Source organism: Miscanthus floridulus, chromosome 5 (genome assembly GCF_019320115.1).
Source record: "Miscanthus floridulus cultivar M001 chromosome 5, ASM1932011v1, whole genome shotgun sequence".
Classification (NCBI taxonomy): Eukaryota; Viridiplantae; Streptophyta; class Magnoliopsida; order Poales; family Poaceae; genus Miscanthus; species Miscanthus floridulus.
Genome location: NC_089584.1, coordinates 2129141 through 2271474, shown reverse-complemented (window position 1 = coordinate 2271474; position 142334 = coordinate 2129141). Strand labels below are relative to the sequence as shown.

At 45.0% G+C, this 142334-nt stretch overlaps 6 protein-coding genes, 1 long non-coding RNA gene and 3 pseudogenes across 39 annotated transcripts; 8 read left to right on the top strand and 2 right to left on the bottom strand.

Moving 5' to 3' along the window:
* The window catches only part of LOC136451318 (uncharacterized), a 1763-nt pseudogene extending 358 nt beyond the window's left edge, over window positions 1-1405 (top strand).
* A 16006-nt stretch (window positions 1406-17411) lies between these two features.
* On the top strand, window positions 17412-27910 carry LOC136553281 (casein kinase 1-like protein 3). 11 transcript variants are annotated; one of them, XR_010783120.1, is made up of 19 exons: window positions 17418-17764; window positions 17919-17959; window positions 18487-18556; window positions 18651-18799; window positions 19193-19288; window positions 19382-19452; window positions 19620-19681; window positions 19761-19824; window positions 22422-22506; window positions 22604-22730; window positions 22815-22879; window positions 23251-23308; window positions 24010-24149; window positions 24568-24765; window positions 24851-24964; window positions 25282-25361; window positions 25444-25534; window positions 26410-26551; window positions 27049-27910. XR_010783120.1 is itself a non-coding variant. In XM_066544674.1 (15 exons), the coding sequence occupies exons 1-14, from the start codon at window positions 17689-17691 to the stop codon at window positions 24760-24762; spliced, it is 1269 nt and encodes a 422-aa protein (XP_066400771.1). In that variant the 5' UTR covers window positions 17417-17688; the 3' UTR covers window positions 24763-24765; window positions 24851-25192. The 11 variants fall into 11 exon arrangements, 4 of the variants coding, with proteins under 4 accessions (XP_066400773.1, XP_066400772.1, XP_066400771.1 ...); XR_010783117.1 differs by having other exon boundaries at window positions 24851-25032; XR_010783115.1 differs by having other exon boundaries at window positions 24851-25032; window positions 25273-25361.
* Window positions 27911-33694: 5784 nt separating this feature from the next.
* On the top strand, window positions 33695-47870 carry LOC136553279 (casein kinase 1-like protein 4). 9 transcript variants are annotated; one of them, XR_010783110.1, is made up of 19 exons: window positions 33697-34041; window positions 34196-34236; window positions 34764-34833; window positions 34928-35076; window positions 35470-35565; window positions 35659-35729; window positions 35897-35958; window positions 36038-36101; window positions 38697-38781; window positions 38879-39005; window positions 39090-39154; window positions 39526-39583; window positions 40285-40424; window positions 44582-44779; window positions 44865-45046; window positions 45287-45375; window positions 45458-45619; window positions 46425-46566; window positions 47065-47870. XR_010783110.1 is itself a non-coding variant. In XM_066544671.1 (15 exons), exons 1-14 carry the CDS (start codon window positions 33966-33968, stop codon window positions 44774-44776), a joined length of 1269 nt encoding a protein of 422 aa, XP_066400768.1. In that variant the 5' UTR covers window positions 33695-33965; the 3' UTR covers window positions 44777-44779; window positions 44865-45206. The 9 variants fall into 9 exon arrangements, 3 of the variants coding, with proteins under 3 accessions (XP_066400768.1, XP_066400767.1, XP_066400769.1); XR_010783109.1 differs by having other exon boundaries at window positions 45458-45661; XR_010783113.1 differs by having other exon boundaries at window positions 44865-44978; window positions 45296-45375; window positions 45458-45548; window positions 47065-47869.
* Window positions 47871-50059: 2189 nt separating this feature from the next.
* Window positions 50060-52274, top strand: LOC136553280 (VAN3-binding protein-like; annotated as a pseudogene).
* Window positions 52275-56073: 3799 nt separating this feature from the next.
* Window positions 56074-58048, bottom strand: LOC136451317 (uncharacterized). The gene is made up of 4 exons (XR_010758579.1): window positions 57925-58048; window positions 57803-57829; window positions 56414-56961; window positions 56074-56319 (listed from the first exon to the last, which is right to left on the bottom strand). It is a non-coding gene; the product is annotated as an uncharacterized lncRNA (long non-coding RNA).
* Window positions 58049-60830: 2782 nt separating this feature from the next.
* LOC136451256 (uncharacterized) lies at window positions 60831-61970 on the bottom strand (annotated as a pseudogene).
* A 7919-nt stretch (window positions 61971-69889) lies between these two features.
* LOC136553277 (uncharacterized) lies at window positions 69890-75238 on the top strand. Of its 6 annotated transcripts, none has more exons than XM_066544664.1 (14): window positions 69890-70028; window positions 70186-70252; window positions 70657-70795; window positions 71131-71390; window positions 71535-71572; window positions 71677-71756; window positions 71844-71911; window positions 72558-72825; window positions 73160-73272; window positions 73364-73429; window positions 73718-73808; window positions 74121-74185; window positions 74446-74483; window positions 74571-75238. In XM_066544664.1, exons 1-14 carry the CDS (start codon window positions 70000-70002, stop codon window positions 74758-74760), a joined length of 1512 nt encoding a protein of 503 aa, XP_066400761.1. In that variant the 5' UTR covers window positions 69890-69999; the 3' UTR covers window positions 74761-75238. The 6 variants fall into 6 exon arrangements, with proteins under 6 accessions (XP_066400761.1, XP_066400764.1, XP_066400766.1 ...); XM_066544665.1 differs by having other exon boundaries at window positions 70014-70078; XM_066544667.1 differs by lacking the exon at window positions 70186-70252 and having other exon boundaries at window positions 71075-71390.
* A 2109-nt stretch (window positions 75239-77347) lies between these two features.
* On the top strand, window positions 77348-80814 carry LOC136451315 (aquaporin TIP4-4). Of its 3 annotated transcripts, XM_066452029.1 has the most exons (3): window positions 77352-77600; window positions 77679-78307; window positions 78426-78615. In XM_066452029.1, exons 1-2 carry the CDS (start codon window positions 77474-77476, stop codon window positions 78305-78307), a joined length of 756 nt encoding a protein of 251 aa, XP_066308126.1. In that variant the 5' UTR covers window positions 77352-77473; the 3' UTR covers window positions 78426-78615. The 3 variants fall into 3 exon arrangements, with proteins under 3 accessions (XP_066308125.1, XP_066308124.1, XP_066308126.1); XM_066452028.1 differs by lacking the exon at window positions 78426-78615 and adding an exon at window positions 80676-80814 and having other exon boundaries at window positions 77348-78307; XM_066452027.1 differs by having other exon boundaries at window positions 77348-78307; window positions 78426-78652.
* Window positions 80815-114719: 33905 nt separating this feature from the next.
* Window positions 114720-120068, top strand: LOC136553270 (uncharacterized). Of its 6 annotated transcripts, none has more exons than XM_066544653.1 (14): window positions 114725-114858; window positions 115016-115082; window positions 115487-115625; window positions 115961-116220; window positions 116365-116402; window positions 116507-116586; window positions 116674-116741; window positions 117388-117655; window positions 117990-118102; window positions 118194-118259; window positions 118548-118638; window positions 118951-119015; window positions 119276-119313; window positions 119401-120068. In XM_066544653.1, the coding sequence occupies exons 1-14, from the start codon at window positions 114830-114832 to the stop codon at window positions 119588-119590; spliced, it is 1512 nt and encodes a 503-aa protein (XP_066400750.1). In that variant the 5' UTR covers window positions 114725-114829; the 3' UTR covers window positions 119591-120068. The 6 variants fall into 6 exon arrangements, with proteins under 6 accessions (XP_066400754.1, XP_066400750.1, XP_066400755.1 ...); XM_066544654.1 differs by having other exon boundaries at window positions 114844-114908; XM_066544657.1 differs by lacking the exon at window positions 115016-115082 and having other exon boundaries at window positions 114720-114858; window positions 115905-116220.
* A 2109-nt stretch (window positions 120069-122177) lies between these two features.
* On the top strand, window positions 122178-125632 carry LOC136553272 (aquaporin TIP4-4). 3 transcript variants are annotated; one of them, XM_066544661.1, is made up of 3 exons: window positions 122182-122430; window positions 122509-123137; window positions 123244-123432. In XM_066544661.1, exons 1-2 carry the CDS (start codon window positions 122304-122306, stop codon window positions 123135-123137), a joined length of 756 nt encoding a protein of 251 aa, XP_066400758.1. In that variant the 5' UTR covers window positions 122182-122303; the 3' UTR covers window positions 123244-123432. The 3 variants fall into 3 exon arrangements, with proteins under 3 accessions (XP_066400757.1, XP_066400756.1, XP_066400758.1); XM_066544660.1 differs by lacking the exon at window positions 123244-123432 and adding an exon at window positions 125494-125632 and having other exon boundaries at window positions 122178-123137; XM_066544659.1 differs by having other exon boundaries at window positions 122178-123137; window positions 123244-123464.
* The last annotated feature ends 16702 nt before the right edge of the window (window positions 125633-142334 follow it).

Here is a 142334-nt window from a genome sequence, read left to right as displayed (position 1 = left end):
CGCTGTCTCGCTTCCAGATCATCGCCCACGCGCGCCACGCCTTACACAGCCGGCGAGAGAGAGTTAGTGCATGGGCAGCAGCAGCTTCGACGACTATTCGTCGCCAGCGAGGGAGACTGTGCATGGAGATCGGCGGCGGCGGCCGGGGGAGGCGCGGCGGCAGCGGGGCAGAACGGACGGCGGCAAGAAGACCACCAAGCAGAAGCAGCCGCAGCGCGGGCTGGGCGTCGTGCAGCTCGAGAAGATCCGCCTCCACAACCAGATGCTGGCCGCCTACCGCTCCGCCGCCGCCCAGCAGCTTCACGACGACGACGCCAGCACAACGGCGATGACGATGCATCAGCTGGTGCCGCCGCCGCCGCCGCCTCCAGCCGCCGCCGTCGCTCCCGGCGGCGCCTCCTCGTTCCAGCCGTACCATCATCTCACGGTACGTTCCGTGCGTCTTCCGATCATCCCTGCTGGTTGCTGGTGGTGGAACGCCGCCGCCGCCGCATTGCTTGCTCTAGTTTTCAACGTCCGCGCGCGCGCATCGCGTACGTCGTCGTCTCATCAGATGTTCCCTTCTCTTGTCCTTTTTCCAGAACCGCTGTTTCGAGGAGACGGACCACCACCACCACCGGGGCGTCGTGCACTACTACGACGGCCTCCTACCGTACAGCAGTACACCGACGAGCCCGCCGGCTCCGACGCCGTTGCTGTATGCGCACGACGTCAGGGACTCGTCGGGACACAGGCTGGGGCAGCCGCCGCCGCCGCCGCCACAGCAACACTACTGGATGACGAGCAGCAGGAGCGACGGGGCCAGCTCCGAGGAGCTCGATTTGGAGCTCAGGTTGTAGCAGGGACCTAGCCTTCGTGCAGGCTGCAGCGAAGCGACTTTTAGTTTTGTTCTGGGTTGGGTAATGTTAATGTAATCGGGGTCAGCTGTTGGATCCATCGCCATTGGCCACACGCATGCATATGCATGGGCGAAGAAGCGCCATGCATCGGCTGATCGATACAATGCAACTCGATCTCTGAGAAAGAAAAACATTATCGGCCGGGAAATGAAGAAGGATCCATCGGAGCTAGGTTAGCCTAGCTGCTAGATTGATTAAACGCATGCATGTAGCTGTTTGATCCTGATCTAATTAATACTCGCAGCTAAAAATTGGCTCTAATTTCAAACATATATATGAGCAAAAGATATGCATATGAGGCCCATCCCATAGTACAGGTTAGCACACCCAAGATGCATGTATGTATGTTGTGCTTGGCCATTCCTTTGGGCATATTGTCGGCCTAATAAGCGGTCGTCCATCCCCGGCCGCTCCCCAATTCTCATTTGCTAACACCACCTTGGTGTGTGTCTCATCGATCGCTCTCCCTATTCTTCTGCCACGGTGACGCCACAGCTCCCTATCCTCCATCCGGCAACAGCGGCACGACGCCGCCCCCTTCCCTGCTCCCAAGGTCGGCAGCGTATGCATGGTGGTAACTGTGGCAAAAGCGGCATGGCGCCCTTCTTCCCCCTGTTTGCTTGGCTGGTTTAGCTTATAAGTCGTATTTTTTCAGCCAACGAATATTATTTTTCTTTCACACCAAATCAGTCAACGGTACTTTCAGCCATGGCTTATCAACCAAACAAGCCCAAACGAACAGGGTTCTGGATTCTTTCACTCGGCACCGGCACGGTGGTGTTGGCATGATGGTCCCCACCGGGCCAGCACGGCACGACTAACTCTGAGCATGCACCAACGGTTCGAGTTTTCTTTGTTTGCTATCCACTTCTGAGTACGGAAACAAAGGGTTCTGGATTCTTCAAGTATGAACTTTATTTTTTAAAATAAAGTTTATATAATTAGAGATAAAAGTTTGCAGGTATGGTTCACATGAGTTCACCTGAGCTTATCCTTTTACCAAAGTTTATCTGGGTTGGTAACACCACTAGGGACTAAAGGATCTACATTAGTTCGGGATGATGTTATCAACCAGGACTAAAGGGTCAAAGCCCTTTAGTTCGGGCTGGTAACACCAACCGGGACTAACGTAAACCCTTTAGTCTGGGTTGGCGTTACCAACCGGGACTAAAGGTCCTCTCACGTCCAAGAAACTTAGACCCGGTACTAATGTTCACATTAGTCCCGGGCTCAATTCTAGCCGAGACTAATGTGCTGAACCAAAAGTTTTTTCTCTACTAATGGATGATTAGGCACGTTGTGGAGTTTGATTATAAGACACGTTGTGGAGTTCGGCAACAAGACGAAGGGAAACGTATTGACAGATTAAATAACGGTAATGCTCTCGTGCGGGCGTCCGGGGACGGATGGACGCGGCTTCTCCACTGGCTACCTTATCTATCCGCTCACTCCTATCCGCACCCCTTAAAAAAATCTCTCTGCGCACTCGGCCTCCACTATCGTGGCCTTATCCACCGCTCCATCGGACCTTCACACCCGATTCCACCGTGTCGCTCGCCTTCCCCACTCCATTCTCCCCTGCGCTCGCCTGCCACGGCCACTGTGCCGCCAGTGGCCGCCTCTGCTGCCTGCTTTAGCCAGCGAGCAGGTGCTCGCTAAGCGTGCGCTGGCCCAGGCCACCGAGCATGTGCTCGCCCATGGGTGCTCGCGCAGATGCTTGCCTAGGGTGCTCGCGTGCCTCGCGCAGGTGGTCACCCAAGCCATCGAGTAGGTGCTTGCCTAGGCCACCGAGCAGGTCCTCGCCCAGGGGCACACCGGCGAGCTTCATGCGCCGCCGCCCGTCGCCAACCTTCGCGTCGGCATCAAGCTCTGCGATTCGTCCAAGAAGCAAGGAGACATTGCGCCCTAAAAATGCAAGTTGCAAGCGCAGGTTTCGAGTGTTTCAGATGTTTCATCTGAATGTTGCAAGTGTTGCATGTGGATGTTGCAAAAGTAGATCGGGATGTTGCAATGGTTGTACACGTATGTCGCAAGCTTTTTCCCCAATGTTTCAGCTGTTTTTCCAGACGTATGTTGCAAGTGTGTTTATTTAGATGTTACATATGTTTCACACATACTTGCAAGTGTTTTATCTGGATGTTGTGTATGTTTTACATGGTTTTCAAGTGTTTTATGGGTGGTTTTTTGCAATTGTTTCATCTGTCTTCAGACGTATGTTGAAAGTGTTGCATCCGGATGTTTAAAAAATAAATCGGATGTTGCATCTCGCTCCCTCCTCGCCTTTGTTTGCCTTGCCTCGGTGTATCCACCTTCTCTCGGCGCTGGCTGGGCATCTAGACTAGAGGCGTAGGCGGGCGCTGCCCCCTCCCCTCTTCTTCTCGATGCTGGCGGCGCGGCGTGGGATGGCGGTGCGGTGGGGGATGAGCCGCCACGAGTGGCGCGGGCACTCCTTTTGTTACGCTATTCCGTGGTTTCATAGTAGAGATCGGATAGCTCCTATGGCAAGTATTGGAAGGGTCGAACTTCCGAGCGCTAGTCGTCCTGAATAAATAAACTAGGAGCCATATATATCATTTAAGTGACCGGTGCTAGTATAAAAGAGAGATTGAGAGGAAATCTCTACTATAATGGCCCAGTCGAAATTATACTAGGTCCTTCCACGAAAATGTCCCCCGCTGAGAGCATCTAACCATTGCGCACCTAAAAAAATGCACGCACGAATTCAGAACCATTAAAATTAAGAGCTAATCAAACACCTTAACCAAATCCGATTGTCACGATTGGATGCGGGATGCTAGAATTCTCACCCCGCACCCTCCGCCTTGTCACGCGAGGCTTCAAATGTTTCCCCACTCGTGCACGCGCTCCGCCCCCACGCTCTGTCCGCGCGCGAGAGATCGATGCCTTATTCGCTTGGCTGATAAGCCATGGCTGAAAGTACTGTTGGCTGATTTATTGTGAGAGAAAAATACTGTTGGTTGCCTAAAAAAGTATGGCTTATAAACCAAACGAACGGGGCGCGAATCCCCAGCCCACCTTCTCCGTCTCGATTTTTCTAGGAAAAAGAAAATAAGGCCCTGTTTAGTTCCAAAAATTTTATCTCAAAACATCACATCGAATCTTGCGGCACTATGCATGGAGTACTAAATGTTGACAAAAAAAACTAATTGCACAGTTCTCGGCAAAATCGCGAGACGAATCTTTTAAGCCTAATTAGTCCATGAAAAGCCTTAAGTGCTACAGTAACCCCACATGTGCTAATGACCGATTAATTAGTATCATTAGATTTGTCTCGTAGTTTCCTGATGGGTTCTGTAATTTATTTTTTTTATTAGTATCCAAAACCCCCTTCTGATATCCTTCCAACACATCCTATGTGACATCCAAAAATTTTCATTTCACGAACTAAACACACCCTAAACGTAAAAAACTCGCGGGCCGGAAGTCGAAAATGCGAGGTGGCATTGGGAGACGGCGGCGACGACTCCACTCCACGCATAGGAGCGCCAGCGCCTAGGGTTTGGAGAAGGGCACGACGGCTGCTTACGCCACCTGGGCCTGCGGGGCACTCGTGGTGCGATGGCTGGGCGACCCCATGGGGCCCCAACCGACAGCGAAGCCTCCCTATGGCTGCGCCCCTTCCCCCCATGGCGTGCGGTGGAGGTGGCGGAGGGCTAGAGGCTGGTCCGGGATCTTTGCCATCTGCGGCCTCATGTTATCGCTCATCTCCCTCCTCGACATTCTCTTCTTTGAGCACATCCTCTATGACTCCCCACCTCTGAACATGAGCGGTGTGTGGGCAGGGGTTCTACGGGCGGTCGAGCTGGTGGCCGACTGGATTGTCACACCCCGTTGCCGTCGGTGATCACCGCCGACATGAGGAACACAAGAGGAAACAGGGGATCAGGAAGACAGAGGAAAGATTCCTGTTGCCGATGTCTGTATTCTAAAGTTCGATGCCTACAGAGTTTTCACGGTGTCTCTTAAAACCGACTGATTCTGCCCTCTTGGGTCCACACGTCATAGACTTGCATTACAGAAAAGATCAAATATGTAATTCTAAGTAGATAACGTCTTCCAGCGAATATGCTTCCTTCCAATAGCACTTCAGACAGTCATCGTTGTGGGCTTGACAACTCCCCCCACCGAAGTGCCTGCTTGTCCCCAAGCAGGTGCCTCTGGAAAGCGATGGCACAAGACGTTATAGTCTTCCCAGGTGGCCGACGTCGCTGGGAGACCACTCCATTTCACCAAGACTTGAGGAACGGCAGTGGCACCCTTCTTGACCAGGCGGCGCTCAATGATGGCTTCAGGCACTGCCGCGGCCGCCTCAATGTCAGTGGTGACTGGCAATTCTGAAAACACTGGAGAGAAATTAGGAACAAATGACTTGAGCTGGGAAATGTGAAATATCGGGTGGATTTGGCTGTCATGAGGTAAATCCAACCGATAAGCCACTTTTCCAATTTTCTCTAGGATGGTGTATGGCCCATAGAATTTGTAGGCCAGCTTGGGATAAGGTCGGTTCGCTACGGTCGACTGGGTATATGGCTAGAGCTTAAGCAGCACTTGATCGCCAACCTGGAACTGGAGATCTACCCTTTTCTTATCAGCCATGATTTTCATTTGATTCTGAGCGCTGGCCAAGTGTTGCTTCAGAGATTGAAGATGGAGCTCACGATTCTCAATGATCTCAGCAACAGTTGGTAATGTATCAGGTGAGATCAATGGTGTGGCGCCCACAGTTGGTTCATAGCCATAGAGTGCTTTGAATGGAGAGCAACCGAGGGAGGAATGGAACGTGGAGTTATACCATAGTTCGGCTAAAGATAGCCAGGACTTCCAGGTTGTAGGTGCATCTTGGACTGAACACCTCAGGTACATTTCCAAGCACTGGTTGATCCTTTCAGTTTGCCCATCTGACTGTGGGTGGTAAGCTGTGCTGAGAGCCAATTTTACTCTGTAAAGCTTGAATAGCTCTTTCCAAAAGGCACTAACAAAAATTGTGTCCCTATCAGAAACAATGGACTGTGGTAACCCATGTAATCTGACCACATTATCCATAAAGAGCTGTGCTATAGAGGCTACTGTATAAGGATGTTTCACTGCCATGAAATGAGCATATTTGATTAATCGGTCCACTACTACAAAAATAACACTGTAACCTTGGGATCTTGGAAGACCCTCTATAAAGTCCATAGATAGATCCATCCAAACTCCTTGAGGTAATGGTAAGGGTTGAAGTAAGCCTGCAGGATGAGTGTTAGAGTGTTTAGCATGCTGACAGACATCACACTGCTTGATGTAGCTTTCCACAGCCTGTTTCATCCCCTTCGAGGAAAAGTGATTTTTCAATCTTTGATAGGTGGCAGCAGTGCCAGAATGTCCACCAATAGCTGTGGAATGGAAACTAGCAATTAGCTTAGTTTGTAGAGCTGAATTGTTTCCAATCCAGAGCTTGTTATGGTGTCTGATCAACCCATTATCCAGACTATACCCTGCTGGATCAGGGCTAGTAACTACCAACTATTGAAGCAACTGCTGAGCTCTAGCATCTGTTGTATATGAATTGCTGACTTCCTGGACCCAATCAGGCTTGACCAAGGAAACTGCCTGTAATGTATGGAGATGGGGTACTCTGGACAGAGCATCAGCAGCTACATTCTCCTTGCCCTTCTTATAGACAATTTTAAATTGAAGTCCCATGAGTCTAGTCATGGTCTTCCTCTGCATGTCTGAGTGAAGATTTTGCTCAGCAAGATAGGATAGGGATTTATGATCAGTTAAGATGGTGAACTCTTGCCTCTGTAAGTAATGTTTCCATTTCTCCACTGCCATAATTAAGGCTAGAAACTCTTTTTCATAAATGGAGAGCTTCTGATGTTTCTCTCCCAGTGCCTTACTTAGATAAGCAATGGGTTGGCCAGATTGCATAAGGACTGCTCCAATTCCTTCCCCACAAGCATCAGTTTCCACTGTGAAGGGTTGCTAAAAATTTGGCAGTGCCAGGACTGGAGTAGTTGTGAGGGCTAATTTGAGCTTATCAAAGGCTGCTTGAGCTATTGGGGGCCACTGAAATTGCTTGTGCTTGAGCAAGTTGGTGAGTGGTTTGGCCATAACTCCATAACCCTTTACAAATTTTCTATAATATCCTGTGAGGCCTAGAAAAGCCCTAAGCTCTGTCATGGTTGTTGGCTGGGGCCAATGTAACATAGCATGAGTTTTCTGAGGATCAGTTGCTACTCCTATAGCCGAAATAATGTGACCCAAATACTCTAGCTGTGTTTGAGCAAATGAACATTTGGATTGTTTAAGGTATAACTGATTGGTCTGCAACACTTCCAAAACTTGTTATAGATGCTTCAGATGTTCAGGAATTGATTTACTGTAAATGAGGATGTCATCCAAAAATACTAATACAAACTTCCTCAGGAATGGCTGGAGAATTTGGTTCATGATGCATTGAAAGGTAGCAGGTGCATTGGTTAGGCCAAAAGGCATTACCTTGAATTGGTAGTGGCCATGATGAGTCTTGAATGTAGTTTTATACTCATCTGCTGGCAACATTCTGACTTGGTGGTACCCTGACCTCAGATCCAACTTAGTGAAATATTCTGCTCCTTCTAATTCATCCAAAATTTCTTCAATGATTGGAAGAGGAAACCTGTTCTTGATTGTCATCTCATTGAGTTTCCTATAGTCCACACAGAACCTCCATGTCCCATCTTTTTTCTTGACCAGCAGTACTGGAGAGGCAAAGGGACTGTGACTGTGTATGATGAGCCCAGATTGCAGCAACTGCTTGACTTGAGTTTCAATTTCAGTTTTGTGCTGTGGAGAGTAGTGATAGAGTCTGGCATTGATTGGAATAGCGCCTGGTATGAGTGGGATAGAATGGTCATAGCTTCTCTATGGTGGTAAAGTTTGTGGGTCCTGAAATACTGTTTGATATTTGATCAAAATTGTTTGCATGTCTAGGTTGGTGAGTTTGGAACTTGGAGTGTCAGGGTTGGGTTCAGAGGTTTGCTGAAGCATGACAAAGGCCCAGGTGTCATTGCCCTTGGCAGCCTTATATAGTTGAGTAGGTGAGATGGGTGTGGCTTATAAAGGTGGGGTTTGGAGGCCATGGATGGTGACTGTTTTGCCATCATGCGTAAAAGTGAGGGTTTTGTTGCTCCAATCACACTGCATGGGGCTATGTAATTTAAGCCAATCAAAGCCAAGAATAGCATCATAAGGACCCATATCTATGACTAGCATGTCACTATGAAGAGTATGACCTTGAATATACCATGGCAGATTAAGTACCTTAGCTTGTGCATTTAACTGTTGCCCATTGGTCAACTTCACAGTTGTAGTAGTGACTGGTATTGTTGGTAGATTGGCCATGGCCACAAAGCTTGAACTGATAAAGCTGTGTGAGCTTCCTGAGTCCAAAAGGAGTAGCATCACTTTGTTCTTCACCAGAGTTCTCAACTTGATGCTGTTATCAGTGTCAGTACTTGAGAGGGCACTTGAGGGATAGCTGACAAAAGTCCTCCGCTAAAGTATCTTCCACTGCTAGGGTATTGAGAACTTCTTCAGTGATCTCCTCCTTGTCCAGTGGGTTTACCACAATGGCATTCAGCTGTGGTTTAGCACGTTTAGAGCAGACATCCTGATGACCAGGTTCATACTTGTCCCCACAGAAGTAGCAAAGGTTGTGTGCTCTTCTATAATCCCTCAATTGTCTGAGTCTAGTGAGGTTTTGAGAAGATTGATTGTCTTGCTTCTGTGGCTAAAATCTGTTTGCTAGTGGTGGTTTTGTAGTTTTGGTCTTGTTCCTGTCAATTGTTCTCTGCTGGATCTTGGCAATCAAGGCAGCTCTGTCTACTATTGCTGGTACATGAGGTTCCACAGTAGCTCTAATTTCCTCCTTCAATCCATCCACATACTTGGTTGCAAAAAAGAGTTCATCATAGTGACAATTATGCATGGTAACATCAAATTGCAGGGATTGAAAGGCATTAGTGTATTCCTCCACAGTGCTTGTTTGCTTGAGGGATAACAAGTCATTGAGGGCTTGCCTGAAATCATCCGCACCAAACTTGTTCAGTATGAGGGAACAGAAGGGCTGCCATGTAGGCACTTGCATGGTTTTGCTTGTAGGCTTGCCACCACTTGGCTGCATTTCCTTCTAGATGCATCACGGCAGCTGTGACCTTCAAGGACTCTGTAATGTTGTATATTGTGAAATAGCTGCAGCAGTTGTCAATCCATATCTTGGGGCTTGTTCCATCAAAATTAGGGAAATTGCATCTTTGGAATGGAGTGGTGAGGTAACTGATCCTTGCTGAAATGACCATGGGTTCTCTTAGAGGTGCCTGGCTTGTGGTCATGAGTGGGGGCAGCAAACACATTATCAAACACAGTGTCTTCAGCTGAGACAACTGAGGCATTATCTGATCTATCCTCTAGTTTTTCTTTTTCCATTTGCCTGATTGTTAGACTAGCCACTGCCTGACCATTGGCTTGTACTTGCTTTGCAATTTTCTTCTGCTCCTCCTGAGCTGCCGTGACCTGAGTCTTCAGTTCTTGCTGACTTAGTCCCAAATCATTGATCTGAGCAAACAGCAGATCAAAGTTCCCCATAATTTGATCCCACCTTGTATTGTCCTCGTCACTGGTCTTAGACATAGCTTCCAAGATAAATTGGGTCTGCACGGATGGTTTCTTGGGAGCCAGTGGTGACTGAGACCGAGGTGCAACAATGGGTTTGGTAGCCCTCCCCCTTAGCCTGTTACACCTGAACTTCGCCGACTACGCCCAGAAGTGAGGCACCACCAAGGAATTTTACACAGAGACCTGCTCTGCAACCCGAGTGTGTGGACACTTCTTCACCTTCAGCCACCGCACAACAATCAGCACTATGAGACTACGGAATTTCACACGGAAACTAATGTTCCTGAAACCCTCGTCTCGACTGACTGCTTGCTAATGAAGAATCAGAGTGATGTGCCGTAAATCAATCAGATCTGAGCGATAGGAGGGGTGGATTGGGGTTGGTGGTGGTGGATCTAAGTAGGGACTGTAGGGAGGTGGTGGTGGTGGTGGTAATTGCAGAGCTCAGGTGGAGTAGTGTCACTGCCGGAGCCGACCCAGTTCAACCCAAAGGAGGGACCTCTGGTTCCTTCCAGTCGAACACCTCGAGGGCATTAACAGAGATCCCCTGCCCACCGAAATTACGAACTGTAGATCAAGGCACCTGGTCATGTGTCGTATCTAGAAGAACTGAGCAACTGTGGTGAGGTGGGTAGAAGGTAGTAGGTTATCGGATGGCAGGAGTGATGGCGCCGCTGCGAGGCAAGCCGTCGCCGGATAACTAGCATGAAGAAGAGCTTCGGTAGCCCGTCATCCCCCCCCCCACGCCGAGGATAGACCATCTCTGATACCACTTGTCACACCCCGTTGCCGTCGGTGATCACCGCCGACGTGAGGAACACAAGAGGAAACAGGGGATCGGGAAGATAGAGGAAAGGTTCCTACTGCCAATGTCTATATTCTAAAGTTCGATGCCTACAGAGTTTTCACGGTGTCTCTTAAAACCGACTTGGTTCTGCCCTCTTGGGTCCACACGTCATAGACTTGCATTACAGAAAAGATCAAATACGTAATTCTAAGTAGATAACGTCTGCCAGCGAATACGCTTCCTTCCGATAGCACTTCAGATAGTCATCGTTGTGGGCTTGACATGGATCCACGGTGGCTCATAGGCCGGTGGCCTGGATCTGCGAACGTGTGGCCAGGGATCCATGGCGGTGCCTAGATAAACAACAGGATCCATGGGCGAGCAGCCGGGTAGCCGGTCGGGATCCACAGCATGCAGGCGGGCGATTGGGATGCACAGGTGGGACACAGGGCTCCGTCACGGCTTCTATCGATGAGGTCCAACTCAACTCGCACAGGTACCTAGCTGTGTGACCGCACTCAATTTAGTTTTCGTCTGGTATAGACCTGCGCAATATATGAGCTAGAATGCAATAGGGGTGTATTGACACTTTACGAGATGGAATGCATTCTGTTTGCAATTTTTCTTAATATAAAAATTGTCCTTTGTTCAAACAAGTATCTTCCCAAATATGCGCGTAGGAATGCATTGTTTGGAGAGTAGGTTTAGTACTTGACAAATAGTCAGGCTTCTGAATAATATGCCATCCTTTTTGGAGCGTCCTATGGATATCAGAAGTTAGTAATAGGAGATATCAGAAGTTAGTAATAGGAAATATATCTGTTTTCGACTTATTGTATGTCTTTACTATAGTTTCATTGATAGAATGATAGGACTGGCTTGTCTTTGCAGGATTCAATGTTGAAACTATTGAGTACAAGAACATTAGCATCTCCGTTTGGATTTTTTTCCTCAACATCCATAGCATTATTCTAGTTGTGATAAACTATTGAGTACAAGAACATTAGATTATAAGGCTATTATTTCAATTTAAAATTTTATTGTCCGTGTTATAAGCTTCACCATACCTTGATTTTATTCCGTCCTCCGTCATTGAGACCCCTCATGACTCATGACCTGCTCCTGCTCCTGGTAGTTCAAAACTTAAAGATTGTTTTCTGGAGCTCTGTGCTTGTAGTTCAGAACTTAAAAGATCGTTTTCTAATGTTTCAATTCATATCTAGAATGGTTCCAGTAGCCCATTCAACACTTGTGTTAATAGGTTCCAGTAGCCCACTCAACACTTGTGTTAATGTCATGAGATGCAATATTGTATCATGCTTCAACTAATTGACAAGAAGAAATTTTACATGTGAGATATCAATTCCTATCCGGCTAAGTAAAGTTGCACATGCTGACCCTTAGGTACCATTTCTGCATCTTAGATTCCTCACTGTTATAGAGCATAAGAACTGTGTGAATGCAATCTAGAAGGTTCCACATTGTTGCTCATTTGTTTGGTGCCCTTGCTTCGTTGTTTGCAGAGTGAGATGCTGCAGGAGTCCAATATCTCCAAGTTCAAGTCGCAAGTGTAGAGCTGGCAGGTATTGTTCAAAGCTAAAATGTTAGATCACTAGAATTAGATGTCTCCGGATTTTCATTGAACCTAATTTAGGAGCTTGATTTTCATTGAACTTGATTTGGGAGCTTGATTTTCATTGAACTTAATTTGGGAGCTTGTACAGGTTCCACATAAATTGTTGCTGCAGTTTGAAATTGCATGAGTGCTCACCAACATTGCATTAGGCACATCAGAGAACACCAAGGTGGTGGTTGGGCGTGGTGATGTGGCCATATTTTTAAGCATGTCTGAATTAAAAAGCAGTTTATGGAAGGAGTAAGTTCTTATCTTCTAGCCCCATAGTTTTCTACATAAGGGATTACATTGATAAATCTAATGTCTTGGGTGTTACCAGATGCTATTTGTCTAAATGGCTTGTGTCAATGTCATTACATATTACATAAAGAGTGGAGGCCTAACCTGGTTAGTCTTCAATTTTTTATGGTAATTTAGATGCTCAAATTTTCTTCTGACAGAGCATACTTGTTCTAAGGTTTGGCTTACCGATTTATTTACCTTCTGTGTAGGTCAATTTAACTCAGTTATTTCCTCGAAGACCTGTACTTCTCAATGACAAATTTTCTATTTTAGGTGGTTTGGACAGAGTTCTTGTTGTGTGGCAACTAGATACCGGAAAGAGAAGGTATTCTTATGCTTATAGTTTAGATAAGTAAATTCAAGTCCCTCTATAGTTTTCCCCCTGAATTTGCTTGAAATATCAGGAGTCAGAAACTCATGTGAGACTTTTGAAGCTTATATATTTTTATTCTTTTGATCCAATTATGTTTTTTCTTATGATTTTTTCCTTTTTTTGTGTGGCAAACTTTGCTAGGAATTTTGACTGACGGTGACGGAAGGAGTCCGTGGAAATCAGGAGAAGTCTGTTTTGGCCTTAGGTTGCAGACTTACAGGAATAGCATGCCAAATTGTACTCAATAAGAAATGGATGATTTCATTGGTGCATTGGTTCTATATTTAGATCATAAGAAACTAGATATGCAACTGAGATTGGATAAATGATGTTATGAAAAGAAATTATAGTAGATAACCATTTGTCAACTTATTACATAAGTAATTCTGCAATGGGTTATCACACAAGCTGGTACTAAAACATCTTAGGTTTGAACTAAAAAGTAGAGATACATAATTATTGAATGTTGAAGCCCAGAGTACTCTGTTCTATTTTTGGGAGATAAATTAGTGAACCGCGTGTTAATTTTGGGAGCCAAATAACTGAGTTTATTGTTGAACTATTCAGAGTGTTTCTTCGACAGCTTGTCTAGCATCAATATTGCTTGTGTGTGAAAATAAGAATTGTATCATCAAGGTGAAAAGAATTGAGTGCATTTGGCCCAATCCGTTACTACAGTTTTGATTTGTTGGCCTTTGAAATTTCAAGCCAACAATGATATTTTGTAGTATTGTTAAATGTTTTTACAAAAATATTTTAATTCTAATTTGTATATACCCTAAATGTTGTCATAGCATTAGCACAGACAATATACACGTTACCACTATACTAGCGAAAATTAAAAGCCTTCGTGTAACAAGAGTGGAGTAGCATGTCACCCCTCACTGACACGACGGGCAGGTGTCGACGAGATGAATCCTCCCTCTCTTCCCCGTCCGCACGATCTTCGGGCCACAGCCCACAGACGCACACAAGGAATTCGTGTGGGTCCCTTCCAAGTGAAATCCTCCCCACCTGCCAGTGGGGTTCTGAACTTCTTCTGGGTATACTTGGCCATGCAGCCCGAGGCCCGGTAGCCCGGCCCACGGCCCGCTAATTTGACCCGACACGAGTCCGGCCCGGCACGAGGGTCTTTGGGCCCAGGCTGGCCTGGCACGCAGCTACAGGCCGTGCCTGGGCCGTTGCGCAAGCCCGCGGGCTGGCACGGCCCGGCACGGTAATTAGCCGTCAGCCCAAGGTCGGCCCGGCAGTAGCTCCTGGCTCCCGCACGGCCTGCTAGCGGCCCAGCGGCCAACGGCGCTTTGGCCTCCCGGCCTCCCCGGCCATATAAGCGCGAGGCAGGTAGGCAGCCGGCGCCCGCGCCCCTCACAAACCCTAAATCTAAATCACTCGATTGACTCCTCTCCTCTCCTGCTCTCCACTCTCCAATCCACTGCGCCGCAGCCGCCGCTCGTACTCTCGCCTCGCCGTATGACCGTATCCACTGTGCCGTCGTCGATCCCGACTCCGATGACCTCGAACCACCGCTGCCGGCATGCTCCTCACCCTCTCTACCTCTCCCTTCTCCATCTACCTTTCTCCCCTCTAGATCTCGATGATTATGTGAGTTTGTTGACCTCGTTTGTCCCTCCTCCGCCGCTCGCCGTCCTTGCTGACCTTGTGTCGTCTTATCTGGCCGTGGGGCCGTCGTCGTCTTCTTCTCCGGCATCCGGGCTCCGGTTGCGAAGGTAAGCACCTAACCCTAACCCTAACCGGCTAACCCTAATCCCCATCTTTCTTCTTTTTTTTGATAAGATCTCTAACTGATCTATTCCTTCCTCCTTCGCAGGTCGGTAGCCGATGCTTCAAGCTCTAGCTGCGGCATAGAGCGAGGAGCAAGATGGCCACCCGCACCATTGAGGTACGGTGCTGGAGAGGTGGCCATGGCTGAAGACGATGGTGAGCTTCCGCCTGGCATGGCCCCTAAGGGCGAGAACGACGATGACATCCGTGATGACGCTGCTGCGTTGTTCGGTGTCGATCTCGGAGACGGCGACGGTGGTGAAGGGGCGACGGCGTCTGCGAACCCGGTCGGCTCCAACTCCAACGGCTCTGTTCCATCTGTTGCTGCTGTTGGTAATGGTAAGGTTGGTAAGCGTAAATCTCCTGTCTGGGATGATTTTGAAGAGATATTTGAGACTGTGAATGGAGTACAGATTTGCACTAAAGCTAAATGTAAAATGTGTAAGTCAACCTTGTCTGCTAGATCTAGTGCTAGCACTGGTCACTTGAAGAGGCACCAGAACTCTTGTAGGCAGAAAACTGATCAACATGATAGGGTTCAATCTAGGCTATCTTACAATCCTGATGGTTCTGTGCATAACTAGGATTATAAATCTGAGGTAGCTAGAACTGAACTCTGTAGATTGATTGCTAGGCTTGATTTGCCTTTGGGTATTGGTGATACAGATGCATTTGAGGAGTACATTCAACGTGCTTATAACCCTAGGTTTCGTAGGGTGTCTAGACAGTCCACCACTAGAGACCTTCGTGCTTTATTTACTGAACGTCGTAATATGCTTAAGAATCATGTTTTGTCTGGTGCATCATCTGTTGCTTTGACATCTGACATATGGTCTGTAAATGCTAAGGAGGACTATATTAGTGTAGTTGCTCATTATGTGAGTGCAGATTGGGAGCTACGGAAAAAGGTAATTGACCTCAGGTTGATTGAGGTGAAGCACACTGGTGAGAACATTTCTGAAAAAATTGCTTGTGTGGTTCAGGAATTTGGTATGATTGACAAGATTTATTCTGTTACTCTAGACAATGCTTCCTCCAATGCTAAGGCAATGGAGACTTTGACACCCATATTTGCATGTTATTTAGGTTCTGATCCAACACCTACTTCATCAGATCCTAATAAGCGTAAATATAATCTTATGCATCAGCGTTGTGCTTGCCATATCATTAATTTAATTGTGAAATCTGGTTTAAAGAGATTTAAAACTTACACAGAGGATTTTAGAACTGCTATTAACTTCTTAAATTCATCTAATCACAGAATTACCATGTTTAAGAATTATTGCAATACTCAGGGTGTTAGACCTAGAAAGTTTGGTTTAGATATGGATGTGAGATGTAATGCTACATACCTTATACTTAAACACTTGCTACCTTACAAGGAGGTTTTTTCTGTGTTCATTAATGCAAATTTTGGCTGCACATTGTTGACTCCAAGACATTGGCTCATTGCTGCCAAGATATTGGAGTTCCTGGAATTATTTTATGAATCAACATGTGTTCTATCTGATGTTTACTATCGACTAGTCCACTAATTTTGCATCATATGCTTGACATTGCTCATCATTTGCATGAAAGTGAAAAAGATCAAAATCTAATGGCTGTTGTCTATCCTATGAAGCTTAAATATCTTAAGTATTGGGAAAATATACCTCTGTTATATTCTATTGCTTTCATTCTTGATCCTAGAGCTAAGTTGAGAGGTTTGTTTAATGTGCTGGTAATACTTAAAGAGAACATTGGTGTTGATTACAATAAATATTATGCTGATGTTAAAACTAAAATTTACAAGTTATTTGCCAAGTATGACAGTAAGTATGGTTCTACAAGGTCTCAAAGGCTTGTACATCCTGCAGTCAACTCAGGTAAGAGGAAACAAGCATGGGGAAGGATCTTTGGCGGCCCTGGATCATCAGCTGTTGTTGGTCATCCTCCCCCTGCCTCTGTCTCCACTTCAACTTAATCTGCTGCCTCTGTTGCTTGTGAGCTCACAACTTATCTGGATAGTGACAATGTCACTGCATATGAGGATGATTTTGATTTGCTTCTCTGGTGGCGTGACCACAAACTAACATATCCTGTTCTTTCTATAATGGCAAGAGATATTATGGCTATTCCTGTTTCTACTGTCTTTTCAGAATCATGTTTCAGTTTAACAGGAAGGATTATTGAGGAGCGGCGCCGAAGACTTCTGCCTGAACATGTGGAGATGCTTGCTTGCATCAAGGACTAGAAGCTGGGTGATAGAAGACTTCAACATTCTGCTGACAACCAAGAGCTGACAGAGTCCTTTGAGAATCTGTATCTTGATGTTCCTGAAGATGGATCTGGGCCTCCTTCTGCTAGCATATCTGCAAGTGCTTCTGTTGCTTCTGCTTCTGCGGCTACCTGAGAGCTGAGAGTTGAGAGTTCAGTTTAAGAGAGTTGAGATTGAGACCTGTGAGGCTTGAGAGTTGAGACATAATCTTGTATCTGGTATTTGTATTGTGAACATTTGAACATTATAAGAGTTGTGCTGCACTCTTTTTCTCTTTTTGGGGTTTCTCACAAGGGTGAGTTTTACTCAAAAAGATTTTTAATGAGGCAGCATTGCACACAGCTCATTTCTATCTTTAAATCTCTGTCTTTTGTTGTGTTTGAGTCTTGCTGTTAAGTTGTTAAATAGTTAAGTTGTTTTTGTGATTCTGTGAATGACTTGTCAAAATTATGAATGTGCTGTTGATTAAGAATCTGATGAGCGATTTTCTACAATTTGGGTTGTGGGCTGGCATGGCCCGCAAGTTTTGGCCGGGCTGTGCGGGCGGCACGGCCCAAATTTCAGCCCGAGGGGCCGTGCTTGGGCTGTCAACGGGGCACGAGGCCCGATAAGGCACGGCACGGGAGGCATGGCGTGCCGTGCCGGCCCGACATCAGCGGGCCGTGCCGAGCCGGGCCGGCCCGATGGCCATATATACTTCTGGGAGAGGGGAGTCTGGTCTGGGACCCCAACTCGACGCAACTCCCACCGGACCCGACCGCGGCCGCGGCTGGTGCCACCAGAATTGAACCCCACCCGCGGCCGCCGCACCAGCGACGTCGTCGCTAAGCAATCCGAGACGCCGACACCGACACCGACACCCACACCCACGGAGTTCGGAGGAGCGGGGAGGGGAAGGCCTCCTCCTCTTCTTCTAATACCCGCGCCCCCCTCGGGAGTCGGGACCCGGGAGGGAGGTAGCTGGGGTGCGTGTTGCGGACACAGCCCCACGGGAACGCGGCGGCGCGGCGCATGGACCGCATCGTCGGCGGCAAGTTCAAGCTCGGCCGGAAGATCGGCTGCGGCTCCTTCGGCGAGATCTACCTCGGTGAGTGGCCGATTCCGCTCTTCCCCGATCCCCTGTTCCTCCCTCCCTCCCTTCCGCGCGTTCGGTTGCTTGCTGCTCTGCTTCTGCTTGGTTTTACTGTTGTTATCTGTTACTGTCCCTGACCCGCCGCTGCTCTTGTCTGTCCCTGTTTCAGCCACGCACGTGGACACCTACGAGATCGTCGCCGTGAAGATCGTGAGTGCCCTCGATTCCTCTCGCCTCCTCCCTCCCTCCTCTTCCTTTGCCGTCGTTCTTCTGTTGGCTGCTTTCATTCATTGCTGCGTGTTGGGTTACTCAGCGGCCGGGGATAGTGTTGCGTTGGTCGGGTCTGGTGAACTCCGTCGGTACGGATTTACAGGGTTCCTGTGTTCAAATGTGCCATCATCTTGTTAGTTGTCTTCATCAACCGATGATCATTTCTATTTTTTTATAGGAAGAAAATTTTTAATTTCAAATGCTCAGCTCGCTTTGTGTTTTTGTTTAGCTATATGCTGTCATGATATTTGCCTAGTTTTTCAACGTTGGCCATGATTACGCTTTCCCTAGGCTAATTGTAGAGCCTTCGGCAAATGCTGCTATGATTACAACAGCGGGAAACCTCTGCTGCTGGCGCCTTTTTTATATATATATATAAAAGCGTTATCGCCTCTTTCGTGGTAGCTCATATAATTAATAATTTTATTACGCATCAGAGGAACTAACCTTGGCAACCTCTCTGACAGGAGAGCAGCAAGACGAAGCATCCCCAGTTGTTCTACGAGGCCAAGATCTACAACACCCTCCAAGGAGGAAGTACGCACCGCCACGACACTCTTTGCAGCAGTTTACCTGTATGTAATAAAGATAAGATACAGAGAGCTTACGAGGGAAAGGTTTTGGTGTCCAGGTGGCATTGCTAACGTCAAGTGGTGTGGCGTGGACGGGGAAGAGAATGTTCTCGTCATTGATTTGCTGGGGCCGAGTTTGGAGGACCTGTTTTGTTATTGCGGCAGGAAATTCACGCTGAAGACTGTCCTGATGTTGGCTGACCAGATGGTAACTACAAACTAGGCACCGCCTTTTCATTTCCTTGTGGCATGCCACCATCTCGTGCATGATATGCAAACCTTGATTTTAGCAATGTTTTGAAATCTGCTTAATTCAATATGGGGTACTTTGTTCGTGCAATAGTTTTGAACAATATGTTTACAGACGTTCAAACCTTGCTTCCGTCTCAACAAGTGTTGCTTATTTACATTGTTTTGTTCACTAGTTCCACAAATCACATCTTTGTATTGATGTGATACTTTGTTCGTGCAGTATTTTATGTCAGGACAGACTTCAAGACCTTGATTCCGTTTCAGTTTTTATTATTTATATTGCTCACTTGTTCCACATATTACATCTCTGTATTTTCTAGAGCATCATTTTGGTAAACATTTGTGGCAGATTACAAGGATAGAGTTTATGCATTCCAAAGGGTACTTACACAGAGACATCAAACCTGACAACTTTCTGATGGGTCTTGGTCGGAAAGCAAATCAGGTACTGGGTGTGACGGCATTCAAGTTCCTTATTACTTTATTAGGATGGCAATGTACTGAATTGGCTGCCAACAATTCCTCTTGTGATTATCAGGTATATATAATTGATTTTGGTCTTGCAAAAAGATACCGCGATTCCACTACGAATCGCCATATTCCTTACAGGTACAATTATATTTATGGGATATATTCTTTGTAGGTGGCGTTGATTTTCTTTTGTAGAAATGTGAAATTTCAAATTACATTTAATCTATTTTCCAGACAATGGTTTGGGCATTTAGCAAATCTTGTACATCTGTGATCTTCGCTTACCGAACTGCTTTTTTCTGTAGAGAAAATAAGAGCTTGACTGGTACAGCGCGCTATGCAAGTTGCAACACCCACCTTGGAATTGGCAAGTTATAACCTTCTGGAGACTGTGAATTCACCATCTTAATTTGATATTTAATCATTGTTATTGGATTTATTGGCAGAACAAAGCCGCAGGGATGATTTGATATCTCTAGGCTATGTATTTTTGTATTTTCTCCGAGGAAGGTAAGTTTATCTTTTATGCTGTGTGGTACCACATATAGTAATGTTACTGTTTGTGAACAGTGTTAGACAGTGTGGTGTGATATCTGAAAAATGCTGCTGCGAATTGCCATGAGCCTGTTTTGACAACTAGCAACTTTGGCAACTTATAATTCCATAAAACTGGATATCACCTCCAATAAAAGTAGGTACTAGCTATTAAGTTGCACGCACCAACCAGTTCAACCCAAAAGCTTAAGCTCTCAGGAAGAGGTGGTCAATGCACTTATACACACTTCAACACCCCCATTCACGTGTAGCCAGGGAGAGGCGCAAATGTGGAAATAAAGGGACGGAGGACTTAAGTTGCCTCTACCAGGATTCGAACTCGAGACCTCTGTCTCTGATACCATGTTAAGTTGCACGCACCAACCAGTTCAACCCAAAAGCTTAAGCTCTCAGGAAGAGTTGGACAATGCACTTATACACACTTCAACACTAGCAAGTTGCATTAACAGCTACTCCGTCCGTTCCAAATTATAAGTAGACAACGTATATCAAGATGCATAGCAAACTATGCACTTAGAAAAGCCAAAACGAGTTACTATTTGGAACAGAGGGATTATTTAAGAAGGGTTATCGTACTAGCAGTTAATAACTATAAGTACTAGAGGCGCAGCTTCTTTTCTTTTTTGAACGGAACTGGCATGCAGGGGCAGACCCACAGGGTATGCCACGCATACTATGTGGGGCAGCCCAACATTCATTTGCCACTCACTAGTTATGTTTTTATAATAATTATTTTCTGCAATGGACAACAAAAGAGTTTGTAGTCTGGTGGTATTCATTTTCAGTCCTAACCTGCAAGTTGCTGGTTCGATTCTTGCCCTTGAGCTGATTTTTTGTTTTTCCTATTTTTTTATTCCCTGAACTAGGGTCTCCAATTTTTTTATCCCCTAAACTAGGAGCATTTCTTACCGTGAGCTACAGTTATTTTTCCTACTTTTTTTATCCCATACAAATTAACTAATGGTACTTGCACTTTACGAGAAGGGCAGGCCTGGTGCAGTGGTGAGAGCTGTCTCACTAAGTCACCAGGTCGTGGGTTCAAAGCAGCCTCTCTGCAGATTTGCGAGGGGAAGGCTTGCCTCGGTTTTTCTCTTCCCCAGACCCCACTCATGTGGGAGCCTCCGGCACTGGGTCTGCCCTTTTTACTTGCACTTTACGCCTTCCATCTAAAGTAGAATACAAGGCGGAACTGTTTTTTTTCCTGCAGTCGGAATACAGCGTGCCACGTCTTAGCTCTCATTTATGCGCTTCTAGGCTCCCAGGCGCATATAACCCGTCCGTTACTCTCTGACACAACATTTAGTGTTTTCCTCCATCTGCATGTATGGGTGCATGGTGCTGTGTGGCCGAGAAAAATGAGTGCACAAGGTTGGCAGTTAATTTCTCATATGAAAGCTAGGACTGGGGCAGTTTCTGCATATGGCATGGAGGCACGCGGTAAATTAGACTAGTCCATATGGATGGGCCATGCATGCTAATATGGATTAATTAAGTATTTTTCTTTTCAAACATTAGAAGCCATGCTTTGGTCACTAAGCTAAATCGGGTATGTAACATCGTAAACAGAATCATTTAGTGACGAATTGCTCCATTGTCATGCCATATTTGTTATAAAAGACCATGTATATTGTAAATATATGTAGTCACATGCGTATTTTGAATTATTAGAATGATGGTTGACCTTGACCTTTTGTATTATAATATGCAAGTATGGAGATTAATCATTGAATTTATGATTTATTATATTGTTTAGTGCTTATATATACCTAATTTAATTTTGGAGCAAATTTTATGACTATTTACTAAATAGATATTACTAAATTACTTTTTTTTGTGGCATACCCTTTGACAAAATCCTAGGTCTGCTAATTTAATTTTGGAGCAAATTTTATGACTATTTACTAAATAGATATTATTAAATTAATTTTTTTTGTGGCATACCCTTTGACAAAATCCTAGGTCTGGTACCGTGGCATGAGCTCTGCCTTTTAGTTAAGTTAGAAAAGAGTTGGCCCAGTTTATTTAAGGAAAACCAGGCCCGAAAACCTTAGAGGCGCAACTTCTAAGAACTAACCTTAAATATGAGAGTAACAGGCTCTAATCTCAACTGCCGGATCATATTTGATTGCAAAATGTGTGCACAACATGTTTTGCTCAAGTTCTACTTCCAATATTACCGAACTGTTGACCTGTTACACTGCTGTGAGTAACAGAGCTCTTTGTCCACCTCCTTTTATGTTAGGTCCAAACTCCAAAATGCGAAAGGGCCTCTGGTCCAGTGGTAGGGCAGTCCAGAAAAAAGTAGGGTACATGCGCGTTTCCCGCGCACTGGAGGCTAGAGAGTCTCCCAATTTCTTCTTTGTGTGTGTACAGACGCGCACACGTGTGTGTTCGTGTGGTGTGAGTGTGTGGGTTGTATGCGTCCAGTTGTACCTGATCAGAAAAAGAAGTCCAAACTCCAAAATCAGCGCTTTCATACTTTTTATGTCTCAACATCTTTGATACCATTTCATGATAAGTTGCTAAGTCAAACTATTCTGTGTTGTGTGAAGCCTCCCTTGGCAGGGACTAAAAGCTGCAACAAAGACACAGAAGTATGACAAGATATGTGAGAAAAAGCTAGCAACCCCTACCGAGGTTGTCTCATAAACATATTAGACTATAAAATCTCCTTTTTTCCTGGTATGTGTTTGTTTGCCTGTGTTTATTGCTGACTAAGAGAACTTATGGTCAGATCTTATGCAAATCCTGTCCGGTCGAGTTTTCATCTTACTTCCATTACTGCCAATCATTGGCATTTGATCAGCGACCTGACTATGCATTTGTGAAGCGACTTTTCCGTGACTTGTTTAACAGCCAAGGTATTCTAAGTAATACTATGCATGGTGTTTCTAAGTTTTTTTTTCTATTGTTCTAATACCAACATCTTCGTCATTTTTCAACAGGTTATGAGTTTGATTATGTATTCGACTGGACAGTTTTGAAATACAGACAAGGCCAAAAACAAAAGGTATGTCTGGGTTCATTCTGTGTGTTTTTGTCCTTTTTTTTTGAATTCGTGTTTTTGTCCTTTGTGGTGGTGGAGCTGATAGTATGTATTGATTGCACCTATACGGTTGCAACTTTGGGCATGTGATTGTGCTGTTAGGTTCTAGAAGAGTTATTTCATGTGATTGGCCCTGTTAGTTTTTAAAACTTCTGGAACTGGAGGCATTCTGCAAAATCCTGAAAGAATCCCTGAACCATCTTTGAAATAATTACTTCTCCAGTTATCTCTTTTAGGAAGCATTCCACAGAACCTTTTGGCAGCTCATAACAGTTATTAATTTGGACGATGGTTCAACTTTGATGGCTACATAACAAATTCTCTTCTATGTGCAGCAAAGTCCTGGGGCACCTATTGCTCGACCAATTCAAGCACATGTACAGAAACAAGCAGGTAATAGAGCCTATGCACCTTTTGATACTAAACTACATATGAGTAGATGTGGTTGATGATAAGTGAGATAAACAAACTATCTTATACAGAATTATCTGCATTTTGTTCAATGTTTCTGTATTCCATAGGACTGATAATCGATTGATGAGATGAACCAAGGTTTGTTTTTTGGTTAGTGTATGTACTGTTGCTGTATCGCTTGTGACTGAGAGATGATTGAAGAGATCCACCAAATTTTCACGTTTGTTTAATGTTTCTTTCTGTTATAGGATTCAGACTTATTGATTGATTAGATGAACTAGTATGTTACCTTTTAACTCTTGTTGATTTATTTATTTTGACAGTGTGTTACAGGATTGGTAGAAGATTGATTGGATAGACTATATATCTTGATAGAACTCTGTAGTAATTTCATTAATTTTTTGATTGCAGTGTAGATTGAGCTTATTAGCTGATATATAGTTGGGCGAGAGGTACATTACATATATACCTTTTGCTTCTAATGCAGAAAAAAAATGTCATGGTTTCATCCACCAACTGTAGTATGGCATTTTTCTTAAGCATTGGAATCCAACTTTTACCTTTATTTACTCTTATTAAATCTGGTTGTAGTGCTTTAGATCAAATAATTATAAATTGTCCTTCATGTTTGCTAAAGTTGGTTGTAGCATGATATGTATGTGTGGCCTTATGGTCAACAGGTGTAAATGGTGTTTTTCATCATAATGAAGCCCAGGAGCATGTAGAGACAAGTCGTCCAGCAGGGCAAGCTGCACAGTTGCAAGGCAAACAGGCAACCAACAATGATCGGAATCCCAACGTGCGGCACACCATGAACCTTGTAAGTTCTACAGATCAGTGTAGCATGTTTAATTTTCTTCTTAGGACCAATAACAGCAAATCATCAGTTGTATTTACTTTCTCAAGACCCAGTTCTTCGGTATTCTTTTGGTTACCTATTAACTAGTATTGGATAGGAACAAAAAGTTTGAAGTTGATCGATTGTCTTCTCTTGTTGGAGTTTCCTGTTCAGGTTTTGTGCTGAGTTAGCAGCCTGAGAGCGCAATTTGAGTTTCTGGTATCCCCTGCATTAGTGCCTTTACCATATATACAAAAATAACAGAGCTTTATGATAACTGAGTTTGAGGAGTTATCCTTGAACACTGACGTTTCATGCTAATGACAATGATGGTTTCCTCCTGTTATTTTGGTTCCTTGAGCAGTTGTATGATATCTAATATGACGGTTCACCATTTCAGGCACAAGACATGGCTGCTGGAAAAGCGCAGCTGACAACATCTGTGGCTCTTCCTAGTTCCCAGTGGAAAAATTATAGCAATTCAAGACCTAAAGGACAATTTGATGCCATTCACCACAATCAGGGTATTGTAAACATAACTAGTAGCTCATCTAACACGCTTCCTACATTCCAGCACAATGCCCCAGCAAAGTGACAGGTAAATCTGTAAGATTAATCTGATGATAGTATTTGGCTCCTGTTCTTATTTCCAGAATCCTTAATGAATTCATGTTCCTATATAGATCATATCTGGTGGAGCAAAGAGGAAATGCTTTGAGAGTTAGGAGCCCCCTGTTCCTTTGAGTTGGTTCAGAGTCAAGCCTTGCACAGTCTGTGGACTTGATGTCTCGTCTCATGTATGTTAGTGAGGTGGCTCCTGAAGCACTGATGCATTTGATGATGTTGTTAGCTGCTAATATGGAAGGTTTGCTCGCTGTTGTGATGACTGATGAATGCTTAGGCAGTTCGTTGGACTGCTGCTTAAACACTTCTTTGTTGTAGTTCTGGATGCTTTGTAAATTGCTTACATGTTAATATATGTATGGTTTGAGCATATTGCAAATAACGATGATCCGAACTTTGCACTTTCTGCTGTCAATTTAATACACATGTTGCAATATGAATATTTGTTGAGGTTTTGTCCTCTAAAATGTTTTAGCATTAGGTACTGCAGATGCTCAGCTGAACAGGGCAGAGTATGCCATTGTTAAGTTGAATTTGTCTACATGGGGACTTCTGTATCTTATTAAGCAGGTAATGCACAATTGGTGGAACGAATTTCACTCTACAAATGAAGTGCTGTGTTGGTTATAGATGTCTTTAATATTTTTCACAGTGATGCTTGCAACTCTCAGAAATCAGCTGGATATCTTCTGATGAAGTGCTGCGTTGGAGTAGTTCAAGTAGCCCAAAAAGGAAAAAAAAAGGTATGAAGGGAGGTGTAGTAAGTGAAGTTATGGAAGGTGCTATAGTCTTTTGTCGATCTTGTTGTGGCGATGTAAGTTTCTGACAATACCTTCTGGTGACGGCTTTAGAAAAGGTTGAGTTTTTGTTAAAGAGTGTAGTTTGATGGATATTAATTTTATCAGAAGCAATCAGTTATGTTTGGTCTTTGGATGCTTAGTTTTTTTTGGCATAAAAACATCTATTGTAAGTAAATGAACTAAAATGCTTTGTACATTTGGCAGACTGTGTGGCTAAATACTACTATAATCATAACAGAATCTTTCTACCATTCTTTCTTCTAGATTGCTATTCTTTTATCATTTCAGAGCTTTGGTGATCCTTCCCTATTCTATTTGATTCATGGTCCTACATACTGTACATTTGCGCCAGTTTGCTTGCTGAAAACTTGACCGCTGATAGTGTTCGATTAGGGAAAAAAAACTTGACTGCTGATAGATGATGAATTTTCGGGTGCTCCTGGTTCCCATTTCATCGTTATGCTGGCCAGGTTCTGCCATGGGAGTTGTCATGAAGTCACTTACCTGGCTGTGTTTATTAGCTATGGATCTTTGATCCCAAAGTTGAAAATGAATTCTTGCATTGTAAGTAATTTTTTATATAAAATTATCGTGGGACTTGTATTCCAGTGTATTTGTGGGCAACTTCCGCGATTCTTCCAAAATGTCTTGTTTTCAGCACTTTGTGCATTTGAACAAAGGCCGTATTCATGAATGTTAAATTGTGGGTTTCTTATTTGTGTAACAGGTCCAGTAATTTTGTATTTGCAGTCTTCCTCAGTTCCTCTGTTTGCACGGTGCCTGATTAGTTCATTTGCTGACTTGTTGCTGTCTCATAGGACAATATGCGAGAAACAGGGGCCAAAGGCAGAGAAGCTGATGCTTGATGGTAATTTTGAGTGAAGCAAAACAATGGCAAGTCGGTGAACTTTTCATGTAAACTAAGATGTAACCTCGTGGAAAGCTGGGAGATTCCACTAGGTATGTAATCTCCCAAAATCTCAAATTCTACGCCTAGCTAGTGATAAGGATAGTGTTATTCCCCAAATCCGTTGCTGCCTAAGTGCCTATGCAAGGTTATCATTTGAATTTTGGCAAGGCAGCACTATGTACGGATACTGATGTCCACTCACTTTTACTGTTACGTATCGTTCTCATATGCTTCTCATACATCTTACAATAAGTTGCATCAGTGTATGCATGTCATTTCCTGGACTAAAATCGCAGCTTTGGTTCTTTTTGCATTCCTGTGCTAATCATTGATGTACTCTACTTGGGACGTCGGTAATGCTCATTTGGTTGGCCATCGGGAGTTGGTGCTTCCCAAATTTAGGGTCTTGTCGAGCGAATGAACAGGAATACGTGCTTCCACTACTGCGAAAGGGTCTTATCACAGTGTAGCAAAGCAGCACTTTTTACCTTTCCCTTGCACGAACGGCCATGATGAGACACTGATATGTATTTCTTTTGACATGCAGGAGGGGGAGGAGGATGGAAAGCAGAAGACCAAAGCTTGTCAAATGAAGGCTGCCCCAAAATTTTCGAATAGGAAATTAGTTTTCGTCTTATGCCACTTGTTCTTGATGTCAGAAAGCACTAAGGACAAGCTCGATATCATGATATTGGTCGCTAGGGAGTACAGGAAAGAGGGGGTGCTGAAGATCAAAGATAAATAAACCTTGTGGCATCATCAGCAAACGTTATGGCCAAGAGCTGAATTTGTTTGCTGTTCCAACTTCCAAGTGAAACAATGATGAAAAACGCTACACAACACATCGCTTCTTGGAGTACTGCTAGGATTCACCTTGCACAGATTTTATCAGTTTCATACAAGGATTGATCCTCAGATTCAGATACGTCTCTCAAATGCGCTTCAGGCGAGGAGCTACAGCAAAAGATTCTTCGCACGAGCTGCGGGAAACACGGATTGGAGGCAGCATCATTCTCTCCATTCTCCAACATGAGAATTAAAGAAAGCATTTTTTTTTTCCAAAAAAAGAAGGAATTAAACGGAGCCCTGCCACTGCCTGAATCATCATTCTCTTTCCGTAAGCACCCAATCATATGGGCCATTAAAGTAGACAAAGGGGAGATAAGCTCAGTCAGGATATTCCATGAAAAACGCAAAAGAAAGCACCTGTAATCATGCTCATCACTCATCAGGCTGAATGGCTGATTATGCTAATGGATGGGCATATTCCCCTCCCCTGTTGGTTTCTTGCTATTCAATTTGCTCTCCAGGTGTTGCCAAACACTTCTCTTTCTTTCTTCTTCCTTCCTCTAAAAAAAAAACACTTGTCTTCTCTCACAACTTGTACCTAGATATACCATGCAGACATGCACTTAGCTCGATGTCACAGGCAGTACTGCACTTGATTCCCTTTATTTTGCTGCTGACTGCTGACCAATGATTCTGATCATGCGCACGTAATCACATTATCACGCAATTACAATTACATACGTTACATATATAGATAGTACTAACACCATGCAATTAACTCGCATCTAATGATCACGCTCTGCCTAAAAATCCAAGACCAAGGAATCTACTTATGTTTCGCTCTTCCTCTGCTATGTGCCTCGTTGAAGAATGAGAATGATGTGCATTTTTTTAGAGTTCAAGTCGCAAGTGTAGAGCTGGCAGGTATTGTTCAAAGCTAAAATGTTAGATCACTAGAATTAGATGTCTCCGGATTTTCATTGAACCTAATTTAGGAGCTTGATTTTCATTGAACTTGATTTGGGAGCTTGATTTTCATTGAACTTAATTTGGGAGCTTGTACAGGTTCCACATAAATTGTTGCTGCAATTTGAAATTGCATGAGTGCTCACCAACATTGCATTAGGCACATCAGAGAACACCAAGGTGGTGGTTGGGCGTGGTGATGTGGCCATATTTTTAAGCATGTCTGAATTAAAAGCAGTTTATGGAAGGAGTAAGTTCTTATCTTCTAGCCCCATAGTTTTCTACATAAGGGATTACATTGATAAATCTAATGTCTTGGGTGTTACCAGATGCTATTTGTCTAAATGGCTTGTGTCAATGTCATTACATATTACATAAAGAGTGGAGGCCTAACCTGGTTAGTCTTCAATTTTTTATGGTAATTTAGATGCTCAAATTTTCTTCTGACAGAGCATACTTGTTCTAAGGTTTGGCTTACGATTTATTTACCTTCTGTGTAGGTCAATTTAACTCAGTTTTTTTTCCTCGAAGACCTGTACTTCTCAATGACAAATTTTCTATTTAGGTGGTTTGGACAGAGTTCTTGTTGTGTGGCAACTAGATACCGAAAGAGAAGGTATTCTTATGCTTATAGTTTAGATAAGTAAATTCAAGTCCCTCTATAGTTTTCCCCCTGAATTTGCTTGAAATATTAGGAGTCAGAAACTCATGTTGAGACTTTTGAAGCTTATATATTTTTATTCTTTTGATCTAATTATGTTTTTTCTTATGATTTTTTCCTTTTTTTGTGTGGCAAACTTTGCTAGGAATTTTGACTGACGGTGACGGAAGGAGTCCGTGGAAATCAGGAGAAGTCTGTTTTGGCCTTAGGTTGTAGACTTACAGGAATAGCATGCCCAAATTGTACTCAATAAGAAATGGATGATTTCATTGGTGCATTGGTTCTATATTTAGATTCATAAGAAACTAGATATGCAACTGAGATTGGATAAATGATGTATGAAAAGAAATTATAGTAGATAACCATTTGTCACACTTATTACATAAGTAATTCTGCAATGGGTTATCACACAAGCTGGTACTAAAACATCTTAGGTTTGAACTAAAAAGTAGCGATACATAATTATTGAATGTTGAAGCCCAGAGTACTCTGTTCTATTTTTGGGAGATAAATTAGTGAACCGCGTGTTAATTTTGGGAGCCAAATAACTGAGTTTATTGTTGAACTATTCAGAGTGTTTCTTCGACAGCTTGTCTAGCATCAATATTGCTTGTGTGTGAAAATAAGAATTGTATCATCAAGGTGAAAAGAATTGAGTGCATTGGCCCCAATCCGTTACTACAGTTTTGATTTGTTGGCCTTTGAAATTTCAAGCCAACAATGATATTTTGTAGTATTGTTAATGTTTTTACAAAAATATTTTAATTCTAATTTGTATATACCCTAAATGTTGTCATAGCATTAGCACGGACAATATACACGTTACCACTATACTAGCAAAAATTAAAAGCCTTCGTGTAACAAGAGTGGAGTAGCACGTCACCCCTCACCGACACGACGGGCAGGGTGTCGACGAGACGAATCCTCCCTCTCTTCCCCGTCCGCACGATCTTCGGGCCACAGCCCACAGACGCACACAAGGAATTCGTGTGGGTCCCTTCCAAGTGAATCCTCCCCACCTGCCAGTGGGGTTCTGAACTTCTTCTGGGTATACTTGGCCATGCAGCACGAGGCCCAGTAGCCCGGCCCATGGCCCGCTAATTTGACCCGACACGAGTCCGGCCTGGCACGGAGGGTCTTTGGCCCAGGGCTGGCCTGCACGCCGCTACAGGCCGTGCCTGGGCCATTGCGCAAGCCCGCGGGCTGGCACGGCCCGGCACGGTAATTAGCCGTCGCCCACGGTCGGCCCGGCAGTAGCTCCTGGCTCCGCACGGCCTGCTAGCGGCCCAACGGCCAACGGCGCTTTGGCCTCCCGGCCTCCCCCTGCCATATAAGCACGAGGCAGGTAGGCAGCCGGCGCCCGCGCCCCTCACAAACCCTAAAACCTAAATCACTCGATTGACTCCTCTCCTCTCTTGCTCTCCACTCTCCAATCCACTGCGCCGCAGCCGCCGCTCGCACTCTCGCCTCGCCGTATGACCGTATCCACTGTGCCGTCGTCGACCCGACTCTGGTGACCTCGAACCACCGCTGCCGGCATGCTCCTCACCCTCTCTACCTCTCCCTTCTCCATCTACCTTTCTCCCCTCTAGATCTCGGTGATTATGTGATTTTGTTGACCCAGTTTGTCCCTCCTCCGCCGCTCGCCGTCCTTGCTGACCTTGTGTCGTCTTATCTGGCCGTGGGGCCGTCGTCGTCTTCTTCTCCGGCATCGGGCTCCGGTTTGCGAAGGTAAGCACCTAACCCTAACCCTAACCGGCTAACCCTAATCCCCATCTTTCTTCTTTTTTTGATAAGATCTCTAACTGATCTATTCCTTCCTCCTTCGCAGGTCGGTAGCCGATGCTTCAAGCTCTAGCTGCGGCATAGAGCGAGGAGCAAGGCGGCCACCCGCACCGTTGAGGTACGGTGCTGGAGAGGTGGCCATGGCTGAAGACGATGGCGAGCTTCCGCCTGGCATGGCCCCTGAGGGCGAGGAACGACGATGACATCCGTGATGACGCTGCTGCGTTGTTCGGTGTCATCTCGGAGACGGCGACGGTGGTGAAGGGGCGACGACGTCTGCGAACCCGGTCGGCTCCAACTCCAACGGCTCTGTTCCATCTGTTGCTGTTGCTGGTAATGGTAAGGTTGGTAAGCGTAAATCTCCTGTCTGGGATGATTTTGAAGAGATATTTGAGACTGTGAATGGAGTACAGATTTGCCACTAAAGCTAAATATAAAATGTGTAAGTCAACCTTGTCTGCTAGATCTAGTGCTGGCACGGTCACTTGAAGAGGCACCAGAACTCTTGTAGGCAGAAAACTGATCAACGTGATAGGGTTCAATCTAGGCTATCTTACAATCCTGATGGTTCTGTGCATAACTGGGATTATAAATCTGATGGTAGCTAGAACTGAACTTTGCAGATTGATTGCTAGGCTTGATTTGCCTTTGGGTATTGGTGATACAGATGCATTTGAGGAGTACATTCAACGTGCTCATAACCCTAGGTTTCGTAGGGTGTCTAGACAGTCCACCACTAGAGACCTTCGTGCTCTATTTACTGAACGTCGTAATATGCTTAAGAATCATGTTTTGTCTGGTGCATCATCTGTTGCTTTGACATCTGACATATGGTCTGTAAATGCTAAGGAGGACTATATTAGTGTAGTTGCTCATTATGTGAGTGCAGATTGGGAGCTACGGAAAAAGGTAATTGGCCTCAGGTTGATTGAGGTGAAGCACACTGGTAAGAACATTTCTAAAAAATTGCTTGTGTGGTTCAGGAATTTGGTATGATTGACAAGATTTATTCTGTTACTCTAGACAATGCTTCCTCCAATGCTAAGGCAATGGAGACTTTGTCACCCATATTTGCATGTTATTTAGGTTCTGATCCAACACCTACTTCATCAGATCCTAATAAGCGTAAATATAATCTTATGCATCAGCGTTGTGCTTGCCATATCATTAATTTAATTGTGAAATCTGGTTTAAAGAGATTTAAAACTTACACAGAGGATTTTAGAACTGCTATTAACTTCTTAAATTCATCTAATCACAGAATTGCCATATTTAAGAATTATTGCAATGCTCAGGGTGTTTAGACCTAGAAAGTTTGGTTTAGATATGGATGTGAGATGTAATGCTACATATCTTATGCTTAAACACTTGCTACCTTACAAGGAGGTTTTTTCTGTGTTCATTAATGCAAATTTTGGCTGCACATTGTTGACTCCAAGACATTGGCTCATTGCTGCCAAGATATTGGAGTTCCTGAAATTATTTTATGAATCAACATGTGTTCTATCTGGTGTTTACTATCAACTAGTCCACTAATTTTGCACCATATGCTTGACATTGCTCATCATTTGCATGAAAGTGAAAAAGATCAAAATCTAATGTCTGTTGTCTATCCTATGAAGCTTAAATATCTTAAGTATTGGGAAAATATACCTCTGTTATATTCTATTGCTTTCATTCTTGATCCTAGAGCTAAGTTGAGAGGTTTGTTTAATGTGCTGGTAATACTTAAAGAGAACATTGGTGTTGATTACAATAAATATTATGCTGATGTTAAAACTAAAATTTACAAGTTATTTGCCAAGTATGACAGTAAGTATGGTTCTACAAGGTCTCAAAGGCCTGTACATCCTGCAGTCAACTCAGGTAAGAGGAAACAAGCATGGGGAAGGATCTTTGGCGGCCCTGGATCATCAGCTGTTGTTGGTCATCCTCCCCCTGCCTCTGTCTCCACTTCAACTTAATCTGCTGCCTCTGTTGCTTATGAGCTCATAACTTATCTGGATAGTGACAATGTCACTGTATATGAGGATGATTTTGATTTGCTTCTCTGGTGGCGTGACCACAAACTAACCTATCCTGTTCTTTCTATAATGGCAAGAGATATTATGGCTGTTCCTGTTTCTACTGTCTTTTCAGAATTATGTTTCAGTTTAACAGAAAGGATTATTGAGGAGCGGCGCCGAAGACTTCTGCCTGAACATGTGGAGATGCTTGCTTGCATCAAGGACTAGGAGCTGGGTGATAGAAGACTTCGACATTCTGCTGACAACCAAAAGCTGACAGAGTCCTTTGAGAATCTGTATCTTGATGTTCCTGAAGATGGATCTGGGCCTCCTTCTGCTAGCACATCTGCAAGTGCTTCTGTTGCTTCTGCTTCTGCGGATACCTGAGAGCTGAGAGTTGAGAGTTTAGTTTAAGAGAGTTGAGATTGAGACCTGTGAGGCTTGAGAGTTGAGACATAATCTTGTATCTGGTATTTGTATTGTGAACATTTGAACATTATAAGAGTTGTGCTGCACTCTTTTTCTCTTTTTGGGGTTTCTCACAGGGGTGAGTTTTACTCAAAAAGGTTTTTAATGAGGCAGCATTGCACACAGCTCATTTCTATCTTTAAATCTCTGTCTTTTGTTGTGTTTGAGTCTTGCTGTTAAGTTGTTAAATAGTTAAAATGTTTTTGTGATTCTGTGAATGACTTGTCAAAATTATGAATGTGCTGTTGATTAAGAATCTGATGAGCGGTTTTCTACAATTTGGGTTGTGGGCTGGCATGGCCCGCAAGTTTTGGCCGGACTGTGCGGGCGGCACGGCCCGAATTTCAGTCCGAGGGGCCGTGCTTGGGCTGTCAACGGGGCACGAGGCCCGGTAAGGCACGGTACGGGAGGCACGACGTGCCGTGCCGGCTCGACATCAGCGGACCGTGCCGAGCCGGGCCGGCCCGATGGCCATATATACTTCTGGGAGAGGGGAGTCTGGTCTGGGACCCCAACTCGACGCAACTCCCACCGGACCCGACCGCGGCCGCGGCTGGTGCCACCAGAATTGAACCCCACCCGCGGCCGCCGCACCAGCGACGTCGTCGCTAAGCAATCCGAGACGCCGACACCGACACCCACACCCACGGAGTTCGGAGGAGCGGGGAGGGGAAGGCCTCCTCCTCTTCTTCTAATACCCGCGCCCCCCTCGGGAGTCGGGACCCGGGAGGGAGGTAGCTGGGGTGCGTGTTGCGGACACAGCCCCACGGGAACGCGGCGGCGCGGCGCATGGACCGCATCGTCGGCGGCAAGTTCAAGCTCGGCCGGAAGATCGGCTGCGGCTCCTTCGGCGAGATCTACCTCGGTGAGTGGCCGATTCCGCTCTTCCCCGATCCCCTGTTCCTCCCTCCCTCCCTTCCGCGCGTTCGGTTGCTTGCTGCTCTGCTTCTGCTTGGTTTTACTGTTGTTATCTGTTACTGTCCCTGACCCGCCGCTGCTCTTGTCTGTCCCTGTTTCAGCCACGCACGTGGACACCTACGAGATCGTCGCCGTGAAGATCGTGAGTGCCCTCGATTCCTCTCGCCTCCTCCCTCCCTCCTCTTCCTTTGCCGTCGTTCTTCTGTTGGCTGCTTTCATTCATTGCTGCGTGTTGGGTTACTCAGCGGCCGGGGATAGTGTTGCGTTGGTCGGGTCTGGTGAACTCCGTCGGTACGGATTTACAGGGTTCCTGTGTTCAAATGTGCCATCATCTTGTTAGTTGTCTTCATCAACCGATGATCATTTCTATTTTTTTATAGGAAGAAAATTTTTAATTTCAAATGCTCAGCTCGCTTTGTGTTTTTGTTTAGCTATATGCTGTCATGATATTTGCCTAGTTTTTCAACGTTGGCCATGATTACGCTTTCCCTAGGCTAATTGTAGAGCCTTCGGCAAATGCTGCTATGATTACAACAGCGGGAAACCTCTGCTGCTGGCGCCTTTTATATATATATATATAAAAGCGTTATCGCCTCTTTCGTGGTAGCTCATATAATTAATAATTTTACTACGCATCAGAGGAACTAACCTTGGCAACCTCTCTGACAGGAGAGCAGCAAGACGAAGCATCCCCAGTTGTTCTACGAGGCCAAGATCTACAACACCCTCCAAGGAGGAAGTACGCACCGCCACGACACTCTTTGCAGCAGTTTACCTGTATGTAATAAAGATAAGATACAGAGAGCTTACGAGGGAAAGGTTTTGGTGTCCAGGTGGCATTGCTAACGTCAAGTGGTGTGGCGTGGACGGGGAAGAGAATGTTCTCGTCATTGATTTGCTGGGGCCGAGTTTGGAGGACCTGTTTTGTTATTGCGGCAGGAAATTCACGCTGAAGACTGTCCTGATGTTGGCTGACCAGATGGTAACTACAAACTAGGCACCGCCTTTTCATTTCCTTGTGGCATGCCACCATCTCGTGCATGATATGCAAACCTTGATTTTAGCAATGTTTTGAAATCTGCTTAATTCAATATGGGGTACTTTGTTCGTGCAATAGTTTTGAACAATATGTTTACAGACGTTCAAACCTTGCTTCCGTCTCAACAAGTGTTGCTTATTTACATTGTTTTGTTCACTAGTTCCACAAATCACATCTTTGTATTGATGTGATACTTTGTTCGTGCAGTATTTTATGTCAGGACAGACTTCAAGACCTTGATTCCGTTTCAGTTTTTATTATTTATATTGCTCACTTGTTCCACATATTACATCTCTGTATTTTCTAGAGCATCATTTTGGTAAACATTTGTGGCAGATTACAAGGATAGAGTTTATGCATTCCAAAGGGTACTTACACAGAGACATCAAACCTGACAACTTTCTGATGGGTCTTGGTCGGAAAGCAAATCAGGTACTGGGTGTGACGGCATTCAAGTTCCTTATTACTTTATTAGGATGGCAATGTACTGAATTGGCTGCCAACAATTCCTCTTGTGATTATCAGGTATATATAATTGATTTTGGTCTTGCAAAAAGATACCGCGATTCCACTACGAATCGCCATATTCCTTACAGGTACAATTATATTTATGGGATATATTCTTTGTAGGTGGCGTTGATTTTCTTTTGTAGAAATGTGAAATTTCAAATTACATTTAATCTATTTTCCAGACAATGGTTTGGGCATTTAGCAAATCTTGTACATCTGTGATCTTCGCTTACCGAACTGCTTTTTTCTGTAGAGAAAATAAGAGCTTGACTGGTACAGCGCGCTATGCAAGTTGCAACACCCACCTTGGAATTGGCAAGTTATAACCTTCTGGAGACTGTGAATTCACCATCTTAATTTGATATTTAATCATTGTTATTGGATTTATTGGCAGAACAAAGCCGCAGGGATGATTTGATATCTCTAGGCTATGTATTTTTGTATTTTCTCCGAGGAAGGTAAGTTTATCTTTTATGCTGTGTGGTACCACATATAGTAATGTTACTGTTTGTGAACAGTGTTAGACAGTGTGGTGTGATATCTGAAAAATGCTGCTGCGAATTGCCATGAGCCTGTTTTGACAACTAGCAACTTTGGCAACTTATAATTCCATAAAACTGGATATCACCTCCAATAAAAGTAGGTACTAGCTATTAAGTTGCACGCACCAACCAGTTCAACCCAAAAGCTTAAGCTCTCAGGAAGAGGTGGTCAATGCACTTATACACACTTCAACACCCCCATTCACGTGTAGCCAGGGAGAGGCGCAAATGTGGAAATAAAGGGACGGAGGACTTAAGTTGCCTCTACCAGGATTCGAACTCGAGACCTCTGTCTCTGATACCATGTTAAGTTGCACGCACCAACCAGTTCAACCCAAAAGCTTAAGCTCTCAGGAAGAGTTGGACAATGCACTTATACACACTTCAACACTAGCAAGTTGCATTAACAGCTACTCCGTCCGTTCCAAATTATAAGTAGACAACGTATATCAAGATGCATAGCAAACTATGCACTTAGAAAAGCCAAAATGAGTTACTATTTGGAACAGAGGGATTATTTAAGAAGGGTTATCGTACTAGCAGTTAATAACTATAAGTACTAGAGGCGCAGCTTCTTTTCTTTTTGAACGGAACTGGCATGCAGGGGCAGACCCACAGGGTATGCCACGCATACTATGTGGGGCAGCCCAACATTCATTTGCCACTCACTAGTTATGTTTTTATAATAATTATTTTCTGCAATGGACAACAAAAGAGTTTGTAGTCTGGTGGTATTCATTTTCAGTCCTAACCTGCAAGTTGCTGGTTCGATTCTTGCCCTTGAGCTGATTTTTTGTTTTTCCTATTTTTTTATTCCCTGAACTAGGGTCTCCAATTTTTTTATCCCCTAAACTAGGAGCATTTCTTACCGTGAGCTACAGTTATTTTTCCTACTTTTTTTATCCCATACAAATTAACTAATGGTACTTGCACTTTACGAGAAGGGCAGGCCTGGTGCAGTGGTGAGAGCTGTCTCACTAAGTCACCAGGTCGTGGGTTCAAAGCAGCCTCTCTGCAGATTTGCGAGGGGAAGGCCTGCCTCGGTTTTTCTCTTCCCCAGACCCCACTCATGTGGGAGCCTCCGGCACTGGGTCTGCCCTTTTTACTTGCACTTTACGCCTTCCATCTAAAGTAGAATACAAGGCGGAACTGTTTTTTTCCTGCAGTCGGAATACAGCGTGCCACGTCTTAGCTCTCATTTATGCGCTTCTAGGCTCCCAGGCGCATATAACCCGTCCGTTACTCTCTGACACAACATTTAGTGTTTTCCTCCATCTGCATGTATGGGTGCATGGTGCTGTGTGGCCGAGAAAAATGAGTGCACAAGGTTGGCAGTTAATTTCTCATATGAAAGCTAGGACTGGGGCAGTTTCTGCATATGGCATGGAGGCACGCGGTAAATTAGACTAGTCCATATGGATGGGCCATGCATGCTAATATGGATTAATTAAGTATTTTTCTTTTCAAACATTAGAAGCCATGCTTTGGTCACTAAGCTAAATCGGGTATGTAACATCGTAAACAGAATCATTTAGTGACGAATTGCTCCATTGTCATGCCATATTTGTTATAAAAGACCATGTATATTGTAAATATATGTAGTCACATGCGTATTTTGAATTATTAGAATGATGGTTGACCTTGACCTTTTGTATTATAATATGCAAGTATGGAGATTAATCATTGAATTTATGATTTATTATATTGTTTAGTGCTTATATATACCTAATTTAATTTTGGAGCAAATTTTATGACTATTTACTAAATAGATATTACTAAATTACTTTTTTTTGTGGCATACCCTTTGACAAAATCCTAGGTCTGCTAATTTAATTTTGGAGCAAATTTTATGACTATTTACTAAATAGATATTATTAAATTAATTTTTTTTGTGGCATACCCTTTGACAAAATCCTAGGTCTGGTACCGTGGCATGAGCTCTGCCTTTTAGTTAAGTTAGAAAAGAGTTGGCCCAGTTTATTTAAGGAAAACCAGGCCCGAAAACCTTAGAGGCGCAACTTCTAAGAACTAACCTTAAATATGAGAGTAACAGGCTCTAATCTCAACTGCCGGATCATATTTGATTGCAAAATGTGTGCACAACATGTTTTGCTCAAGTTCTACTTCCAATATTACCGAACTGTTGACCTGTTACACTGCTGTGAGTAACAGAGCTCTTTGTCGACCTCCTTTTATGTTAGGTCCAAACTCCAAAATGCGAAAGGGCCTCTGGTCCAGTGGTAGGGCAGTCCAGAAAAAAGTAGGGTACATGCGCGTTTCCCGCGCACTGGAGGCTAGAGAGTCTCCCAATTTCTTCTTTGTGTGTGTACAGACGCGCACACGTGTGTGTTCGTGTGGTGTGAGTGTGTGGGTTGTATGCGTCCAGTTGTACCTGATCAGAAAAAGAAGTCCAAACTCCAAAATCAGCGCTTTCATACTTTTTATGTCTCAACATCTTTGATACCATTTCATGATAAGTTGCTAAGTCAAACTATTCTGTGTTGTGTGAAGCCTCCCTTGGCAGGGACTAAAAGCTGCAACAAAGACACAGAAGTATGACAAGATATGTGAGAAAAAGCTAGCAACCCCTACCGAGGTTGTCTCATAAACATATTAGACTATAAAATCTCCTTTTTTCCTGGTATGTGTTTGTTTGCCTGTGTTTATTGCTGACTAAGAGAACTTATGGTCAGATCTTATGCAAATCCTGTCCGGTCGAGTTTTCATCTTACTTCCATTACTGCCAATCATTGGCATTTGATCAGCGACCTGACTATGCATTTGTGAAGCGACTTTTCCGTGACTTGTTTAACAGCCAAGGTATTCTAAGTAATACTATGCATGGTGTTTCTAAGTTTTTTTTTCTATTGTTCTAATACCAACATCTTCGTCATTTTTCAACAGGTTATGAGTTTGATTATGTATTCGACTGGACAGTTTTGAAATACAGACAAGGCCAAAAACAAAAGGTATGTCTGGGTTCATTCTGTGTGTTTTTGTCCTTTTTTTTTGAATTCGTGTTTTTGTCCTTTGTGGTGGTGGAGCTGATAGTATGTATTGATTGCACCTATACAGTTGCAACTTTGGGCATGTGATTGTGCTGTTAGGTTCTAGAAGAGTTATTTCATGTGATTGGCCCTGTTAGTTTTTAAAACTTCTGGAACTGGAGGCATTCTGCAAAATCCTGAAAGAATCCCTGAACCATCTTTGAAATAATTACTTCTCCAGTTATCTCTTTTAGGAAGCATTCCACAGAACCTTTTGGCAGCTCATAACAGTTATTAATTTGGACGATGGTTCAACTTTGATGGCTACATAACAAATTCTCTTCTATGTGCAGCAAAGTCCTGGGGCACCTATTGCTCGACCAATTCAAGCACATGTACAGAAACAAGCAGGTAATAGAGCCTATGCACCTTTTGATACTAAACTACATATGAGTAGATGTGGTTGATGATAAGTGAGATAAACAAACTATCTTATACAGAATTATCTGCATTTTGTTCAATGTTTCTGTATTCCATAGGACTGATAATCGATTGATGAGATGAACCAAGGTTTGTTTTTTGGTTAGTGTATGTACTGTTGCTGTATCGCTTGTGACTGAGAGATGATTGAAGAGATCCACCAAATTTTCACGTTTGTTTAATGTTTCTTTCTGTTATAGGATTCAGACTTATTGATTGATTAGATGAACTAGTATGTTACCTTTTAACTCTTGTTGATTTATTTATTTTGACAGTGTGTTACAGGATTGGTAGAAGATTGATTGGATAGACTATATATCTTGATAGAACTCTGTAGTAATTTCATTAATTTTTTGATTGCAGTGTAGATTGAGCTTATTAGCTGATATATAGTTGGGCGAGAGGTACATTACATATATACCTTTTGCTTCTAATGCAGAAAAAAAATGTCATGGTTTCATCCACCAACTGTAGTATGGCATTTTTCTTAAGCATTGGAATCCAACTTTTACCTTTATTTACTCTTATTAAATCTGGTTGTAGTGCTTTAGATCAAATAATTATAAATTGTCCTTCATGTTTGCTAAAGTTGGTTGTAGCATGATATGTATGTGTGGCCTTATGGTCAACAGGTGTAAATGGTGTTTTTCATCATAATGAAGCCCAGGAGCATGTAGAGACAAGTCGTCCAGCAGGGCAAGCTGCACAGTTGCAAGGCAAACAGGCAACCAACAATGATCGGAATCCCAACGTGCGGCACACCATGAACCTTGTAAGTTCTACAGATCAGTGTAGCATGTTTAATTTTCTTCTTAGGACCAATAACAGCAAATCATCAGTTGTATTTACTTTCTCAAGACCCAGTTCTGCGGTATTCTTTTTTCTCGAATGTGCACTGTAGCACGTATTTCATTAAGAGGAAGCAGAGAACATCCAAACAAATACACGACGCAGCTACGAGAGAACCCTCGTAGCACAGGTTACAAACCACGGAGCAACACATAGTTGACACAGAGGAGTCACAAGTAATCCCAAGATTACCGACGCGAACCCAAGACAACGACGAACACAGCAAGAAAAACAAGAGAAAAAAAGCCAGAAACTAAGCTATGCCTGCCACAAGAGATACATCCGCACAATGGTCGCCAACCGGGAGGGTCCAGCCGCGGTGGCAAACCTCAAGCAACCAGGAAGTCGCGAGGTAGAGCCGCCAGTGACCAGGTAGCCACTGCGAAGGAGCCAACGAGCTCCAGAGCCTCCAGCGACCAGGTAGTCGCGAGGTCAAACCGCCAGTGACCAGGTAGCCACTGCGAAGGAGACGTCGTACTAGTGACCAGGTAGCCACTGCGAGGGAGACGTCGTAGAAAGCCTCAAGCGACCAGGTAGTCGCGAGGTCAAACCGCCAGTGACCAAGTAGCCACTGCGAAGTGTGACGACACCGACCAGGTAGCCACTGCGAGGGAGACGTCGTAGAAAGCCTCAAGCGACCAGGTAGTCGCGAGGTCAAACCGCCAGTGACTGGTAGCCAGTGCGAAGGAGACTAACATGTTTTCATTCGACATTGCCAACATTTGGCGACAAAGTTGTAGAGGTTGGTTAGACCTCAAGCTCGACCCCCTCGGCAAGCTGGATGCCGTTGATCGCACAACCGGCCGGGAACAGCATGTTGATCGCCTCCCGCTTGGACTCTGAGAGGGGTTCGCCGAACATCGCCAAGTACTCGTCAAAAGCGCCGTCCTCTCCAGACAAAGACTGCTGCAGCGGTTGCACCCCCCACTTGGCCATTAGCACATTCTGTGCCTGCACCGTTGGGTTAGTTGCCCTGCATTTGCTCTTGGCTGCAAGTCTACCGCTTCGGCGCGGCGGTGAGAGCGCCATGTCCAACACACGGCTCTTCCTGGTTGCACGTAGTCTTGGGGGGTCAAGAATGATAGGCTCTGTGATGACAGAGCACAGCTGCGACCGGAGGCGCCTTGAAATCTCCGTCGGTGTAGCCGGCGCCGGCACTGTTGCCGCCGGCACCGCCGTCGATGCCGCCTCTGTCTGCCGAGGCCTGGGTGGAGATGCCGCATTCGGTGCAGAAGGCCTGGTCGGCGTCCTCGCGCGATGAGGCGCCAGCGTTGTCCACTCCGGTTCGGAGCCACCTCGGTCTGTTACGCAACCCGTCGATGGTGGTCCGACGAACTCAGTCTGTACCTGATTGATTGAAGGCACAGGCATATGTGTACTCGCGGACACGTCCGCCCGTAGCGTTGAGTTGGACGACCGTGCTGGGCCTGCGAACTCTGCCTCAATGCAAAGAGCCCACCAGTCCTCGGATGCCGCCGTACGGGGTGACTCCAGGGTGCGACCGCCCACAAGGAGTATCTCTGGGTCTTCCGCGAGCAAGCGGCCCACAAAGCCTGCTGCAGGTCCCTGGGGCGCACGCCTGAGCATGGGAGATGGGCTCATTGGCACCAGTAACCGGCCGTTGGCCTTGGCATCCGAGGCCTGAGTTGCCGCTACAGCAACTGGTTTTGGTGGCGTGTAAGCCGGCTGCAAAGTGGGTACGTCAGCGGCATCTGGAGTAGAGTCCGACAGCGACGGGTCCTCAGGCGCCCGCTCCCGAGGACGTGCAGGCGCACGCAGTCGAGGACGCGGCGAAGCGACAGCACGCAGTCGAGGACGCGGCGACGCGACAGCACGCACTCGCGGACGTGCAGGCGCACGCAGTCGAGGGCGCGGCGACGCGACAGCCCGCAGTCGAGGACGCGGCGACGCGACAGCACGCAGTCGAGGGCGCGGCGACGCGACAGCACGCACTCGCTGACGCGGCGACGCGACATCCGGAATCTCGCGCGGGCCACCAGTTGCAACGTCCGCGCGCCTGGGTCCCTGCTTGCCAGTGACCAACGGGCAACGAACTGCCCCGACTAAAACAGACGGCCGTTCCACGGCGGTCGTGCAAGACGGCGACGAGAGACGACATCGACGCCGGTCAAACCCGGGATGAAAGCGGTTGAAGTTGCTGTCGGCGGAGCCATCGTCGTCGCTGTCACGGCCGCCGAAGTAGTCATCCTCGTATCCGACATTGGCCCCGCGGCTGCGGTTGCCGTCGCAAGGACCGTCATCTCCATCGGCATCACCCCCGTCCTGCGCATCGTCCGCAGGCGACGCCGACGGCGCGCTCCAATCCTGAAACGCAACCAGGCGCAACCGCACGAGGTAGCGCAGCCCCGGAAGCACGGTCAAAGCGGCCTCGACGGGGCTGAGAATGCGTGGCTCCGGGATGAACACGACCTGCTCGTCGGGGATGAACCTTGGATGCAGACACCATGCCGTGACGAAGAATTCTCGGTCGTCATCCGCCGGAACGTCACTAGGTCGGACAACGTCCACCTCGGCACAAGCGGGCCCGAGGATGGCCTGCGCCGTGGCCGCGTTCCGAGCATGCAGGGGGACGCGCCTCATCCCCACAAGCACCCTAAACGGGAATGATCCGGCACTGGCCAACGACGTCCTCCGCCATGGCCGCCAGAAGAGAGGAAGGTGCCCCTCCCCCGGCGGCGTTGCCAGTACGCGGTCTCTGTCATCGCGGCGCCTGAACCGCACAACGAAGTCCTCTGGATCATGGCGCCGAACCTCTGCGTCCTCTTCCGTCAATCCGTAGCGGCCAAAGAGGAACCGGGCCACCATGGCCGTCGACACCGTTGGCCGAGTGCCGCCAACCACCGCGACAAGCGCAAGCCCGAGCGCATCCTCGGCTGCCAGCAATTCCGCCGAGCGGGGGACGACGACGAACCCGGTGTGGCGCCGGAGTACGTCTGCCCCCACCGTATCCACGACGGCAGCAGAGGCTGGCGGCGGCGGCGGAGGCGGGGGAGGTGGAGGAGGCGGAGTCGGAGGGGCGCAGCAGCGAGGAACTGATGGCGACCTTCCCGTGGAGGCAGACCGCGCCGAGGGCGTGTCGTTGTCGGCGCGCCGAGTCCGCCAGCCCCCGGACCTCCGCCGGGAGACCCTTGTACCCCATGGCGACCGCGGCGGAGTGCGCTCGCGCTTAGAGCCCGCATGTCGCGCAGGGAGCGGGCATGCGACGGCGCGATGCCCCACACACCAGCAATTGAAGCACCTCGCCGGGAAGGTGCACTCTGCCTTTACATGTGAGCTCGCCAAGCAGTTGAAGCATAGGCCAACCAACGCTGGCGGAACAGGCCTAGCCGGCTTGGGCAGTGATCGACGACGCCAACGGCGGCGACTGCGCACCCGGAAGAAGCCGTCCGCGTCCGGTACCTCCAGAGGACGAGCAGGGTGCGCCGTGGGGGTACGACGCCGTTGGTGGCAGGCTGGAGGCGGAGCCGGGTCAAGCTGGGGATGAGACCGACGAGCAGCAGCCATGAAGTCCCCCTGCCCCTGCCGCTTACGACGACGACGACGCGCACGATGACGTTGCCCAGCCGGCTCCGCAACCGCCATGCCTTTGCCAGCCGTCGGCGGTGAGGGCGGCTCAGAGTTGGAGTAATCCTCCGAGTCAGTGAAGGAGATTCGCTCCCCGCGACCACAGCCGAAGAAGTCCTCCGAGAAACGGCCTGGATACCCCGCTCCCAGGGATTCCGGCGACAGGAGCTCGTCCTCGGCCTCGTCGGCCCCATATTAACTAGTATTGGATAGGAACAAAAAGTTTGAAGTTGATTGATTGTCTTCTCTTTTTGGAGTTTCCTGTTCAGGTTTTGTGCTGAGTTAGCAGCCTGAGAGCGCAATTTGAGTTTCTGGTATCCCCTGCATTAGTGCCTTTACCATATATACAAAAATAACAGAGCTTTATGATAACTGAGTTTGAGGAGTTATCCTTGAACACTGACGTTTCATGCTAATGACAATGATGGTTTCCTCCTGTTATTTTGGTTCCTTGAGCAGTTGTATGATATCTAATATGACGGTTCACCATTTCAGGCACAAGACATGGCTGCTGGAAAAGCGCAGCTGACAACATCTGTGGCTCTTCCTAGTTCCCAGTGGAAAAATTATAGCAATTCAAGACCTAAAGGACAATTTGATGCCATTCACCACAATCAGGGTATTGTAAACATAACTAGTAGCTCATCTAACACGCTTCCTACATTCCAGCACAATGCCCCAGCAAAGTGACAGGTAAATCTGTAAGATTAATCTGATGATAGTATTTGGCTCCTGTTCTTATTTCCAGAATCCTTAATGAATTCATGTTCCTATATAGATCATATCTGGTGGAGCAAAGAGGAAATGCTTTGAGAGTTAGGAGCCCCCTGTTCCTTTGAGTTGGTTCAGAGTCAAGCCTTGCACAGTCTGTGGACTTGATGTCTCGTCTCATGTATGTTAGTGAGGTGGCTCCTGAAGCACTGATGCATTTGATGATGTTGTTAGCTGCTAATATGGAAGGTTTGCTCGCTGTTGTGATGACTGATGAATGCTTAGGCAGTTCGTTGGACTGCTGCTTAAACACTTCTTTGTTGTAGTTCTGGATGCTTTGTAAATTGCTTACATGTTAATATATGTATGGTTTGAGCATATTGCAAATAACGATGATCCGAACTTTGCACTTTCTGCTGTCAATTTAATACACATGTTGCAATATGAATATTTGTTGAGGTTTTGTCCTCTAAAATGTTTTAGCATTAGGTACTGCAGATGCTCAGCTGAACAGGGCAGAGTATGCCATTGTTAAGTTGAATTTGTCTACATGGGGACTTCTGTATCTTATTAAGCAGGTAATGCACAATTGGTGGAACGAATTTCACTCTACAAATGAAGTGCTGTGTTGGTTATAGATGTCTTTAATATTTTTCACAGTGATGCTTGCAACTCTCAGAAATCAGCTGGATATCTTCTGATGAAGTGCTGCGTTGGAGTAGTTCAAGTAGCCCAAAAAGGAAAAAAAAAGGTATGAAGGGAGGTGTAGTAAGTGAAGTTATGGAAGGTGCTATAGTCTTTTGTCGATCTTGTTGTGGCGATGTAAGTTTCTGACAATACCTTCTGGTGACGGCTTTAGAAAAGGTTGAGTTTTTGTTAAAGAGTGTAGTTTGATGGATATTAATTTTATCAGAAGCAATCAGTTATGTTTGGTCTTTGGATGCTTAGTTTTTTTTGGCATAAAAACATCTATTGTAAGTAAATGAACTAAAATGCTTTGTACATTTGGCAGACTGTGTGGCTAAATACTACTATAATCATAACAGAATCTTTCTACCATTCTTTCTTCTAGATTGCTATTCTTTTATCATTTCAGAGCTTTGGTGATCCTTCCCTATTCTATTTGATTCATGGTCCTACATACTGTACATTTGCGCCAGTTTGCTTGCTGAAAACTTGACCGCTGATAGTGTTCGATTAGGGAAAAAAAACTTGACTGCTGATAGATGATGAATTTTCGGGTGCTCCTGGTTCCCATTTCATCGTTATGCTGGCCAAGTTCTGCCATGGGAGTTGTCATGAAGTCACTTACCTGGCTGTGTTTATTAGCTATGGATCTTTGATCCCAAAGTTGAAAATGAATTCTTGCATTGTAAGTAATTTTTTTATATAAAATTATCGTGGGACTTGTATTCCAGTGTATTTGTGGGCAACTTCCGCGATTCTTCCAAAATGTCTTGTTTTCAGCACTTTGTGCATTTGAACAAAGGCCGTATTCATGAATGTTAAATTGTGGGTTTCTTATTTGTGTAACAGGTCCAGTAATTTTGTATTTGCAGTCTTCCTCAGTTCCTCTGTTTGCACGGTGCCTGATTAGTTCATTTGCTGACTTGTTGCTGTCTCATAGGACAATATGCGAGAAACAGGGGCCAAAGGCAGAGAAGCTGATGCTTGATGGTAATTTTGAGTGAAGCAAAACAATGGCAAGTCGGTGAACTTTTCATGTAAACTAAGATGTAACCTCGTGGAAAGCTGGGAGATTCCACTAGGTATGTAATCTCCCAAAATCTCAAATTCTACGCCTAGCTAGTGATAAGGATAGTGTTATTCCCCAAATCCGTTGCTGCCTAAGTGCCTATGCAAGGTTATCATTTGAATTTTGGCAAGGCAGCACTATGTACGGATACTGATGTCCACTCACTTTTACTGTTACGTATCGTTCTCATATGCTTCTCATACATCTTACAATAAGTTGCATCAGTGTATGCATGTCATTTCCTGGACTAAAAATCGCAGCTTTGGTTCTTTTTGCATTCCTGTGCTAATCATTGATGTACTCTACTTGGGACGTCGGTAATGCTCATTTGGTTGGCCATCGGGAGTTGGTGCTTCCCAAATTTAGGGTCTTGTCGAGCGAATGAACAGGAATACGTGCTTCCACTACTGCGAAAGGGTCTTATCACAGTGTAGCAAAGCAGCACTTTTTACCTTTCCCTTGCACGAACGGCCATGATGAGACACTGATATGTATTTCTTTTGACATGCAGGAGGGGGAGGAGGATGGAAAGCAGAAGAACAAAGCTTGTCAAATGAAGGCTGCCCCAAAATTTTCGAATAGGAAATTAGTTTTCGTCTTATGCCACTTGTTCTTGATGTCAGAAAGCACTAAGGACAAGCTCGATATCATGATATTGGTCGCTAGGGAGTACAGGAAAGAGGGGGTGCTGAAGATCAAAGATAAATAGACCTTGTGGCATCATCAGCAAACGTTATGGCCAAGAGCTGAATTTGTTTGCTGTTCCAACTTCCAAGTGAAACAATGATGAAAAACGCTACACGACACATCGCTTCTTGGAGTACTGCTAGGATTCACCTTGCACAGATTTTATCAGTTTCATACAAGGATTGATCCTCAGATTCAGATACGTCTCTCAAATGCGCTTCAGGCGAGGAGCTACAGCAAAAGATTCTTCGCACGAGCTGCGGGAAACACGGATTGGAGGCAGCATCATTCTCTCCATTCTCCAACATGAGAATTAAAGAAAGCATTTTTTTTCCAAAAAAAAGAAGGAATTAAACGGAGCCCTGCCACTGCCTGAATCATCATTCTCTTTCCGTAAGCACCCAATCATATGGGCCATTAAAGTAGACAAAGGGGAGATAAGCTCAGTCAGGATATTCCATGAAAAACGCAAAAGAAAGCACCTGTAATCATGCTCATCACTCATCAGGCTGAATGGCTGATTATGCTAATGGATGGGCATATTCCCCTCCCCTGTTGGTTTCTTGCTATTCAATTTGCTCTCCAGGTGTTGCCAAACACTTCTCTTTCTTTCTTCTTCCTTCCTCTAAAAAAAAAACACTTGTCTTCTCACACAACTTGTACCTAGATATACCATGCAGACATGCACTTAGCTCGATGTCACAGGCAGTACTGCACTTGATTCCCTTTATTTTGCTGCTGACTGCTGACCAATGATTCTGATCATGCGCACGTAATCACATTATCACGCAATTACAATTACATACGTTACATATATAGATAGTACTAACACCATGCGAATTAACTCGCATCTAATGATCACGCTCTGCCTAAAAATCCAAGACCAAGGAATCTACTTATGTTTCGCTCTTCCTCTGCTCTGTGCCTCGTTGAAGAATGAGAATGATGTGCATTTTTTAGTGATTTTGTTCACTCTTTTTTTCCCTTTTCTTTTGATTTTTGATGAACATTGGGTTCAGTCTTCCAGATACCCACACTGCAAACGCCTGCAGAATCGAAATGGTTTGGTACTCCTCTCAGAGTCAGAGACGCTTCATCTTTGGCAGAATATAATAATAGCTACTAACTGCCTGTCTTGCTACAAGATTAAGGGCTTGTTTGGATCGCTAGAGCTAGTTACTAATTGAGCTAAAGATTAACTTTAAATAGTTGGAGTTGGTTAGCTAGTTGAAGGTTTGTGTTGACACCCAAAATTGTCCTGAATGCATAATTGACATCACCTTCGTATTTCTGTTATCAAGACGACCTGAAAACATCATCGTATTTGGCGCTTGGGCGAAGAAAATGGTTTTTCGGGTGCTGAACCAGCCAGTAGTCGGCTAAGCCGACTTGACCAACTTCCTCAAATACAAGAATGGACTTCACCATTGCGTTCCTCTCGTGAGCTGATCGAAAACCATATATGGATCACCTCATTTGGAGTCCAGATAAATTAATTATGAATTTCGGAAGCTTTTCGCCCGGAATTTCCAGTAGCCAGTCGGCTTAGCCGAGTCCCTCAGTCGGCTAAGCCGACTCCCCCTGTTTTTAGCCCAGAGACAGCGTCCTGAGCCCGTGGAAGTCGGCTAGGCCGACCTGGGAGTCGGCTAAGACTTTTCTACTGTTTTCGAGCCGGTTTGACCCCTAAGTCGGTTTTGGACCTATTTTGGACGTGAGAAACTTGGAGATTATGTTTGGGATCTGTTTCCTACTGGGATAAGACCACTCCCCTCTATATATACGAGAGGATCATGGCCGATTGAGTTCCCAATTATCCAGTCGTCATACATACCAATCTACAAACTCCTTTTCACCTTCTTCTCCAACCTCCATGCTGTTCATCCCTTGATCCACGACCAAGGATGACGCCCTAGGCTTGCCGGCCGACCTAGGGTAACCCGGCGACGTCCTTGCCCTAACGGGTCCCTCCCGGGCGAGAGCTTCGACGGTTTCTTTACTAGTTTGCTTGAAAACTAGCCGGCTCTTCGTCACGCGAGCACGTTGGTTATCCTTTGGTGGTGCTTGTAAACCTCTCCATTCTTCACCACGAAAGAGTGACATCTTGCTGCGTTCTTGGTCCGTAGCGGCCCGGGTGTCCAAAGCCCTGCTGGTGTGTGATTCGGACCATCTCCGACGTCAACAGTTTGGTTAAAAAAAAACAGCCCACCTATTAGCTTTTGTTTGGATGCTCTAAGGCTAATTTTAACTATTTTTTAGCTAGCAAGTAACAATTAGCCATAGTATCCAAACAAGCTCCAGACCTGTAATGTAATTGTGAAACAAGTTTTTTTTTACAAGGTAATTGTGAAACAAGTTGAGTTCCCTGATCAAAGGCACGCACCAAACTCCCTGGGCTCCACGGTAAACACAAAGAATCCTGCTGGCCACTACGCCGCCTCACTTTGAAAAGCGAATTTCGAGCTCTTTTCATAGGATAAGATGCCTTGGGAATGAAAGGAATGCCGTTTGATTAGACTTGTGTGGAGCAAATGGACCAATATTTTTGTTTCTTGATGCATGATTTGGATTGAGAGGACATGCAATGCAGATAAAAATCAGGGCATTAGCTGCAGAAAGCCAGGATGCAACTGTCGAGGAACAGTATAGAAATTAGCGCGCACTTGCAACGCGCATGATGCCATAATCCCTGAACATAATGAGTAGTAACAACACTGCCTTGTGCCCTACCTTTGTCTCTTCCATATATAGGACAAACCTGATAGCAACTTCGACTTCAATTCATATAGCAGAAGCTGTGTACTTGTGCTGAGTTGCTGCTGCTTTCCTTGTGACACAAGTGGAGAGCATATATGATTGTGATGTGAGTTCATGCCACTGAGCCATCCTAGCAGCAAACAGATACCTCAGATTGTCAGCCCTACAGGATCCCTCTCTGACAGCCTTCTAACCTTGCGTACGTGCTAACTGTCATCATCCATGTAACCCTCCTCCTCTGTAATTACATGCTTATACATCAGCACATCCTTCTTGCTTGCTGGTTTGCTCTGAAAGCTATAACCACCAGGCTGAACAAACCAACATTCCCAGGCAATGAAAAATAAGAAGCAAAAAAGAGCTTGAAATCAACATTGGCATTCTTCTGCTTCTACGTTTGCTTTCTCGTGTGATTGCTTATTTGGTTGGTAGATGGTTACAAAAAAAGAAGAAGCAAATTTCAGTTCTTTATCAAACCAGCAATTCAGCACCCACCATGGAATTTTGATTTTATTGTCAGGTAGGCAATGGAGCAATGCGCCGACCACGGTGGGCAGCTCCCGAGGCTGGAGGGCATCGAGGAAGAAGGCGGCCCAGCCGAGAAGTGGGCTCCAACGACGGTCCGGCCGCCGGAGACACCGACGGAGACGATGGAGTTCCTCGCAAGGTCCTGGAGCCTCTCTGCAGCGGAGATCTCCAAGGCCCTCAGGGTGCTCAGCTGCGGCAAGGCCGCCTCCGATTCTCCTCCCGCCGTCGCCACGTCCACGACGGAGCAGAGGCCAGCACCGCCGCTTGGCAGTGATCACCACCAGCACCAGTACCAGCAGGTAAAAGCTAGCTACTAGTATATCCGATCAAATGGTCGGCGACCTTGCATTGCATGGTACATGAGCACGAATGCATGATCGTGTTGCTGTCTGCTCTGCCGCAGAGGGCAGACGCGGCAATGCCGGCAGGTGGTGAAGCCGGCGGAGGGATGAGCCCGCCCATCTCTCCCAGGGCGAACCTGGCCGACGTCAAGCTGCTCCGGGCGGCGGGGAGAGGGAAGACGGTGGGCGCGTGGATCAAGGAGCAGAGGGAGAAGAAGCGCGCCGAGGCCCGGTCCCGCAACGCGCAGGCGTACGCGGCGACGTCCGTGGCGGGCGTCGCCGCGGCGGTCGCGGCGCTGGTGGCCGGCGCGGTGTTCTCCTCGTCGGCGCCGGCGCCGGAGCAGAGGCCGGGCAAGGGCGGCGGAAGCGGAGGGGCCGGCGCGGGCAGCGGAAGCGCCGGCGCCAAGACCGCGGCGGCCGTGGCGTCGGCGGCGGCGCTGGTGGCGTCGCACTGCGTGGAGATGGCGCAGGCGATCGGCGCCAGCCACGACCAGATCCTGGCCGCCATCCACTCGGCCGTGAACGCGCAGACCAGCGGCGACGTCATGGCGCTCACCGCCGGCGCGGCCACGGGTACGTACGGAACGCAGACCGGCAAGCATTGGAATGGAACGGAGGCATCTGAATTCGACGTGGCCATGGATGGTCTCTCGGTGTCCTTGCAGCTCTGCGCGGCGCCGCGATGCTGAGGGCGAGGCTCCACAAGGAGATCCAGGCGACGGCGTTGCCAGGCGACGGCAGGGAGCCGGAGAGGGACATCTCGCCGCTGGTCTTCGTGTCCCGGGGCGGCGAGCTTCTGAAGCGCACCAGGCAGGGCGCCCTCCACTGGAAGCTCGTCTCCGTGTACATAAACTCCAGCTTCCAGGTGGAGTACGATCATGGACATGAACAGAAAGATAAGACACCATGTGTAGGTGTATAAATATAAATAAACCTGAACCTTTATTTGCAGGTGGTTCTCAAGATGCAGAGTGCACATATGGCCGGCACCTTCATCAAAACCAAAAAGTGTAAGATTCATTCAAAGCTTGTTTTCTTTTTGATCTTTGAACTCGTAAACCTGATCGCGTTGCATTCCAGGTGTGGTTCTTGACGTGTGCTCGGAGATACCTGCCTGGGCAGGCAGGGAGGATGGAGGACGGAAGCCATGGCTATGGTAGGAGCAAGAGGGGGTACTTTGGGATCAGGACGGCGGAGAGGGTGATCGAGTTCGAGTGCAGGAACAGGCACGAGCAGCACAAGTGGGTGCAGGGCATCACGGAGATGCTGCTCCGCCGCGACAGCATCAACAATGCTGCCTTGTAATAAATAAATTAATTAAGTTAAGAAATTTGCCGCTCGATCGGATGGACAGGACAGCGCTATTGCGAGTTGTGACAAACATGGTCTGCTTGTATATTTGGAACTTTTGTTTAGGCTGGCTGTCGAAACCGAGTGTCCAGGACTCCATTGCGTTTTTTTCCATCCATTGATTTGATGAACGGAGAACGATCGCGTTGAAGACGACGACGGCAGACCGCCGTGGCCCGTGGGCAAGCGCGTGACGCCGTGAGCTCGAGCGAGGCTTTTTCGTCCTTAATAGCAAGGAATAAGGATGCACGTGGGGATGCCTGTGTGCACACTTATCCGCCATGCCTAGTCAAAAACAGGGGGTATTTTGTGAAAATTTGATCCTGTAGTTCATAAAAATAAAAAAACAGGATCTCTTCGGAACGCATGAATTGAACTTCACAAGAATCACAGAAAATTTTCCTCCATTCTAAAAGGAAACTTTAGTTTTGAATTATTGACTAGGTAGCGTGCCCGTGCGCAGTGCCGGTCCTAGGATTTTAAAGGCCCTCCGGCGATCTCGTCGTAACGGCCCCTCTTGATCATGTATAAAATCTTATAATATATAGGCGCTAATTTTACTTGCAAAACGAAAGCAAATTCAATAACATATTTTTAATTTAACATGTCTGATAATTATCGAGGAACAATATAGATTAAGGAATATATTTGTAGATATATGATAATTATCGAGGAATAATGTAGATTAAAAAAATAATATATTCGTTTTCTTTTCTCACCCATGACAAATATTTCTTAGGTAACATTATAAAATTCTAACATATAAATTAGAAGAAAAATATGACTATATGGATACAAAGTACTAGAAGTCTGGAATACTATACAAATAATTAATTTGAATTAAAAATAAAAAATAAAAAAATACCTTGGGCCTAAACAACTAATCGGTGATCGCAATTCATAAGAAGCAAAGAATCAAGATGTCGTCGTCGTGGAGCCATGCCTGGTCGCTATCCTCGTGCGTCGTGTCCATGTCTCCGGTAGTCTAGCTCTTCGCGGCGGCACGGCTCGCCAGCTCCACGCGTGTAAGGCGCACGTCCCGAACTCACGATCAGAGTGTGTTGTGTACAGCGTGACTCCTCTCTACCCGAGGGCCGTGGGGAAGGAAACTAGAAAATAAATATCAATGTTGTCTTTTTACACCGCATAGCCAGTTCTATGTCTCTCTTCTTATTAGTTTGCTAATGCCTAATAGACTATAGGAACCGAGAGTTTGTATACCTGGGCTTGGGCCTCTCCTCCGCTTGGGCCCTCGGACGTCGCACCTCGTGGCCTACCCTTAGGGCCAGGCACTGCCCGTGCGTTGCTACGGGACGACTAAACTTTTATACTAAACACGCGGATCGCATGATAAGATAATAATGCTGTAAAATTAAATACCGACATTAAAATGATACTTAATCCAAAAGGTAAACATGGTCACGAAAAGCACGACGTCGTAGGGTCACCAACTCTATGCGTTGCAACGGGAACAAATAATGCCCTGATAATTTAAGCATTAATGTGTTGTATTGTTACAAAAATGATAATGCGAGCGTGATGTTCAGAATGTCAATATTACAAATTGAATTTTGCGCATGGCTAAAATTTTCATTGATGGTTTGCGATCATCAAGGATATGTATTTATAGTACCGTACATTTGTGCATACGCACGTAAAAGTTCATATCACCCTAACAAGACTACTACTCAAGGCCGTGTCGTCCGTGGTCAACTATTCTTATTTCCTGTTGCATTCAATTTGTTTTTTCTATCCATAAATCCACTGTCAATACAAGGTTCGATCATGAAGACCAAATTTCAGGACTAACACTCAACGCGTCAAGAATTCTCTATTGTGAAATAAGGCCAACAACGCTCCAATCTTAGGTTGCACAAAATCTCGCAAAATAAGCATTCTAAGCGAAAGCTTCAATTGAGTCAACATGTATTTATCTCATGTGAAATAAGGTCGGCAACACTCAGTCCACAGAATACGTCAAAAAAGCATTATAAGCCAACAAAGCTTCAGAGTCTATAGCACTTCGTTCATCAGTTCAGTATAGCCAGAAGGCGGCAAGCAATACAAGGCTATCAGAGAGTTTCAAGTCACATGCACTGCATGATAAAATAAGATAAGACCTGCAATGGGAGGATGAAGGGCGATATCCCGGATGTGCCCTTCGCCACCTCTGCCACAGTGCCGGTCCTAGAATTTTAAGGGCCCTCCGACAATCTCGTCGTAACGGCCCCCTCTTGATCATGTATAAAATCTTATAATATATAAGCGCTAATTTTACTTGCAAAACGAAAGCAAATTCAATAACACATTTTTAATTTAACATGTCTGATAATTATCGAGGAACAATATAGATTAAGAAATATATTTGTAGATATATGATAATTATCGAGGAATAATGTAGATTAAAAAAATAATATATTCGTTTTCTTTTCTCACCCATGACAAATATTTCTTAGGTAACATTATAAAATTCTAACATGTAAATTAGAAGAAAAATATGACTATATGGGTACAAAGTACTAGAAGTCTGGAATACTATACAAATAATTAATTTAAATTAAAAATAAAAATAAAAAAATACCTTGGGCCTAAACAACTAATCGGTGATCGTTATTCATAAGAAGCAAAGAATCAAGATGTCGTCGTCGTGGAGCCATGCCTGGTCGCTGTCCTCGTGCGTCGTGTCAGTGTCTCCGGTAGTCTAGCTCTTCGCAGCGGCACGGCTCGCCAGCTCTACGCGTGTAAGGACGCACGTCCCGAACTCACGATCAGAGTGTGTTGTGTGCAGCGTGACTCCTCTCTACCCGAGGGCCGTGGGGAAGGAAACTAGAAAATAAATATCAATGTTGTCTTTTTAGACTGCATAGCCAGTTCTATGTCTCTCTTCTTATTAGTTTGCTAATGCCTAATAGACTATAGGAACCGAGAGTTTGTATACCTGGGCTTGGGCCCCTCCTCCGCTTGGGCCCTCGGACGTCGCACCTCGTGGCCTACCCTTAGGGCCGGCACTGCCCGTGCATTGCTACGGGACGACTAAACTTTTATACTAAACACGCGGATCGCATGATAAGATAACAATGCTGTAAAATTAAATACCGACATTAAAGTGATACTTAATCCAAAAGGTAAACATGGTCACGAAAAGCACGACGTCGTAGGGTCACCAACTCTATGCGTTGCAACGGGAACAAATAATGCCCTGATAATTTAAGCATGAATGTGTTGTATTGTTACAAAAATGATAATGCGAGCGTGATGTTCAGAATGTCAATTTACAAATTGAATTTTGCGCATGACTAAAGTTCTCATTGATGGTTTGTAATCATCAAGGTATGTATTTATAGTACTGTACATTTGTGCATACGTACGTAAAAGTTCATATCACTGTAACAAGACTACTACTCCTCAACCTTTTAGAACTAACCATCTCTTTGAATTATCAGTTTGCTTCATATAGGACAGGTATACCAAGACCACCCTTTCTTCATATTTTAGATAATAACATGCCTTCAACCATATACGTGTGGTGTGCGGGGGGCCGTGTGTTGCAACAGGAGAAAAAATTAAGGCCGTGTCGTCCGTGGTCAACTATTCTTATTTCCTGTTGCATTCAATTTGTTTTTTCTATCCATAAATCCACTGTCAATACAAGGTTCGATCATGAAGACCAAATTTCAGGACTAACACTCAACGCGTCAAGAATTCTCTATTGTGAAATAAGGCCAACAACGCTCCAATCTTAGGTTGCACAAAATCTCGCAAAATAAGCATTCTAAGCCAAAGTTTCAATTGAGTCCACATGTATTTATCTCATGTGAAATAAGGTCGGCAACACTCAGTCCACAGAATACGTCAAAAAAGCATTATAAGCCAACAAAGCTTCAGAGTCTATAGCACTTCGTTCATCAGTTCAGTATAGCCGGAAGGCGGCAAGCAATACAAGGCTATCAGAGAGTTTCAAGTCACATGCACTGCATGATAAAATAAGATAAGACCTGCAATGGGAGGATGAAGGGCGATATCCCGGATGTGCCCTTCGCCACCTCTGTCACTATCTCTTCGGTCGCCACAGTGGAGGCTTAGGTGGCATTCCACCAGTCTGTTGCCTGCCAACAGAATAACATAACATGCTGTCACAAAGTGCAGATATGTGCTCAACATGCGTTGAGCTTCGATGGTGTTGTAGAGAAATGGTCTTACAGGACATAGCCAAGGCGAGCATCGTGAAGCACCATCGGCATCATCCTCATTCTTGCATGTGCTGGTCCTCTTCCATATATCATTGGCTGCCAAAAAATATTATGCTAATAAAGAAAAATAATACATTGCATTCATATATATGTGATTTGTGATTGTCTAAATGGTTAGGTTGGACTACCATATATAAGCACCATATGGATCTCCCATATAGGCACCACCATACGGAGGAAGAGAGCATAGTTATGTTAATAAATGGCCCTCATGATCTAAAATAAAATAAACTTGTGTCACACAGTTGTATGTGCAAGCTGAGAAACGGCCTAGTAATCAGTATAGGTACCAATACTCCATTTATACCAATACTGAAATTAGTATATCAGCAAGGTACAAACTCCAGTACTGAAATTGGTTCAGTGAAAGACAACTTCATACTGTATCATGCGCCTGACCTTGAGCGTGTGACTGAGGCCGTTTGTGGCACTACCGAGCTCGTCGAGGTTGAACACCCGCAAGCGCTGCCGCCCTGCTCCTTCGACAGCTCCTTGATGCTGTCATATGTGATAAATTCAGCTAGGCTCATAACTTATCTTCATTTTATAACCCAATATCAGATTACACCTACAGTCTGCAAACATGCATGCTGTTGGTGACAATGTACAGGAACATAAATTGATCAAGACTCATAGGAGCTCCAAAAAGTTCCAACAGTGTTTATTTTCAAAAACAAAAAAAAAGCTGCAACAGGGTAACAGCTACTATAGTTGTCCATCCAGGCATCTTACAATGTCCATCCATAATTGTTAGTTTACGTACTATATCGTTTTTGTTCCTTCACTATCTGTCTCATTTGTTTTGTAGAAAAGCATTTATATAGTACTAAAGAATGATAGGCGAATTCTGAGCAATCCATAGTTCCTTTGAAAAACATATATAAGGTCCTAATGAATCTGATCCCCATCCCGACCAACAATAGTTATATGGTCTGCAACATATGAAACTGCAGTTTCTACCATCATAAAGCATGGAGCCTTATAGTCCTTAACATGAGGATTTCTTTAATGTCCTGTATTAATAAAACAAATAATATTTTGGTTCACAATAAGTACTTGATCAGATAGAATAGAGGTCAGTTTCACTGGGACGTCTTGCCACATTTTCCATAGCAGGCTCTTTACAAATGAGTAACTTAAGGAGTTGCTTACTAAATTCAGTTAAGATAAATTTGTCCCTGTAATAGAGCTATTTGTATCTAGACACCATTAGTTTAACTGAAGAATGTTGAGCTATTGTTCTTATAATAAACCTAGGACAACTTGGAACAACACTGCCACACTCTATTTTGTTGAAGAACTCAAATGAATTGGAGATCATTGAAATTTTGTAATTCACCTGTTGAGGCTGGAGTTCCATCTGTCCCTGTATGAACAGATCAGGCGTTGGCCATGCAGCGCTGAATGTGACATTGGCTCTAAAATAATTGAAAATAGTTCTTAACTCTGAGAATTGCTCACCTTTATAGTGTTATTGAGTAGTGCTTGAATGGTATATTTCTAGCTCTTATAATCTGCAGTACAGAACCAAGGCACAAAGCACGTGCACCACATCAATTTGCAGTCCAACTATTTTTTTCTAAAGATTGGTGGTCATAGGCTCATAACAGAGCTAATTTCGCACAGCTTAGAAACAAAGTTCAAAAAGGTGACGCCTTAGGCACGCCTAGGCGCGACTAGTCGCTAGTTGATGGGTTCCCGCCTGGCCTATGGGGGTAGGTGGACATCCAGGCGCAAGGCGGCGTTAGGCGGTGATTCGACGGGCTAGGCGGCGTGGAGGCGCGAACGCGCGGAAAATTGCCGCAGTGGGAGGTCGCCGGTGGGGGAGGAGGAGCTGCGAGCTACGGCGGGCACGGGCGTGCGTGGGCGGCGGCGGGCGTGCACTAGAGCAGAGATAGATAGATGCCGGAGAAGAGAGGAAGAGGAATCGGTGGCGGCGGCTGATGCGGGAGGAAGCGGATGCGGCTTGCGGCGTCGAGAGGATGCGGGAGACCGAGATGCGGCGTCGTGCGGGAGACCAGTAGATGGATAAGGTTGGAGACCTGGAGTGGGATAAGGATGGAATAGTGGGCTGGACTGTTGCCTCTTGGGCCTTTCTATCTCTCTAAGCCGGCCTTTCTATCTATCTAAGCCCGTTGTTCAGCTGTTTATTTTTTCTTTTAGAATATAAATATATGTATATTAGTATATATACAAAACACCTAGAAAAACGCCTAGGCTAGCCTAGGTGCTAGGCTAAGGGTCAGCGCCTAGCGCCTTCTTGAACTTTGCTTAGAAATTGAACAATCAATTGTGCTGCATGGTAGAACCAGTCATTGTACCATGATCAGGTAACTATCAAGGTATTCAGAGGCCAACATCCAAGGTTCATGACAACTGCACATGATTAGCAGAGAACACGAACTCAATAGTAGAGTAAGCTGGAGTACCTAGAAATCGATTTTTCTTGTTCTCTGTCTAGATTAGGCAATATGGTTTTATTCTACCAGCAGTCCAGCATTCTACTCTTTTTTCTTTCATAAAGTTCAGAGGACACAAATTACTTACCAGCATTGTATGAATGCCAATTCGCTTCGTGGCCTGGATGTTGTTTACACTATTGTCGAAGGGAGTTGGCGCGAAAATCATCTGTCAGCACAATGGTCAAGCAGAAATAATAAATTCACTTTCAGGGATGAAACTGCGTTGGAGTGTAAATTTTGGGTTTGCATAGGATGGTGGGTCTTAAGCAGCTCTCAGTGTGGTCACATTATAAATCTTCGAACATTAGAACACACAGAAAATGGGAACTATTAGATTTGGTGATGCCAACTATCAAAATTTGCAAGAGAATACAGAGTGAAAAGTTCCTACAACTTAAGTTTCACATTGGTTTGGAGCATGCACTATTCAAACTCACAAGAGGCAACACAATATAGCTATTGGATTACACACTCACCCCCGCGTCGCTCCCCCACGCGGGCGACACGGGCGGCCGCTCCCTCCCAAACCCTAGCAGCCTCCCCTTCCCTCCCCTCCCCCCTACGGGCTGGCCGCCGGCATGGCCACGTGGCTCGCCGGGATGGCGGTGGCGGGGATCCTCCTCTCGTGATTTGGTGGCGCAGGTGACAGCGAGCCGACGATTCTCCTCCCACACGGGCTGCGTGGAGCCCGGCGGGGGCATCCGCCGCGGCTGTTGGCTGTGCCGGCTGGTGTCCGGCTGGCGCGTGGGGACGGCAGCGGATCCCCTTCTCCCTCGCCCGTCCCTTCCTCCAGACTTGGCGGCGGTGGCGGTGTTGGCCCGGATCGCTGGATCGAGTCCTGGGCGGCTGGATCCAGTGTCCACGCGGCCGGATTTGGAGCTCCGGCGCCTGGATCCGGCACTCTCTCAGAGGGCTGGCGAGGGCGGTGGCTAGCCAAGGCGGAGGCGGCGGCAAAGGGTGTCGGCATCGGTGCTCTACTGCCGGTTCTGACGCCACTGGACAGGGGCGGCGCCCACGAGGGTGGGGCACGTGTCTGGTGGTGGCCGACGTCGGGTCACGGCTGATGGGATAAGTCTCATGTGTGGGCTGGTCTTAGTAGGGCTGTGCTGGTCACATGGTCCTTGTGGCTGCATGGTCTGTTTTTAGGACAACATCTTAGACTAGAGGACAACATCTTAGAGGACAACATCTTAGATTAGAGGATAGCATCTTAGCATCTAGGACAATATCGTAGACTAGCATCTTAGACTAGTATCTTGGCATATGCTTGGCTGGCTAGCAGCCTATAAATATGTACCCCCAACCCCTCAGGTTGGTATGGCATTTGGAAATAAACCAGAAAATTGCCCCAACTCCTAGTGTCATACTCTCTCGATAAGAGTAAGAATTCTGCTACTACCAAGAGTAAGAATTCAACGACTAACAACTGGTATCGGAGCTGTACTATCCTGTAGCCTGAGCATCTCCTGCTCATCTCATTTCCCAGCCGCACAACAGCCCCAGCTAGGAGCAGCAGCAGCTCCGGCCGCTCCTACTCACTCCTCTCCCTCTGCGCAGACGAGCAGTAGCTCATCTGAAGCAGCCCTCTCCCCACGCAGCAGCCCCCGGTAGCGCGTCATGTCCGCAGGGCAGTCTCAGCGCTCGGTCGCCTCGAGCATGCGGCGTCGGCAGGAGGCCGAACATGCCGCGGCAGAGGAACGCGAGCGAGCGGCAACAGAGATCGCTGTGGCGACGGTAAGGGCATCGAGGCTGGCAGCGGCGGAGCTGGCAGTAGCCAGAGCGGAGGCGGAAGTAGCGGCGGCGGTGGATGCAGCACGTGCGGCAGCAGCAGAGGTCGAGGCCCTATGCGACAGCATCAGCAACTCTATTTCTACTGACGACAGTGCTGACACGGACCTCGAGTTGCTAGGGAGGGAGGTAGGACGAGCACGGGCGGCGCAGTGGGCAACCGTGCACACCCACAAGCGCGGCAGCAGCCCCAACAGGCGCGGACGCGCCGACGGCACTCCTGGAGGAGGCGCGCATGGTGGCGGTGCTCCTGGAGGAGGCGCGCATGGCGGCGGCGCTCCTGGAGGAGGCTCGCATGGCGGTGGCACTCCTAAAGGAGGCACGCACGACGACGGTGGCGAACGGGTCGATGGAGAGCGCGACCTTCATAGGCAGCGTGGCTCTCTCTCCCCGGATCGGTACCATGGTTACCATGGGCTCCAGGATGTCGTCAAGGATGTCGGCCCCGGCGGTGGGTGGCCTACCCTCACCAAGACCAACTACGTCGAGTGGGCTGCGGTGATGAGGGTAAAGCTCTAGGTGCGGCACATGTGGGAGGCAGTCTGGTACGGCGATGTCGACTATGACCTAGATCGACGGGCGCTGGATGCCCTCATCGCTGCAGTCCCGCCCGAGATGCAGTTCTCGCTTACCAGCAAGCGGATTGCCAAGGAGGCTTGGGATGCCATTGCTGCGGCACACATCGGCAGCGATCGTGCCCGCAAGTCCACACTGCAGGCACTTCACAAGGAGTGGGAGAACCTGGCCTTCAAGCCAGGTGAGGACATTGATGACTTCGCTCTTCGTCTCAACACTCTGTTGCAGAAGATGGTGCAATTCGATGATGACACCTATGGCGAGGAGAGAGCTGTCGAAAAGCTCTTCCGCTGCATCCCCGAGAAGTGTAAGCAGATGGCTCACTCGATCGAGTCTCTACTGGATCTCTCCATGATGTTGATCGAGGAGGCGATAGGTCGCCTCAAGGTCGTCGACAACGATGAGTCGCAGTCCCTCTCAGGGCCCATCACCACTGGCGGGAAGCTCCTTCTCACTCAGGAGCAGTGGCTTGCCAGCCAAGGTGACCGGAAGAAGGGAGAGCCTTCTTCCGCGATAGGCGGCCGCAAGCGTGGCAAGCCACGCAAGACGCATAGAGATGCCCAGGCCAAGGCATGAGGATGTGCCGAGGGTGATGCCCGCGGAGGCGCCCAGGGCGGCGCCGCCGGCAGGCACAAGACGGCACGAGACGATGCCTACCGCAACTACGGCCAGCTTGGCCATTGGGCCAAGGACTGTCGACAGCCACGACGTAGCCAGGCCCACATCGCAGAGGCGGAGGAGGAGGAGCCGGCTCTGTTCATGGCACATGCAAGCATCGAGCTACCTCCAGCGGCACTGGCCGCAATGGCTCTCCTCCACCTTGATGAGCCAAAAGCACACGCCCTCCTCGGCGACGGCTCCGGCAATGATAAGACTAACGGGTGGTGCCTCGACATCGGCGCCACCCATCACATGACCGGTCAATGGGAGTTCTTCACCGAGCTTGACTCTAGCGTCCGAGGCTTCGTCAAGTTTGGGGATGCCTCCGGTGTGGAGATCAAGGGCGTCGGCTCCATCATCTTCACCGCCATGTCTGGTGAGCACAGGCTGCTCACCGGAGTCTACTACATCCCGGCGTTGAGGAACTCAATCATCAGCTTGGGACAGCTGGATGAGAACGGTTCACACGTGGTGGTTAAGGATGGAGTCATGAGGATTTGGGATCGCCGTCGTCGCCTTCTTGCCAAGGTATCTAGAAGCACAAATTGACTCTACATCCTTAACATGCAGGTGGCACAACCCCTCTGTCTCGCTGCTCGTCGGGATAACAAGGCATGACAGTGGCACGAGCGCTTCGGGCACCTTCACTTCAAGGCCCTAAAGCGGCTCAGTGCCATGAAGATGGTGTGAGGCCTACCGTGCCTCAACCATGTGGAGCAGCTCTACAACGTCTACGTGTTGACGAAGTAGAGGTGACTCCCCTTTCCCCAGTAGGCGAGCTTTTGAGCCAAGGAGAGGCTCAAGCTTGTGCACGGGGACTTGTGTGGCCCAGTGACACCGGCCACACCGGGAGGACGATGCTACGTCCTGCTGCTCGTCGATGATCTCTCCCGCTACATGTGGGTGATGGTCCTCGACAGCAAGGGAGAGGCTATGGACGCCATTAGGTGCTCATAGGCTGCTGCGGAGGCGGAGTGTGGTCGCAAGCTACGTGTGTTGCGCACCGACAATGGCGGTGAATTCACGGTAGCTGAATTCACGTCGTACTACGCTGATGAGGGCATTCAACGTCACTACTCCGCACCGTACAACCTGCAGCAGAATGGCATCACCAAGCGGCGCAACCAGATGGTTGTGGGGATGGCTTGGGCCCTTCTCAAGCAGAGAGGGATGCTGGCTGTCTTCTGGGGAGAGGCGGTGGTGGTGGCCATCTACATCCTCAACCGCTCGCCTACCAAGGCGCTCAATGGTAGGACGACGTACGAGGCTTGGCATGGGCGCAAGCTGGCGGTCTCCCACTTGCGGGTCTTTGGCTACCTCGCGTTTGCCAAGGAGCTTGGCTATATCAGCAAGCTCAACGACAGAAGCACTCCGAGAGTGTTCATCGGCTACGTGGAGGCCTCGAAGGCCTACCACATCCTCGACCCGAAGACACAGCGTGTGCGCACGGCGCGTGACGTTATGTTCAACGAAGGGCGAGGATGGGCGTGGGACAAGGCGGTGGACGACGGCTTGGCTCCAACGTACGATGACTTCACTATCGAGTACATCCACTTTGAGGGAGCTAGGGGAGTAGGTAGCTCTTCTTCGGTGAGCGCGTCTACCCCAATCCCCGAGCCTCCATCGACCCTGGCGCCTGCTACTCCGACAGCACCACGCTCTCCAGCCATGACCTCGGCTGTGATGAGTCCTTCGCCGACTCCACCACAGCCGGCACCACCACGCACTCCAGCACCGATAGGCACCTCTCTAGGCACGTCTACTCCAACACCAGCTCATGTCGAGCATAGCCCGGTTGAGCTCGCTACTCCGCTCTCTCATGACGAGGAGTGCATCGACACGTACCACGACAGTGAGCCGTTGCGGTACCGTACGATGGAGAACCTTCTCAGCGACCAACCGGTGCCGGGACCGGTGCCTCACGACTTGGAGGCGTAGTTGCACCTTGCATGTGACAACAGCGAGCCTCGGTCGTTTGTAGAGGCCAAGAGACACGCGGCATGGCACGCCACGATGCAGTTGGAGATGGATGCGGTCGAGAAGAACCGCACCTAGGAGCTTACTGGCCTTCCTCATGGTCACCGCGCAATCACCCTTAAGTGGGTGTATAAGCTGAAGAGGGATGAAGCCGGCGCCATTGTCAAGCAGAAGGCTTGCTTGGTGGCATGAGGTTTCGTGCAGCAGGAGGGGGTCGACTTTGATGACGCTTTTGCTCTCGTGGCACAGATGGAGTCCGTGTGACTCCTCCTTGCGCTAGCTGCCCAGGAGGGCTAGCGTGTTTATCACATGGACGTCAAGTCAGTGTTCCTTAACGGCGACTTGAAGGAGAAGGTCTACGTGCACCAGCCGTCGGAATTTACTATCCCCGGCAAGGAGGGAAAGGTGCTCCGCCTGCGTAAGGCCCTCTATGGCTTGCGGCAGGCACCGAGGGCATGGAATGCCAAGTTGGATTCCATGCTAAAGGGGATGGGCTTCGAGCAAAGCCCACACGAGGTGGCCATCTACCGACGGGGCAGTGGAGGAAATACTCTGCTGGTGGGTGTCTACGTCGACAACTTGGTGATCACCGGCACCAAGGATGCGGAGGTGGTGGCATTCAAGGAAGAGATGAAGGCCACCTTCCAGATGAGTGACTAGGGCCTCTCTCCTTCTACCTGGGAATCGAGGTGCACCAGGATGACTATAGGATCATGCTTCAATAGACTGCCTACGCCAAGCGCGTCGTTAAGCTAGCTGGGCTCACCGACTGCAACCCAGCTCTTACTCCGATGGAGGAGAGGCTAAAGTTAAGCCGCGACAGCGCGATGGAGGAGGTGGACGCTACGCAGTACCAGCATCTTGTGGGGAGCCTTCGCTACCTCACCCACACATGGCCAGACTTGGCATTCTCCGTCGGCTACATTAGTCGGTTCATGCAGCGACCGATGATGGAGCATCAGCAGGCTATGAAGAGGATCATCCGCTATGTTGCAGGAACTCTCGATCACGGACTCTACTACCCTAGGTGCCCTGGGGCGGCACACTTCGTCGGGTATAGCGACAGCGACCACGCTGATGACATTGACACTAGCAAGAGCATGAGCAGGATCGTCTTCTTCCTCGGCAAGTGCCTCGTTAGCTGGGAGTCGGTCAAGCAGCAGGTGGTGGCCCTATCCAGCTACGAGGCCGAGTACATAGCGGCCTCCACCGCTTCGACTCAGGCGCTCTGGCTCGCTCGAGTGCTCGATGATCTCCTCGGCAGAGACACTAGAGCGGTGGAGCTCAGGGTGGACAACAAGTCCGCTCTGACCCTAGCAAAGAACCCCATGTTCCATGAACGCAGCAAGCACATCCGGGTGAGGTACCACTTCATCCGAGGCTGTTTGGAGGAAGGGAGCATCAAGGCGAGCTACATCAACACCAAGGATCAGCTTGCGGACCTGCTCACCAAGCCCCTTGGGAGGATCAAGTTCCTTAAGCTCTGCTCTCGGACCGGGATGGTTCAACTTTCCCATAGGACAACACACAAGACTTAGGGGGAGAATGATGGGATAAGTCTCATGTGTGGGCTGGTCTTTGTGGGGCTATGTTGATCACATGGTCCTTGTGGCTATATAGTTTGTTTTTAGGACAGCATCTTAGACTAGAGGACAGCATCTTAGAGGACAGCATCTTATACTAGAGGACAATATCTTAGAGGACAACATCTTAGACTAGAGGACAACATCTTAGAGGACAGTATCTTAGCATCTAGGATAACATCTTAGACTAGCATCTTGGTATATGCTTGATTGGCTAGCAGCCTATAAATATGTACCCCCAACCCCTCAGGTTGGCATGGCATTTGGAAATAAACCAGAAAATTGCCCCAACTCCTAGTGTCATCCTCTCTCGATGAGAGTAAGAATTCTGCTACTACCAAGAGTAAGAATTCAATGACTAACAACAGCATGGGTAGCACGTGCCTAGAGCCGACGATAGCAGCCAGCTGAGGTGTTGCTCGGCTAGAGGGGGTGACGGCTGATGCATGCAGCTGGCATGTCGAGGCCCCTCTGAAGGGGTTACTGTGGAGCGACAGGACAACGGTGAAGGCAGTGATAGATGGCATGGGGCCTTGCTTCTTGGCCCGACGTTCGTGCTAGAGGACACCTTGGGCAAAAGCCTAGCGATGGCGACACCTATGGGTGCCGCTTTCCTTGTTGGGGGCATCGTGTATCCTCTCTAGCACTATCATCCAAGGGTGAAAGTCCGATCCACTTTGGACGTGCAACGGTGGCACCATCGACGTTGCTACCTTCCTGAAGGCATCGCGTTTGGATTTTGTCGTGGCCTCAATGTCTCCTCGGTGATTGTTCTTCGCTTCTTGGCTCCTCGATGATGCATGGAGGCAGGGCTTGCTGCAATAAGTCGAAGCTGCTGCGTCAGGGACGTGGCTCGACAACGATGACACGCGGCGAGCCCCCACCTTCATCGTAGGCTGGGGTCTGCTAGGGGTCGGCAAGCGCTGGAGGTGAGGCGTGTGGCCGTGATTGGAAGTCAGAGCTGCTCTTTGCGAGGTGCTTGAGCTTGGCAACGATGACCGGTTGTGGCCGTTTGCTTTGGGCTCGTTGGTGGGTGGCTTGTGTGTGGACTGCCATGAGAAGTCAGAGCTGCTGGCATCTTCAGCCATGCTCAGCAATGATGACCTATGGTAGTGTGCCGTGTTAGTGCTCAGCTGCGTCGTGTGGGTTGGTTAGCCTATCGGGTTCCCTTTTTGAAACCCCATTGGCTAGCCCTCTTGTACATAAATTCTTTCGTCTTAATTGAGCAGCAGAGCTCCTGCCTTTGTTTAAAAAAAAGCTATTGGATTGCATTCATCTCCAGTTTCAAGCTACTTTTGGTAGAAAAGAAGCTTGCCAGTAATATTGAAATAACCTCTATCACACAATGCATTTAGCCGGACACAAAAATTCTAAATGTGTTTCTACAACTAATAACAAATGTTACCATTATCTACCATCAAGCAAAACCTAAGTGTAACTGACATCTTTTATGAATCAAGAATAATGGTGAATTGATCATAGCAACCTAGTGCCTAGTGCTTAAGGGCAACATAAAAATAATGCTACTAAAAGTTCACCAGCATCTGCTTCATCTATGAAGAGGAGCAAACCCCTATTAGATTTCTTCACCCAGTCAAAGTATTTCCAAAGTAGGCAACCAAGTTTTTATTGGTGCTGACAGCTTACTTAGGTGTAGGGATGAAAACGGATCGGATACGGACGGATATCACCGATATTACATTTGTTTTCATATTTCTGTCTGGATTCGGATTCGAATATGGATAGTGTCAACTATGTCGGATAGGATACGATTGGATATCGACATCATAAATATGCGATTTGAGTATTCGGATACGGATACGGTATCGGATGTTGGATATCCGGACTCGGATACGGATAGATTTCAACCCCTCTAAATGGATTCGGTTTCGAATACGGTCGAAAAATATCCGTACCATTTTCATCCCTACTTAGGTGGTATGGTCTACGAAACAAACAGAATTGCGAGGTAGTACCTGGACAAGGGACAAGGGTGGTGGAGTCGTCCTTCGCTTGCCGGTGCCAGTGCGGTAGCCCTCGCAGCTCCTAGTGCTTGAATGTAGATCCTCCGCGGTGGTGCTCCTCGCTGCTCTTGCTCGAATGGAGATCCTCCGTGCGAGAGCCCCAGACCTCTGAGGGTAGGGAGGGAGTGACGGCCCGATGTTGCCTCATCGTCGGCGTTGGTGTCGTCGAGGCCCAGCAGCCACACCGGAGCCGCCCCTCCCCGACAGATCGAGGCACCATCTCTAAGGATTTGAGCGCCGCCGGCCGGGATGGAGGGGGTGCGTGCGCCACTGCTGGCCGGGAGGGCACTGAGCGCTCCGGTCGGCTGTGCGGCGACGCCACAACCGCTATTCTTGCCTCCGCGTCGAGGATCCATGCGGCGGCGCGTTGAGGTGGGTTTTTTTTCTTGAGAAGAGAGGGTAGGCAGGGGCGCAAAATCGCCGGGAGCGCGTGATTGACGCGACTCGGGAGGTATAGTGGACGGGAGGTTTCCTTTCGCAAGGCACGCGACCAATGCCCGGTGGGCCCATCTCGGGGTGAATCGAAGGGAGCGGAGGGCGTGCCGCGCGTGGGATCGCATGTTGGCAGAACGACGACTGCAGGTAAGATAAAAAAAAACTTTAATCTTTTTAGTTATAAATATGAGAGATTGCTATTTCTTCGTTTTTTTATTAGATGTTGTACTAACTTTGTCCTAAGTCAAATATTTGTATCTTTGACTATCCATTTAAAAATATATATATAGGTTAATGTCATAAAATTTATGTTTTTAGATTCACTATGAGGAGTACTTTCATAATATATATTTAAAAATTGTTAATTAAAGATAATAATGTTTGACTTACAACAAAGCTAATGTGACATGTAACAAAGAACGGAGGGAGTATTATTAATAGCGATATAAATTGGAGAGTGTTTTGCATATATTTGATCTGCAAGTTTAAAACAAGATCCCTATTTTGAATTGCACGCCGCAACAGACACGCAAGAGGCTTGGAGGTGGTGGTACTTTTTATGGTGATGCCTCCAAGGAGGAAAGCAACATCCAAAGATGTTGCTAACGCTAATTGAAGGAACAAACTAAAACCATCTCACGATAATGCCCGTCAATGATATCATCATTGCCAACATCGACGGGGAGCCAAGCAAAACTTTCATTCGAAAGTCTCCCACCTATATAGTCCAGTAACTACAACGAAACTAAGGAGGTGTTTCGATCCAAGAACTAAAGTTTATTATCTGTCACATCAGACATTCGGATGTTAACTACAAGAACTAAACATCAACTAATTATAAAATTAATTGTACAGATGGAGACTAATTTGTGAGATGAATTTATTAAGTCTAATTAATCTATCATTAGCACATGTTTAGTGTAGCACCACATTGTCAAATCATGGACTAATTAGGCTTAATAGATTCATCTCGCAAGTGTTTAGATCCAGGGGCTAAAATTTAGTCCGTGTCACATCGGACGTTCGAATACTAACTAAAAAGATTAGACATGAGCTAATTATAAAATTAATTGTACATGAATAGACTAATTAGCGAGACAAATCTATTAAGCCTAATTAATCCATGATTAGCAAATATTTACTGCAGCACCACCTTGTTAAATCATGGACTAATTAGGCTTAAAAAATTTGTCTCAGAAATTAACCTCCATATATAATTTGTTTTTTAATTAGTCTATATTTAATACTTCTAATTAGCATCTAAATCTCCAATGTGACGGGACTCAACTTTAGTCCTTAGTATTTAGTCTTCACCTGTATAATTAGTTTTGTTAATGTATACTTAATACTTCAAATTAGTGTTAAATATCTGATGTGACAGGAACTAAAATTTAGGAGGGGTATCAAACACCCCTTGAGTCCAACTTCCCCGTACTTAGATTTAAGGAGACATAGCAGTGAAAGGTTAGTCACTTAGTGCAGCAATTTCAACAATTGTAATTTGTAAGGGTAAAACACCGAGATAGTCGATGCGGACAACAGGAGGCGAGAGCTCGCTAATCATCCGGCATTAAACCATCACATAACACACACACAATAAATAAATAAATAAACCAGCCACGGACCCACGGTCGCTGCAGAGAGAAGCCTGCGGGCCGGAGGTCGCCCGTCGCCGCTCGCCGTTAAGAGCAAGTTAATAATACAGTTGATTTGCAGGTCGTAAGGTTTTTTTATAGTCTTCTCTTAGTCTACTTATATAGTAGTTAGCTCTTTATAGTTAATACATGGTACATTTGTCTTTCTCATAAATTTTCTTAGTTATTGTATCCAAACCGACTGTAAGCTTACAGCACATTTCTCCTCTCTCTTCTCCCCTCTTTCCTGCACCTCAATATTTAGTCAGCCTGCTATTATACTTCTCTAACGGGAGCAGCCGCACGTCCACTCGCCGCCGCGCCCGATCCAGCCGCGTGTCCGCCGGGCCGTCGGTAAACGAGGTCGCCAAAATCTTCGCACGGCTCGAGGCCGCCCATGTTCGTCTGCAGGTCACTCCTCGCAAGGTGCGTCCCGATTCACCGCTCCCCCGTACCTTCCTACCCGGCGCATCCTCGTAATAACGAATCCTCTCCTCGTCCAGTTCTTCTCCTCGTACTAACGCATCCTCCGGTTAGGATCTCATCAGTTTAATTCCTCCTTTTCCTTGTTTGTTTCCGTTAGGGCTAGTCGGCTCACTCGGCCTGCGATTCCATGCGCCGCCGGTTCACCAATTCGTTACTTCCACCAGGTTAACTGCTCTGCTCCCAATTTCTTTTCTCCATGATACGCACAAGGTTCGCCTGTTAATTTTTGTACCGGATTTGTACTAGCCACACTTTAGGTCCCAGCGATTTGTTAGTAACTCGGAGCAGACAGTGATGGTTTAAGTGGAATGCAAACACTAGGAAATAGGAATCGTGGTGACAATTTCGCAATTCACGGTCACTGTTGCCAGAATGACCCTGAATTTGTTGGGTATGGCAGTTTAAGTATCAGAATTAGAAGTGCCTATTTACTCAGCAACCTTGCAGACCTGAAAATATCCTAGCTTTGCAGTGAATTCTTCACCGTCTCACCTTTTCATCGTGTTATGCTTCAGAATTCTGTCACACAGTGTGATGTCTCTCTAAATTAGTGCCTTGGTCATTGCAGGGACCAGTTTGTCGAGATAAGTTGGCCTCATTTGTGATGGAAGGGGCACAAGGATCAAGCAGTGTGGCAAAGCACAATAAAAGAAAGTCTCCTGTGCAGAGATGGAGGCCGGTTTCAACAGAAGCAGTTCCCCAGAAAGGTTTGTGCGTGCGCCCCATTCGCATCCTGCATTCTTGTTGCACCTTGACACAATATCATCATTATTCACAATGCATTCAAGTATTCAGCTTTCCTTGGAACAGAATTCCCAAAACATAATACATTTCAACCTTGCCGTGTCCTAATTCTGATCTTTCGCCTATATGCTATGGAGATACTTACCCTTTTCTAACATGATTGTTTCAACATCTATATTAAGTGTTAAATTGTTCCTTTACTGCCCCTTTTTAATTTCTTCTCTTTCTTTTGTTCCTTCTAGTGTGTGTGGCGCACTACTGCCATTTCTGAGCTTTCTGATAATGACACACAATGCAGATGAGACTACTGAGACATCAAATTCTGGAAGCAATAAAATTATAGAGGATTGCATAGCTTCTAGTGAGAATTTGGCATCAGATGGAACAACCAATGTTTTTGTCGAAGTTACCACCAACGAAGCTTCATCGTCAAAAAATAATTTAAGTTTTGAATACAGTTCAACTAAAGTAGTTATAGAAGACAATGCGGAGGTATCTGGCTTCAATAAGGATCTAGCTGGGTCCAATGTCTCTGGGACATATTCCTCCTCTATTGAGGTATACCATTCACACGCGTCTAAGTAATCTGATTTTTTTTTTCAATAACCACTTTTAGTTTTATATCTACCCACTTAACATGTGAGTTATCTTTACACTTACAGTGTTTGAGAAATGTTAATAGATCCAGTCGTTCTGTTTCAGGTAGATGCTCCTCTGATACGCTTTGTGAAAGGAAAGGGGTAGTGATCTCTTCTCTTGATATGTTTCACTTGTGTACCAATGTTTGTTGGGGATAACACTTGGACTGTATCTCTGATCATAATTTGTATTCCTTGGAATGTAGTGGGTCTACGCAGAAGAAGATTGAAGAGGATACTGGAGTTAAAATTATCTTCCCATCATCAAGGGAGGGGACTTCAGTTGGTACAGATACACTCATGCTTCTTGAAATCATGCTTGATGTGATAAGCTTCAAGTTAGTTTAAGAGCTAACTATGTAATATTTTTCAGTCCTTGAAGGTAAAAGTGCTGAAAGTATTAGAAAAGCATCACAGATGATTGCAAATGCTCTTGAAGAGGTAGATAGACAATGTACTTCTCCAATAGATGATTGGCACATGCTTAGATCGTTTACTGAATCATTCTACATTTTAATTTACCGTTGTTATGATGATGTGGAGAATTAGTAATTTGCTATGTTTGTTTTTACATACAAATTTCATGAGATTGACAACTCTTCTTATTTATACCATCCATCATTAAATATACAAGCTTAATGCTAATGCTACCTCCATAACATATCAAAAATTACATGAGAGATCAACATAGCTCCCAACATGTGCTGCAGAATTGTTAGTGCTAATTATCAAATGCATCACATAGAAAGTGAATACTGCTGCGTACTGTGCACTAGCTCTTATTCCCTCCGTCTAAAAAATAATGCAATTCTAGGCATGAATTTGGACAAGGATTTGTCCAGACTCATGCCTAGAATTGCATTCTTTTTGGGACAGAGGGAGTATTTATTATAGTTTCATGCTCATTTATATGCACACGGTTGTCAAAAGATACTTCCTTCTCTTGGAGGTATCTGAATTCTTTGTTGCCATTCTGCAGCTCAAAAACATTTATTCACTGCAGATCTCCGCTGCTTGTTTTCTCATTTTCCCGGTTTTGTTATTCACTGGATCATAATAGTTAGTCTGTCCTTACCCTGTTTTTCAGGCTGTTCAAAGTCGACAGCTCGACTACTCTCATTTCATATCACTTCCATTGGCTCTCCACCAAGATCTTGTCGACAAACTGAACCACTTCCAGAGTTCGATCCTTGGGGAAGAAGACAGTGACAAAGATGAGAGCCGAAGTGAAGGTTCTATTGATGAAATGGATGATGACCACAAGCAAGCGGATGGCTCAAGTATTTCCATCAAGCTGCAAGTTCAAGAAGAAGAGTCTGCTGAAGCAAAAATGGGTAGCAAAGGCTCCCAATCAGGTTTGAAAGCTTTGCTAGTTTGTATAAGTGCCTTGCATTCCTTGCTGGAGTTATTCCTAGAGTTAATACCATCAATTTGCTTATGGAACTTCGGTGTAGTTATATAAAATTCCTTGTCTCTAAGACTCAACCTAAAAAGAACATGTTTGAAACTTGTTCTATAGCTTGGTTGGAATGTCCAAAGAAATTGCAAAGCACCATCTCAAACAAAATCTCTAGAAAGTTTTCCTTGTGATTAGGATTTGAAATATCACTTCTGTTGTTCTATGAATTTCCAAATTAAAATGTCTTGTTCCCTTCAGGATTTGAGTGAATTCTTATTTGTCACCTGTAGATTTTGGCATTGACAAGTCAATATTTATCAAACCCAAAACATTTCACCTGACGGTTCTTATGTTGAAGTTGTGGAACAAGGATCGTATAGCTAAGGCCTCGGATGTGCTCCAGGTATTGTGATGATTGACTGTGCTAACTACTAAGGAATGTATAGCCGATGTAACAGTAATAAGCAACTTAATGCACTGCTTCTTGGATGCAGTCAGTATCTACCCAAGTAAATGAAGCTTTGGAAAATCGACCTATCTCCATACAGCTTAGAGGTCTGGTGAGTTTCCTTTGGATCTGAAAATATGTCTTTCTTGAGTATCTAGGTTATCCGTACTGAGAGCTTATTTATTGACTAGTAACTGGAAGAAAAACATTGGGTTGAGAATCTGAACCAAAAAGCAGCATATTCATTTCTGAACAATTTTCGACAGTCCACAGTATTCTCTTTTGGTTTCCGAAGGGGGAATCTGATGTCTAAGCAATACTATATTTGCCTGTAATTTCAAAATACTTTTATTGGTTTAAACACATCTTTTGTGACCCTTCAAGTTTCAATGAAATTCAGACATGCATGAAAGGCTCTCCAGCTAAGGCTCGGGTGGTATACGCTCCAGTGCTGGAAGTTGGTGGCGAAGGGCGCCTAGCACGTGCTTGCAGTATCCTTTTGAACTTTGATGAAGTGATATTTTTTAAATAGTGTGTCTACTTATTGTTAATCCTTTGGATTTTTTTTCTAGGAAGTGATCTGTGTATTTATTTGTACAATACATGTCACTATAAAAAAAAAAACTCGACCGGGCGGGTTAAGACTGTCCCCGCAGCATTTCAAATAAGAAGGACCTTCTCACCCGGCCGAGAAAACCCCCGAACCCTTGCCCCCACCCTTACACGGTGGCTATCAGTATTGGTTTATTAGTGCGATAACATATTATGCATATGTTTCACTTGACCTACTTGCACTTTATCAGAAGTCATAACTGACGCCTTTGCCAAGTCAGGCCTAGTTTTTCAAAGTGACGTGAGAGAACTGAAGGTGTGTAATTACTAATTAAATGGTTAAAGACCTTCATTTTGTTCTTTAGCCTTCTCATTTCTGGTGCTAGCATATATAACTTCTTTTCCCCTAAGAGATTGTCAGTTATAAAAATTTAAGGGCAGTAACATTGCCTGTCAAAACACACTGCAATTTTGTTGTGCCTGTATTTGCATAACGGACTCGTAGTTAAATTGAATACAGCATACATAACTTTTTTGTTATTCTGCTATAATTGTGTTGCTCTTTTGCCACTGCAGTTGCACGCGACCATGATGAACGTGCGGCATAGGAAGAGGTGCAAGCTATAACCCTTTCTGCTGCATTTTGGACCGTTGGTGATGCTGTATTGTTCGCTTATATTGTGTCTGCCTTGTTATGACAGTACAAATAAACGAAACCAGTGGAAGGATTCTTTTGATGCCCGGGATATCTTCAGGAAATTTGGGAAAGAGGAGTGGGGTGAATATCCCATTCATGAGGTCCACCTTTCTCAGAGGTTCAAGTTTGACAAAAGTGGATACTACTATCGCTGCTCGTCGATCCCCTTGCCCACAGAGACGCACACGGAGTGAGGTCTGTAGCTGTGGTCATGTTGTAGGCTTGTTGCATAAAAAAACACTGTAGTCAGTGTTAACCTTTGTTATTAACGGTATGCCCTTAGGTCCGGTGTTATGGTGTATCTACTGTTTTGGATCACCGACTTGAGCCATGTGTTTTGTGGTTGGATGCTGTTGTGTACTCTGTCCAAAAAGAGTGTCGATTTTGCTATGAATTTAGACAAATGTTTATCTAGATTCAGAGCGTTGTTTTTGCTAAGAATTTAGATAAATGTTTATCCAGATTCATAACAAAAAGGAGGACGGGGGGAGTATATTGTACGAGCGTGCCAATGGTAGTGGATTCCCTGTAGTTGGTGTTAGACTGTTGGTTTGTTTTTCATATGGCCCATTCCATGTGCTGTCAACTCACAGGCAGTGTCTATCTCTGCTGGTGACCTGAGTTCCTCTTATCTATCTACTCTAGTGCTTTCTTTGCACTTTTCATCATGTATCTCAATTTGTCTCCTTGGTCCGACTACCTTGGAAGAATATACATATATGTCCATGAAGGGTGTAGTTCATCTGTTGCTTTATTCCAAAAAAGAGAAAAAAAAACATATGTTTGGGTGGAAGTGTGCATCACATCACTCTTAGACCGTCCTATCCTATATTCCTAGTCTGTGATTGCCCTGCTTTGCTGGTGAATGGTGATAACGATAGAGGAGGAAACCACTGGCCTACTACCTGGTACTGCTTGGAGTTGTAGACATCCCTTTCTGCACCAATGATTTCAGTCAGTTCTCTCTCTTTTTTTTTTGAACGCAATTAAGTAAGAGGGAAAGAGAGTTTATATACAGGCAACAGAGATAGGCCGCCCAAAACAAATAGGGAGGGGAAACAAAGCCACACAAAACAGCCAACAATCTAGGGGGAGGCAGCGGCTAAACATAAGTGAAAGATCTCTTTCTGTGCTGTATGTCTTCTTTGATTATTGCAGCCACCTGTAGCGTCGTGTCTGCTTCATTGTTGAAAATTCTTCTACTTCTCTCTTTCCAAATATTTCAGTCAGTTCCTACTCTCTGTCTGTGTGCGTGTTGCACAATGGTTGGCGAGGTCAACTAAAGCGTGCACGATAGAAAGAAATAAAAGCAGCTTTGTTTGTGGCCAAATTCTGAGTCCAGATGCTATGGACAAGCAGGTGAGCCTTTCTGTCCGGTGTCATGGCTGCAGTATCTCAAAGTGGATTCCAGAATCCAAATGTATCATGCTGACGACGACGATCCGGCATATATGTTGTATATATACTTGTGCTGATGTTAATTGTTATTTACTCCTTTTACTTGTCAGCCAAAATTCGTGCCTTTAGTTTGTAGTACTAGTCTTCTAGCTGAGATTAACGACGTACGTAATAACTATAACTATCCAGATTTGTGGACGCCGACGGTAACAACAGGAAGGAGTGGATGCCAGTCAGAAGCTAGGATCTCTGGCACTGCTGCCTTTCTTTGACAAGCTATAAGGTATAAGGTAGGGGAGGAGACGAGAAGGCGACGCGACTCGACGGTGGCATTGCATGCATCGGTGAGTGGTGGGCGACGGATTCGGGAATCCAATCATGCCGCCGCTGAAGGAGAAGAGGCCCTCGGAACTCCACCTCCACCGCTAGCTCCTCTGTCTGCCATTGCCAATGCTGCGCTGCATCCGTCGCTTTCTGCAATTTTATTTTGCTTGCTTAGGCGATATGATGACAACCCAAACTACTGCAAGCAGCTATACCATGGCCTTGTTTAGTTCTTCTCCCTAAAATTTACTCCCTATCTCCATCGAATGTTGGACACGTGTATAGAGCATTAAATATAGATTAAAAAATAATTAATTACATAGTTTACGACTAATTTGTGAGATGAATCGTTTAAACCTAATTAGTCTATGATTTGACAATGTAGTGCTACAGTACCACATGTGCTAATAACGGATTAACTAGGCTTAATAAATTCGTCTCATAGATTACTAACGAATTCTGTAATTTGTTTTTTTATTAGTATTCAAACACCCCATGCGACACTCCACGTGACACCTCAAAACTTTACGCCTAAACCAGGTCTATATACAGCTACTAGTAATAGTACTTACTCTACATGCTTTATTATTCCCCATATATATACAGTATATATATAGTTACTCCCTCCCTGTTCAGCATCATGCATTGATCGCGCGCCATGCATGACACTGCATCATCACACCTTTGCCAGTCTGACTAACAAATTCAGCAGCTCCTTGTGTCCTTGTCACGCACTGTACAATTCAATGGAGTCGATCGATTGGTACAAAACAATAATAAAATATATATTTATATAGAGTGTGATAAGATTATACTCCTTATAAAAAAAGATTATACTCCTATTTCCCTGCCCATGCTGAAGCTTGAAGATGATATAAAAAAATCAGTGGCCATAATATATATAACCAGGCAGGGCAGCTGAAAGATAGGAGTATATACATGCATGCATACCATAAGTTAACTAACCGCGTGTTAGTTTCAGCTATTCCAAAAACAAAACAGTCTCGCGCGCTTTACTAGGCTGCTACGACGCTTGCGGATGGATGCATCTGTCTCCGATCCGTCTCCCCATATATCGTCAGCCGTCAGCACTCAGCACTCACCAAGATCCAACAAACTTCCTCCATCTCCATCCATATCGGATCAGCACTTCAGCACTAGCTAGCTAGCCATCCCGCGCCCGCCATGGCAAAGTTCGCTCTTGGTCACCACCGCGAGGCCTCCGACGCCGGCTGCGTCCGCGCCGTCCTCGCCGAGCTCATCCTCACCTTCCTCTTCGTCTTCGCCGGCGTCTGCTCCGCCATGGCAACAGGTACGAGGCATATTATTTGTTCCCCTCTAGCTAGTCTAAGAAGAGAGCTCGACCATGTGCAACCATGCATGCATGAAGGGAAGCTGGCCGGCGGCGGTGGGGACACGGTGGTGAGCCTGACGGCGGTGGCGCTGGCGCACACGCTGGCGGTGGCCGTCATGGTGTCCGCGGGGCTGCACGTCTCCGGCGGCCACATCAACCCGGCCGTGACGCTCGGCCTCGCCGCCACGGGCCGAATCACGCTGTTCCGCTCCGCGCTCTACGTGGCCGCCCAGCTGCTCGGCTCCGCGCTCGCCTGCCTCCTCCTCGCCTTCCTCACCGACGGCGCGCCCGTGCCCGTGCACGCGCTGGGCGCCGGCGTCGGCGCGCTCCGGGGCGTGCTCATCGAGGCCGTGCTCACCTTCTCGCTGCTCTTCACGGTCTACGCCACCGTCGTCGACCCGCGCCGGGCCGTCAGGGGCATGGGCCCGCTCCTGGTGGGGCTGGTCGTCGGCGCCAACGTGCTCGCCGGCGGGCCCTTCTCCGGCGCGTCCATGAACCCCGCGCGCTCCTTCGGCCCCGCGCTCGTGGAGGGGGTCTGGGCCGACCACTGGGTCTACTGGGTCGGGCCTCTTATCGGTGGCCTTCTCGCTGGGCTGGTCTATGATGGCCTCTTCATTTCCCAGGGCGGACACGAGCCGCTTCCTAGGGATGACACCGAGTTCTAGGTAGGCATATTTATATTATTTAACACTTATGCAGTAGAGTCTTAGAACCATATTTATATTTATATTTATATTTATATTTATATTTATATTTATATTTATGAATGAACATTGTATGCAGAAGCAAAGTCTCAACATCGGTAGAGATGGCATGAGAATACTTTTTCAACATCCGAGCACACAGTGCCTAGTCTTAGGTGATGTGAGAAGCCGATTCATTTATTGTTTGATGAGGTTGGTTAACTCTAGGGAAAACTGGTTTCGTAGCATCGAAAGATCACAACATTCGAAAAATACCATTGAAAGACGTTCGTCACGTAAAATACAACCAAAAGAATGGACTGTTACCTTCAAATAGCATTCCGTCACGGTGGCATCTATTGCCGTGAATCCCTCTGTCAAGGCACCTTTCTTCCCCATTTCAGAGAAACAGAGCACACGCGTCGGCGTACGCGCATAGCCCAATTCTCCCTGGGGAGGGCACGACGGCGGTGACTGTACCAGTCGCACCTATCAATGTCAGCGGCGCGGCCGGATATGGCTCATAGCGGCATGGTGCCGTGCCCGTGCGACATGCAGCAGGGGCGACGGCGGCGGCATGCGGCAATGGCGAACCCGGTGCCTACAAGATGGGCACGGGTACACGTCAGTTGTGTGGGGGAGCTAGAGGGGCTATTCTGGGCACAGCTTGTGCGGGGTTGAGTAGGATCGGATGGGGCGGCTCACCATGCAGTAAGCGTCGACGACCGGCGTCGAGCAGGGCGGAGGCGCCCGGCAAAGTAGGGCTGCCGCCGGAGTTTTAGCCAAGGAGGCGCGCGCGGTGGTGGCGGACGCGGCGGTGTAGTTGGCTTGGTGGAGCGGCCCGGTTGGAGCTTTCTGCAAGAGTTCCTCGCGCCGCGGCCATGGCAAGCAGTAGGAATGGCGCATTGGCGGCGGCGGGATGCAGCGTCCTAACGCAGATTTGCCCTATTCAGGTGAGCCGTGGTCGGAAGAAGTTCGGACGGACACGGACGTGGTGGTACGCTTGGGCGAGGTGCTGGTGGTCTCCACCCACAAGAACAACGATGGCAGACCGAGAGCCGGTCATGGCGGCGCAAGCAACAGTTTTGGCGACATGCCGTGGCTCTGGCCCGAAGTAGTTTGCTGGCGTGCGTAGGGGTGAGAACATGCTGGCGGAGATGGTGGGGCACATGGCTCAGCAGTGGTGGTGCGTACGGTGGGGAATGGTGGTGGCGAGAACAGATCGACGGCTCCGAGCTTGGCATCCATGGCCATGGCGTTCCGCAGAGACAGAGCGAGGGCGCGACTTTTGGATGACTCACAGGTGCGGTGGCTGGCAGCGCGGCAGGCCAAGCGTGGCGCATGTTGCGGACATGATGAGCGCGGCAGGAGCGGGTGTTGTGGTTGGACCAGGCACAGGCAGCCCGTCGTAGGTGATCTAGAGCATGCCACCATGCACAACTAGGCCAGTGGATTGAGGAAGAAAGGTGTCTCATCGGAGGGATTCACGGCAACAACAGACACCGTGACATAATGCTATTTCAAGGTAACGGTTCATTCTTTCTTTCTATGGTATTTCATGTGACGGACGTCTTTCGATGATATTTTCCAAATGTCGTGATCTTTAACTAATTTTTCCTAAAACGTGGGTGATGATGGCAGCATGTCCCATCACTCACCCCAGTTCAACCTGGGGTCTGATAGGCTTGAAATTGTCATAAACTTAAATCTTTCTATCCCTTGTTAAGTGTGGATGTATACGGGTCAAACTTTTTTAACCGTGACTAGATTTATAGAAATTATTAGTAACATTTGTATTTCTAAATAAATTTATTATAAAAATAGATTTAAAGATCTATCAATAATACTAATTATATATTATAAATATTAATATTTTTATTTTATATTTAGTAAAAGTTGAGTACGTTTGATGTTTGATTAATCAGTAACGTGAACGATGAATAAAAAATTACGGAGGGAGCAGTAACATATTGAAGACAAAAATATGGTTCTACTGTGCATCATGGCCATCTTTTCATGACACGGTATGGTCGATCATCATCGATGGAGGTACATCCGCATGCATGTGATGCCCCGGGTTATGTTTTAGTGCCTGTCGGCCAGTGGAGAGCCGATATGCTAATCACCCCGATAACAGCCACGGTGCAGTGTCCACACAAGAGCAGTCACGGTACAGTTCTATCCACCCGGTTACAGAAGGGCCTATCGGTTGCTGGGACGCCGATAGACTATCCACAATTCTTACACTAGCAATTAATCATTAAAAACATATTATTTAAAAAAACCACGCCGGGGCTCTCGACCTCGCTTCGCTTTTTTCTCATGGATTTAAACACCCCTGGAATTGTAGGTGGATCGCATCTTGCAATTGGACAGCCAGCCCTGTGGATCGGAATGTGCTCCGCTGCCGAAGCCGGACGTGACAGATGCGATCGCGACGGGATCCGGTTACCGGTGACAATTCGGATTTTTTTTTCCAGTGACTCTGGAGCTGTCCGGCGGGTACCATCTCATTCTCACATGCATTACGAAGCTTAGCTTGGACGCTTGGTAACGTGTACTGGAAGATGACAACAGTAAACTGATCGAGCACAGTTAAAGCAACCATGTTATGAGCAGTATTTTTTTTTACGGTGTTTTCTCTCACAACAAATCAGACAATAATATTTTTCAACCTGGCTTTTCAGCTAAGCGAACAGGGCCAATAGCACAAATATTTATCCCAGCTAGGCCCCCCTTTGGAACAAATGAGGCCACGTTTAGTTCCAAAAAGTTTTTCCAAAAAGTGCTACAGTAGCCATCACATCGAATCTTGCGATATGTGCATGGGACATTAAATGTAGATGAAAAAAAATTAATTGCACAGTTTGGTTGGAAATCGCGAGACTAATGTTTTGAGCCTAATTAGTCCATGATTGAATACTAATTGCCAAATAAAAACGAAAGTGCTACAGTAGCCAAATTCCCAAATTTCACCCAACTAAACAAGGCCCGATTCATGGAGGAATAATGGGGCTGTTCGGCTAGTGTTTTTTTTTTCAGCTGATAAGCCGGCTAATGTTGTTTCATTGTGAGAGAAAAATACTGTACCATGACTGATAAGTTTAAGCGAACAGGGCCTGTGGAACACAGGATTGGTTATCTTGAACTCCTACAAAATTCCTATGGAATGACCGAATCTAGAGAAAATTTAGAGAAAATCTAACCTGAGGCCAACAACCTATTGGAAACTTTCCTATGTGTCTATCTCTCTTCTAATTCCTGTGTTTCTCGTGTGCTGTACCTAAATGCTTCGTTAGAGATTTCATGTGTTTCCAATTCCTGAAGAATTGCAAGTGGCATGCAACTTTAATCCTGTGTTTTTCCTATTCTCGTGTTTTAGAAGATGGCAGCAGCTCCTGACCAAACCGATCGAGGACCAATTATAAAGGAATAACACAAATATAAATCCCAGCTAAAAAGTGGGCTTTTTTCCGGTAATTGAATTGACAATTCCTTGCAAAACGCATAATATGATGATAGCTTTAAAAAGGTGCACTAATTCATGAAGCTACAGTACAATTTCATCCTACAACTACGAAGATGGTCGTTTCAATACTCAAATTTTGTATTTTGGGCTCAATTTCATCCATAAACTATCAAAGTGCATTTAACTTTTATTTTCAACTCAATTTTGTCTATTAAAAAGCTTTATATTTTAGGCATAATTTCATCCATAAATTACCAAAATTATAGATTTGCTATTGTTTCAATATATCCATGTGTTCTTAAAGAATAAGTAATGTTTGATGCAACTATAATTGCTCTCACAAATATCATATATATATATATATATATATATATATATATATATATATATATATATATATATATATATATATATATGTATGTATGTATGTATATATATATATGTATGTATGTATGGTACCATTATAAGGTAACACTAAAAATAACAGCTTGGAATTATTAATGGCCACAAAATAGTTTTTGGATGAATATTATTTTTCTATCTTCAATCGCTGGTGGTGTTGGAGCTAATCAGGTGCAACAGTGCAGTGTTCCACATAGAACGTAGACAAAACTGAGTTGAAAATAAAAGTTTTAAGAACAAAATACACTTTGATAATTTATAAATGAAATTGAGCCAAAAATGCAAAGTTTGAGGACTAAAACGATCATCTTCACAATTATATGATGAAATTGAGCCTAAAAGTAGAGTTTGAGGACTAAAATGATCGTTTTGAAAATTTAGAAACCAAACCGAGCCTTGAGTAATAGTTGAGGGACTAAAATAGATATTCTGTCATTCATTAACTGCATCCATTCTCTCTCCTGGACGTTCTTAGCTCTCTCTCTCTATCCAAGGCGAGAAGAGCGCATGCAGCCGTCATGAGCCAACCAGATTTGCATTGGTTCTGATCGCTCGCTTCCTTTCCTCCGGAATGGAAATCTCCTTTCTTTTGTTCCAAAAGCACCCACGTATTTCCTTTCCTTAGGAATGTCATCCTCCAAATATCTTGTAAAAAACTTACAATATAAAATAAATGGCACAACTCACTTTCTCTTGAAACACATTACTACCCTGCGATCCGCCTTACCTCCACCACCCGCCCCAACCCCAGCCCCTCGCGCCGCCCGCGCGGCGACCGCCCCTAGATCCGCTGTCGTTAACCCCTTCCCCCCTGCAACTCCGGTACGTTCCAGCTACCCTCGCGCCGGTCACCAGATCCCAGCTGAGACTCCCTCCCATGGCCTCTCCCAAGTCCCTGACTCAGATCCACACGCCCATCGCCCCGCAGCTGAGGCGCCTACGACGGCCACTGGCCGGCCTCGTCTAAAGTCCATCGTGGCCAGGCCGCCTGCTCGGGTACCTACGCCCTAGCTCCCGATGCCCCTTCCAAGCACGTCCGCTTCGTTGCATGTCTGCTTCCTCACCAACAAAATTCACTCCCCCTCCGGCGCTACACCGGCAAAATCCTACATTAGAGTTCCTAACCGTGGGGGATGCAAGCTGGATGCTGCTGTGTCAACTCTACCTGCTCCTGCCGCACATTCAAGTGCCATTGCTGTTGAGCCATCAGAACCAGAGGAAGAGGAGTGGACTCCGGTGCAGCGAAAGTACTGGTGGCGCAGCTCCGAATTCAAGTCGACCAAGCTTTACAGCTCCTCGTCCACCAGGGTCGCTTCATCTAGCTTTTGCATTAATGGGAGCCTACACGAACACATGAAAGGTAAATGCTACCGTTGTCTTGCTTACGGCCACGCTGCCTCTGACTGCAGGGATCCTGTGAGATGCCTCCTCTGCAAGGGCTGGGGGCATAAAAGCCTGTCACTGCAAGAAGCCCCGGAAGCTCACCACCCCACATCCCTCTGCGCCCCTGCCTCCACCGCCCAGCCTCCATGACTTCCCCCCTCTCTCCCTGCCTAAGATGGCATGACCTGGAGATGCCGCTGCTCATCTGGAGGAGACTTCGGCGGTGGCCTCCTCCACTCGCGACATGGAAGCAGAACTAGAACATTTGTCCTCCCATGCTGTGGTCACCTGGATTGGCTGGACCCGATCGGGAGTTGAGCCTGAGGCGATCAAGAGGACTATCTGCTCCAGGCTCGGAGTGCTGCCCAATGACGTTTTCGTCGTCAAGCACTTCTCAGAGGACTTCTTCATCGATTTCACTCACCATCATCAACGTGATGAAGCTGTGAACCAAGACTGGCTCCCCCACGGCAACCTAGAAATCCTCATCAAGCCGTGGTGGCTGCTTACCTATGGGGACCTCTATGGCCTTCAGCACCACGTCTGACTCTGCCTAGAGGGAATCCCTCTACACGCCTAGAATGAGAGCATCGCCAAAGGGCAATGGCGCGTGCCTGCGAGCTGGACTACGTCGACAAGATATTGCTGGACAGAAAGGATACCAGAGGCCTCTTCCTATGGGCTTGGACGCATAATCCCTCTGACATCCCTAAGGTAACATGGCTGACCCTTTGTGGCAGGATGGCTAAATTCCACGACGGAGATGCTCCCCCACCTGCCCATGGCCGCCAAGACCTGACCTTCAAGGTATTGGTGCACTTGGACCCGGTGGAGGACCCTCAAGGTAGAGATGGAAGAATTACCCCGCACAACTACACCTGGCAATATGGCATCATCGACGACAAGAGGTTACCTCGAGACCGCCACAACCGTCTGCTTGAGAACTCCTCCATCACCCGCCACGACGATGAACGTCGGGGCCACCACGAACATAAGGGTGATAACTAGAGTTTGTGACTCTTGCGTAGCCTTTTGCGCCCCCACAGGGAGCGGGTGCACTCGAAATCGAGGCACGGCCATCATCGAGATGGCAGCTCATGCCATGGGGAACTTCACCGGCACTTCAGCAACGATGTCGTCGCCTCGGTGGCCCTCGGCTCCATGATGGCAGCAAACTCGACTTCTCCACCGTGCACCGGCCGTTGCTCCAGGACATCTGCAACACTCGATGGCATCATTCCTGGAGCCTAGCAGCATCCCACACCCCCAGATGCCTCTAGCGGGAGGACTGACCAAGAACAGGCCCCTTCGCGGGAGGGCCTCAACGCTAGGTAAGGCCCCCTAAGGCGTCAATGGAGCGTGAGCCTAGTTTGGGAAGCTGGGTGTCCCGGCCAAAGCAGGGAGCGCGTGGCACGCACGTGTGGCTCCAGAAGGGCGCGCTCTGAACCGAAGACTCTCCCCGCATGCCCGGTGTCTCCTATCTCATGCGAGCGTTGCAGATCGCCTGGCCAGGAAGGAGGCGATGACAACATCCACCACCAATCGCCGCAATCACCGAAGATGGTAATGCTTGACTCACTATTGGCACGTGAACGATGCCGCTTCATCCCAGGGTTCGTCTATTCTAGGCGCCCTCGCGCCGTAGCTGAGCCACCGGCACAGCATCTTACTCAACATCCTACTGAAATGCCAACTAGAGAGGACGCAACCTCGCCACCATCTAGCCCTGTGAGGATCGCTTCACCAACTTCGTCCTTCATCAGGGGCATCACACGTGCAGTGACCCCACCCCTGCTCCCGTTGGGCAACCAACAACCCATACGCCATTGTAAGTCAAGGAAGGATCCTCCCAAGCCGTTGTGGCGTAGTGCTCAGTTGGCGGCCATTGCCTGGCCATGTGGCAACGCTGCCTGCTGGGCACGCCAGGTGCTCATGAAGAAGCTCGGCATTTCCCAAGATGCCAACATGACGCCTGAGGAAAACCTACAGCACTACCTCAACCTCTTTAAAGGACCCCTCTTTGACATGGTGATCAAGGCCTTAGTTGCCCTCTGCGGCCTCTCTGATGACGCCGCCCCACGCCCTGTGTCAGCCTAGCTGGTCCTTCGCTGATTAACCTTGGGATGAATCAGTTCTACAATGACACAAAGCAGCTGCCAAATCTTGAGCTGGAATGTACGAGGCCTCAATGATGGCGCGAGGCGTGACTCCGTGAATTTAACTGTTCGTGAAACAAAGTGCACCATAGTCTATCTGTAGGAAATGAAATTATAGAACATCGACCAAGCTATGATAGCTCGCACTCTCGGACCTAAATTCCTTAATAACTTTGCCTTCCTACCGACCTCGCAAACAAGGGGTGGGATCCTCCTGGCCGCATCAGAGGATTATTTTTTGATCTCAGACGCCTCAACCACCTTGAACACAATCACAGCCAAGGTCACTATGAGGGCTGATGCATCAACCTGGTGGATCACCATTGTCTACGGACCACAATCCGATGCGGACAAACTCCTCTTCCTGCAAGAACTAAAAGACCTAGCAACAGTCGACCGTGAATGTTGGCTCATTGTGGGAGATTTCAACCTCATTTACCAGGCCACGGATAAAAACAACTCCAACCTCAACAGGAGACTCGTGGGCTCATTCAGAGCAACGATTGATGCTTTGCACCTAAAAGAATTAAGGCTAAATGGAAGGAGATTCACATGTAGTAACGGTCAAAACAGCCCAACCTTGACAAGGATTGATAGATTCTTCTGCACACCTGATTGGGAGATGTTATTCCCCTCCTGCTATCTTCACTCCCTGCCGTCCACCATGTCTGACCATACTCCTTTGCTGCTATAAGGAGAGCTGAATCGAACTCCGTCCAATTTTTTCCGTTTCAAAAATTCCTAGACAAACATGGAGGGCTTCCATCAAACTGTCCAGACATCCTGGAACAAACCCGTCAGCTCATCCCAGCCCCTCAGGCGGCTGCACATCAAAATGGCCCGCACCGCCAAAGCCATCAAGCAATGGAAAAGAACAAAAATTGGTGATACTGCATTGCAATTGGCCATTGTCAAAGAGCTAATTCTTCGCCTAGAAACGGCTCAGGAAGACAGAGCTCTCAGCCTAGATGAAACTAAACTCCTTAGGCACCTCAAAACAAGATCAATTGGTCTTGCGCTCATCAAAAAATCGAGAATGCATCAACGCTCTCGGTTAACCAACCTCTATTTAGGAGATGCAAATACTAAATTCTTCCGGCTAAGGGCAAATGCAAGATTGAGGAAAAACTACATCCAGTGCCTTCAAAGGGGAAATGAAATTCTCTTCACCCAAGAGGACAAGGAAAAGAGGTCATGGATCACTTCAAGCAACATCTTGGATCGACCATAAATAGGTTGTCCGCCTTCAACTGGACTTCCTTGGGCTATCAACACCATGACCTGTCGGCCCTTGAAACCCCATTCACATAGGAGGAGATCAAATGGACCATTGACTCAATGCCGGGCGATAAAGCACCTAGGCCGGATGGGTTCACAAAAGCATTTTTCAAGAAATGTTGGGATATTATCCGCTTTGACCTCACCGCCGCCTTCAATCAATTATACAACATGAATAGCCAGAACCTAGACCTCCTAAATTTAGCCAACATCATTCTCATCCCAAAAAAGCCAGATGCCATCAAAGTTAGCGACTACAGGCCGATTAGCTTGATTCACAACATTGCAAAAATCTTCTCCAAGCTGCTCACTAACAGATTGGCATCGCTCCTAGATGACATTGTCTCCAATTGCCAAAGTGCATTTATCAAACGGAGGTGCATACAGGACAACTTTCTCTATGTACAAAATACGGTGAAGAGATTGCAAAGACTAAAAATCCTGACACTTTTCATGAAGCTGGACATCCAAAAGGCCTTCGACACTATCAATTGGAGCTACCTCCTTGAGGTCCTTCATGCCTTGGGATTTGGGGAAAGATGGAGACAATGGATGTCAATGCTCTTTGGCATGGCGTCCTCAAGAGCCATGATAAACGGCCAGCTGGGAGATAGTTTCATGCGGGGTGCGACAAGGAGACCCCCTCTCACCCTTGCTTTTTATTTTAGCCATTGATCCTCTACAGTGTATCCTTGACATGGCTTCTACTAATGGAGTCCTCACGCCCCTGCCGCTGGCTTCGACGAAACTTAGAACTTCACTTTAAGTGGATGACGCGGCAATCTTCATCACCCCAAATTGGGATGATCTACTGGCGGTTAAAAGTATCCTAGAAATCTTTGGCAAGGCAACAGGCCTAGTTACCAATTTTGACAAGAGCTCGATCCACCCCATCCGCTGTGAAGGTATAGACCTTCAGCATGTTCTTGTACCTTTCCCAGGCGCTTGTAAAGACTTCCCTTGCCGCTACCTTGGTCTACAGCTACACACGAGGGCACTACAAAAGATACATGTACAACCTCTGATTGAGAAAATCGGGCAGCGCCTATCAGGTTGGAAAGGGCGACTTCTAAACCGCACAGGGAGACTCACCTTAGTTACCTCAGTGTTATCCTCTATGCCGACCTACCATCTGACTATCTTTCCCATTGTTGTCTGGGCAAGAAAGCAGATAGACAAGATCCGGCGCTCCTTCCTTTAGAAAGGGGATGATAATGCAAAGGGCGGACATTGCCTGGTCAACTGGCCGACTGTCTGCCAACCTAAAGACCTTGGAGGACTCGGGGTGATTGATCTCGTTAAGTTCAGCAGGGCACTATGACTGAGATGGTTATGGCATGAATGGACAGCAGCTGACAAGCCATGGATGGACACTACCGTCCCATGTAATGAAATAGACCGCCTCCACTTCAATGCCTCTACTGTCATATCCATCGGCAATGGCAAAAAGACCAAATTCTGGCACCATAGTTGGTTGGATGGCGAGGTGCCCAAAAACTTAGCACCTCACCTCTTTGAACTGGTAAGAATGAAAAACAAAATGGTGCATCAAGAGCTAAGACAAGATGCTTGGATACAAACTTTGGGGAGGAAAATCACTACGTTGTCTCATTTGCAAGAATTCTTCTCACTCTGGATATGCATCCAGGATTTTCAGCTGCAGCCGGATATAGAAGATCAAATCACTTGGAAATGGACCAACAACGGGCAATACACCACTAAGTCGGCCTATCGCGCTCAATTCTTTGGTTCCTACAGGAGGTACAAGGCCAAAATCATCTGGCGTGCACGAGCGGAGAACAAGTGCAAAGTGTTCGCTTGGATTCTTGTCCAAAACAAGCTGCTAACAATAGACAATCTCGCTCTCAGGGGATGGCCTCACCAAGATAACTGCATTCTCTGTAATGGCCCGCTTGAGAGAGGTCTTCACCTTTGCCTGAACTGCCCCTTTGCTCAGGAGGTATGGTCTACAGTTGTAGCTTGGGAAAACTTCGGCAACCTCCAGCAAGCCCTTCAAACCCAGGCGGGCACCTTAATTGAATGGTGGGAATCAACATTGACCTCAGTCCAGAAAGAGAGGAGACATGAGTTCAATGGAATGGCTATTCATATCATGTGGAATTTGTGGAAGGAACGTAATCGCCGAATTTTTTACAATAATTCCTCCACAGCACTCCAGGTGGCCGGGCGAGCCAAAGATGATCTAGTGCAATATAGAAGGGCTTTCACAACACCTAGTCATTAGACTCTACTGCCGGCCGGGCTAAGGTTCCCCTGTGTACAGTTTGCCTCCACAGTTTGGCTGTATGTTTGCTTTCCCCTTTTGGCCCTAGTGCCACTCTGTACATATAACTCCTATTTATCTCCTTAATGAATGGCAGAGCTCCTGCCCTTACTTCAAAAAAAAACTTTCTCTTGAAAAAGAAGTCCCAAGGTTGTTTACCCCAATATGCTTTGGTAGGTTAACATTCTCTTCTTAGCTGAAAATGAAGCGCACACAAAATTTAAAAAAGGTACGGTATAGGTATATCTCAAGAATAATATCTCTTACAATAAAAAGTTTATATGAAAGGATAACATATGGTGGCAATTTAACTCTAATAATCAAGCCCAACAGGTAAATCCAGAACACGCAGCCCATATGAGATGTAGTACTCTATATTCTGCAGTAATTTTATGATTCCTTTGTTTCTGTCATAATTATGTATACATATTTAAGAACCTGAAGCAGCAAGCATACAAGTCATGCTGGTATATTACAAAATCTACAAGAAAGGTAGAAATCCCAAGTATGAAACGTTGGAAGCATTTTTCCTTTTTCAGTACAATTTCTTTGGAAGGGGCAATTGTAAATCAGGTCAATCATAAAGGGGCACATTTGATGCAACATTTCATATAACTACTGTAGAGCCTACAGGCTACAGCTACTTGGGAAGTATCCTTATTACATACCTGCGTCGGAGGAAGGAGAGGTTCCATTGCCTACACCTTGCTGTTTTTCGATAACGTTGGATGCTTATTAATCAGGAAGGCGGCACTTCAAGAGTTAAATGATTCTTTGCTGCACGTGGAGGAAGAAAAGGCGCCGCCATTGCTAAAAGCTTTGTTCGACTATTCATATTCAAAATACCTAGATGTGTCTTTCGAAAGGATATATATATATATATATATATATATATATATATATATATATATATATATATATATATATATATATATATATATATATATATATATATATATATATATATATATAGAACGACTATTTTGTAGCTGGCTACAGAATAACTTATTCTGTAGCCACTTTGAGTTATGATAATTACTATGTTAATTTACGAGATTATAGTAACTTCTTACTAAGTGGTTTAATATAACGTTATGGTAAATATCCCCATGTGTTATAGTAACCCAACTATCGTAAATATGTATTGACATTATGGTAAATTAGTATATAAAATTATAGTAAATGGAGGTGGCTACAGAATAACTTATTTTGTAGCCGGCTACTGAATAGCCTCTCCCTATATATATATATATATATATATATATATAGGGTAAGGCTATTCTACAGCCGGCCATAGAATAACTTATTCTATAGCCACCTTAATTTATGATAATATTTGTACTAATTTACGATAACATGAATATGCATTTACGATACTCGTGTTACTACAACTCACGATGATATTTACCATAATGTTATAGTAAATCACTTAGTTATGAGTTACTGTAATCTCGTAAATTAGCATAGTAACTATCGTAACTCAAAGTGGCCACAGAATAAGTTATTCTATGGCCAGCTGCAGAATATTCGTTATATATATATATATATAGAGAGAGAGAGAGAGAGAGAGAGAGAGAGAGAGAGAGAGAGAGAGAGATTGAGAAAAAAAAAGAGACAAGTAGTTGACAAGTTCATCACAACTAGACAGTGACTAGTAGACTAATAAAGAGAAAAAAACATGTAAATTAATATAAGCATTTTTCATTATTCATGTAAAACGCTCCCTCTGGTCCACTTTATATCAAGATTCAAAGTTTATAATTTTTAATCAAGCTAATATTTTTTAAATATTACGTATAATGTACCATCAAATATTCATAAGATTAAAATCATAAACAGAGTAACCTATATACCATAACATAAATGGTTTTTTTTAGGGGTATAACATAACCTAAATGGTTAAAGTGTAACTCGGAGACCTGCACCGATTTCACAACGGGGGGATGGCGGATCTGGACCTGGCTCTGGTTGGAATGGAACAGATCGACTCCAATTAAAGGCACTCGTTGGGCTGATAGAATAGCCGTGCGCTTCGTCTAGGCCCGTGAGGTATCGTTGATGTTGCGTTGCTGGCTGGGCCGGCCGGCAGTACTCGATGGGAGAGGCCCATTCAATCGCGTCATCATCATCCAGTCGTGTTTGTTCATTTTGCTCCAAAAAAAAGTTGTGTTTGTTCATTTTGGTTAGGTTCGGAGAGGCATGCATGCACGATGCATCTCCGTATGTGGTCTCTTCCTTCATTGCATGGTTATGCATGTCATGTTCCTCGCACCTAGCTAGTGACACTATAGGAGTGTTGCTGACCATCTAATTAGCTAGCTGCGATGGAACATATGTTGATGTGCTTGTTTCGTGTTAAATGCATGAACATCATCTAAACTTTGGTCAAAAGGTGCTACTTAGGTCAACAAATTTTGAAAATATATTTCTAGGTCTCTAAACTCGTTAAGTGATGCACCGTGTCTCTAAATTTGTTAAATATATAGTGTGCCGCAGATCCATTTCTGGATCGTGACATCAATCACTACGGTGCACCACTTAACAAATTCAAGAACTAAAAAAATATTTTTCAAAGTTTATGAATTAAAGTGGCACTCATGTACTTAACTCTCTATAAAGAAAAAGTTTTTTTTTGACAGCAAACAAATTAAAAGGCCGTGTGGTCGATCAATGATTCGATATCAATAAAGTGAACTTCTAAACCAATATATATAATGCAAACAAATATATCACGCACGATTATATTGTTGTCATTTTAACCCATGGATCGGATATATGCATGTACGGACTTCAACACCAACTACAGCAAACGACTCATCATATCAGCTGACAATTAATTAAGCTAATTACACCCATGGCTCGTACGTCCAGTTGCCGTTTGTTTGTCCATGGATCAACTTCTCTCTCGTGTGTATGTTGATATATATTTTCAGATAATAAAGCGACTTCTCTACATCAAGACAAATAAGAGCATCTACAACAGATTACTTATCCTCTATCCATCTCCTAAAGTCTATATAGAAGATTTCTTATTATTGATAGTGTAGTTTTTTCTTCTTTTCCTCTAACAGATTACCGAAACCTTTTAAAGTGGATAGGGGAGAAAGAGAGGAGAGTGGATTTGAGTAATCATTTAAAACTTTTAGGTATTGAGGATATGATGAGTAATTTATTGCATCATTCTTTTTAATTACTTATCGATAGGAATGCATCCTTCTGTTGACCTATATATATATGAGCAGCAAATAATGCAAAAATAAAAACTGGTCAACTCACTCGATATATACAAATTAAAGTTTGGTGTCTCATGTATTCTATCTATATCATGGAAATTTAATTATTCTTTGCCTGCCGTCCACTATTAACCCCGCGCCATGTCTACCAAGACACTACCTATTTGACTCTCTATATGATACAAGAAAATTATTAGACATTATCAAGACTCTATATATAGGCATTTTTATTTGATTTCGCATGCTATATGCTTCTTGGTGGGTCTCATGCAATAAGAATATGGGGAAAGGAATGGTTCCTTCTGGACGTGCTCATCAACTCCTGGCTCGACAACACACGACAAAGTAATCATATGCTCATTGTCAACTTAGTTGTTGTAATGTTACTCCTCCGCCGACAATGCATAAATATGTAAGATTGTTGAAAACTCAAGATTGGAATTGCTGTCGCGTCATTATGAAAGTACTTTCATACTATATAACCCTTTTCCATATATAATGTAGTTTTATAGATAACTATTTTTTATAATGTTGTTTTATTATTATAGATATTTCTACTGGTCGGCTGCCATATATATTGGAGACTATGGCGACATCTAATGGAATTTTATATATTGAACAAGTACTTCTTTTTCCTAATTGTATGCTGTCTTATTTTTACTACAACTATTGCTTCTTTTCAGAGATTTTATTAATTTTTTCAGATGAGACGTGCTAGAAAAAAAATATAAGTTCTCAGGCAAAAGGAAATTAATATTGATCACGTACTAGTATTGATTTTTTTGGGTTCAAATAGTCAATTCACAACTCTACGCTTTGGATCCAATATGTTTCTAATAGATTACCAATATTTTGTCATTACAAAGAATAACAAACAGCACCTCCTCATTCTTCTACATTGCACATACAATTTGTTGCTATAAAAAAAATCAAAAGAGGTATACCAATGTATACTTTTAAAGTACTCACATCTGTTATTATGAAAAAAATAACCCAAATATATGTCTAATGGTATTTTTTAATATAAAATAGCTCAAAAGAACTAATGTACTTGCTTCTAGATTGGTGACTATGAAAAGATCAACTTAAAGTGTCCTTGTCACGCATTATTCGACAAGCATTTTTCACTTCAACTTTTATTTAGGCCTTTCTCTCACATACAAACATATGTATATGGTGCAGTCTAGAGACCAGACTTATAAAAGAAGGAAAAGAAAAATTTTGTTCTATGGATTGACACACGTATAATGAATATATATAATTGCTCATATTTTCTCTAGATTATTTATTGCAAGATTTAAGAGGACTATTATTTTAGTGGTATGCAACATGTTCATCGACGGCGAGATGCTCTGTCGGCTCAGTCTTTCGGATATGCTCATAGGAATAGATCAGTAGGATGTACGTGCACACATTTATATGGGCCAAGGGTGAGTATGTCTGCTTCTTTGAGCGTTCGCGTCTATATTGTGTTAAAAAAAATCAATACTGGAGTTTGGTTTAGGAAGGAAATACACGCACCCCCCTCCCAAAGTAAGGGATATTGTAGCATTCTACACTTGTTCCAAATTATTTGTCATTCTCACTTCTTAATATACATTTCTCTTTTTCCAATATAGCTCTATCTCTATCTCTATCCTTCTGTTTCCTGTGCACCACACCTTTTGTCACTTTTCCTTAATTCTTGTGCTCAAAGCTAAAACGACACTTGTTATGGGACGGAGTGAGTATATAGTAAGGAAATTTATTCGGTGCATGCACATCAGTCATCTCTAAATTGTAAATCATAAGCATTTTAGAAAGTTATACATTTTTGAACGGACGGCAAAAGCTTGGCCGCATTTTTATTAGTAGAGGAAACAAAAGGAACTGGCCAAGCAGACAACACCACTTACAAATGACTTGCCACTACCTTTGTACCCACCGACCACCCTGGAAAGAGAATAGAAAGAAAGGGAAAAAAAGGAACACTAAGCCCACTAGAAACTGTTTGGAGACATTGCTCGACTGCACACCGCTACACTGATTATTCCTTATTGAAAAAGGCTATGCCCAAAGGTTGCTTTGATAAATGGTGAAAGGTCCTTCTGTTGCATTCACTCCAAATATTCCACAAGAAATAAGCGATTAAGCCATCGAAGTCCCGTCTTCTTGTCTTGTCAATCTTTAGTCTCGCCTTTCTTCACCACTTGTACTTTAGAAAGTTATACTATCCATTACTTTGTAAAATATCCATGGCCAATGTAGAGTACGGGTTATGGTGCTGGCATATACTAATAGGAAATTTGCCAAATAAAAGTATAACAAGGCAAAAGAACTAGGCAAACTGAATATACAGTGAGCGCACATTCTGAAGTACTGATTTTTTTTATCACTTTCATTATCAATCTCCTCTAGAATAGTCGATCAGTCTCACATATAGATTAATTGTATGTGAGCATTTGTATTATGTTTAAAAATTAAATAACAAAGTGTGTTTTGAGTGACGACGAGGCGACATCATGGCGTACATCGTGACGATGAGCCGCCCCAGAAAATGGCTGTTCTGTGGCGGTCAGATCAGTCGTATGGGAGGTCGACACGCGAGCGAGCGAGGATGAACAGTAAGGTCTCTGATCGAGCCTGTGCAGCGGTTGAATGAGGTGATATATACTAGTCCATCACGCGCGCCCTCGCGCGCCGGTCAATACCTGGTTAAGGAGCAAGTAAAAAATATGTTTAATATCTGTATGGAAACAATATTATGAGTTTAATGTAGATATCTGTTGTACAAAAGATGAACGATTGGAGGTCTTTTTATATTTAATACGGTAAAACAACAATAACGAATAATTATGGGTTCTACAGGGAAACGGAGTAAAAGAATACGTAGTTCTGTGACCGAACCCTGTAGACACATATCAACAATCTTTTCTTACTATATGATGCCTTACCTATTCATGAGGTTGCTGTATCTTTTAGCATTCCATATAAATAAGTTTAAAACTTTCCTAATCTCTTCTTTCCTAGGACTATCTGACATATCAATAATAATCTTAAAAATGTATAAAAAATACAGCAATTGGAGCCAAGAATTTAAGCTTATTGGCATCTTAGTGTCAAAGACTATGTAAAGCAAAAGAAGAGGAAACATATTTTATATCATACCATTTATGACAATATCCCTATGTATGAGTATTGTGATATAATGTTGAAAGGACTACTGTTCTGAACAATAAAATCGGTTATGTGCAACAAGGAATTTTAATGGCTTATCAACACACACTATAGTTCACAAGAAATGGTGGCAGGTATGAACTGCGCTGTGTGACTTCAGACGCAAAGTAGATAGTAGAAGCTGAAGATTTATGGCTAAAAGGTTGAATTTCAAATCGTTTGATCATCAAGTATCCAGCATGAACACCAACCGCTTAAAAGGGTGATGAAGGTGTGTAACAACCCGCATCTTGTTTACCAGAAGAGAAATAGGAGGAAGGTGGAGCTATTAATTGCCATAGACAGGTTATCAGAGCTAGAGCTCAAACTCATGCATAGCTCAGTCACTGGAATTAAAAAGAGCATTTCCCATGAACCTGCGGCAAAATGCAAAACAGTGAGGCCACACTGAAACTATTTTCTCATCAGAAATAGTAGTTTAAATCAATATAAGAAAGTGTGGGATAACCTTGTATTAAAACAAATGATGGAATGAGATATTGAGAAACAACCGTTAGATGGTGCGTGAATGAAGAGAGCTGTTGAATTAGCAATATAACAATGGGGCTTCAAAGGTAATAAGCTGTGTAGCCCCACATTCAGTTAATGTAATATAGCATGGGACATGAATTACCAACTCCAGAGCTATGGTTGGCAAGTACATGTAAACGGTAAATAATTGGCAAATAATTTCTGATTGATATAGTATGGGCTCTCGCTGAAAATGCTGCAGTGAACAAGGAAATCTGAGAATTGCATTATAGATGTGTGGGCAGCATGGAAGGCAAAATAAAGGCCAGTGTATATAAGTGGAGCTCTAAATGGTTTCAGACATTTTGGTATTCAAAGCTGAATTACTTTACAGTGACGCACCAGTGACATGACTGCATTAGCAGAAATAATGAATTGAATTTAGTTTGTAGGTAGGCTACTTTGCGGAAAGTAACCAGGAACAAATCATCAGTGAAGAAGAACAAATCATAAGTCTAAAATATTGGAGCCTGATATATTCTGTGGCTATGAAGAATATAGGAGCCTAATACATTCTACAATTTGGTACTGAAGCATAACCAGAAAAACCTAGAATTTTGCTCTGTGGACAAATACATTTTTGCTATGGGTTTGGCAGTACAATTTCGCAGAAGCAAAAGTTACAATTACGAATGCTAACTTGCCAGTGAATTTAGATGTTTGCGGTGGAAAATAATAGCAGCGGCGTAGTTGCTTTTCGTAGAACAAATTTAAGTACCCTATTACTAACCTGGAGCAGCGGAATCATGATAGGGAAAGTCTGTTTTATGAACATTTTTTTAAACCATGAGGTAGTTACTTCCTGATTTAGTAGGCTTACCTGCTTAGGCAGTCAAGCTGAAGCCTCCTGATGGAAGGCTTGGTCCTAAGCACTGGCATACTTCTTCATTTGAAATATAAATATAAGGTAGCAGAGAAAACAAAGGCAACTGTTTTTATTCATAGAGCTGCTATTGATTATTATTACTTCTGCAAATACGCTTGTGTAATTAGTATGCACTCAAATGTTCTATCCTTGGTAATGCAATATCCTGATATCTATATTACCGAAAATATGTAGTCCTATTTTGGCATTGACACTATTCTAGCAAGCACTGCTGGGGGCCAACCATGTATGAACAAACCAAACTATTAAGTTTCATCGAGCTTTGTTCTATTCTTAGAATCAAACACACATGATATGAAGGTCATTATTTTGTAAGCTAAGAAATAATTGTTGCAATAGAAAGATATGTAACCTCTGAAACATCACTGACCAACGGAAGGTGAAGGAAAAGAAACAGGTCATATTTATACCCCATAAATAGATACCAGTAAGAAACAAGGAAAAAATGGATGAACATACCTTGGTCCTGTGGCTAGCCAGATGTCAATTGCATCTATGGCAAAAACAACTTCCATGGGGAAAAATCAACTTAAATGAGAGGAGCAACCTAATGTACCTTTAAGAAGAGGGTGAGGAGATTAATCCAAAGAAGTACCTAAAAGTAGTAGGTATTGACTGGGTTATCAAAAGGAAAAAATAGTGGAGCGATTAATCCTGCTCAATTGATGAAGCCCAAGCAACATAGCTGTAAAAAATCAGTAAGATGAAATGAGATTGGAAAAACATCAGAATGCAGAGACCCGATCAGGAAGAGGCTTGCTTACATTGAGTTGGACTACTGCTGCTTAAGCCTATAATGGGGATCAGTAAAAACAAGGGCTGCATGCAGTAGATTTCTCAGAATCAGCATATAGCTAAAAACGCAGGGAACCCGAGCTCCAGGATGCACCCCCAATTTCATTTCCCTAAAGCTAAAAAAAGTTAAATGTCACCTTAGCTTTCCCATCTGAAACAATGTAACAAAAGAAGGCACTCCCTTAGAACAAAGAGGTATGTCTATTTTACATGAGGCGCCTGCGCCGGGACTGCCGCGGCCGAGGGCCGCCGCGCCAGGGAGGCAGCGCAAGCTGCAGCGCCATCCAATCACCTGTGCAAAGGGGAGATGGATGGAGAGAGGACTTGGAGAGGAGCGATGAGATGAACTAGGAGGAGGAAGAGAGGGTGAGGTACCAGGAGGTATGGGCGAGGAGCTGAGCCACTGGCGAAACCCTAGGTTGGCGTCACTGTCGCGGCGCTGGCTGGCCGCCTAGGCCAACGTGGCGATCCGGGGGCGGAGAGGCGGACGCGGCATCCGTCAGTGGCAACCTCGCCGGAGGGGCAGCCTGGGCGAGGGCGGGGGCGGATGTGTCGGTCGGCAGGTTGGGGATGGTGCGGGTGAGGAGAAGCGTCGGGAGGCCGCCCGCTGCCTTATCGGGAGGGAAGAGGAGAGAGAGGAAGGGGAGGGAGAAACGGAGGGAGAGGCAGGCGAGGGAGGGAGGGAGGAGGAGGAGGAGGGCGAGCGCCGCCGCGGCGGGCGGCACGCGCCTGGCGCCGTCGGCGCTGTCCGCGTCGGGAGGAAGAGCGCGAGCGAGCGAAGAAAGAGAGAGCGGAGGGGGCGAGAAGAACGATTGGGAAGCAGAGGTGGGAGGCGCTGTAGCCGTTGGTGGAGTCATTTTTGAGCGTCCATCGCAGAATCGGAGGGCTGGAACTATTTCGGGTGACGTGGATGGCGTGGGCGGCGGCCAAAGTCCCCCGGTTTGAAAATAAGAGATGTTGACATCTTCAGAGAGAGTGACTGTAGGCAACAGATAAGATTATATTTATTGTTTACTATATTTAATTTGTCCTGCATAGATATGTATGTTTCTCCATGGGACAGACAACTAACAATCAACAGCCAAGCAAGAAGCGAATTAAGAGAGAAGCCAGCCTTGGTAGTACGTAGTCTAGCGAGTACTCATCTCTACGTTGTTGGCAACGTGTTAACAACTAATGTTGTTACTCTAGTAGCTCGGCAATGCTAGCGTACGTCCGGACATCTGGACGGACGTCCGTGTCCGGATGCCCGCGTTACATTCCATTTCGCGTGCTCCACATGGGGACTGCACCTTCTGAGCGATAAGAGGGGAAGGGGACGACGCCTCCGATTCGAAAGGACCCGGCCGCGACGTCATATGGATGCCTGCTAGCGCCGGGAGGAGGACACACCGAGACGATACAGCAAAAGGTGAGGAGGAAATAAGATGCAACACCTGATCTGCTTTTCAAACATCCAAATACAATATTTGCAACATACATCTGAAGACAGATAAAACACTTGAAAAACACCTAAAAACACTTAAAAACCATTGCAACCATACCCAACATCTAGATAAAACACATGCAATGTATGTCTGAAACATATGCAGTATCCAGATAAACATACTTGCAACATGCGTTCGGAAAACACAAATAAAACATACGCAACATCCCGATTTACTTTTGAAACATACATAAACACTTGCAACATACGCTTTCAACATCTGAAATACTTGAAATATACGCTTTCAACATCTGAAATACTTGAAACATACACTTGCATTATGCGCTTTCAGCAAAACATGGCAGTCAGGCGGGCGGAGCACGACACAGTGGGATCCCGACTGTGCGATCGCGGTGGGGGAGGAGGATGGCAGCGGATGGGCGGTTGTGCGGTCCCTAGCGATAGGGTGCACGCAGTGCCCACGATGGAGGCGACAATAGCAGTCGGTTGGTGCGGCCTCGCGCGGCGAGCATGCCGAGGCGGCTATGGAGAGGAAGGTCGGTGGGAGGCACGGTAGAGAGGGAGGCGTGCAGAAACCGCGGCGGAGCCGGTTGCGGAGTAGATGGGTGATTTTTTTAATCTATGGTGATTGGAGGGGAGCGGATAGGAACGGCAGCTTCTGGACGTGTGATCCACCAACAGGGGCGTCTGGTGAGGACGAACGTCTGACTCCCAGCATTACGGATTTCTTATTATAATATGACTTAGTAAGAGTATATACATGGTATATAGTAAGAGCATGAAAATAATGAAGAAGCACTGAACACTGTTGAAGTGTTGATGGACACCCACTACTACGGTAACAATTTGTAGGAGTGGCTAAAGAGGGTTTGTAGAGGTGGTTTGGCTAGCCGCCCCTGTAAACCGTTGCTACAAATGGCTGGTTTGTAGGAGCGGTTCCCAAGCCATCCCTACAAATCGATTTGTAAAGGCGGCTGGTGTCACCAACCGCCCCTACAACTGTATTTGTAGGGGCGACTAATAACACCAGCCGCCTCTACAAATATGATTTGTAGGGTCGACTGTCCCTATAAATCCCATTTATAGGGGCGGTTAAATTTACAGTGGTCCCTATAGTGTTTTTTTCGCCAAAAAAATCAAAATTTCAGTATCAAATTTGACCAGATCATATACATATATATATACATATATATATATATATATATATATATATATATATATCCACAAGTCTATCAGACCATTATATATATTCAGATCGACCAACAACATATTGCATATAATTTATCATTGCATCACATTCACAAGTCCGATCACATTCACAAGTTCACAAGTCCGATCACATTATATACACAAGTCCAATAACATTTAGAGGTCCGATCACATTCCATTCAAAAGTCCAATCAACGGCCTAAGCCTAGCCTTTCCCACTCACAAAGATGTTGGTACTGAGGATTCCTACCTAAGTCGAACGATGGGTCATGGTAAGTGCCTCTGACGTGCACAATCTGGTCCATTATGAAGTTGCAAAGGTCGCTGACGAGGTCCAAGAGGTTGTCATCTTTATGTGGATCATTTCTCACACCGTTCTCATCTTGCCACTATAAGAAAACAAGTTTAGGTTTAGTATTTCATAACATATATGTGCGTTTTGTACCAAGTTTGTATACTACGGGTGAAGAGGATCAAACTTACCCTACAGGGGTGTCTTCTATAGGTAGTGGTGTTACTTATGATACTGCATACATAATATCCACAATGTACACTCTTAGGCTTCTATTTGGGGCACTATGCGTTTTGCATATAAAATTGTTAAGTAATGTTTTTTGACAACAGCGTAATGGAAGTACTAAAGTAAGTTTCACTTACCGCACATTTTATTTTGACACACAGGTTTTCCTTCCCTTTTGGATAATGCCTCCCTTTATGCGTTTTAACGTAGAACCTATATGCCATGTTCAAATGAATTTAACAAATGCAACTTGTTAGTATTCAAAAGTGAATGCTACAAGTATATATAGAAACATATAAGAGGATTGCCGATATGTATACATCTTGAGAATCGCTATGAAGTCTTTGTATGTGCTCGGGTCCTTATCTATTGAATCAAAGACCCACGCCATGCCCATCCCGACATCAACACCTATAGCAATCCAGTGGTTGCTGCATGAATTTAATCATAGAAATGGATAAGCTCTTTTGCATCGAACAAAATAATATGTATTCTAAAAGCTTTAAGTATACATTTGAACTTACTCGAAGTTATATGGCAGCCATATAGTGGTGTTGTGTTAGAGATGTTTCAAAGTTAGGGAAATGTACGCCGCAACCTTAAGGGATGCCTCCCTTATTTCCTTATTCCGAATTTTCTCTTTCTCCTCAATGGTCTCTCCAGTAGCTAGCTCTATGCAATCCAGTGCCCACTGTTTGGCGTAAGTAAAGTTCGTCTGTGCTATGCATTGAGGGTCTAAGTACCCATCTCGCACACTTGGTATTTGTTTTGAATTGTGCACTTGTATTCTACAAATCATGGCGTCGGTTAGTTATAAAAAATCCAAAGATTAGAATCATATCATATGAAGAGGACAAGAGCTTATAGGCACCATGTGTGAACTAGATTCATTTCTATTTCTCCAAGGTGAAAGGCTGTCTGCATGTTATTAAAGTCAAAGACAATTTTCCCTTTTGGGCCTCCAAATGTGTTGGGAGGGGGGGAAGCATGCTTGTATGATTTGTATTTTCGTCTAGAGAACACGCAAGTACCAATCATGGAACCTTTTTATTCCAAGTGGTAGGCGCTGGATGGCCCGATTTGGTAGGAAGGGCTTGCCTCTTTCATAGGTTCTCGGGCAATCCTTTGACCATTTGGTGGCATCAACATTTGGATACCTCTTTGTTGGTTGTCGGATGCGGCTGAGGGCCTCATCGGATGCTAGGACTTCTTTGACTTGGTTCTTAGGCTTAAGTTGATCATGGGAATACCACTTGTGTGTTAACGTTACATCTTTTATCAACATATACATTGGCCTTATGGTGATTGGAATCTGTTTTCGAATTTCTGGCTCCTTGCGGGCACCTTCTAGTTGTTCATGTACCGGGTTCACATCAGGCCCTTGCTCCTTCCTAGGCAGAGAAGGCTATGGCATCTTAGGCATCTACTCACTAGGAGGCGGGGAAGACTGTGGCATCTTAGGCAAGTGGTGGTCATGAGACAGTGAAAGTATCTCCCCTCCTCAAGGACTCCCTCCACACGTTCAACAGGCGGCGAAGAAGCAATCAATATAATGTCCTATTTGTGCCACAGGATGAACTAGTTCATTACTTCTCTGAGAAACTGTTGTCCGTTAGGAGTTGGTTGGTCTATGCGCCACTGTAGAATTCGAGCTTCACGGTATGCACCTCTACCCTAGTGTAGTCCAGCGGGATCCTGTTATTGTGATGCTGGTCGCCAGGAGGATGTGCCACACCCGTTGCCATCTCCATCATAGTGTTTTGCCTACCAATGAGAACCACCAAGGTGCAAGTAGTTGGTTCCCGTATGCGATCGACGGGGTTTATGGCTGCAGTGGAACCTTGGCTGCTAGGAACTTTCGGAGCGCTAGCAACTAATGCCAGTTCTCTTGGTGGAGCCATTACTGTTCGTGGCTCTATAGATAACCCTTGCTCCTCTAGCACCTTTGCAACTAGAGCCTTCACTTGGACCTCAAGACTAGCCTCCCGGTCTCTACCATGTTTCTTGTGAAAATGTTTGTCCTCTTCGAATCCATACTTCCACGTCGTTCTTTTCCCTAACCCTCCTGACATAGCCTATGTACTCAAGGTTTCCCAGGACAAGGCTAAGCTCGTCCCTCTCTTTGGAAGCCTTGAATGAGCCCTTCTCTTTCTCTTCACCATATTTTAGTATCTTCGATACTACCTGTTCGGTCTTTGGGTTATCAAACTTTAGCGCGCTGGATCCTTCTAGACTCCTTCCTAGGATCTAGTTACTTGCACGCCTCAAAACCCCCTTCAAGTTGTATGCCTTGGATTCAGCATCCTCTTCCTCCATCTTTCTAAACACTGCCTCCTTGCCATGGTAGCCACCGGGACCTAGGTGATGGCGGTGCATGTTCTTCTTCGCTAGCTCGGTGTTACGGGCACTGAGGGCCAATGCCGCCGTTGTAGTCTTCTAAGCCACGAGGTCCTCCCATTGACTAGGAGTTATGTGGCTGAACTCGTGGAAGGGGGTTAACCCCTTTTGGATAAACCTCTTGTTGAGGTCTGACTTCCAACGTTGGATGACTCTCCCATTTGCTTAAGAGCTGCATGTTTTACCCGTGCAAGGGATCCCTCCAAAAATCTAAAATTGACCAACAGGTTTTCTCCTATAGGGTTATCTTTGTCTCTTCTAGTACGTCTTTCTAGGTTGGGACTGCTGGGTTCAACTCATCTCTTACTGCTGCCCCGATCGTGTTACGAAATCATCCTATGGATTCTACCGGCTCAGTGATCTCCCCTACTAGCCCAACCTCTATTATCACATACAGTGCCTTATTTGGATATTGGTTTTTTCTGTCCCCCCGTTTCCTCTTTGGCTTTTCACTCGATTTCATGGCTTCAGGTTGTGGAGCAGAGGCGCTATTGTCCAGTTCTGTGGTTGTTGCCCCCCGTCGCCCTTCCTCTGTTATGCCTTGTCCGGTGAGATGTCACCGATGTCGTTGTCTCTTTCGAGTTTCTAGAGGAGGGGCCTATTCGGGAGGTCAAAATTTTAGTAATTATAAAATAATCAAAGTGTTAGCAAAATTTACAAAATAAGGCTTCATCTGTACCTCCTCATTCGGGTCAAAATCCTTGTCCAGGTCCTCCTCCGTTGGCCTCCATCTGACTTCAAGTGGGAAAGGATCCTTTGGACTTTCATATGCCTCTTCTTCATCCTTGTCATCATCGTCTTCATCATCATCATCATCTTCTCCTTCGCCTCCAGTAGGCTCTCCTGCTCTTCCCTCTTCTCCCCCTTCCTCTCTTTCAATCTCATCAGCCTCCTTGTCGAATGTGTCTTGACTAAGCATCACTGCTAAATCATTTTCTAGGTCCTTATTGAACCACTCCTCAGTAAGTGCCTCTTGTTCTACCTCTTCAAAGGTTGCCCCATGCTCAGGGCTTCAGGTTGCATCATGTGTTGTCTGTGTGATTGTGTGTTTTGTTCTAATACATGCAAGAAGATTGACTTTAGAGACACCTGAAAGGTTATGATAAAACAGCAGTAGAAGTAGAAACATGTCAATCATCGAGCCATAAATGAATCCGATAAAATAGCAATAAAAGAAGTAGGTCAGGCCTTAGAAATATGTCAATCATCATTTGATTAAGAACTTGGACCATAAAGGCATCATAACAGAGAAGTGCATGAAGGTAATGTAGGGGAGGCTGGTAATGATGCCAAGTTCCTCACAAGTTTTGATCATCAGCTCATATTCCATATAATGTATGGAGTTGGACAATTTCATCATAGGCAAAAGAGAGGAGAGGAGAGTTGGCCAAAAAATTGCAACTGGTGCTTGCCAAATAAAAGTAGTAGTAGAAGTACCAGAAGTAGAAGAAGTAGTAGTGGTAGTGGTAGTAGTAGTAGTAGTAGTGGTGGTAGTGGTGGTGGTGGTGGCGGTGGTGGTAGCGGTGGTGGTGGTGGTGGTGGTGGTAGTGGTAGTAGAAGTAGTAGTACTAGTTAGTAGTAGTAGCAGCAATAGTAGTAGTAGAAGTAGCAGTAGTACATGTAGTAGGATAGCTATAGAGTAGTAGTAGTAGTAGGAGTAGTTGGGAAGAGAGAAGAGAGCAGTAGAAGTAGTAGGAGTAGGTAGTATAAGTAGTAGAAGAGAGAAGAGAGCACCAATATAGCAGTAGCAGCAATAGCAAAATTGAGCAGCAGCAAATCAACTATACATAGGCAAATCATGAACATCATCCAAGAGTAGGTAGTATAATGGCTTGTTCGGGAGGCCGTAAACGATCGTGGATTATTTACTGCTGGCTGGTTTGGTATAAGAGAAAAACACTATTGTTGGCTGGAAATTTATGATCGTTTACGAGCAAGTGAACAGGCTGTAAGTTGTTGCTGCTTGCAAAAAAAATAAAGAGCACTTGCTGCTGCATTACAACCAAAATATAGTTGTTGCCAATAGATAGAAAGCAGGGAGCAATAGAACACAGAAAAGAAAAGAGAACAAGTGCATTTGAATTCTAGATGGAGTTGCATTACAACCAAAATATAGATGGAGTTGCATTAGGACCAACATACAAGTAGTGTTATCTAAACTAATAGGCCTAAGTATTGCAGTTGCATTTGCAGCTCATGGAAAGCCTCATCCAAAGTCCAAACTCCATCACCAACAGACTGATAATCACCACATTCTTCCAAGAACCACTCTTACCACCCTGAGTGGGGATGCTCTCACCACAATCAGCTGGGACCAGTTTAGGGGAGCTAGTTGCTGCTCCAACATAGGCATTGAAATCTCTAAGTGCATAATCATAGTTGTTGTACTTCTTGTGTATAGCATTTCTGACCCCAAGCACATGTTCACTAGCCTCATACCAAGACATGTAAATCATAGGTTTCTTCCCATACAAAACAACATAGCAAGGGCCCATTTCCTAGTGGAAGTGAAGAAAATAGCCATCAATCATAGTTGTTGTAGTAGTAGCAGCAGAAATAGAGTACAAAGAAGAGACAAGAGAGAAGAGAGCACCAACAAGTAGTAGGAGTAGCACTAGAAGAGAGAATAGAGTAGTAGCACCAATATAGCAACAACAAAAGCAGCAACAAAAGCAACAACAAATTAATGAGATTCAACAAATCATCATTGCACAAAAGCCCTTTGCCTCAGTTTTCAAGTCACATTATTCATCTCATGAGTAGATAGGAAGATAGAGATGAGAGAGAGAGGGAGGAAGGTTCAAGAAAAATCTCAAATTGTATTCTTAGTTGATCCAGGACTACTAGGTCCTCCCCCAAACTAAAACAAATAAAAAGACAACTCATTGGCCGAAGTAGAAGTAGTAGTAGAAGTATTTTTTGGGAGGTGCTCTCAACTTAGTAAGAAATCATGACCGACAAAGGGCTTGTGCTCAGTTATACATATGCAAGTCATCGACATCATCCATGGTCAGCTGCTGCTTGCCAAAAAAATAGAGAGGGGACTGCATATATGGTCAGCAACCGATAAGAGAGGAGAGCACACTGCTACTAGGGTCAGCAGCAGATAAGAGAGGGAGGACAGAAAAGCCATGGTTAGCACACTACTTTAGATACTTAGGAAACAATAGTTAGGATATTTAAATACAATACTAAAACAAGAGCCATGGTTAGCACACTGCTATTATAGTTATTTAAATATATCTAAGTTCACAGGGCCCAAAAGCACAAGGAAAGCTTAAGAAAATCATTACAACTTCCTAGTTATCAATAGGAGCTAGTTTTGATGTTAACATGCTCAAAATACAGAAAAGTCAAAAACTATCCAGGAACGGCCTTCCAACGCTCGAAAATGGTAGGCAAACAATAGAAATATATCCACAAGTGTTGTATGCATAATAAGTTGCTCTCAGTGCAGGTTTCCAAATTAACGGCCTTCCAACGCTAAAATGGCCAAATCAAGATCCTAGATAAGTGTGACCGAACCAAGACAATAATCTAAGGTTTAGTTCTACGACCCTGTTTGGCATGGCTCCAACTCTGGGTGGAGCTGCTCTACTTCAGAACTCCAGATGGAGCTAGCTCTGGGTGGAGTTAGAGTTGTCTGATGGAGGTGTTTGGCTAGGAGGGTGTCCCCAGCTCCAGAAAAGTGGAGTTTGAAGGTGAACTGTCATTATTGCCCCCAACTTATGGTCCCACCTATCATCCTCATATTCCCCTTTTCTTATTCGTTGAGCGGATAAGAGCTCGATCAGAGCCTTTCTTCTTCCTCGGGCTTAGGTGCGTGGGGTGAAATCCTAGTGGCCAGGCGCGTGGCCGTCTAGGGGGCGCGGTAGTCGGCCTCAGCGGGCAACCTCGGCTCGAACACGATGGTCTTTCTTCTTCCCCAATGTGTGTAGGAGGAGGAGGGCGGGCGCACGTCAATGGAGCTCCGACGGCTTCCACTACCACGGGGAGGGCGGGCAGGCGGGCGGGGCATGACTGTCGGCTCCCGTGGCCGGAGGCACGGGGCAGCATAGCCATTGCTGTCTCTCACGAGGAGCTTGAGTGGGGCTGGCGTGGCTGGAGCTCGCGTAGCCAATGTGGCCATGGCTGCCTCCGCGAGGACCTTCAGGGAGCGTGCAGAGTTGGTCGTGTGGCGGCATGGGGAGCGCGTGGGTCCAGTGCGGCAGTGCGGCTGGCAAGGGGGTGGGCGTGGCCAGCGTGGGCAGACGGGCTCATCGGCAATGTCTTTGCGACGACGAGCTCGAGGCGTGTTCACGACGGGGATGCAAGAGGAGAAAGAAAAGAACATAACGGTTCGCAGCCAAATGTGTGTAACGAGTGGCAGTGGTGGGTAATTACCCACCAACTCCACGAGGAGGTTTAAAAGAGGAGGTTTTGGAGCAGCAAAAGAGGTGCTCCAAAACTCTATCTCCATTTGCACTACAGCTCTATGGAGTTGGCAGCTTCATGGAGTTTTGGAGTTGGGGTGTTTGGCTGTATTTTTTGTTGGAGTTGCTGGAGTGGAGCCATCCCAAACAGGCCCTACAAGTTGAAGGTCAAGATTTTATTGCTAATATTCCAACAGAATGATAACAAAGTTTTTATACAGAACTAAATAAAACAGTTGACATAGCAATATAGCCAACAGTTGATGGTATAAAATCAAGATAGATTTGCTACCAGATCAAAATGAAACAACAGCACATCTAAAGCCTAGAGTATGGTCTGAACTGTCACACCAATCTCACTTCGGCCCTTTATCATCATTGAGCAACAAACCTTCCTCAAGCACACAATTTGCCCCAAATAACAGTAAGCAAAAATTGTAGGCTATAAATATAAACGGTCCAAGAACAATTGCACTTCCCCAAATAATAGAAACACATCCATTTAACACGTAAAGGCATCAACTCAGTGCACACATTCAAAAAAATAGCACATTTTGAATGGGTAGCATCAACAGTGCATCAACTCAGTGCAGCAGGAATAGAGAAGAAGGCGGGGTTGGGGGCGCATACCTGCACAAGACCTGGCCAAGCAAGGGATGGTGGTGGTAGTGGGCACGGGGCAGGGATGTCGAGGTTAGAGAAGACCCAACGTCGAAAGCAGAGGTTGGAGATGGGGAGCGCGCACTGATGTCGGAGCACACGACCACCAAGGAATGGCGGCGGTGGTGCAATGGGCCAAGGCCCTCAAACCCTAGCCATAGGGGGGCCAGGGGAGGTTGAGGTCATAGATCGATGAGATGATGGCCAGAGCAGGGGAGGTCGAGGTCGGAGATGGTGCGGCGACAGGCTGGTCGGCTGGGCTTGGCTCTCAAACCCTAGCCACGTGGCAGCCTGAGGATTGCCGGGGATGGGGCCTAGGGGCATAGAGATGGGTAGCGCGCACGGATCCGGAGCACACAGCCACCAAGGGATGGCGGTGATGGTGACGCATTGGGCCGGGACCCTCAAACTCTAGCCATAGGGGGCCGGGGGAGCTCTAGGTCGTAGATTGATGAGTCGATGATCAGAGTGGGGGAGCTCGAGGTCAGAGATGGGGCGGCCGGCTAGGAAGCTCTCAAACATTGTTCATTTCTTCATTTGACAAAGTATTAGTAAACATTATTCACAAATCAACATATCTCTCATATAGTTTCATAAACTATGTGAGAGATTTATGAACATAGAAGTTGTAGAACTCATCAATGTAGTCTCACACATACATAAATATAGTCTCATACACATACATAAATGTAGTCTCACACACATATATAAATGTAGTCTCACACACTTACACAAACATCGTCCACTCCATTTTAGCCCGTAACAACTTTCCCCTTGGCACCTTTTTGTTCCCATGGCAATATGTCTTTGAGCAGGTTCTTTTCCACAGCTTCAATCTTCTTAGAAAAGTCTATGAATAGCTACATTTTAATGTAGTGTTGTACTCTTCAACATCATCCACGCCATCAACTCCGATAATGTGTTGTTTCCCGGAGGCAACCACTGCTTTGTCTTTTTGTTTGGAGGGAGGTTAGTTTGTGGGTTAGGTAAATAGAAAACTTATACGACACATAAAGCGAGCACCCAAGGGTCATCTTGGTAGCCTAGATTGTCAAGGTCCATGTCTGTCAACCTGATCTCGTTGACTTGGTGTTGTTTGATCCAACGGCATCGAAACATGGCTATTCATATATTCATTCCATAGTCAAGTTCCCATATGTCATCAATGATGCCAAAGAATGGGATCTTTCACCCTAATCCATCGAGAGCTTCTATTCGGACGCCGTTGTTTTGGTTCACACATGTACTATCCTTTGCGTGGATATAGTACGTATACCCATTGATGTCGTAAGCTTGCCAAGTTGTGACTTGTCTCGATGGCCCCTTCGCCAACCTACTGATGGTAATATCATCCATTGTTTCTCCAATCGGTATGTTTTGGTCCTTCAACCATGTAGTGAATCGTTGCTTGTGCTGTTTCATGACCCACTCATCTGTGCAGCCATTACTCTCCTCCCTAATGATAGCCAAGTAGTTCATCAATATACGGTTCCATTAGTTATGTACTCTGCATGACACTATAATGCGCTTGACTCACTGCTTTGTAATCCTTGTCGATGAACACTTTTCGCCCCCTGGTGCCCTTCCCAGCCAGCCTACCCTTGTGACAAGAATCGGGTTTACCAATCCCTTTCTACCCTTTTAGGTACTCTTGACAGCACTCGATGACTTCTTTAGTACTATAGCCCTCTATCATGGAGCCCTATGGGTATGCTCGATTATGCACGTATCAGTTAAGAACTGACATGAACCGCTCATAGGACCATATTTCATGTAAGTAGCTAGGGCCCAACGCCTCTATCTGATGAACCATGTGAATCATGAGATGTGACATTATATTAAAAAAAGCGGGAGGTAAACACATCTCAAGCTGGTTTTGGGTCTCCACCATGAAATCATGTAGGTCACTCAGCTCTTTTTTACCTAATCGTCTTCTGTGAGATCTTCAAAAAGAATTAGCACATGCGGGTGATGGCCATTTTCAAAAACTCTGTCTTTATAGCCCTGATTGCAATAGGTAGGAACACTGTCAGCATGACATGACAATCATGAGCCTTGAAGTTTTTTACTGATAGGTCCTTCATCGACACTATCCTCTTCATGTTTGTTGAAAACCCAGTCGAAACTTTGACCCCCCTCAAGAAAGTGCACATCGCCCTCCTCTCTTCCGGGGTCAGGTTAAAGCTAGTCATGGGCAGAGTGTATTTTCCATTACCCTCAGGTACCGGGTGAAGCTCTCTCTTCACATTTAGCTGCACCATGTCTTTCAGTGATTTTAGACCATCCTTTGTCTTGCCTGTGTCCATCAGGGTAGCAATGAGACTCTCGAAGACATTCTTCTGCATGTGCATAGCATCAATGGCATGGGGGACCTCTAAGTCTGAGCCAATAAGGCAGATACTGAAAGAAGATCGACTTATTTCTTGAAAGGTACGTCGGCGACAGGAGGTGTGCTTCTATCTTTCTTCGTCCCATCCGGATTCTTCTTTCCGAGGACTGACATGTATGTTTTTCACCATTTCGAACATGTGTTGCCCGTTTTTTCGTCTCTCTGGAGGGGGTTCATTCTCTGGCTTGTTGTCATAATATCTGAAGTACATCTTGCGATGGTATTTGTGAGTTGTCTTTAAGAAGCGTTGGTACCTTAGGTAGACTATCTTCTTGATGCATCCAGGTACACCCATGTAGTACCATCCAAGCATACTAAGCATCCCATCTTCCCTTTGATCTGTCTAGGACAAAGCAAACAGCGTGGGTAATCATTGGTAGTAACAAAGATCATGGCTCTACATATGAAGTCCTCCTTTCTGAACGCATCGTACATTGGCTCCCCATGCCTCCATAGCCTCTCTATTTCTTGCATCAAAGGCTCGAGGAACACATCTATGTCAATGCCAAGTTGTTTCGGACCATTGAATGAGAATAGTTAGGAGAAGGTACTTTCTCTTCTGACACAGCTATGTTGGGATGTTGTACATGGTCAAGATCACTAGCCATGTGCTATGGTCGTTAGGTCCTCTCATTGAACGGATTATTCCATTCGGTGCTCAAGCCGAACCGTACATTCCTTGGGTCACCGCTAAATTCTGTGTGTTTCGCATCGAAAGCGTTCCCACTGAGTACCATCAGTCGAGTGTGCAATCACATCATCACTCACCTTGCGCTCATCATCCCACCATGTCATGAGTGCAACTTCCTTAGGGTTTAGGAAGATACGCCTCAAGTGGTCGACCACCGGTAGGTACCACATGACTAAGGCCAAAATTCTTCTCTGCTTTGCATCGTTGCCTAATGGAGTGTCCTCTGGGGGTTGAGTATCTTGTACCACCTTTTTCCCACCCTTCTTCCCCGTGGAGGCTTCTTCCCCGTCATAAAGGTCGTTGTTCTTGTACCGATTGGTCCTACACCTGGGACATTTATCTAGTGACTTGAACGTATCACCACGAAAAAGGATATAGTGGTTGGGGCATGCATAGATATTTTCAACCCCTATTGTCAATGGATTTATAACCTTCTTCGCTTGGTATGTGTGGGCGGGAACTGAGTTTGGTTATGGCAGCAACTATGACAGGGGACACAATAGATCATTGAAACTACAGTCTGACTAGCCATACTTAGCCTTTAGGATGAATAGCTCAAGCACAAATTGTAGCATTGTCCAGTGTTTCGGACAACCCTTTTCAACACCATACACAGTCTCTTTTGATGCTATTTTTACCCTTTCCAAATTTTGGCTCTTTAGTAAAATCTCTGGTCCAATGGACCGAAGCATGTCCTCTAAATTATCATCATCATCTTCATCACCGACACGTGCTCCGTCATCATTATTGGCACCACCTTCGGTGTTACCATCCCAACCACCAGCATCACCACCTTGCTCAAGGTAATCATTAGCCATTTGTGCACTAAGCTCTGCTACATATTGGTCCAGGTAACCTAGGGTTTCGGCGTCATCTTCTTATGGATCAACGTCATCAGCAACCATTTCACCATGATGAATCCACACTGTGTAGTCCTTAACAAATCCTCGCATAATCAAGTGTGATCTGATGATCATCACATCTTTGAATGCTTTATAATTCTTGCAATCTCTACACGGACAAATTATTAAATCTTTATTCTCTTTCAACGTCTTTGCATGGTTCTCTGCGGCTTCAAAAAATTTATTCACTTCCTCACGGAAACCTGGCTTGTACCTTAATGCACCATACATCCAAGACTGCCTGTACTCCATCTTATACGACAGCTATCAAAGAAAAAAATAAAGGACTAATTATTCACAGATATATAACTAGTAGTTTCTAAAAAACCATTCTAGAGAACAATTAATGACCTAATTAAAAATATAGATATTTAATTCTCCAATTTAATATCTTGGTTACAATAACAAACAATTTCAAAGACAATAATTAGGAACAATTAATATTTTACACACTATCCTTCATGCAAAAATATAATTAATAATAAAAAAATCAAACCCTAGCTCTAGATCTAGATCTACATGACACATCCATTAAACTAACTAATAAACCACTAAAATCAAGCAAGACCCACTAAATAAGGGTGTAATCTTATTCCACTAACTAATTTACCGTAGAACCTTCAAAACATTGGTATAATTTGCTTCATAAATGGCTCAAGCACCATAGAGAGAGAAAAACAAAACCCTAATTACTCACTAACCAACCATTAAAACTTTCAAAAAATATTTGGAATAATATTTTCTTACCTTCTACGACCTCTCCACAAAAAAGATCAAAACCTCCCCATTTGAAAGAGCAATTTTTGGGAGGTGCCCAAGGCCCCCTTCCTTCCTCTCTTGGGCTACAGTAACTAGCCCGGGGAGGAAGAAGGGGGACGACGGGCCTTTGTACTAGGGCTTTGTAGGGGCAGCTCATTCACCAGCCGTTCCTACAAATTCCGCCGATTTGTAGGGGCGGCTGGCCCAGCCGGTCCCGGGCACGACCACTGTAGGGGCGGCTGTTGATAGAGCCGCCCCCCTACAAAAAAAAGACATGTTGCTACAAATCGATTATGTAGTAGTGACACACTGTTGACTGGTAGCGACTATAGTGGACCGGATTGGAGACCAACATGGCGTGGCCCCCCAAAAGGCAAAAGTGTTTGTTCCTCTATATACCCAATGCAACTCAACAATACATGCAGATATACATAACGGATCTGGGTTGCTCGGCCGGATCGGTTCCAAACAATGCAATGTGATGCAATGCATGGAAAAGAGATGTGTGCTTGACACTAGTTTGCAAAAGGTAAAACCGGGCCGGGCTGGGGTCTAAGGTAGGCAGTAATGTTTACTAGTGCTGCGCACACATGCTGGGCGCCGTGCGTACTGCTGCACAAGTTACATCTCAGTCACAGCGGGCGAATTATTAAGCGATCGAGGTGTAATTTTCATTTATTTACCGTACGTGCAGCTAGCCTAGCCTTGCATTGCTTGCTTGCCAACCATATATATATAAATAAATAAATCAACAGGCTTAGCGTTGGATGCAATATATAATTCAACAGGAAGCAGTAAGTACGGCTCGATGTTTTTTGACTTGTTGCATTTTTGTGATTGTGATATGATATTTATATATAATCGATCTGCTAATATATATATATATATAGCTTGCTTGCTTTCTAACACGCACAGCCGCACAGTACATATATTACGCGCCAAATTAAAAGAGAGCTGCTTATTGCTCAGTTCCTTTCAGTAGCTTTTGCGTTGTGCCATATATATATCCATCACCTTTATTTTGCATTGCGTAGTGTGATCGATCTATATTACTCTGGATCGAATCGATCGATCGATAATAATAAGCAGCAGATAGATAGATAGATAGCTAGAGATGGGGAAGCTGACGCTGGGGCACCGAGGCGAGGCGTCGGAGCCGCGGACTTCTTCAGGGACGTCCTCGGCGAGCTTGTCCTCACCTTCCTCTTCGTCTTCATCGGCGTCGGAGCCGCCATGACCGCCCACGGTATGTATGCATGCATGCGGCAGCTACCAATCCACTAGCAGCTGGAGTAGCTCCATCTCCTTATTTTTTTCTTCTCTCCACAATATTAGAACGAAGATGGCGGCCGGCCGGCGTGCTTCCTCTTTTTTTTTTTTTGTGAACGGCGTGGTTTAACGGGAGCAGCCGCACGTCCACTCGCCGCCGCGCCCGATCCAGCCGCGTGTCCGCCGGGCCGTCGGTAAACGAGGTCGCCAAAATCTTCGCACGGCTCGAGGCCGCCCATGTTCGTCTGCAGGTCACTCCTCGCAAGGTGCGTCCCGATTCACCGCTCCCCCGTACCTTCCTACCCGGCGCATCCTCGTAATAACGAATCCTCTCCTCGTCCAGTTCTTCTCCTCGTACTAACGCATCCTCCGGTTAGGATCTCATCAGTTTAATTCCTCCTTTTCCTTGTTTGTTTCCGTTAGGGCTAGTCGGCTCACTCGGCCTGCGATTCCATGCGCCGCCGGTTCACCAATTCGTTACTTCCACCAGGTTAACTGCTCTGCTCCCAATTTCTTTTCTCCATGATACGCACAAGGTTCGCCTGTTAATTTTTGTACCGGATTTGTACTAGCCACACTTTAGGTCCCAGCGATTTGTTAGTAACTCGGAGCAGACAGTGATGGTTTAAGTGGAATGCAAACACTAGGAAATAGGAATCGTGGTGACAATTTCGCAATTCACGGTCACTGTTGCCAGAATGACCCTGAATTTGTTGGGTATGGCAGTTTAAGTATCAGAATTAGAAGTGCCTATTTACTCAGCAACCTTGCAGACCTGAAAATATCCTAGCTTTGCAGTGAATTCTTCACCGTCTCACCTTTTCATCGTGTTATGCTTCAGAATTCTGTCACACAGTGTGATGTCTCTCTAAATTAGTGCCTTGGTCATTGCAGGGACCAGTTTGTCGAGATAAGTTGGCCTCATTTGTGATGGAAGGGGCACAAGGATCAAGCAGTGTGGCAAAGCACAATAAAAGAAAGTCTCCTGTGCAGAGATGGAGGCCGGTTTCAACAGAAGCAGTTCCCCAGAAAGGTTTGTGCGTGCGCCCCATTCGCATCCTGCATTCTTGTTGCACCTTGACACAATATCATCATTATTCACAATGCATTCAAGTATTCAGCTTTCCTTGGAACAGAATTCCCAAAACATAATACATTTCAACCTTGCCGTGTCCTAATTCTGATCTTTCGCCTATATGCTATGGAGATACTTACCCTTTTCTAACATGATTGTTTCAACATCTATATTAAGTGTTAAATTGTTCCTTTACTGCCCCTTTTTAATTTCTTCTCTTTCTTTTGTTCCTTCTAGTGTGTGTGGCGCACTACTGCCATTTCTGAGCTTTCTGATAATGACACACAATGCAGATGAGACTACTGAGACATCAAATTCTGGAAGCAATAAAATTATAGAGGATTGCATAGCTTCTAGTGAGAATTTGGCATCAGATGGAACAACCAATGTTTTTGTCGAAGTTACCACCAACGAAGCTTCATCGTCAAAAAATAATTTAAGTTTTGAATACAGTTCAACTAAAGTAGTTATAGAAGACAATGCGGAGGTATCTGGCTTCAATAAGGATCTAGCTGGGTCCAATGTCTCTGGGACATATTCCTCCTCTATTGAGGTATACCATTCACACGCGTCTAAGTAATCTGATTTTTTTTTTCAATAACCACTTTTAGTTTTATATCTACCCACTTAACATGTGAGTTATCTTTACACTTACAGTGTTTGAGAAATGTTAATAGATCCAGTCGTTCTGTTTCAGGTAGATGCTCCTCTGATACGCTTTGTGAAAGGAAAGGGGTAGTGATCTCTTCTCTTGATATGTTTCACTTGTGTACCAATGTTTGTTGGGGATAACACTTGGACTGTATCTCTGATCATAATTTGTATTCCTTGGAATGTAGTGGGTCTACGCAGAAGAAGATTGAAGAGGATACTGGAGTTAAAATTATCTTCCCATCATCAAGGGAGGGGACTTCAGTTGGTACAGATACACTCATGCTTCTTGAAATCATGCTTGATGTGATAAGCTTCAAGTTAGTTTAAGAGCTAACTATGTAATATTTTTCAGTCCTTGAAGGTAAAAGTGCTGAAAGTATTAGAAAAGCATCACAGATGATTGCAAATGCTCTTGAAGAGGTAGATAGACAATGTACTTCTCCAATAGATGATTGGCACATGCTTAGATCGTTTACTGAATCATTCTACATTTTAATTTACCGTTGTTATGATGATGTGGAGAATTAGTAATTTGCTATGTTTGTTTTTACATACAAATTTCATGAGATTGACAACTCTTCTTATTTATACCATCCATCATTAAATATACAAGCTTAATGCTAATGCTACCTCCATAACATATCAAAAATTACATGAGAGATCAACATAGCTCCCAACATGTGCTGCAGAATTGTTAGTGCTAATTATCAAATGCATCACATAGAAAGTGAATACTGCTGCGTACTGTGCACTAGCTCTTATTCCCTCCGTCTAAAAAATAATGCAATTCTAGGCATGAATTTGGACAAGGATTTGTCCAGACTCATGCCTAGAATTGCATTCTTTTTGGGACAGAGGGAGTATTTATTATAGTTTCATGCTCATTTATATGCACACGGTTGTCAAAAGATACTTCCTTCTCTTGGAGGTATCTGAATTCTTTGTTGCCATTCTGCAGCTCAAAAACATTTATTCACTGCAGATCTCCGCTGCTTGTTTTCTCATTTTCCCGGTTTTGTTATTCACTGGATCATAATAGTTAGTCTGTCCTTACCCTGTTTTTCAGGCTGTTCAAAGTCGACAGCTCGACTACTCTCATTTCATATCACTTCCATTGGCTCTCCACCAAGATCTTGTCGACAAACTGAACCACTTCCAGAGTTCGATCCTTGGGGAAGAAGACAGTGACAAAGATGAGAGCCGAAGTGAAGGTTCTATTGATGAAATGGATGATGACCACAAGCAAGCGGATGGCTCAAGTATTTCCATCAAGCTGCAAGTTCAAGAAGAAGAGTCTGCTGAAGCAAAAATGGGTAGCAAAGGCTCCCAATCAGGTTTGAAAGCTTTGCTAGTTTGTATAAGTGCCTTGCATTCCTTGCTGGAGTTATTCCTAGAGTTAATACCATCAATTTGCTTATGGAACTTCGGTGTAGTTATATAAAATTCCTTGTCTCTAAGACTCAACCTAAAAAGAACATGTTTGAAACTTGTTCTATAGCTTGGTTGGAATGTCCAAAGAAATTGCAAAGCACCATCTCAAACAAAATCTCTAGAAAGTTTTCCTTGTGATTAGGATTTGAAATATCACTTCTGTTGTTCTATGAATTTCCAAATTAAAATGTCTTGTTCCCTTCAGGATTTGAGTGAATTCTTATTTGTCACCTGTAGATTTTGGCATTGACAAGTCAATATTTATCAAACCCAAAACATTTCACCTGACGGTTCTTATGTTGAAGTTGTGGAACAAGGATCGTATAGCTAAGGCCTCGGATGTGCTCCAGGTATTGTGATGATTGACTGTGCTAACTACTAAGGAATGTATAGCCGATGTAACAGTAATAAGCAACTTAATGCACTGCTTCTTGGATGCAGTCAGTATCTACCCAAGTAAATGAAGCTTTGGAAAATCGACCTATCTCCATACAGCTTAGAGGTCTGGTGAGTTTCCTTTGGATCTGAAAATATGTCTTTCTTGAGTATCTAGGTTATCCGTACTGAGAGCTTATTTATTGACTAGTAACTGGAAGAAAAACATTGGGTTGAGAATCTGAACCAAAAAGCAGCATATTCATTTCTGAACAATTTTCGACAGTCCACAGTATTCTCTTTTGGTTTCCGAAGGGGGAATCTGATGTCTAAGCAATACTATATTTGCCTGTAATTTCAAAATACTTTTATTGGTTTAAACACATCTTTTGTGACCCTTCAAGTTTCAATGAAATTCAGACATGCATGAAAGGCTCTCCAGCTAAGGCTCGGGTGGTATACGCTCCAGTGCTGGAAGTTGGTGGCGAAGGGCGCCTAGCACGTGCTTGCAGTATCCTTTTGAACTTTGATGAAGTGATATTTTTTAAATAGTGTGTCTACTTATTGTTAATCCTTTGGATTTTTTTTCTAGGAAGTGATCTGTGTATTTATTTGTACAATACATGTCACTATAAAAAAAAAAACTCGACCGGGCGGGTTAAGACTGTCCCCGCAGCATTTCAAATAAGAAGGACCTTCTCACCCGGCCGAGAAAACCCCCGAACCCTTGCCCCCACCCTTACACGGTGGCTATCAGTATTGGTTTATTAGTGCGATAACATATTATGCATATGTTTCACTTGACCTACTTGCACTTTATCAGAAGTCATAACTGACGCCTTTGCCAAGTCAGGCCTAGTTTTTCAAAGTGACGTGAGAGAACTGAAGGTGTGTAATTACTAATTAAATGGTTAAAGACCTTCATTTTGTTCTTTAGCCTTCTCATTTCTGGTGCTAGCATATATAACTTCTTTTCCCCTAAGAGATTGTCAGTTATAAAAATTTAAGGGCAGTAACATTGCCTGTCAAAACACACTGCAATTTTGTTGTGCCTGTATTTGCATAACGGACTCGTAGTTAAATTGAATACAGCATACATAACTTTTTTGTTATTCTGCTATAATTGTGTTGCTCTTTTGCCACTGCAGTTGCACGCGACCATGATGAACGTGCGGCATAGGAAGAGGTGCAAGCTATAACCCTTTCTGCTGCATTTTGGACCGTTGGTGATGCTGTATTGTTCGCTTATATTGTGTCTGCCTTGTTATGACAGTACAAATAAACGAAACCAGTGGAAGGATTCTTTTGATGCCCGGGATATCTTCAGGAAATTTGGGAAAGAGGAGTGGGGTGAATATCCCATTCATGAGGTCCACCTTTCTCAGAGGTTCAAGTTTGACAAAAGTGGATACTACTATCGCTGCTCGTCGATCCCCTTGCCCACAGAGACGCACACGGAGTGAGGTCTGTAGCTGTGGTCATGTTGTAGGCTTGTTGCATAAAAAAACACTGTAGTCAGTGTTAACCTTTGTTATTAACGGTATGCCCTTAGGTCCGGTGTTATGGTGTATCTACTGTTTTGGATCACCGACTTGAGCCATGTGTTTTGTGGTTGGATGCTGTTGTGTACTCTGTCCAAAAAGAGTGTCGATTTTGCTATGAATTTAGACAAATGTTTATCTAGATTCAGAGCGTTGTTTTTGCTAAGAATTTAGATAAATGTTTATCCAGATTCATAACAAAAAGGAGGACGGGGGGAGTATATTGTACGAGCGTGCCAATGGTAGTGGATTCCCTGTAGTTGGTGTTAGACTGTTGGTTTGTTTTTCATATGGCCCATTCCATGTGCTGTCAACTCACAGGCAGTGTCTATCTCTGCTGGTGACCTGAGTTCCTCTTATCTATCTACTCTAGTGCTTTCTTTGCACTTTTCATCATGTATCTCAATTTGTCTCCTTGGTCCGACTACCTTGGAAGAATATACATATATGTCCATGAAGGGTGTAGTTCATCTGTTGCTTTATTCCAAAAAAGAGAAAAAAAAACATATGTTTGGGTGGAAGTGTGCATCACATCACTCTTAGACCGTCCTATCCTATATTCCTAGTCTGTGATTGCCCTGCTTTGCTGGTGAATGGTGATAACGATAGAGGAGGAAACCACTGGCCTACTACCTGGTACTGCTTGGAGTTGTAGACATCCCTTTCTGCACCAATGATTTCAGTCAGTTCTCTCTCTTTTTTTTTTGAACGCAATTAAGTAAGAGGGAAAGAGAGTTTATATACAGGCAACAGAGATAGGCCGCCCAAAACAAATAGGGAGGGGAAACAAAGCCACACAAAACAGCCAACAATCTAGGGGGAGGCAGCGGCTAAACATAAGTGAAAGATCTCTTTCTGTGCTGTATGTCTTCTTTGATTATTGCAGCCACCTGTAGCGTCGTGTCTGCTTCATTGTTGAAAATTCTTCTACTTCTCTCTTTCCAAATATTTCAGTCAGTTCCTACTCTCTGTCTGTGTGCGTGTTGCACAATGGTTGGCGAGGTCAACTAAAGCGTGCACGATAGAAAGAAATAAAAGCAGCTTTGTTTGTGGCCAAATTCTGAGTCCAGATGCTATGGACAAGCAGGTGAGCCTTTCTGTCCGGTGTCATGGCTGCAGTATCTCAAAGTGGATTCCAGAATCCAAATGTATCATGCTGACGACGACGATCCGGCATATATGTTGTATATATACTTGTGCTGATGTTAATTGTTATTTACTCCTTTTACTTGTCAGCCAAAATTCGTGCCTTTAGTTTGTAGTACTAGTCTTCTAGCTGAGATTAACGACGTACGTAATAACTATAACTATCCAGATTTGTGGACGCCGACGGTAACAACAGGAAGGAGTGGATGCCAGTCAGAAGCTAGGATCTCTGGCACTGCTGCCTTTCTTTGACAAGCTATAAGGTATAAGGTAGGGGAGGAGACGAGAAGGCGACGCGACTCGACGGTGGCATTGCATGCATCGGTGAGTGGTGGGCGACGGATTCGGGAATCCAATCATGCCGCCGCTGAAGGAGAAGAGGCCCTCGGAACTCCACCTCCACCGCTAGCTCCTCTGTCTGCCATTGCCAATGCTGCGCTGCATCCGTCGCTTTCTGCAATTTTATTTTGCTTGCTTAGGCGATATGATGACAACCCAAACTACTGCAAGCAGCTATACCATGGCCTTGTTTAGTTCTTCTCCCTAAAATTTACTCCCTATCTCCATCGAATGTTGGACACGTGTATAGAGCATTAAATATAGATTAAAAAATAATTAATTACATAGTTTACGACTAATTTGTGAGATGAATCGTTTAAACCTAATTAGTCTATGATTTGACAATGTAGTGCTACAGTACCACATGTGCTAATAACGGATTAACTAGGCTTAATAAATTCGTCTCATAGATTACTAACGAATTCTGTAATTTGTTTTTTTATTAGTATTCAAACACCCCATGCGACACTCCACGTGACACCTCAAAACTTTACGCCTAAACCAGGTCTATATACAGCTACTAGTAATAGTACTTACTCTACATGCTTTATTATTCCCCATATATATACAGTATATATATAGTTACTCCCTCCCTGTTCAGCATCATGCATTGATCGCGCGCCATGCATGACACTGCATCATCACACCTTTGCCAGTCTGACTAACAAATTCAGCAGCTCCTTGTGTCCTTGTCACGCACTGTACAATTCAATGGAGTCGATCGATTGGTACAAAACAATAATAAAATATATATTTATATAGAGTGTGATAAGATTATACTCCTTATAAAAAAAGATTATACTCCTATTTCCCTGCCCATGCTGAAGCTTGAAGATGATATAAAAAAATCAGTGGCCATAATATATATAACCAGGCAGGGCAGCTGAAAGATAGGAGTATATACATGCATGCATACCATAAGTTAACTAACCGCGTGTTAGTTTCAGCTATTCCAAAAACAAAACAGTCTCGCGCGCTTTACTAGGCTGCTACGACGCTTGCGGATGGATGCATCTGTCTCCGATCCGTCTCCCCATATATCGTCAGCCGTCAGCACTCAGCACTCACCAAGATCCAACAAACTTCCTCCATCTCCATCCATATCGGATCAGCACTTCAGCACTAGCTAGCTAGCCATCCCGCGCCCGCCATGGCAAAGTTCGCTCTTGGTCACCACCGCGAGGCCTCCGACGCCGGCTGCGTCCGCGCCGTCCTCGCCGAGCTCATCCTCACCTTCCTCTTCGTCTTCGCCGGCGTCTGCTCCGCCATGGCAACAGGTACGAGGCATATTATTTGTTCCCCTCTAGCTAGTCTAAGAAGAGAGCTCGACCATGTGCAACCATGCATGCATGAAGGGAAGCTGGCCGGCGGCGGTGGGGACACGGTGGTGAGCCTGACGGCGGTGGCGCTGGCGCACACGCTGGCGGTGGCCGTCATGGTGTCCGCGGGGCTGCACGTCTCCGGCGGCCACATCAACCCGGCCGTGACGCTCGGCCTCGCCGCCACGGGCCGAATCACGCTGTTCCGCTCCGCGCTCTACGTGGCCGCCCAGCTGCTCGGCTCCGCGCTCGCCTGCCTCCTCCTCGCCTTCCTCACCGACGGCGCGCCCGTGCCCGTGCACGCGCTGGGCGCCGGCGTCGGCGCGCTCCGGGGCGTGCTCATCGAGGCCGTGCTCACCTTCTCGCTGCTCTTCACGGTCTACGCCACCGTCGTCGACCCGCGCCGGGCCGTCAGGGGCATGGGCCCGCTCCTGGTGGGGCTGGTCGTCGGCGCCAACGTGCTCGCCGGCGGGCCCTTCTCCGGCGCGTCCATGAACCCCGCGCGCTCCTTCGGCCCCGCGCTCGTGGAGGGGGTCTGGGCCGACCACTGGGTCTACTGGGTCGGGCCTCTTATCGGTGGCCTTCTCGCTGGGCTGGTCTATGATGGCCTCTTCATTTCCCAGGGCGGACACGAGCCGCTTCCTAGGGATGACACCGAGTTCTAGGTAGGCATATTTATATTATTTAACACTTATGCAGTAGAGTCTTAGAACCATATTTATATTTATATTTATATTTATATTTATATTTATGAATGAACATTGTATGCAGAAGCAAAGTCTCAACATCGGTAGAGATGGCATGAGAATACTTTTTCAACATCCGAGCACACAGTGCCTAGTCTTAGGTGATGTGAGAAGCCGATTCATTTATTGTTTGATGAGGTTGGTTAACTCTAGGGAAAACTGGTTTCGTAGCATCGAAAGATCACAACATTCGAAAAATACCATTGAAAGACGTTCGTCACGTAAAATACAACCAAAAGAATGGACTGTTACCTTCAAATAGCATTCCGTCACGGTGGCATCTATTGCCGTGAATCCCTCTGTCAAGGCACCTTTCTTCCCCATTTCAGAGAAACAGAGCACACGCGTCGGCGTACGCGCATAGCCCAATTCTCCCTGGGGAGGGCACGACGGCGGTGACTGTACCAGTCGCACCTATCAATGTCAGCGGCGCGGCCGGATATGGCTCATAGCGGCATGGTGCCGTGCCCGTGCGACATGCAGCAGGGGCGACGGCGGCGGCATGCGGCAATGGCGAACCCGGTGCCTACAAGATGGGCACGGGTACACGTCAGTTGTGTGGGGGAGCTAGAGGGGCTATTCTGGGCACAGCTTGTGCGGGGTTGAGTAGGATCGGATGGGGCGGCTCACCATGCAGTAAGCGTCGACGACCGGCGTCGAGCAGGGCGGAGGCGCCCGGCAAAGTAGGGCTGCCGCCGGAGTTTTAGCCAAGGAGGCGCGCGCGGTGGTGGCGGACGCGGCGGTGTAGTTGGCTTGGTGGAGCGGCCCGGTTGGAGCTTTCTGCAAGAGTTCCTCGCGCCGCGGCCATGGCAAGCAGTAGGAATGGCGCATTGGCGGCGGCGGGATGCAGCGTCCTAACGCAGATTTGCCCTATTCAGGTGAGCCGTGGTCGGAAGAAGTTCGGACGGACACGGACGTGGTGGTACGCTTGGGCGAGGTGCTGGTGGTCTCCACCCACAAGAACAACGATGGCAGACCGAGAGCCGGTCATGGCGGCGCAAGCAACAGTTTTGGCGACATGCCGTGGCTCTGGCCCGAAGTAGTTTGCTGGCGTGCGTAGGGGTGAGAACATGCTGGCGGAGATGGTGGGGCACATGGCTCAGCAGTGGTGGTGCGTACGGTGGGGAATGGTGGTGGCGAGAACAGATCGACGGCTCCGAGCTTGGCATCCATGGCCATGGCGTTCCGCAGAGACAGAGCGAGGGCGCGACTTTTGGATGACTCACAGGTGCGGTGGCTGGCAGCGCGGCAGGCCAAGCGTGGCGCATGTTGCGGACATGATGAGCGCGGCAGGAGCGGGTGTTGTGGTTGGACCAGGCACAGGCAGCCCGTCGTAGGTGATCTAGAGCATGCCACCATGCACAACTAGGCCAGTGGATTGAGGAAGAAAGGTGTCTCATCGGAGGGATTCACGGCAACAACAGACACCGTGACATAATGCTATTTCAAGGTAACGGTTCATTCTTTCTTTCTATGGTATTTCATGTGACGGACGTCTTTCGATGATATTTTCCAAATGTCGTGATCTTTAACTAATTTTTCCTAAAACGTGGGTGATGATGGCAGCATGTCCCATCACTCACCCCAGTTCAACCTGGGGTCTGATAGGCTTGAAATTGTCATAAACTTAAATCTTTCTATCCCTTGTTAAGTGTGGATGTATACGGGTCAAACTTTTTTAACCGTGACTAGATTTATAGAAATTATTAGTAACATTTGTATTTCTAAATAAATTTATTATAAAAATAGATTTAAAGATCTATCAATAATACTAATTATATATTATAAATATTAATATTTTTATTTTATATTTAGTAAAAGTTGAGTACGTTTGATGTTTGATTAATCAGTAACGTGAACGATGAATAAAAAATTACGGAGGGAGCAGTAACATATTGAAGACAAAAATATGGTTCTACTGTGCATCATGGCCATCTTTTCATGACACGGTATGGTCGATCATCATCGATGGAGGTACATCCGCATGCATGTGATGCCCCGGGTTATGTTTTAGTGCCTGTCGGCCAGTGGAGAGCCGATATGCTAATCACCCCGATAACAGCCACGGTGCAGTGTCCACACAAGAGCAGTCACGGTACAGTTCTATCCACCCGGTTACAGAAGGGCCTATCGGTTGCTGGGACGCCGATAGACTATCCACAATTCTTACACTAGCAATTAATCATTAAAAACATATTATTTAAAAAAACCACGCCGGGGCTCTCGACCTCGCTTCGCTTTTTTCTCATGGATTTAAACACCCCTGGAATTGTAGGTGGATCGCATCTTGCAATTGGACAGCCAGCCCTGTGGATCGGAATGTGCTCCGCTGCCGAAGCCGGACGTGACAGATGCGATCGCGACGGGATCCGGTTACCGGTGACAATTCGGATTTTTTTTTCCAGTGACTCTGGAGCTGTCCGGCGGGTACCATCTCATTCTCACATGCATTACGAAGCTTAGCTTGGACGCTTGGTAACGTGTACTGGAAGATGACAACAGTAAACTGATCGAGCACAGTTAAAGCAACCATGTTATGAGCAGTATTTTTTTTTACGGTGTTTTCTCTCACAACAAATCAGACAATAATATTTTTCAACCTGGCTTTTCAGCTAAGCGAACAGGGCCAATAGCACAAATATTTATCCCAGCTAGGCCCCCCTTTGGAACAAATGAGGCCACGTTTAGTTCCAAAAAGTTTTTCCAAAAAGTGCTACAGTAGCCATCACATCGAATCTTGCGATATGTGCATGGGACATTAAATGTAGATGAAAAAAAAATTAATTGCACAGTTTGGTTGGAAATCGCGAGACTAATGTTTTGAGCCTAATTAGTCCATGATTGAATACTAATTGCCAAATAAAAACGAAAGTGCTACAGTAGCCAAATTCCCAAATTTCACCCAACTAAACAAGGCCCGATTCATGGAGGAATAATGGGGCTGTTCGGCTAGTGTTTTTTTTTCAGCTGATAAGCCGGCTAATGTTGTTTCATTGTGAGAGAAAAATACTGTACCATGACTGATAAGTTTAAGCGAACAGGGCCTGTGGAACACAGGATTGGTTATCTTGAACTCCTACAAAATTCCTATGGAATGACCGAATCTAGAGAAAATTTAGAGAAAATCTAACCTGAGGCCAACAACCTATTGGAAACTTTCCTATGTGTCTATCTCTCTTCTAATTCCTGTGTTTCTCGTGTGCTGTACCTAAATGCTTCGTTAGAGATTTCATGTGTTTCCAATTCCTGAAGAATTGCAAGTGGCATGCAACTTTAATCCTGTGTTTTTCCTATTCTCGTGTTTTAGAAGATGGCAGCAGCTCCTGACCAAACCGATCGAGGACCAATTATAAAGGAATAACACAAATATAAATCCCAGCTAAAAAGTGGGCTTTTTTCCGGTAATTGAATTGACAATTCCTTGCAAAACGCATAATATGATGATAGCTTTAAAAAGGTGCACTAATTCATGAAGCTACAGTACAATTTCATCCTACAACTACGAAGATGGATCGTTTCAATACTCAAATTTTGTATTTTGGGCTCAATTTCATCCATAAACTATCAAAGTGCATTTAACTTTTATTTTCAACTCAATTTTGTCTATTAAAAAGCTTTATATTTTAGGCATAATTTCATCCATAAATTACCAAAATTATAGATTTGCTATTGTTTCAATATATCCATGTGTTCTTAAAGAATAAGTAATGTTTGATGCAACTATAATTGCTCTCACAAATATCATATATATATATATATATATGTATGTATGGTCCATTATAAGGTAACACTAAAAATAACAGCTTGGAATTATTAATGGCCACAAAATAGTTTTTGGATGAATATTATTTTTCTATCTTCAATCGCTGGTGGTGTTGGAGCTAATCAGGTGCAACAGTGCAGTGTTCCACATAGAACATAGACAAAACTGAGTTGAAAATAAAAGTTTTAAGAACAAAATACACTTTGATAATTTATAAATAAAATTGAGCCAAAAATACAAAGTTTGAGGACTAAAACGATCATCTTCACAATTATATGATGAAATTGAGCCTAAAAGTAGAGTTTGAGGACTAAAACGATCGTTTTGAAAATTTAGAAACCAAACCGAGCCTTGAGTAATAGTTGAGGGACTAAAATAGATATTCTGTCATTCATTAACTGCATCCATTCTCTCTCCTGGACATTCTTAGCTCTCTCTCTCTATCCAAGGCGAGAAGAGCGCATGCAGCCGTCATGAGCCAACCAGATTTGCATTGGTTCTGATCGCTCGCTTCCTTTCCTCCGGAATGGAAATCTCCTTTCTTTTGTTCCAAAAGCACCCACGTATTTCCTTTCCTTAGGAATGTCATCCTCCAAATATCTTGTAAAAAACTTACAATATAAAATAAATGGCACAACTCACTTTCTCTTGAAACACATTACTACCCTGCGATCCGCCTTACCTCCACCACCCGCCCCAACCCCAGCCCCTCGCGCCGCCCGCACGGCGGCCGCCCCTAGATCCGCTGTCGTTAACCCCTTCCCCCCTGCAACTCTGGTACGTTCCAGCTCCCCTCGCGCCGGTCACCAGATCCCAGCTGAGACTCCCTCCCATGGCCTCTCCCAAGTCCCTGACTCAGATCCACACGCCCATCGCCTCGGCAGCTGAGGCGCCTGCGACGGCCACTGGCCGGCCCCGTCTAAAGTCCATTGTGGTCAGGCCGCCTGGTCGGGTACCTGCGCCCCAGCTCCCGATGCCCCTTCCAAGCACGTCCGCTTCGCTTGCACTGTCTGCTTCCTCACCAACAAAATTCACTCCCCCTCCGGCACTACACCGGCAAAATCCTACATTAGAGTTCCTAACCGTGGGGGATGCAAGCTGGATGCTGCTGCTGTCAACTCTACCTGCTCCTGCCGCACATTCAAGTGCCATTGCTGTTGAGCCATCAGAACCAGAGGAAGAGGAGTGGACTCCTGGTGCAGCGAAAGTACTGGTGGCGCAGCTCCGAATTCAAGTCGACCAAGCTTTACAGCTCCTCATCCACCAGGGTCGCTTCATCCTAGCTTTTGCATTAATGGGAGCCTACACGAACACATGCAAGGTAAATGCTACCGTTGTCTTGCTTACGGCCAGCGCTGCCTCTGACTGTAGGGATCCTGTGAGATGCCTCCTCTGCAAGGGCTGGGGGCATAAAAGCCTGTCACTGCAAGAAGCCCCAGAAGCTCACCACCCCACATCCCTCTGCGCCCCTGCCTCCACCGCCCAGCCTCCACTGACTTCCCCCCTCTCTCCCTGCCCTAAGATGGCATGACCTGGAGATGCCGCTGCTCATCTGGAGGAGACTTCGGCGGTGGCCTCCTCCACTCGCGACATGGAAGCAGAACTAGAACATTTGTCCTCCCATGCTGTGGTCACCTGGATTGGCTGGACCCGATCGGGAGTTGAGCCTGAGGCGATCAAGAGGACTATCTGCTCCAGGCTCGGAGTGCTGCCCGAATGACGTTTTCGTCGTCAAGCACTTCTCAGAGGACTTCTTCATCGATTTCACTCACCATCATCAACGTGATGAAGCTGTGAACCAAGACTGGCTCCCCCACGGCAACCTAGAAATCCTCATCAAGCCGTGGTGGCTGCTTACCTATGGGGACCTCTATGGCCTTCAGTCACCACGTCTGACTCTGCCTAGAGGGAATCCCTCTACACGCCTAGAATGAGAGCATCGCCAAAGGGCAATGGCGCGTGCCTGCGAAGCTGGACTACGTCGACAAGATATTGCTGGACAGAAAGGATACCAGAGGCCTCTTCCTATGGGCTTGGACGCATAATCCCTCTGACATCCCTAAGGTAACATGGCTGACCCTTTGTGGCAGGATGGCTAAATTCCACGACGGAGATGCTCCCCCACCTGCCCATGGCCGCCAAGACCTGACCTTCAAGGTATTGGTGCACTTGGACCCGGTGGAGGACCCTCAAGGTAGAGATGGAAGAATTACCCCGCACAACTACACCTGGCAATATGGCATCATCGACTGACAAGAGGTTACCTCGAGACCGCCACAACCGTCTGCTTGAGAACTCCTCCATCACCCGCCGCGACGACTGAACGCCGGGGCCACCACGAACATAAGGGCGATAACTAGAGTTTGTGACTCTTGCGTAGCCTTTTGCGCCCCCACAGGGAGCGGGTGCACTCGAAATTCGAGGCATGGCCATCATCGAGATGGTAGCTCATGCCATGGGGAACTTCACCGGCACTTCAGCAACGATGTCGTCGCCTCGGTGGCCCTCGGCTCCATGATGGCAGCAAACTCGACTTCTCCACCGTGCACCGGCCGTTGCTCCAGGACATCTGCAACACTCGAATGGCATCATTCCTGGAGCCTAGCAGCAGTCCCACACCCCCAGATGCCTCTAGCAGGAGGACTGACCAAGAACAGGCCCCTTCAGCGGGAGGGCCTCAACGCTAGGTAAGGCCCCCTAAGGCGTCAATGGAGCGTGAGCCTAGTTTGGGAAGCTGGGTGTCCCGGCCAAAGCAGGGAGCGCGCTGGCACGCACGTGTGGCTCCAGAAGGGCGCGCTCTGAACCGAAGACTCTCCCCGCATGCCCGGTGTCTCCTATCTCATGCGAGCGTTGCAGATCGCCTGGCCAGGAAGGAGGCGATGACAACATCCACCACCAATCGCCGCAATCACCGAAGATGGTAATGCTTGACTCACTAGTTGGCACGTGAACGATGCCGCTTCATCCCAGGGTTCGTCTATTCTAGGTGCCCTCGCGCCGTAGCTGAGCCACCGACGCAGCATCTTACTCAAGCATCCTACTGAAATGCCAACTGGAGAGGACGCAACCTCGCCACCATCTAGCCCTGTGAGGATCACTTCACCAACTTCGTCCTTCATCAGGGGCATCACACGTGCAGTGACCCCACCCCTGCTCCCGTTGGGCAACCAACAACCCATACGCCACTTGTAAGTCAAGGAAGGATCCTCCCAAGCCGTCGTGGCGTAGTGCTCAGTTGGCGGCCATTGCCTGGCCGTGTGGCAACGCTGCCTGCTGGGCACGCCAGGTGCTCATGAAGAAGCTCAGCATTTCCCAAGATGCCAACATGACGCCTGAGGAAAACCTACAGCACTACCTCAGCCTCTTCAAAGGACCCCTCTTTGACATGGTGATCAAGGCCTTAGTTGCCCTCCTGCGGCCTCTCTGATGACGCCGCCCCACGCCCTGTGTCAGCCTAGCTGGTCCTTCGCTGATTAACCTTGGGATGAATTAGTTCTACAATGACACAAAGCAGCTGCCAAATCTTGAGCTGGAATGTACGAGGCCTTAATGATGGCGCGAGGCGTGACTCCGTGAATTTAACTGTTCGTGAAACAAAGTGCACCATAGTCTATCTGCAGGAAATGAAATTATAGAACATCGACCAAGCTATGATAGCTCGCACTCTCGGACCTAAATTCCTTAATAACTTTGCCTTCCTACCGACCTCGCAAACAAGGGGTGGGATCCTCCTGGCCGCATCAGAGGATTATTTTTTGATCTCAGACGCCTCAACCACCTTGAACACAATCACAGCCAAGGTCACTATGAGGGCTGATGCATCAACCTAGTGGATCACCATTGTCTACGGACCACAATCCGATGCGGACAAACTCCTCTTCCTGCAAGAACTAAAAGACCTAGCAGCAGTCGACCGTGAATGTTGGCTCATTGTGGGAGATTTCAACCTCATTTACCAGGCCACTGGATAAAAACAACTCCAACCTCAACAGGAGACTCATGGGCTCATTCAGAGCAACGATTGATGCTTTGCACCTAACAGAATTAAGGCTAAATGGAAGGAGATTCACATGTAGTAACGGTCAAAATAGCCCAACCTTGACAAGGATTGATAGATTCTTCTGCACACCTGATTGGGAGATGTTATTCCCCTCCTGCTATCTTCACTCCCTGCCGTCCACCATGTCTGACCATACTCCTTTGCTGCTATAAGGAGAGCTGAATCGAACTCCGTCCAATTTTTTCCGTTTCAAAAATTCCTAGACAAACATGGAGGGCTTCCATCAAACTGTCCAGACATCCTGGAACAAACCCGTCAGCTCATCCTAGCCCCTCAGGCGGCTGCACATCAAAATGGCCCGCACCGCCAAAGCCATCAAGCAATGGAAAAGAACAAAAATTGGTGATACTGCATTGCAATTGGCCATTGTCAAAGAGCTAATTCTTCGCCTAGAAACAGGCTCAGGAAGACAGAGCTCTCAGCCTAGATGAAACTAAACTCCTTAGGCACCTCAAAACAAGATCAATTGGTCTTGCGCTCATCGAAAAATCGAGAATGCGTCAACGCTCTCGGTTAACCAACCTCTATTTAGGAGATGCAAATACTAAATTCTTCCGGCTAAGGGCAAATGCAAGATTGAGGAAAAACTACATCCAGTGCCTTCAAAGGGGAAATGAAATTCTCTTCACCCAAGAGGACAAGGAAAAGAGGTCACGGATCACTTCAAGCAACATCTTGGATCGACCATAAATAGGCTGTCCGCCTTCAATTGGACTTCCTTGGGCTATCAACACCATGACCTGTCGGCCCTTGAAACCCCATTCACACAGGAGGAGATCAAATGGACCATTGACTCAATGCCGGGCGACAAAGCACCTAGGGCCGAATGGGTTCACAAAAGCATTTTTCAAGAAATGTTGGGATATTATCCGCTTTGACCTCACCGCCGCCTTCAATCAATTATACAACATGAATAGCCAGAACCTAGACCTCCTAAATTCAGCCAACATCATTCTCATCCCAAAAAAGCCAGATGCCATCAAAGTTAGCGACTACAGGCCGATTAGCTTGATTCACAACATTGCAAAAATCTTCTCCAAGCTGCTCACTAACAGATTGGCATCGCTCCTAGATGACATTGTCTCCAATTGCCAAAGTGCATTTATCAAACGGAGGTGCATACAGGACAACTTTCTCTATGTACAAAATACGGTGAAGAGATTGCAAAGACTAAAAATCCTGACACTTTTCATGAAGCTGGACATCCAAAAGGCCTTCGACACTATCAATTGGAGCTACCTCCTCGAGGTCCTTCGTGCCTTGGGATTTGGGGAAAGATGGAGACAATGGATGTCAATGCTCTTCGGCATGGCGTCCTCAAGAGCCATGATAAACGGCCAGCTGGGAGATAGTTTCATGCGGGGTGCGACAAGGAGACCCCCTCTCACCCTTGCTTTTTATTTTAGCCATTGATCCTCTACAGTGTATCCTTGACATGGCTTCTACTAATGGAGTCCTCACGCCCCTGCCGCTGGCTTCGACGAAACTTAGAACTTCACTTTAAGTGGATGACGCGGCAATCTTCATCACCCCGAATTGGGATGATCTACTGGCGGTTAAAAGTATCCTAGAAATCTTTGGCAAGGCAACAGGCCTAGTTACCAATTTTGACAAGAGCTCCATCCACCCCATCCGCTGTGAAGGTATAGACCTTCAGCATGTTCTTGTACCTTTCCCAGGCGCTTGTAAAGACTTCCCTTGCCGCTACCTTGGTCTACAGCTACACACGAGGGCACTACAAAAGATACATGTACAACCTCTGATTGAGAAAATCGGGTAGCGCCTACCAGGTTGGAAAGGGCGACTTCTAAACCGCGCAGGGAGACTCACCTTAGTTACCTCGGTGTTATCCTCTATGCCGACCTACCATCTAACTATCTTTCCCATTGTTGTCTGGGCAAGAAAGCAGATAGACAAGATTCGGCGCTCCTTCCTTTAGAAAGGGGATGATAATGCAACGGGCGGACATTGCCTGGTCAACTGGCCGACTGTCTGCCAACCTAAAGACCTTGGAGGACTCGGGGTGATTGATCTCGTTAAGTTCAGCAGGGCACTATGACTGAGATGGTTATGGCATGAATGGACAGCAGCTGACAAGCCATGGATGGACACTGCCGTCCCATGTAATGAAATAGACCGCCTCCACTTCAATGCCTCTACTGTCATATCCATCGGCAACGGCAAAAAGACCAAATTCTGGCACCATAGTTGGTTGGATGGCGAGGCGCCCAAAACTTAGCACCTCACCTCTTTGAACTGGTAAGAATGAAAAACAAAATGGTGCATCAAGAGCTAAGACAAGATGCTTGGATACAAACTTTGGGGAGGAAAATCACTATGTTGTCTCATTTGCAAGAATTCGTCTCACTCTGGATATGCATCCAGGATTTTCAGCTGCAGCCGGATATAGAAGATCAAATCACTTGGAAATGGACCAACAACGAGCAATACACCACTAAGTCAGCCTATCGCGCTCAATTCTTTGGTTCCTACAGGAGGTACAAGGCCAAAATCATCTGGCGTGCACGAGCGGAGAACAAGTGCAAAGTGTTCGCTTGGATTCTTGTCCAAAACAAGCTGCTAACAATAGACAATCTCGCTCTCAAGGGATGGCCTCACCAAGATAACTGCATTCTCTGTAATGGCCCGCTTGAGAGAGGTCTTCACCTTTGCCTGAACTGCCCCTTTGCTCAGGAGGTATGGTCTACAGTTGTAGCTTGGGAAAACTTCGGCAACCTCCAGCAAGCCCTTCAAACCCAGGCGGGCACCTTAATTGAATGGTGGGAATCAACAATGACCTCAGTCCAGAAAGAGAGGAGACATGAGTTCAATGGAATGGCTATTCATATCATGTGGAATTTGTGGAAGGAACGTAATCGCCGAATTTTTTACAATAATTCCTCCACAGCACTCCAGGTGGCCGGGCGAGCCAAAGATGATCTAGTGCAATATAGAAGGGCTTTCACAACACCTAGTCATTAGACTCTACTGCCGGCCGGGCTAAGGTTCCCCTGTGTACAGTTTGCCTCCACAGTTTGGCTGTATGTTTGCTTTCCCCTTTTGGCCCTAGTGCCACTCTGTACATATAACTCCTCTTTATCTCCTTAATGAATGGCAGAGCTCCTGCCCTTACTTCAAAAAAAAAACTTTCTCTTGAAAAAGAAGTCCCAAGGTTGTTTACCCCAATATGCTTTGGTAGGTTAACATCTCTTCTTAGCTAAAAATGAAGCGCACACAAAATTTAAAAAAGGTACGGTATAGGTATATCTCAAGAATAATATCTCTTACAATAAAAAGTTTATATGAAAGGATAACATATGGTGGCAATTTAACTCTAATAATCAAGCCCAACAGGTAAATCCAGAACACGCAGCCCATATGAGATGTAGTACTCTATATTCTGCAGTAATTTTATGATTCCTTTGTTTCTGTCATAATTATGTATACATATTTAAGAACCTGAAGCAGCAAGCATACAAGTCATGCTGGTATATTACAAAATCTACAAGAAAGGTAGAAATCCCAAGTATGAAACGTTGGAAGCATTTTTCCTTTTTCAGTACAATTTCTTTGGAAGGGGCAATTGTAAATCAGGTCAATCATAAAGGGGCACATTTGATGCAACATTTCATATAACTACTGTAGAGCCTACAGGCTACAGCTACTTGGGAAGTATCCTTATTACATACCTGCGTCGGAGGAAGGAGAGGTTCCATTGCCTACACCTTGCTGTTTTTCGATAACGTTGGATGCTTATTAATCAGGAAGGCGGCACTTCAAGAGTTAAATGATTCTTTGCTGCACGTGGAGGAAGAAAAGGCGCCGCCATTGCTAAAAGCTTTGTTCGACTATTCATATTCAAAATACCTAGATGTGTCTATATATATATATATATATATATATATATATATTATTATATATATATATATATATATATAGTATATATATATATATATATATATATTATTATAGAACGACTATTTTGTAGCTGGCTACAGAATAACTTATTCTGTAGCCACTTTGAGTTATGATAATTACTATGTAATTTACGAGATTATAGTAACTTCTTACTAAGTGGTTAATATAACGTTATGGTAAATATCCCCATGTGTTATAGTAACCCAACTATCGTAAATATGTATTGACATTATGGTAAATTAGTATATAAAATTATAGTAAATGGAGGTGGCTACAGAATAACTTATTTTGTAGCCGGCTACTGAATAGCCTCTCCCTATATATATATATATATATATATATATATAGGGTAAGGCTATTCTACAGCCGGCCATAGAATAACTTATTCTATAGCCACCTTAATTTATGATAATATTTGTACTAATTTACGATAACATGAATATGCATTTACGATACTCGTGTTACTACAACTCACGATGATATTTACCATAATGTTATAGTAAATCACTTAGTTATGAGTTACTGTAATCTCGTAAATTAGCATAGTAACTATCGTAACTCAAAGTGGCCACAGAATAAGTTATTCTATGGCCAGCTGCAGAATATTCGTTATATATATATATATATATCGAGAGAGAGAGAGAGAGAGAGAGAGAGAGAGATTGAGAAAAAAAAAGAGACAAGTAGTTGACAAGTTCATCACAACTAGACAGTGACTAGTAGACTAATAAAGAGAAAAAAACATGTAAATTAATATAAGCATTTTTCATTATTCATGTAAAACGCTCCCTCTGGTCCACTTTATATCAAGATTCAAAGTTTATAATTTTTAATCAAGCTAATATTTTTTAAATATTACATATAATGTACCATCAAATATTCATAAGATTAAAATCATAAACAGAGTAACCTATATACCATAACATAAATGGTTTTTTTAGGGGTATAACATAACCTAAATGGTTAAAGTGTAACTCGGAGACCTGCACCGATTTCACAACGGGGGGGTGGCGGATCTGGACCTTGCTCTGGTTGGAATGGAACAGATCGACTCCAATTAAAGGCACTCGTTGGGCTGATAGAATAGCCGTGCGCTTCGTCTAGGCCCGTGAGGTATCGTTGATGTTGCGTTGCTGGCTGGGCCGGCCGGCAGTACTCGATGGGAGAGGCCCATTCAATCGCGTCATCATCATCCAGTCGTGTTTGTTCATTTTGCTCCAAAAAAAAGTTGTGTTTGTTCATTTTGGTTAGGTTCGGAGAGGCATGCATGCACGATGCATCTCCGTATGTGGTCTCTTCCTTCATTGCATGGTTATGCATGTCATGTTCCTCGCACCTAGCTAGTGACACTATAGGAGTGTTGCTGACCATCTAATTAGCTAGCTGCGATGGAACATATGTTGATGTGCTTGTTTCGTGTTAAATGCATGAACATCATCTAAACTTTGGTCAAAAGGTGCTACTTAGGTCAACAAATTTTGAAAATATATTTCTAGGTCTCTAAACTCGTTAAGTGATGCACCGTGTCTCTAAATTTGTTAAATATATAGTGTGCCGCAGATCCATTTCTGGATCGTGACATCAATCACTACGGTGCACCACTTAACAAATTCAAGAACTAAAAAAATATTTTTCAAAGTTTATGAATTAAAGTGGCACTCATGTACTTAACTCTCTATAAAGAAAAAGTTTTTTTTTGACAGCAAACAAATTAAAAGGCCGTGTGGTCGATCAATGATTCGATATCAATAAAGTGAACTTCTAAACCAATATATATAATGCAAACAAATATATCACGCACGATTATATTGTTGTCATTTTAACCCATGGATCGGATATATGCATGTACGGACTTCAACACCAACTACAGCAAACGACTCATCATATCAGCTGACAATTAATTAAGCTAATTACACCCATGGCTCGTACGTCCAGTTGCCGTTTGTTTGTCCATGGATCAACTTCTCTCTCGTGTGTATGTTGATATATATTTTCAGATAATAAAGCGACTTCTCTACATCAAGACAAATAAGAGCATCTACAACAGATTACTTATCCTCTATCCATCTCCTAAAGTCTATATAGAAGATTTCTTATTATTGATAGTGTAGTTTTTTCTTCTTTTCCTCTAACAGATTACCGAAACCTTTTAAAGTGGATAGGGGAGAAAGAGAGGAGAGTGGATTTGAGTAATCATTTAAAACTTTTAGGTATTGAGGATATGATGAGTAATTTATTGCATCATTCTTTTTAATTACTTATCGATAGGAATGCATCCTTCTGTTGACCTATATATATATGAGCAGCAAATAATGCAAAAATAAAAACTGGTCAACTCACTCGATATATACAAATTAAAGTTTGGTGTCTCATGTATTCTATCTATATCATGGAAATTTAATTATTCTTTGCCTGCCGTCCACTATTAACCCCGCGCCATGTCTACCAAGACACTACCTATTTGACTCTCTATATGATACAAGAAAATTATTAGACATTATCAAGACTCTATATATAGGCATTTTTATTTGATTTCGCATGCTATATGCTTCTTGGTGGGTCTCATGCAATAAGAATATGGGGAAAGGAATGGTTCCTTCTGGACGTGCTCATCAACTCCTGGCTCGACAACACACGACAAAGTAATCATATGCTCATTGTCAACTTAGTTGTTGTAATGTTACTCCTCCGCCGACAATGCATAAATATGTAAGATTGTTGAAAACTCAAGATTGGAATTGCTGTCGCGTCATTATGAAAGTACTTTCATACTATATAACCCTTTTCCATATATAATGTAGTTTTATAGATAACTATTTTTTATAATGTTGTTTTATTATTATAGATATTTCTACTGGTCGGCTGCCATATATATTGGAGACTATGGCGACATCTAATGGAATTTTATATATTGAACAAGTACTTCTTTTTCCTAATTGTATGCTGTCTTATTTTTACTACAACTATTGCTTCTTTTCAGAGATTTTATTAATTTTTTCAGATGAGACGTGCTAGAAAAAAAATATAAGTTCTCAGGCAAAAGGAAATTAATATTGATCACGTACTAGTATTGATTTTTTTGGGTTCAAATAGTCAATTCACAACTCTACGCTTTGGATCCAATATGTTTCTAATAGATTACCAATATTTTGTCATTACAAAGAATAACAAACAGCACCTCCTCATTCTTCTACATTGCACATACAATTTGTTGCTATAAAAAAAATCAAAAGAGGTATACCAATGTATACTTTTAAAGTACTCACATCTGTTATTATGAAAAAAATAACCCAAATATATGTCTAATGGTATTTTTTAATATAAAATAGCTCAAAAGAACTAATGTACTTGCTTCTAGATTGGTGACTATGAAAAGATCAACTTAAAGTGTCCTTGTCACGCATTATTCGACAAGCATTTTTCACTTCAACTTTTATTTAGGCCTTTCTCTCACATACAAACATATGTATATGGTGCAGTCTAGAGACCAGACTTATAAAAGAAGGAAAAGAAAAATTTTGTTCTATGGATTGACACACGTATAATGAATATATATAATTGCTCATATTTTCTCTAGATTATTTATTGCAAGATTTAAGAGGACTATTATTTTAGTGGTATGCAACATGTTCATCGACGGCGAGATGCTCTGTCGGCTCAGTCTTTCGGATATGCTCATAGGAATAGATCAGTAGGATGTACGTGCACACATTTATATGGGCCAAGGGTGAGTATGTCTGCTTCTTTGAGCGTTCGCGTCTATATTGTGTTAAAAAAAATCAATACTGGAGTTTGGTTTAGGAAGGAAATACACGCACCCCCCTCCCAAAGTAAGGGATATTGTAGCATTCTACACTTGTTCCAAATTATTTGTCATTCTCACTTCTTAATATACATTTCTCTTTTTCCAATATAGCTCTATCTCTATCTCTATCCTTCTGTTTCCTGTGCACCACACCTTTTGTCACTTTTCCTTAATTCTTGTGCTCAAAGCTAAAACGACACTTGTTATGGGACGGAGTGAGTATATAGTAAGGAAATTTATTCGGTGCATGCACATCAGTCATCTCTAAATTGTAAATCATAAGCATTTTAGAAAGTTATACATTTTTGAACGGACGGCAAAAGCTTGGCCGCATTTTTATTAGTAGAGGAAACAAAAGGAACTGGCCAAGCAGACAACACCACTTACAAATGACTTGCCACTACCTTTGTACCCACCGACCACCCTGGAAAGAGAATAGAAAGAAAGGGAAAAAAAGGAACACTAAGCCCACTAGAAACTGTTTGGAGACATTGCTCGACTGCACACCGCTACACTGATTATTCCTTATTGAAAAAGGCTATGCCCAAAGGTTGCTTTGATAAATGGTGAAAGGTCCTTCTGTTGCATTCACTCCAAATATTCCACAAGAAATAAGCGATTAAGCCATCGAAGTCCCGTCTTCTTGTCTTGTCAATCTTTAGTCTCGCCTTTCTTCACCACTTGTACTTTAGAAAGTTATACTATCCATTACTTTGTAAAATATCCATGGCCAATGTAGAGTACGGGTTATGGTGCTGGCATATACTAATAGGAAATTTGCCAAATAAAAGTATAACAAGGCAAAAGAACTAGGCAAACTGAATATACAGTGAGCGCACATTCTGAAGTACTGATTTTTTTTATCACTTTCATTATCAATCTCCTCTAGAATAGTCGATCAGTCTCACATATAGATTAATTGTATGTGAGCATTTGTATTATGTTTAAAAATTAAATAACAAAGTGTGTTTTGAGTGACGACGAGGCGACATCATGGCGTACATCGTGACGATGAGCCGCCCCAGAAAATGGCTGTTCTGTGGCGGTCAGATCAGTCGTATGGGAGGTCGACACGCGAGCGAGCGAGGATGAACAGTAAGGTCTCTGATCGAGCCTGTGCAGCGGTTGAATGAGGTGATATATACTAGTCCATCACGCGCGCCCTCGCGCGCCGGTCAATACCTGGTTAAGGAGCAAGTAAAAAATATGTTTAATATCTGTATGGAAACAATATTATGAGTTTAATGTAGATATCTGTTGTACAAAAGATGAACGATTGGAGGTCTTTTTATATTTAATACGGTAAAACAACAATAACGAATAATTATGGGTTCTACAGGGAAACGGAGTAAAAGAATACGTAGTTCTGTGACCGAACCCTGTAGACACATATCAACAATCTTTTCTTACTATATGATGCCTTACCTATTCATGAGGTTGCTGTATCTTTTAGCATTCCATATAAATAAGTTTAAAACTTTCCTAATCTCTTCTTTCCTAGGACTATCTGACATATCAATAATAATCTTAAAAATGTATAAAAAATACAGCAATTGGAGCCAAGAATTTAAGCTTATTGGCATCTTAGTGTCAAAGACTATGTAAAGCAAAAGAAGAGGAAACATATTTTATATCATACCATTTATGACAATATCCCTATGTATGAGTATTGTGATATAATGTTGAAAGGACTACTGTTCTGAACAATAAAATCGGTTATGTGCAACAAGGAATTTTAATGGCTTATCAACACACACTATAGTTCACAAGAAATGGTGGCAGGTATGAACTGCGCTGTGTGACTTCAGACGCAAAGTAGATAGTAGAAGCTGAAGATTTATGGCTAAAAGGTTGAATTTCAAATCGTTTGATCATCAAGTATCCAGCATGAACACCAACCGCTTAAAAGGGTGATGAAGGTGTGTAACAACCCGCATCTTGTTTACCAGAAGAGAAATAGGAGGAAGGTGGAGCTATTAATTGCCATAGACAGGTTATCAGAGCTAGAGCTCAAACTCATGCATAGCTCAGTCACTGGAATTAAAAAGAGCATTTCCCATGAACCTGCGGCAAAATGCAAAACAGTGAGGCCACACTGAAACTATTTTCTCATCAGAAATAGTAGTTTAAATCAATATAAGAAAGTGTGGGATAACCTTGTATTAAAACAAATGATGGAATGAGATATTGAGAAACAACCGTTAGATGGTGCGTGAATGAAGAGAGCTGTTGAATTAGCAATATAACAATGGGGCTTCAAAGGTAATAAGCTGTGTAGCCCCACATTCAGTTAATGTAATATAGCATGGGACATGAATTACCAACTCCAGAGCTATGGTTGGCAAGTACATGTAAACGGTAAATAATTGGCAAATAATTTCTGATTGATATAGTATGGGCTCTCGCTGAAAATGCTGCAGTGAACAAGGAAATCTGAGAATTGCATTATAGATGTGTGGGCAGCATGGAAGGCAAAATAAAGGCCAGTGTATATAAGTGGAGCTCTAAATGGTTTCAGACATTTTGGTATTCAAAGCTGAATTACTTTACAGTGACGCACCAGTGACATGACTGCATTAGCAGAAATAATGAATTGAATTTAGTTTGTAGGTAGGCTACTTTGCGGAAAGTAACCAGGAACAAATCATCAGTGAAGAAGAACAAATCATAAGTCTAAAATATTGGAGCCTGATATATTCTGTGGCTATGAAGAATATAGGAGCCTAATACATTCTACAATTTGGTACTGAAGCATAACCAGAAAAACCTAGAATTTTGCTCTGTGGACAAATACATTTTTGCTATGGGTTTGGCAGTACAATTTCGCAGAAGCAAAAGTTACAATTACGAATGCTAACTTGCCAGTGAATTTAGATGTTTGCGGTGGAAAATAATAGCAGCGGCGTAGTTGCTTTTCGTAGAACAAATTTAAGTACCCTATTACTAACCTGGAGCAGCGGAATCATGATAGGGAAAGTCTGTTTTATGAACATTTTTTTAAACCATGAGGTAGTTACTTCCTGATTTAGTAGGCTTACCTGCTTAGGCAGTCAAGCTGAAGCCTCCTGATGGAAGGCTTGGTCCTAAGCACTGGCATACTTCTTCATTTGAAATATAAATATAAGGTAGCAGAGAAAACAAAGGCAACTGTTTTTATTCATAGAGCTGCTATTGATTATTATTACTTCTGCAAATACGCTTGTGTAATTAGTATGCACTCAAATGTTCTATCCTTGGTAATGCAATATCCTGATATCTATATTACCGAAAATATGTAGTCCTATTTTGGCATTGACACTATTCTAGCAAGCACTGCTGGGGGCCAACCATGTATGAACAAACCAAACTATTAAGTTTCATCGAGCTTTGTTCTATTCTTAGAATCAAACACACATGATATGAAGGTCATTATTTTGTAAGCTAAGAAATAATTGTTGCAATAGAAAGATATGTAACCTCTGAAACATCACTGACCAACGGAAGGTGAAGGAAAAGAAACAGGTCATATTTATACCCCATAAATAGATACCAGTAAGAAACAAGGAAAAAATGGATGAACATACCTTGGTC

What these genes read in the sequence shown, in the direction of transcription:
- LOC136553272 (XM_066544660.1), top strand. Translation starts at nt 122,304, where the DNA reads ATGGCAAAGTTCGCTCTTGGTCACCACCGCGAGGCCTCCGACGCCGGC.
- LOC136553281 (XM_066544673.1), top strand. Translation starts at nt 17,689, where the DNA reads ATGGACCGCATCGTCGGCGGCAAGTTCAAGCTCGGCCGGAAGATCGGC. An exon ending in TTGGTCGGAAAGCAAATCAG is followed by an intron (nt 19,289 to 19,381) that starts GTACTGGGTGTG and finishes TGTGATTATCAG; the next exon opens with GTATATATAATTGATTTTGG. An exon ending in AATCGCCATATTCCTTACAG is followed by an intron (nt 19,453 to 19,619) that starts GTACAATTATAT and finishes TTTTTTCTGTAG; the next exon opens with AGAAAATAAGAGCTTGACTG.
- LOC136553277 (XM_066544664.1), top strand. Translation starts at nt 70,000, where the DNA reads ATGTTCGTCTGCAGGTCACTCCTCGCAAG. An exon ending in TGCAGGTCACTCCTCGCAAG is followed by an intron (nt 70,029 to 70,185) that starts GTGCGTCCCGAT and finishes TGTTTCCGTTAG; the next exon opens with GGCTAGTCGGCTCACTCGGC. An exon ending in TAGCAAAGGCTCCCAATCAG is followed by an intron (nt 72,826 to 73,159) that starts GTTTGAAAGCTT and finishes TGTCACCTGTAG; the next exon opens with ATTTTGGCATTGACAAGTCA.
- LOC136451315 (XM_066452028.1), top strand. Translation starts at nt 77,474, where the DNA reads ATGGCAAAGTTCGCTCTTGGTCACCACCGCGAGGCCTCCGACGCCGGC.
- LOC136553279 (XM_066544670.1), top strand. Translation starts at nt 33,966, where the DNA reads ATGGACCGCATCGTCGGCGGCAAGTTCAAGCTCGGCCGGAAGATCGGC. An exon ending in TGACTTGTTTAACAGCCAAG is followed by an intron (nt 39,006 to 39,089) that starts GTATTCTAAGTA and finishes ATTTTTCAACAG; the next exon opens with GTTATGAGTTTGATTATGTA. An exon ending in GACAAGGCCAAAAACAAAAG is followed by an intron (nt 39,155 to 39,525) that starts GTATGTCTGGGT and finishes TTCTATGTGCAG; the next exon opens with CAAAGTCCTGGGGCACCTAT.
- LOC136553270 (XM_066544653.1), top strand. Translation starts at nt 114,830, where the DNA reads ATGTTCGTCTGCAGGTCACTCCTCGCAAG. An exon ending in TGCAGGTCACTCCTCGCAAG is followed by an intron (nt 114,859 to 115,015) that starts GTGCGTCCCGAT and finishes TGTTTCCGTTAG; the next exon opens with GGCTAGTCGGCTCACTCGGC. An exon ending in AACGTGCGGCATAGGAAGAG is followed by an intron (nt 119,314 to 119,400) that starts GTGCAAGCTATA and finishes TTGTTATGACAG; the next exon opens with TACAAATAAACGAAACCAGT.